At 60.0% G+C, this 105,224-nt stretch overlaps 10 protein-coding genes across 16 annotated transcripts; 3 read left to right on the top strand and 7 right to left on the bottom strand.

Annotated features, from left to right (window-relative positions):
• The first annotated feature begins 438 nt into the window (after positions 1–438).
• On the top strand, positions 439–34,732 carry IKZF3 (IKAROS family zinc finger 3). Of its 3 annotated transcripts, none has more exons than XM_071577307.1 (8): positions 440–799; positions 5,305–5,358; positions 6,161–6,268; positions 18,944–19,204; positions 19,866–20,033; positions 21,546–21,662; positions 28,220–28,336; positions 31,883–34,731. In XM_071577307.1, exons 1-8 carry the CDS (start codon positions 793–795, stop codon positions 32,578–32,580), a joined length of 1,530 nt encoding a protein of 509 aa, XP_071433408.1. In that variant the 5' UTR covers positions 440–792; the 3' UTR covers positions 32,581–34,731. The 3 variants fall into 3 exon arrangements, with proteins under 3 accessions (XP_071433410.1, XP_071433408.1, XP_071433409.1); XM_071577308.1 differs by lacking the exon at positions 440–799 and adding an exon at positions 2,936–3,027; XM_071577309.1 differs by lacking the exon at positions 19,866–20,033 and having other exon boundaries at positions 439–799; positions 31,883–34,732.
• A 2,207-nt stretch (positions 34,733–36,939) lies between these two features.
• RDH8 (retinol dehydrogenase 8) lies at positions 36,940–39,681 on the bottom strand. The gene is made up of 6 exons (XM_071577417.1): positions 39,563–39,681; positions 39,328–39,489; positions 38,731–38,910; positions 38,562–38,655; positions 38,294–38,477; positions 36,940–37,809 (listed from the first exon to the last, which is right to left on the bottom strand). The coding sequence occupies exons 1-6, from the start codon at positions 39,657–39,659 to the stop codon at positions 37,570–37,572; spliced, it is 957 nt and encodes a 318-aa protein (XP_071433518.1). The 5' UTR covers positions 39,660–39,681; the 3' UTR covers positions 36,940–37,569.
• A 291-nt stretch (positions 39,682–39,972) lies between these two features.
• On the bottom strand, positions 39,973–47,803 carry GRB7 (growth factor receptor bound protein 7). 2 transcript variants are annotated; one of them, XM_071577176.1, is made up of 15 exons: positions 47,750–47,803; positions 45,247–45,391; positions 45,007–45,151; positions 44,411–44,567; positions 44,207–44,328; positions 44,041–44,118; positions 42,766–42,903; positions 42,582–42,692; positions 42,368–42,466; positions 41,801–41,881; positions 41,615–41,731; positions 41,466–41,523; positions 41,297–41,384; positions 40,893–40,986; positions 39,973–40,817 (listed from the first exon to the last, which is right to left on the bottom strand). In XM_071577176.1, exons 2-15 carry the CDS (start codon positions 45,381–45,383, stop codon positions 40,671–40,673), a joined length of 1,572 nt encoding a protein of 523 aa, XP_071433277.1. In that variant the 5' UTR covers positions 45,384–45,391; positions 47,750–47,803; the 3' UTR covers positions 39,973–40,670. The 2 variants fall into 2 exon arrangements, with proteins under 2 accessions (XP_071433277.1, XP_071433276.1); XM_071577175.1 differs by having other exon boundaries at positions 41,466–41,526.
• Positions 47,804–49,121: 1,318 nt separating this feature from the next.
• On the top strand, positions 49,122–51,846 carry MIEN1 (migration and invasion enhancer 1). Its single transcript, XM_071577094.1, has 4 exons — positions 49,122–49,258; positions 50,277–50,374; positions 50,654–50,730; positions 51,036–51,846. The coding sequence occupies exons 1-4, from the start codon at positions 49,170–49,172 to the stop codon at positions 51,117–51,119; spliced, it is 348 nt and encodes a 115-aa protein (XP_071433195.1). The 5' UTR covers positions 49,122–49,169; the 3' UTR covers positions 51,120–51,846.
• A 913-nt stretch (positions 51,847–52,759) lies between these two features.
• On the bottom strand, positions 52,760–63,375 carry ERBB2 (erb-b2 receptor tyrosine kinase 2). The gene is made up of 27 exons (XM_071577093.1): positions 63,182–63,375; positions 60,641–60,792; positions 60,367–60,553; positions 59,555–59,692; positions 59,390–59,458; positions 58,661–58,773; positions 58,446–58,587; positions 58,249–58,365; positions 57,880–58,006; positions 57,730–57,803; positions 57,561–57,651; positions 56,966–57,165; positions 56,721–56,853; positions 56,532–56,622; positions 56,285–56,445; positions 56,149–56,196; positions 55,920–56,058; positions 55,711–55,833; positions 55,534–55,632; positions 55,259–55,444; positions 55,028–55,183; positions 54,871–54,946; positions 54,639–54,785; positions 54,257–54,354; positions 54,013–54,183; positions 53,561–53,828; positions 52,760–53,472 (listed from the first exon to the last, which is right to left on the bottom strand). The coding sequence occupies exons 1-27, from the start codon at positions 63,261–63,263 to the stop codon at positions 53,153–53,155; spliced, it is 3,708 nt and encodes a 1,235-aa protein (XP_071433194.1). The 5' UTR covers positions 63,264–63,375; the 3' UTR covers positions 52,760–53,152.
• A 1,099-nt stretch (positions 63,376–64,474) lies between these two features.
• Positions 64,475–71,053, top strand: PGAP3 (post-GPI attachment to proteins phospholipase 3). Of its 3 annotated transcripts, none has more exons than XM_071577564.1 (8): positions 64,475–64,700; positions 65,536–65,633; positions 66,154–66,306; positions 67,129–67,191; positions 67,306–67,367; positions 67,827–67,963; positions 69,573–69,828; positions 70,519–71,053. In XM_071577564.1, exons 1-8 carry the CDS (start codon positions 64,520–64,522, stop codon positions 70,580–70,582), a joined length of 1,014 nt encoding a protein of 337 aa, XP_071433665.1. In that variant the 5' UTR covers positions 64,475–64,519; the 3' UTR covers positions 70,583–71,053. The 3 variants fall into 3 exon arrangements, with proteins under 3 accessions (XP_071433665.1, XP_071433668.1, XP_071433666.1); XM_071577567.1 differs by having other exon boundaries at positions 69,624–69,828; XM_071577565.1 differs by having other exon boundaries at positions 66,184–66,306.
• A 1,019-nt stretch (positions 71,054–72,072) lies between these two features.
• On the bottom strand, positions 72,073–73,627 carry PNMT (phenylethanolamine N-methyltransferase). Its single transcript, XM_071577686.1, has 3 exons — positions 73,474–73,627; positions 73,021–73,228; positions 72,073–72,508 (listed from the first exon to the last, which is right to left on the bottom strand). Exons 1-3 carry the CDS (start codon positions 73,625–73,627, stop codon positions 72,073–72,075), a joined length of 798 nt encoding a protein of 265 aa, XP_071433787.1.
• A 1,202-nt stretch (positions 73,628–74,829) lies between these two features.
• TCAP (titin-cap) lies at positions 74,830–76,208 on the bottom strand. The gene is made up of 2 exons (XM_071577502.1): positions 76,063–76,208; positions 74,830–75,482 (listed from the first exon to the last, which is right to left on the bottom strand). The coding sequence occupies exons 1-2, from the start codon at positions 76,206–76,208 to the stop codon at positions 75,227–75,229; spliced, it is 402 nt and encodes a 133-aa protein (XP_071433603.1). The 3' UTR covers positions 74,830–75,226.
• Positions 76,209–77,270: 1,062 nt separating this feature from the next.
• STARD3 (StAR related lipid transfer domain containing 3) lies at positions 77,271–94,215 on the bottom strand. Its single transcript, XM_071577542.1, has 15 exons — positions 94,130–94,215; positions 90,618–90,873; positions 87,760–87,837; positions 87,491–87,568; positions 87,350–87,403; positions 87,148–87,265; positions 85,801–85,896; positions 85,116–85,171; positions 84,332–84,424; positions 83,159–83,221; positions 82,111–82,206; positions 81,563–81,642; positions 81,099–81,203; positions 79,887–79,980; positions 77,271–78,066 (listed from the first exon to the last, which is right to left on the bottom strand). The coding sequence occupies exons 2-15, from the start codon at positions 90,828–90,830 to the stop codon at positions 77,962–77,964; spliced, it is 1,329 nt and encodes a 442-aa protein (XP_071433643.1). The 5' UTR covers positions 90,831–90,873; positions 94,130–94,215; the 3' UTR covers positions 77,271–77,961.
• A 1,466-nt stretch (positions 94,216–95,681) lies between these two features.
• Positions 95,682–101,806, bottom strand: PPP1R1B (protein phosphatase 1 regulatory inhibitor subunit 1B). Of its 2 annotated transcripts, none has more exons than XM_071577416.1 (8): positions 100,562–101,806; positions 99,626–99,686; positions 99,289–99,311; positions 98,373–98,448; positions 98,152–98,271; positions 97,062–97,130; positions 96,223–96,357; positions 95,682–96,152 (listed from the first exon to the last, which is right to left on the bottom strand). In XM_071577416.1, exons 1-8 carry the CDS (start codon positions 100,640–100,642, stop codon positions 96,064–96,066), a joined length of 654 nt encoding a protein of 217 aa, XP_071433517.1. In that variant the 5' UTR covers positions 100,643–101,806; the 3' UTR covers positions 95,682–96,063. The 2 variants fall into 2 exon arrangements, with proteins under 2 accessions (XP_071433517.1, XP_071433516.1); XM_071577415.1 differs by lacking the exon at positions 100,562–101,806 and adding an exon at positions 100,027–100,166.
• Between the last annotated feature and the right edge of the window lie 3,418 nt (positions 101,807–105,224).

Consider the following 105,224-nt stretch of genomic DNA (forward strand, 5'->3'; position numbering starts at 1 on the left):
TAGGAGAATCGTTTCCATGTTGTTATCCACACCTGAGATGTGGCAATTCACAATCACTTTGGATTTACATCCAAGTTCAGATCCCAGTTGCATTTGCCACTTCATTAATGAGGTTTAGGTTGGAAGGGACTTTTAAATGTCAACTGGTGCCACCCCCTGCCCCAGCAGGAACATCCTGCACCAGGTCGGGTCACCCAAAGCCCCACCCAGGCCCGCTGTGCAGGGAGCCTCCTTTGGAATCTGTGCTAAATGCACAAAAATAATCATTTAACTGTTTCCTGAGGACTCCAAAATTCATGCTAGCTTTATTTCATTAAAGAACTTTGCACCTTGCTTTTCTGCTGAATAACAATGCTGTCTTGTTAAGAAAAACAGCTGACTTAACCAAAGTTTTATTTACTCTTAGTCATTTAACTTTAACACACAGCCCGAGGTGTGCCTGTTTGGGGGATGCTCTGGTGGTTCTGATGCTCTTTGTGCTATAGAAGTGTCTGGGGGCTCCCCAGAGCCCTCAGTGTGCCCCACCGCCCCCAGTCCCGCGGGGCTGGAGCCCCCTGCGAGCACCCCCGGGGCCGGGGAGCCGGTTCTGTCCCCTCCGCCGTCCCCTCCGCCGTCCCCGCTCTTCCCGCCGCTCTCCGCCATCCCCTCCGCCGTCCCCGCCGTCCCCGCCGCTCTCCGCCCGCCGAGAGCCGCGCCGGATGTCCCGGAGCGGGGCGGGAGGCGAGGCCGGTGCGCTCCGCCGGCAGTGCCGAGCCCGGCCGGGCAGGTGAAACCGGGACCCGCCACCGGAGCATGGAAGGTGAGAAACGACCCCGCTGTTCCCCCGGACCCCCCGCCCCGCCGGGCCCCGCAGCGGCTCCACCGCCCGGGCACTCCCAGCCGCTTCCTCGGCGCCTGCTGCGAGGAGATCGCGGGCTGTGGAGGAGAAATGGAACGGCGTGTAGCGATTGAACGGCAAACGAGCGGGGCTGTTTGCCCCTCTCTGATTTCAGACACACAAACGCGTGTGATAAAGCCGGGGTTAGGGCTCGCTTTATCTGCTGTGCATATTCCGGCTTTTAACGATTTCAGGGGTGTGTTGGTTTCTTTTCACCTGTTAAACATGCCCATAATGTTCAGAGCCAGCCAAAACCAATCTGGGAGTTAATCTTGGGGTGCAGAATAATTTCCTTTCGGAGAAAAGCAACATTTTTGGTGTTTTTGACAAGCCTGGCAAAGAAGCTTTGCAAAGCATCACTTGGTTTCTTATTTCAGAGGCAGAGATTCTTACTGCAACTTAGTGCTTTAAGGGCTGGAGTTTGGGTTCTGCTCTGTCTCCGTGACTTGAAGAGTTTGGTTATTTTAAATTTTGCTGCAGTTGCCTATTTAAAAATGCAATTTCCTTTGCTAAGGGTTTTCTAACTGTTTTTATGTAAATAGTCACTCACTGAACCTCATTGAATTGAGACTATTGCTGCTTAAGAGATGTAACTAATGTGCTCAAAGAATGGATTTGGTGGCAGTTTGGTCCTTAAAAATGCAGCCTCGTTTTCCTGACTGAGTCAGGATCACTGTCTTTTTGTGAGAGAAAACTTATGAGGTACATGGGAATAGTCTGTGATTAGAAAATAATAAGGTTTCACTACAACTGAGGTTATCAAAGAAGTCCCCTCTTTGTCCTTCTTATTTCTTGTGTGCTCCAACTGAACATGGCAATAATCCTTCAGGTTTTGGTTCTGTGTGTGAGGAGGACGAGGATCCATTGACGTGCCCGAGGGTGTTGCATTGGGGATGGAAGTGATTGCAACAGTGTTAGAGGTGCTGCCCCTCCATCCTGTAGCATTATCCTTGGATACAGTAACTGCCCAGACTGTTTCCACAGGCCTTGGGAATCTCTCTGTTCCCCAGGCCCGGCAGGGAATTTGCACTGCTGATTTTCCATGCCCAGTGTGAGGAGGCTCCGTGTGCTCACGGAGAGGGAGATGGGCCCTGGCCAGAGCAGGTGTTTGAGCCAGAATTGTCATTAACTTGGTCGTGTCTCTTCATGACTGGTTTGCAACATGTTGGATCAGGAGCTGGACTTGGATGGTCCTAGTGGGTCTCTTCCAGCTCAGGATACTCTGTAGCTGAGGATGTTCTGTGTTCAATCACTGAATTATTCTGCTGGATTTAGAAGGTTTTATGCTACACTTTGAGTGTCATTTCAAACATCACGTGGTGCTTAAGAACGGCAAAGTATTAGAGACCCCTCAAAGAGTTTATTTGGCCCAGGTGCCTTCTTCAGGAAGCCACGGAGAATGTGGGAGCTGGAGAAGGATCCTCAGTGGGGAAATCAGCTGGAATTTCTCTCCTTAATGGCACAGTGTGGGTTGGAGGTGAAAAACACGTTGGAGTGAAAGAATCTGAATGGTGTAAGTAGTGAAGGCACTGGCTGCACTGTGAGCACTCAGGGATGAGACTGGGGGCTCTACCTGTGGGGCAGGAGGCAAGATTTGCCTTGTTTGCACCTCTCAAAATACTGCAAAGACGAGGAAACTGACTGTGTTTGCTCCATATGCTGTGATGGAAGGACTAAGGGCAGATGGCTTTTAAAAGGTGCCCCCTTCCCTGCTGAAAATTGCAGGAAAAAAGCAGCCTTCTGGTTTCACTTTGGGGACAAACAGGTAAAATTATAATAACTCAAGACATGCCTGTCTGTTGGCAACAGCTGTATTGAGGATTGGAAGGGTTGCCATTGATTGGAAAAATAGCCATTTTAAGGCAGTTAAAATTCAGGTGGGCTGTTCTGGCCTGATACCAGGAGAAAGCATGAACTGTAGTACACATTAAAATGCCATAGCTCTTTTTTTAGCAAGCTATTTGAATATTGGGGCTCCCTTTGGCTATTGGTGTAGAGCACAGGATGGGCAAGGATTGGTTTCGAAAGCAGCTGAATTTTACTTCTGCTTTGTGAAGAGCTCTGAGCCTGAGCGGCAGCACGAGCCGGGCGGCCCTTCCAGGCACCGCGGCCGGGGAGCTCTTTGAAGCCTGGGAAGACAAACGTGCTCTGTAAGTGATTTCCTGCCTCGTGCTTTTCTGAACGTTGGGTACAAAAATGGTCTCTTTGGTACAGCATCAGGAATCTTCCTAGATCCTCTCTGGCAAAATCTGCCTGAAATACTCAGTGAAGAGACCTGAGGTTAAATATTAAGAGACCACCGAAGCTGCTGGAGTGTGACACTGTAAAGAAATCAGGTGGTAATGAGGGGAGCCTTGAAAGTAAGTTGGAGCCTTGAAAGTAAGACAAAGACCAGGATGTTTCTCAACCAAGAAGAGAAACATTCTATGGTGTGTCATTGCTCTTATCTCTTCCGAAGGGTTGTCCTGCCCATCACGGGCAGGAACTTGTTGTGCTCTACAAAATATGAGTAGATGTGCAGAGACCACCTTTGGAAGGGATGAGGGTCTGGGGAGGCCCAGCAGGTCCTGCTCAGCTCGCTGGGCCCAGACAGTGCTGCTCTTTAGCAAGTTGCCCTGTACCTGCAGGGAATACCTGGGAAATCCAATGGTCTCCAGAAAGATACAGCTATCAGGAATATATGCAGAATTATTGGAATTGAAGCAGCCAGGGAGGGGTTCTGCTTCTTCCTTCCAAGACCTTCTGGGAGCCCAGGAGAAGGTGGAATTGCTGCCAAGGTTCCAAGCCACACCAGCACCTTGGGGCTCCATCCTGGGGCTTTGGCCCCCAGCACCCAAATGGAGCAACTGCCCAGGGTTTCTGAATGCAATTCAAACTAAAATCAAGTGTTGCAGAATAATGGGGGTTCATTGGCTCGCCCAAAGCATAATTATGTGCACAATTACAAGAGTCTGTGCAATTTAAGTGTTTATATTTATAGAATCATGGAATGGTTTGGACTGAGAGGGACTTTAAAGCTCATTTAGTTCCATCCCCTGCCATGGGCAGGGTCATTTTCCGTTATTCCAGATTGCTCCAAGCCCTGTCCAGCCTGGCCTTGGACACTCCAGGGATGGGAAAGCCACTGCCTCTCTAGGCTATTATTGCAGTGTAAAGTTAAAGTCAATAGTATAGAGAATTTTGTTCCTGTACCTGGAATTTACTGATGTTTCCTCATAACTATTTTCTGTATAAATTGTCTGTTTGCTTCTTTGCACCTCCGTTTTCCTGCCATGATGGAATGGAACACAGAAAGGGCTGTAACTATGGAGTTTTATTTGCTTAAAAAATACAGATTTAGTCAATATTTGAACTCTTTGTCGTTTTAATTCAGTGACTCTTTTTGACACAAGGCCTTTATTTTGTTGTGCACTTCAGCCCACCCTCTATTCATGCAGTTTTTGGAGAGCCTCATCTGATCCCAGGCTGCTTCGCTGTAGAGTTGCCAGAGCTTTATATTCTGACGTTGCAGAGACCACAAAAATGTTCCATAAGCAGAGGAGGTAAAGACAGATAATTCTGGGGTAAATGTCACCCGTGGTTAACACCTCGTGCCCACTGCCTGGCTGGTTCTGTTATGTAACTGCCAGGAAGGAGTTTTCCCAGTCCTGGAGCTATTCTTTCATAGGCTCAGAGATGACAAAACCTTCTTCTGGCATGTAAAGGATAATGAGGAGGCACAGCTAGAGGAAAGGATGGAGGAAGGAAGGAGGTAGCTGTGAGTTTGTTGAGAAAATCAAGCTCATATTAATGAAATCTCAAGGCAGTGAGTGGAGATGTAACAGGACAGCTCAGGGTGTGGCTCCTGCTCAGCTCCCCAGCCTAAATTTGGGCACTGGAGTGGGAGAAGGGAATCCCAGAGCCCTGCTGAGCCCTCAGCACTCTGGGAATCCAGGCCACATGGGCAGTCCTCTCAAGTATTTCTGAAATGCCTGGAATCTGATCCCTGTCGGAATTTCTCAATGGGAATTAGACTTACATTCCCAAGAAAACCAAGTAGATAACAGGGGGTTCCCTTTGTACTGGGAAAGGAATGTAAAATATCTTTGTGCTTTAGAGAAATTCATTTCCTACAGAGTTGCCACCACTGTGCTGTGCTCACAGGGTGCACAATGAGTCAATCAGAAGCATAAGGTTCTCTATTCTATAACTTTTTGAAGTTAGAAAATCATAGTTAATCCCTTTTCTGGGCACAAGCCAGTGCTTAGGATAGAAAGATGTTGTACAGGGAATGAAACATAACACTAATTTGGTATTTATTTATTTAAAATTCTGTTCTTTCCGTTTTGCTTTCAGCCAAGAAAATAGTGATTTAAAAGATTGTGCCAACTGTGTTTTGAGCTGTGCTAAATATTAAACACCTCAAGCTGCTTTTCTGTCTTTTGCAGGTTCCCAGCCCAGGATGGACCTCAGTAACCCCCAGGAACAGCCCCTGGCTGCAGGTACTGAGCTGTTCAGTTCTGTTCTCCCACCCTCTCTTGGCAATTTTACATTTAAATGGAGAAAAATACAAGAATTGCAGCTTGTTCAGCTTCCCAGGACACCAAATGACACAGTCACAAATACAAAGATGGGCATTAAACACCAAAAAGTGAATTCTAGAGTTTTATTTCAGCTCTGGAAGTTCAATATAACATTGGGAAATGATAGTAAAGTGGGAAAAAAGGCTGTATAGAAGGAAAGGAAATGTTTTCAGGAGAAAGCTGAAAGTTTTGATTAGGGAAGCAAGAATAATGTGATTCTCTTGGTTGGCTGCATTTCTGAAAATATGAAAACAAACCTGAGTGAGCTGGATAAGTGTTTCACTTTCTGGTTAACAAAATCCAACCCTCTTTTAGCTCCAATGTAATAGTTGGCTTGAGAAGGACTGGGGACTTTTATTGTCCAGCTCTCAACAGGTTAAGGATCTTACCAGCAATTCCACAAAGTTTGTGTGAACTTTAAAAATTCCCAGGATGGTTGAAAGAAAACAGTTTTTCAAACAAAATATTGATTGGGTTTATGGAAATATGTATAATATGGAGTTAATCTCTATTGTGGGTTAATGAAAGAGGCTTTATTGGAAACAATTCACCCAAATAAATTTCAGTATAGTTAAAAATGTGGTAACTAATCCATAGGAATAGCATGGTGGGCACTGGGTCAGCAGAACTGGGAACAGGCAGGGGCTTTGAGGGAATCATCTGGAAATATCCTTGGGGCATAAACAGTTATTGTTTTGTTGGTTTGTGGTTTTTTCACCAGAACAAGAGGATTTGACAGACTGTAATCTGAACAAATCCCAGGAAATGGAAAGCATGGATAATGTGGAAGAGCTGAAGGAACACAATCAGTCTAATGAAGAAGCAGGAGGTAAAGTGGAGTTGGAATTCTGAAAAATGATAGTTATATTTTATCCTTTTATTTGTCTGACTATGCTGTGAGATTCATGTCTGTGAAAGGAATAACAACACAGTTTCTTTGGAGCATTTCAACGTGCTCTGAGGAGGAGCAGCTCTTGCCATCAGGGAACCTCATGCCTTTTACCAAGGTCAGTGTTACAGGATCTATGAAATATGGATGGGAAGATGAAAAAACAGGTGCATCTGGTGGGCCTTTAATGTGTGTGGTAACACACAAATTCCTAAGAGCAGTTTGCATAGACAAATCCTGTGTTAGGACTGCAACTTTTGTTAGTGCTGTTTAGTACTTTCATACCCAAACCCAAACTTGGTGATTTATGAATTTTTTGGAAAGAAAGAACAAGTTCCCTCATTCAGAGGACAGCCCAGCCCTGTGAAATTCAAAGCTGTAGCAGCACTGCTGTGCTGTAAACTGTTGCTGAAGAGGAGGTTGCTGAGTTTATTGTGTTTATTGTTGAATTTGAGCAGCAAACCCTTCCTACAGTTCTGAGAGAGCACACAGGGATGAATAAAATAGCAAACCAGTGTGTACTGTCTTTAAAAACCAGCAGGGCCTCTTCATTTACAGATAAAAGATAACAGAAACAGCTCCTGGTCTTGGCAGCCTTACAGCCCTCAGAGTGCAGGGTTTTACATGTGCATGACACAGATTGAGAGGAAGAGACTGGGAGTTTCTTCTTCTGAAATCACAGCAATAACAACGGTTGGTGCCAGTGAGCTGAGCACGTTCACCTGTGCCAGGCTCAGCCACAGGGGGGAGAGTGCCTGGGGGGACATGTGGGACACATCCTGGGGACAGCACACGTGTGTGACCAGTGTCATGGTGCCATTCCAGGCCCCTGGCAGTGCACACAAATCGTGGCTCTGGGCAGGAGTTTGAGGCAGAGTTTATGTATGACATGAACAAGGAAATCACTAAAGGGTTGTGTGTTTTGGTTGCACAGCAGCTTTAGTTGTTCCCTTTAACATAAACATGATATTTTGCAGAGGTTAAACTATTAAAGAACTATTAAAGAAGTAAGTTTTTCTGTTGATTAGCAAATTACAAACCAACATAGAACAGCTGAGGGAGTGATGCATGAACTGAAGAGTGTGAGGAAGGTGACATTAAGCTCATTCAGGTAATCCACAGCACTGGTGTCTGTAACTGGACTGGTGTGTGCTGGTGTCTGCCCTTTCTGGACACTTTATGGAAAGACACCAAACAATTTTCTTACCAAATTTAGGTGTCTGGCTGAGGATGAAGAGCCTCGTGTCCCCAGAGCAGCTGACTCTGTAGTCAGTGCAGAGTAGCTCAGTACAGATGTCTGTGATGTAAAACCTGCCTTGGGCAGGTGTGTTCTGCTCCACTTAGAGTAAAGAGAGAAGTTTAATGATTTTATCCACAGAATATGGAAGACTTGAGCCCTTCCTACATCTCAGGCAGCTGCTGTCTCAGATCCCACAGCACATAAAATATTCACAGCCACGTTCCAGCTCTTTGTCCATCCCTTGCACTGTTTCCACTCACACAAACTCACTTCTCCCTCTGCTTCCCCACCATCCTGGCCCTCCACTCCTGCAGCTCACTGAGCTGTGCCTGCAGGGAGCCAGGACAGGGGTTCTGTCCCAAACCCCTCAGGACTGACCAGAGGAGAGGAATTGCTGTGGCTTCTCCCCCCCCTTTCCATTCCAGGAGCCGTGTCCATGTGCTTGTACACGGTGCCACAGCACAGAGAGAGTCCTTTTCCTGCTCCTTGGTTGTCCTGTGCCCACAGCACCATTTCTCACTCTCTTCTCCATACATTTAGGTCAGGAACAATCTAGACATTTGTGAGAGGATGTTGGTATCAGTACTGCTCTTACACATCATTCATTTTTTATATAGCTCCTGATCTTTAAAAGTCTCTTTACAATTTGCCCTGGCATGCAAATACTGAAAATTTACATCTCAAAGACAATGCTATAAATATCAATAAAACATCATTTCCCTCCACCAGCCTCCCTTACCATTAGAGCTCATTCATTATAAAGTGAGTATGAACCTTCAGTGCCACCGTGCCTCATTCCTTGAATCTCACTGTAGGAGCAAAGCCATGACTGGAAGCAGAAGGCTGGTTCAGATGCACTGACAAGGTGCCTACAGCATCTCAGTGTAAAATGGCACAGCATAAAATCTACACTGTTTGCTCCAGTGCTTCACACACTGTTCTCTACAGTCATTCTGATACCGGAAGCACAATAAATCTTAAATATTTAAGCTCACCGTGCTGGTACTCCAGGCCCTGCAAGGATCAGTAGGTGCATTTAAATTTCCTCCCAATGATATTGGTTCAGTTGCTGTTGGAGACTAAAACTCACAAATAACCTCAGCTTTCTTGTTGTGTCCTCTCTGAAGCAGCAGCAGCTCTGTTAGTCCTGAGCAGTCCTGTCTGAGTTCTGTAAATGAAACCACATTCTGACAGTGCTGCCCTGGTGGGAGGGTTATCTTCTGGGGATCACTAACCCTGGTACAAACAAATATATAGTATTCTCCAAAATCACAGAATAGAAATAACGTTGGTATCAGTGACAGCTTTTGGGAAAAGGATTCTGTCCTGCCCACACTTGGAAAGTCTGCCTAGTTAAAAAAAAAAAAAAAAAGCAGCTATTTGGCACATTGATGTGATCACTATTCCCCTCATTACATATCAAATCTAAAGAGAAATAATGAAAAATGTTTATGTGCTTCTCATAAATGTTAATCACTCTTGTGAGTGAGCAATTCCACTCCAGCACCTTTCCCGTTCCTGGCTGATGACAGCCTGTAACTCAGACACCCCTCCCCTCTCTCCTGACCCCCCCACCGCCCGTGCCCCCGGGGTTTGTTCCATCTGCTGAAGGCCATCATGGGAACTGGGGCCGCTGACTCATGGAGGCAGATCAGGCCTCGATAACCCCCTTCCCACTGCCTCGGTGTGTCTGTAACACGCTTCTCTCCAGCCCGGTGGGGTCTGGGTTTCTGTGTCTCCTCAGCCAGTCTGTAACACGCTTCTCTCCAGCTCGGTGGGGTCTGGGTTTCTGTGTCTCCTCAGCCAGTCTGTAACACGCTTCTCTCCAGCTCGGTGGGGTCTGGGTTTCTCCTCAGCCAGTCTGTAACACGCTTCTCCAGCCCGGTGGGGTCTGGGTTTCTGTGTCTCCTCAACCACCCGTAGTGAGTGGGAATCTTCCAGTTTCTTGGACTGTGCGTTCTTGAGACTCCTGCATATTCATGGGTGACACTGTGAGTACCTTGTGGGGATTCATTCTGAGGCTCCAAAGAGGAGTTGGAGCCAGCTCATATTGATGTACAGGGCTGAGACACCATCACTGGTGCTCATTTGGTGTGACAAAAATTCACTCCTTCAGCAAACAGTTCTGTGTTTGTATTTCTCTGGGCACATGCAAACACCAGCTGACGTTTGTTGTGTCTGTGTGTCCTACCTGGCACAGGTGAGATGCTCTTCCAGGAAAACACTCACTGCCTCTTCCACTGCCCTGTTAAAAGGGCTGCCAGGATGACAATGGCTCAGTATCGGGCAAACAATTAGGCAGAAGGCTACAGTAAGATGGTAATTAAAAGCTTGATGGGGAAGAAGGGAAAACAAGAAACAAAACCCCCTTTTCTTGCCTCAAGGGACTGGAAGCTGCACGCTGTGGTGCACATGGTGTACGCTCGCCTGCAACCATAAAAATACACTGTTCCCATGGTGCTTCCTGTGTCTGCTCTGAAAAGAGACAAGCAATGAGACAGAGAGGGGGGGAAGCACTTGATTTCCCCTGTTCCTTTCTCTGCCCCCAACACTGTTACCTTTGGTGGCCAAAGTCGATGCATCTTTAATTTAAAAATTAAATTAAAAAAAAGCCACGTTCTTTCCTCTGGGAGTCACACTCGAGCACAAATGTTTAATTATGTCTTAATTCCCTCAGCTGTTGAGGCAGACAACTTTTGGGGTGTTATGAATGTCAGCGAGCTTTCATGGTTGTGAACCAAAAAGAGATAAAAGCCACATTTGTGGTTTAAGGATGTTAAATGGTGCTGCCCCGAGGTGTGGGAGGGGGCGGTTGCAGGGCTGGATGAGGCAGGAGAGGTGGCAGAGCCCCGCTCGGGTTCCAGCAGTGCTGCAAGAAGCACACGCACTTATCTGCCTGGAAAGGAAGTGCCGTTTTTTATCACAATATTACATCTCCCAAGCCCAGCTCGAGCCCCGGCGCTCATGGGGCTCGGGGTTATCTCACAACATCAGCAGAAGTTCACTGCGAGGGGATTTCTGTGGTGTTAAACCAGCAGGGAGTCTGTGCCGAACGGGTCAGGCCGCTGCTCTGGGGGCTCTGCCGGGGCTGAAAGTCGTGTTTTCCTTATCACCCACCCATCCTCTTGGCTGTGTTTGAGCTCTCCCGAGTGCGCCAGGGGGGGCAGGAATGCTGCCAGGCACGTTCGGTGACATCAACACCTGCCGTGGTGTCACCACAGCCTGGGAAGGATCGACAGCAGCCTGGGCTGACCCGGGCACCCAGGGCTGGCAGAGACACTGGGATACTCCGATTGCCTGGAGAGAATCAGAAAGTGCAGCTATTTCTTATTCTAATTAACCTGTTATAGTGATTAGAAAATAGAATTTGAGATATCCTGACTATCAGAGGAAGCCCCCAGACAGGACAAGGGCTAGGAGGGAGGATTGGATTCAGCATTATTCCATAGGTGATGGGCTCCTTCCATAACTTCTAAAACTCCATTTTTCTACACTTGTTCTACAATGTGTGTCTTGGATTCATACAAAATAATGCCCTGAAATTGCAGGTGAGAGAAATAGTTATTCCTTTGGCATCAAAATAAAATCTAGTCCAAGGTAGATGAGTTGTGTGGTCCCTCTCCACCTCCCCAACAGGAAACAAGTGAAGATGAAGAAAACAGCCCAGGGAAGTCAAATCACACGTTGTTAAAGAAAATAATCCACTTTTAGAAATACAGGTCAGTGGAAAGGAAATCAGTGAGTGGAGGTGAGTCATGTTTTGTCCCCAAACTGGGCTGTTCATTCGGCACGAAATGTCACTTTGAGGGGCAGGTTCACCCTGTGCTGCTGGAAAGGTATTGGGAAGCAGAAGTAAACCCACAAGAGTCAGAATTTTGCTAAAATGCCACAAATAGTTCCCTGAGCCTGGAGTTGACAGATCTTGTGTGTCGTTGCTGCCTGACTTCCACCTGAGCTATGCAGAGTTCACACCCTGTGCTCGATGCCTCTTTTCCCTGCGGTTTCTCAGTGCCATCTCCCACCACGCTGCATTCCAGCTCTTGTTCCTGCCTCAGTTCCTTCTCCTGCTCTGCCGGGTGTTGGGAGTTTGTCAGTTCAGAGCTGCACTCCCTGAGTTCCTGTGGCTGCACCACCTGCCACGCTCCTCTCCTGGTGCAGCAGCTCCACCTCCAGGAGCAGCTCTGGGAGCTGCAGGTGCTCCGGGGCCGCTGGGTGATAATCCCGACCCACCAAATCCTGCTGGAATTTGTTGTGGAGATCTGAATCACACAATCCTGGGATCGCTTAGGCTGGAAGAGCTGGAAGATCACTGTTACTAAGGGAACACAGAGCAGATGCCAAGGCTAAAAGTAAACCACGAGGATTTAATTACAAGGGCCTCAATTAGGAGAGAATGCAGGCTTAATCTAAAATTCAAGTCAAGATTATTTACCACTGGATTTTTTTTATAGTTGAATCAAATCAGTGCACTGTTCAAGGTGTTCAAGGACTTTAAACATCTGAACCAAACTCCTGTTTACAGTCTACAGGTGTTAAAATTCCTTGGATACTTATCACAGGTTTCCCTGTTCTTCATATTGTTGCATCATATTTTCTCTCCATATGACACTTTTCTTACAAGAACATATTGCACTGTCAGGAAGGCTTTTGGGAGGTGAATTTACAGAGGTTAAACGAAACCACTCTTTGAATTTCTCAGGTTTGAAGTTCATTTGAAGCTCAGTTGACCAGAGCCGACCGTGCCTGAGTGGTCACATTAGTGATTGGTCCCTTGATATAAGTAATACCAGCGATTATCTGAGTTTAACATGTGGCCTCTCTCAGTCTGACTGTTGGGTCCAGATGTTCTCTGATTAACTGTCTCATTGGAGTCTGATTTAACGGCTGTGATTGTATCAGCCTTGCTGGACGTCAGGAATTGTAACTGTAGTGCTGTTTTCTCTGGGTGATGTTGTCGGAACGGCAGCGGAAGGGAAGAGCTCGGGCAGTTTCTGGGCTATTGTTTAGGAGGGAGACTTTAAAGATATTCATATCTGACAGGAGAATGTTAACAGGTGTCATAAATAGAACAAATTTCAGCTGGGACTAGGACTGGAAATCCTGGGGCCTGCAGGCCTGGGGGTGTGGGATGACATCCCCTCTCTCCTCCCCTCCAGCACTGGGGGTGTAGAAAATTGAGGAAAACAGCAAATTAGTCACACTTTCAAAAATTAAATAGCAAAATCAAATCCCATGATAGTTTCAGCATAGTACCAACCCTAAGTTTTCCAGTCCCATTGTCCCAGGGAATCCCACTCTGCTCCCCAAATTCTGTTTGTAGTGACAGGCAAATGCATTTAATGCAGGTGAATTCCCTTTCCTTCCCTAAACCACAGCCCAGAGTTGCTGTGCAGTGTGTCCTGTTTAATGCCAGTTCTGGGCAACATTTCTCCTTTATCCCTATTTTTCTTAACATAACTCTGACATATTTTGGAAACCATTAAAATGAAAGTCCTGAAAAACACTAGAATATTATGAGGCAGAAATTGGTAAGAGAAGGGCTTGAAATTATAGATTTGCACAGGAATATTCACCTTGATTAGAAAACCCCCTTGTAGTAAAGAAGATGCTGTAAGAATCAGTTACATAATTCAAGTTTCCTGACTCACATGAGCTTGGAAACAAATGTGTTGTTTGGTGGGGGTTATTTTGCAATTAATTGTACAACCAGATGAATTACACTGTGCTTTAATGATGGAGAGACTCTGGTATTAATGAAGTAGAAAATACACATCTGAGTGCCTGGAAAATGATGCCTGGATGACTCTTTTTTTATTAATTTTCTTTCCAGTTCTCAGTGCTGCATTTCCATTTGATTTGTTTCTATTTTTGTTTCACAATAAACCCAAGGACCTCATTTCCATCGAGCCTGCACTCCACAGAGTGGAATGATGAAAGTTTCTCTCCTATTTTTAGAAGTGAAATTTCCACCAGGTGCATTTTGCACTGGCTCATTCAGGGATCACCACTCCTGTTTGCTTTATGTGGTGTCTAAACAAAATAGATACTTGTTTTTTGTGCAAAAATGGATATTGAACAACAGGACTAAGAAAATACCCAGAGGCACAAAGATAAACCCAAAGCCAGTATGTCCAAGTAATAAATGTGATATTTGGGATTTTTAGTGCTGGTTTGGCCTGTAGTGACTCAGAAAGAGACCCGGGGAGTGGGACAGTCCAGCGCTCACACCCTCCCAGGGTGTTTATCGTCACCACATCCTCGTTGGGGTTGTTGTCTCTGCTGTCTGGCTGGAAGTTGATACTGCTGAGAGGTGATTGCTCCTTCCTTTGTTGGCAAACAATGATCTCATAAAAGCTGTTGGGGAAAAAGGGAGTTGAGTGCTGGAGTCAGAGGGAAAACAAAGCCAGGGTGGGCCAGAAAGGCCTGAGCTCCTTTCCCTTCCCTAGATGGATATCTGCAGTGGGGTGGATGAAAAACATGCAGAAAAGTTGCCTTATCTTTGGCTGTGTTGCCTCAATTAAGAAAACCAATTTGCATGTTGTTACTGTGTCACTTCACGTTTTATAATTCCCCTTCACTTACAGTCTCCAGTACATGTAACCCTTTTCTTCTTGCTGTTTAAGGGCAGAAACTCAGGTATAGCACTGAATTTTTAATTACTTCCCCCCAGTTTATAACTTTATGGGATGCACTCCTCTCTTTGTCACTGAGGAACACGGGAATTTGTGTTCCTGGCATTTCCTCCCCCGCACTGTGCCGATCCTATCGCTGAGGTGTTTCTCACAACACTCAGGATTCTGCCTGGAATCTGGAAACTCCGCTGCCTCCCCAGCCTCACCCGCTGCCTGCTCTGTCTCGGGCTGGTTTGGGTTCGGCGCTCTCTCCTCCTGGGAGGGAGGAGCAGCTCTGCTGTGTCTGTGGGGTTTGTGATGAATCATCAGTTAACACCTGTCAAACCCAGGTAGTCACAAGAACCCTCCAATGGGCACCTTATTGACTCCCTTCTTGTTCCTCGGCATCCGAATCCCATTAACAGCTGTCAAAACCTGGTAAACTATTTATATGCGTTCACAATTTGTTTAATTGGATAGTTAGGAAATGGCAGACAAGAAAAGCTTTCCTTTTTTCCTTTTTCTTTTTTTTTTTTCCTTTAGTCTGGTTGAACATCTGTAGCATTAGGGGCTCATTATCTCTGAATTGGCACAGCAAATCAGCAGCATCATTAAAATGCCACATTAAGATGATTAAGTTTCTTTGTTACCCAGTTGACTTTTTGCATGTGCTGAGGATTTCACGATTATGACCCTGCTCCTTGTAAAACACTTGAGCTACATCACCCCTTCCTGCGTTGCCTTTAATGGCTGCTGGGTTTATTCCTTGTGCTTCTCCTAAAGCTCCTGGTAAACTTTGCTTAACAACAGGACAAAACTTACCTTCTCTTCTCTGTATTTGGTGCCAAAGTCTTGGATTAAATGGAGGAATTGGGGGATTTTCCTTCAGAAACTTCCTCCTAGAGAAGATGGCTGAGATTAAGAAACCCTCCACCTCACCCTAATCATTTGTTGCTCTTGGCTTCTTATATTGCTGCATTTTCGGCCTGGGGAAGAGAAGGTTGTGTGGAGATCTCACAGTACCTTCCAGGATCTTAAGGTGCCCACAAGGGAGGCAGAACAGGACCCTGCATCAGGAACTGGAGTGACAGGAAAAGGGGGAATGAGTTCAAACTGAAAGAGGGGAAATTTGGGTGAGATATACAGAGGAAATTCCTCCCTGTGAGGGTGGGCAGGCCCTGCACGTGGTGCCCAGAGAAACTGTGGATTTCCCATCCCTGGGAGTGTCCCAGGCCAGGCTGGACAGGGCTTGGAGCACCCTGGGATAGCAGAAGGTGTCCGTGCCTATGGCAGGGGTGGGACTGGAAGAGCTTTAATGTCCTTCCAAGCCAAACCCTCTGTGATTCTCTGACTCCACAGAGCACACACAGGCACTGTTTGGGTGGTGACTCAGGCTGAAGTTGCCACCACAGCTTTATTTTGGATTTTTTCCAGAACCCATTGTTTTTACAGTGTTTCAGGTGAAACAAAAATATTACTCTGGAGTGTGTCTTTCATCTCATAATCATCTCCCCAGGAAATGAAACCATGTGCATCAGCCCTAACGCATCACACGGTGCTTTGTTGTGTCAAAGCTGAAGCTCTTTTTTCTCATTGTAAATTAACTCCATGAACTGCCTCAAGAAAAACAGTTCCTTGGCTTGGATACCAGGAGTGGGTTAATTCTCCTACAACTTATTTGCTTTCCTAATAGAAGAGATGACAGCACTTCTTTTTTTCCACTGTGGGAACTTGGTTATTGTTTTTAGGGATAATTATGTTTTTCCTCAGTTAAATTTCCCTTTTCTACATGAAGTCACAGTCACCTTCCTCTTGATTGAGCTGGACCAGCCTGGAAACTCCCTATCTCATTAAAATAGGTTGATATGATTTTAAAGTGACAGATACAAACCTTCCACACAGCTGCCAATCTCCTAATCCCACAGCATTCCCTGGGTGTGCCAGCACAGAGCAGAAGTCAGGGCTGGAAAAGGAGTTTGGTGGTTCCAGACTCTGCAACAACTTGGTTAATTTTAGTCCTACCTGTCCGAGCCGGTTTAAACTCAGACTGTGTTTTACCAAAGCTTTCTCCAGTGTGGCTGTCAGGGAGGCAAAGCAGCCTCTAAACCATAACAGGTGAAAAATCCCAACCCTTCTAACATATATTTGGCTAAAAAAATTCTCTTCCCTCGTGGCTTCTGCTGTTCTCAGTCACCAGAAGGTGAATTTTTCTGTTTTCATGGTGAGCAGCAGCAGCAAAGGGCAGAGGAGCCTCTGCTGGAGGTCCCTGCTTGGCCTCCTCTGCTGATGAGGCAAAGGTGAGACGTTAAGTAGAAAGTGGGAATTGAAATTGTTTCTGAAAGTACCAACAAGGTGCAGCTGCACCGGGTACTTCCTTTTACCGTGCTGGGCAGGATGTAGCAAATTATTTTGGAACTGCCTCCTTTTGAGAGGGAAAAAAACAACCAACCAACCATTCCATAATAAAAGCTTTTTTTTTCTGCCTTTTTTTTCCCTCCTGGAAAAGACATTGTGCTGAAAGCTGCTGTCAGCAGCTGGCAATCATTTTTCCTCGGAGTGATGGAAATGGATGTATAAACTAATTTTGAAGGAATCTTGATAGCAGGATCACCCTCACACCCTTGGACATGAAGTTGGCAGCAGGAGGCACCTGCAGAACAAGCAGGAATCTGTGGGATGGAAGCAGAGCTGGTGCTGAAGAATCCACAGAGAAAATCACCCCATTTTGGGTGAATCTCCCAGTGACACTCTGAGCAAACACCAAACCCACTTGAGCTCCTCAGGGTCCAGGGCAGTCAGTCCCAACACCAAACTCTAAACATTGCCTAGGACAATGGGAAACCCTCATCCTTCTGGGGATATCCTCATCCAGGGGCAGCACAAGAGGGGTCTCAGGGCTTTCCACACAACTGTGGAGTCTTGTCTAGGACAAAGGAATCCTCACCCACCTTCTCCCTCCACCTCAACCCAAAGTCAGACAGGTAGGCCAGGCTTAGTGCAACCATTTAGGGCAGAGGAAGGATTTTCTCACTAAAATATAGTTGAAATTTTGATTTCATGGAAATTCAGGTTGCCAGATCTTTCTTTTTCAGTGCTGCTTTTATGTTGCCACCTCATTTTCGCTGTCACCCCTTGTTTGTTCTTGGCATTTGATGTGGTTTGTTACTCAGAACCAGAGCTAATACATATTCAGCAGTTTGGTACTTTGGAGAAAGGACAAGTGGTTGAGTGCCAGAGTGAACTGTCTAACCCTGGGCTGGAGGGAGGAGCAGGTGGCCAGAGAGAAAGACTTTCAAACAGAAAGCCTTATGGTGCCTCTCGTGCCTCTTGTCTTCACTGGGAGCTTGGGGCATGGCTTGAGTTTCAGCCCTACTGTCAGGGAATCATGGAATGGTTTGGCAAGAAGGGACCTCGAAGCCCATCCAGTCCCACTCCCTGCCATGGGCAGGGACACCTCCCATAGCCCAGGTTGCTCCAACCTGGCCTTGGACACGTCCAGGGATGGGAAATCCACAATTTCTCTGGGCACCTGGGCCTGGGCCTGCCCACCCTCACAGGGAGGAATTTCCTCTGTGTATTTCACCCAGATTTCCCCTCTTTCAGTTTGAACTCATCCTCCCTTGTCCTGTAACTCCAGTTCCTGACACACAGTCCCTCTCCAGCCCCCTCGTAGCCCCTTAAGACACTGGAAGGTGCTGTGAGATCTCCACCCGTCCTTCTCCAGGCTGAACAGCCCCAGATTTCTCAGCCAGTTTTAAACAGAAAAAAGTTGTGCTGGCAGTTACTGAGGATTTTAATGGAAGTGCTGGTAGTGCTGGAGTTAACAGTGGAAAGGAAATGCAGCACCATAAATTGGGAATAATCTGCTGTTTATATAGTGTGACAAATCTGCTTACACTGTTAGTAAATCATTAGCCTTTGTCATGGAGCTGCATTCATTTAGGCACTGCCTCTGGATGCCTCTGGATGCCTCTGGACATGAGACACGCCCAGGGACCTGTTGGAAGGCCAGGGATGCTGATCTTTGGGTTCTTTGCCACATCCTCACAACAGGACTTTGGACAAATCTTCTGGGTTTTCTGGGATACATTTCTTTACCAGGAAATCCTTCCCCTGCCTCTGCTACTTTGATTTATACACAGTAAATCAAGATTGTTGACTGCTCCTCACACATCTGAGAGCTGTGCATAAAAACTGTGATTTGCAATTGAAAATTAGGATTATTGATTAGGTTTAACTGAAGAGAATCTATCCCTTGGGAGCACTGGGAGTCCTACACTGGTTGGACACGTTTTGTAGGAGTGTTCCAAGTTCCAGAGGTTCCAGAGGAAGATAAAAGTTACAAGATATAACTATCCTTTTTTAATTTGTGTCTTTCTGTATTTCCAGTCCACAGGAGCAGCCTGAGATTCTGACTTCTATAGGAATAGTAATTGTGAGTGGTGTGAATAGCTGTTTTCTTTTGAATCCTGTCTATTTCAGGAGAAGTTTGTACTGTATTGTACTTTCACAATCTGTAGAAGGAAATTGTCCATCACAGGTAATTAACAGGCAGGTCAATGTTTTTAAGGATTATCTCACCAAGTGTCCCTGACCAGTGAAGTTTCATGTCTCAACTTCATTTCTGCATCTTTGGGTGTTTCAATAAAACTTCCAGGAAATGGATAATGTAATTTTATATAATTTTGGTGCAATTTTTTCTAAGATACCTCACTGTGCATAAGAGGACCATCTTTTCACTCCTGTGCTTTGTTTTACCTGCAGATGATGTGATTAAAGTGAAGGGGGAATACAGTGAAAGAGAGGAGAGTGCTTTAAATTCCGAGCCTATGGAAAACCCGGAGGAGTCGGAACTGCCCTACACCTACCCCAGAGAGTACAGTGAATATGAGAGCATTAAACTGGAGAGACACTCGGGTTCCTATGACCACGTCAGGCCAGCTAGTGGGAAGATGAACTGTGATATCTGTGGATTAGCCTGCATTAGCCTCAATGTCTTGATGGTTCATAAGCGTAGCCACACTGGTAAATATCCCTCTGTTGTTCTTGTAAGAGCTGGGTACAGAAAGGAGAATGCTTCTTAATCTAGACTAGTTGTTTTAAAAAAGGATCCCAAACCAGGCTTTCCTTGTCCTGTCCTTGATGCCATGTGTGATCTCCAGCAAGTTACCCACTGTTCTGTGCCTCACTTTGCCCACCTTTCTTCTCACTGGAATTGAGTGTTATTAAAAGCATGTTTGTGAGGCATTTTAAGAATTTTGGATGAAAGGCACTATGTAATGTCAGTATTTCAGGCACAAAGCACAAGTTAGTTTGGTTTTGTGCTGCCATTTCCAGTCTGTGTATGTATTTCTCTCTGTGCTATACTTTGGCAACAAACCAATGAGCATCTTAAGTTTCAAGATAAGGCTTTCTTTTTCTTCTAAAAATTGCTGGCTGGTTGGAATCAGCCTCCTCCAGAGCAGTTCTTTCCATGGAAGAACTGTGCAGTGCTTTCCATAGTCCTACATATGTTACAGGCAGCTCTGACACCAGAGCTGCACCTCACTCCCACTGAAGTCCCACTGTGTGTGTTTCTATAGAAAGAAATCAATCCAGTAACTCATTCTTTCCTCTCCCAAAGAGGCAGAGGACACCCTGATACCCACGTAACCATTAAATGTCCTTTTCTGTATGTCATTTTAAGGTGAACGGCCATTCCAGTGTAATCAGTGCGGAGCTTCCTTTACTCAGAAGGGAAACCTCCTCCGCCACATTAAACTACACACAGGGGAAAAACCTTTTAAGTGCCACCTGTGCAGTTATGCCTGCCAGAGGAGGGATGCGCTTACGGGTCACTTAAGGACACATTCTGGTAAGTGGCTTCACAGGCACTCACGTGGTTCAGGTGTGTGTCACTGGGACACTTGGTGTGCAGAGGAGTCAGAGAGGTTTGCTCAGCCTGCTGAGGGGTCTCCAGGGAGCAGTGACCACTCACTGTGCTCGTGGAACCGACTCAGGATGTGGCTCTGCTCTCAGTGCAGGGAGAGGGCACAGGGGAGCCGTGTCACACCCCCAAACCTCCAGGCACGAACAACTCCATGGGAATTTCACAGGATCAAAGACCTCCCAGGTCATTGAATCCAACCTTTGACTGGTCACCACCTTGCCAGCTCATTTTCAGAGGGGTGGAGCTGGCTGTGATAGCAAGCTCTGAGCTTGAGGAGAGTGTGAGACATTCTTCCTCCCATCCCACCCTGAGCTGTGAGGAAAGCTCCAGGAGCATAATCCTGGGCAGCACGACTCTGTTCTCAACTGACAGCTCTCTGTGGTGTAGTGCCTTTCATCTGAATCTCTTAACATGCTCACAGATGGTTCTACTCCAGCCTGGTAGGGTGTTCTGTCCATTTTACAGGTGGGGAAATGGAGGCACAGAGCTGAGGTGACTTGAATAACAAGCCAGGTAAAAGTTGGTCTTGGTTCCCCCAGTTCTGCAGGATCCAAGTTTGCTTGCCCTTGGACTTGTGTGTGTCTCTGTTCTGTAAGGGCTCAGAAAGAAATCATTGGTGCTAAATGACAGATGTTATCTCTGCACTGCACAGAAAAAAGTTTGACCTCACAAAGAATCAAAGTCAAAAATGAGCTTATCTGCCACAGATAAATGAGAGTCTGGTTTAATCGAGACCAGCAGAGTGGTGGGGCCTGTCCCCCACCAGCACAGTGCTAAAACCTGCCCTTGGACACTCCCAGGGATGGGGCAGCCACAGCTGCTCTGGGCACCCTGTGCCAGGCCCTGCCCACCCTCACAGGGGAGAGTTTCTTCCTAATATCTAATTTTAGAGGATGTCTGTTCCCAAACCAGCAGTGAGATAATTTAGGATGCATTTCCAAGTCTTGTGTACGAGGCACCTGGAGAGGCTGTGTGGGGATCTTGAAGTTCAAACAGGTTTGTTTCAGTTTAAATGAATTAGGAACATCATTCCCTCACAACAAATGCCTTTGGAAATGAAATCAGTTTCATGAAATCCTTGAGGAATTCTGTACAGAGAGGACCCAGGTCAGGCACTCAGGGCTGGGGCAGCCCTGGTGTGACAGTGGTTCTGTTGGCCTTCCCTAGGGAAGTTACTGCAAGGAAAGCTGTCACAGGGCTATGGGAACAGTGTCTCATTGAAATCCTCTTCTTTTCTGGTGCTGAGCTTAGAGGGTGAGGAGGAACTCTGTGTGTCTGGTGGTTCCACCCTCATGTCACCCTAAATTTGTGACGATTAAACTCAACAGGAATTTCGAGCTGGACATAGACTGTTGGTAACTAAGTACTGAAATCAGGAGAGGGTGTCTTAGTGGCCTCTTGTAGTTATTTTAATCACTTTGTTATTTATTTTTCCAGTGGAGAAGCCCTACAAGTGTGAGTTCTGTGGCAGGAGCTACAAGCAGAGGAGCTCGTTGGAGGAGCACAAGGAGCGCTGCCGGACTTACCTGCAGAGCTCTGGCGTGTGCGAGGCGGGTGAGTTATCGCTCTGTGGTGGTTTTGGGGTTTGGGTGCATTACAGGGCTCCACAAAGGGCTTCTGGTGAGCTGTTAACCCACAGCCTGAGAGCAGCTTTTCCTCCACTCGTTTTCAGTAACCTGAGGGGCTGTAACGTTTTCAAGGGGCTGGTTCAAGGCAGCCCTCAGGCAGGTAGTTAAAGAGCGCTTTTATTTTAATCGCTTTTATTTTAATTGTTTTTTTATTTCACAGTTACTTTGAATAAAATATATAAAATGTACCCAGCATTTCTGTAGGTGATACAGTGAGTTACATTATTCCTGCATTAATGCTATTATATGGCTCCTTTTATGGGATGAGTTGTTTGACAACAGTTATTCATGTCTCAGGCTCTTTGATGGTTCCTTTTCTTCACAATAAGAACTACTAGTCAGAATCTGTTAGAATTAGCAGACATTTCAGTGGCCTGGATCCAGAACATGGAAATGGGTTGGTATCCCAAAAATCAGTGCCAGATCAGCTTAGGAGGGAGTGAGAGGTGAGGGACTGCATTGAGTATAGAGCTGCCTTCGGAAAAGGATGAAGGTAAAACGTATCAAAACATGTTTTTTCTTGGTTTCCCTTTTGCAGTCTCAGTGCTGCAGTTCCAAAACACTTTGGTGCAAAATAACTGTCATAATCTTTGTCCCTGCTTCACCTGAACCGTTCAGATCCTAAATGAACTGTGTGATTTGAGTCCCACAAACCACCAGCAAGTCAGGAAAGGATTTCTTTTCCTTTTCAGTCAGAGAGTGAGTTTGACCTTCCAAAGGATCCCAGGACTGATCTGAGCACTTTCCCATTCCTTTGTTATGCGGCCTTAAAAAAGCAACCAAACAATGGAATCATGGAATGTTTTGGGAGGGAAGGACAGTAAAGCCCATCCAGTGCCACCCCCTGCCATGGGCAGGGACACCTCCCACTATCCCAGGGTGCTCCTTTGATCCAACCTGGCCTGGGACACTCCCAGGGATGGGGCAACCTGTGCCAGGGCCTGCCCACCCTCACAGACAGGAATTTCATCCAAATAACTCTTTAAACAACAGTAGGGACAGGATTCTGCAGGAATCATCACAAGCAAGGCCTGAAAACCAGCGTGAAGAGCCGTTGGTGTGTGACAGTGACTGTGCTCAGGAGTTCCCACCCTGTGCAGAGCGAGCAGGTCGGTGTTTCAGGCACACACGAAACCTCCCCAAACCCCATGACTTAGCAAAGGGTTTTATAAGGTTTTTTTAGAGTTTTTGTCCTTTTTGGGAGGGCTCTCTTCTCACCAGTACAAGGAGTTTTTTGGAGCACTAGTAAAAGTAACTGGTTATCAGCACATCAGCGAGTTTTGGGTTTCATGAGAACCCTTTACACTTTGTAACTGTGGTTTGTGTTACTGTACAAACTCCCCATGGCAGTCGCCCAACGTGTCCACCCGTGAAAATGGAACACACGAGCCCTCCCACAGCCCTCTGCTCCTAAATGGTTCTCATGGTTTAGATGCACTTCAGAACAGCAGCATCTCACTCCCTATCCCAGCCTGTGGTGCAGTCCCTGCTGCAGTGGACAGGGAGTGCAAATTCCCGCTGTAACATGAGGGGGCTGCTCCCTCTGCCTTGGAGACCTTCACACTCTTACAAATATTGCAGTGTTTTTAGGGAAGTAGGAACTTCCATGAAAAAAGGGAACTCCTGGGGCATTTCCATCCAATTCCCTGGTACCATCAGGATGCTGGACAGAATCCGGGGGAGGGAAGCCTGGAAGGCCCTCAGGAGGTCATTTAGTACATTTTGTTTACTTTTTGCCCTAAGTGCAGCATTTTGCACTTGTGTTTAATAAACATCCTCTTTCTGTTTCTGACCCTTTTCCTGCTTCTCCACAACACTTTGAATTTTGGTGCCTTTCTGAAATCCTTGGAAGCTTCTCAGTCTGGCCTAGTGGGAGATGTCCCTGTCCATGGCAGGGGGTTGGAATTAGGGAGTCTGAAAGGTTCCCTCCTCCTCAAACCATTTCAGGATTCCATGATTCTCAAATGGAGCCATCGTTAAGCACAGCTATGGTCCCCATGCCATCACCCACAACTAATTAAAGCATCACTAGGACCAGAGTAACCATTCCAGTTACTTTTTAGCACCAGGTTTGCACATTCCAAATGTGGAAGTATCTATAAAAGAGGAGCTTTGTGCAACTCTGTTGTTGGAGCGTTTTCCCTGATAACCATCTCTGCTCACATTGTTCTCATTGCACAATCACCCAGCTCTGTTCCACTCTCCATTCTTGAGTGACCACACAGAGATGCTACAGGAAGCAATGCCTCTAATTTCAGCCCTGCTCTGTTCTTGAGGGCTTTGCTCTGATATCTGCACCTTCTAAAAATTCTGCTCATTGACGGTGTGGCAGAAACCACAGCCTGGAAACAGCTCTGCAGGGGAGAGTGGGGTGAGCTCAGGGCTGGGACAGCAGCCACTCTCTCTGCAGCCTGGGGGTGACATGGGGGCCAGAGACAGATGTCCCACTCCTGGAAGTGCCCAGGGGCAGCCAGGATGGATCTTGGAGCACCCTGGGACAGTGGAAGGTGTCCCTGCCCATGGCAGAGGGTGGAATGAGATGGTCTCCAGGTCCTTTCCAACCCAAACCACTCTGTGATCCCTGGGGTTTGGTGAGGAGGCTCCTCACCCAGGGAGCACAACACAATGTAAGTGGCCATTCATAATGGATAAATCACATTGGCAGGAAAATTGTCTCCTGGAAGCATCATCTGAAGTCAGGATCACAGCTGGCACATACACTGAGCTGGCAGCAGTGCTGGGAGCACCAAGGACACATCCCAGGGGGGCAGGGAACACCACCCTCAGCCCCAGGGCTGGCTCAGCAGGACAGGGACACCCAGGTCTGAAAGTGGTGCTGGAGTTCAACCTCCTTCTCCTGCCATGTAACGTTCCATGGTCAGGAGCTGCAATTCCAGGGTGGGAGAGCACAAATCAGATCTGACTAAGAGGGATGAGGGTCATTTATTTAGGCTGCAGTTTCTTTCAGCATCCCTAGATTGTCAGTTGTTTTCTGGCCCAGCTGAGCCATCAGAGCTTGCAGGGCATCCCAAAGTCCCAGGACAGTTCAGTGCTTTGGAAGTCTGGATTGTACATATTTGTTTTTTCTCAGTGTAATTCCGAGCACAGCACTTGACCATTTCTGTCAGTCCAGAATTTCACTTTTAGATGCAGTGATTTAATTAGTTCTTTAAGTCATGATATGCAGTGGAATCATCCAGGGAGAGGGTAACAGAATAAGGACATGGAGTGTGATTGCTTATCCCTGAGAATCTTTAGAGAATTTGAGTTACTAAAAAATTGTTCCCTAAATGCTAAATATTATTCTTGGGTTGTTTAATCAGTGATTCAGAAGGAAGAGGTGGATGAGATAATGTTCAGTTTCTGGGTAGAGGAGCAGTGGGTAGAGGAACCAGTGTAACCACCTGTGTCTCACTGGGAGCAGACACTGCTCCCCTAAGGCTGGGTGATGAAGATGCCATCAAAGTCCCTTTGAGACCCATAAATATTGTTTTTTCTTTAGGAAAAAGTAGCCAGTAGCAAGGAGTGGAAAATCTTAATGTGAAAGCAAAGACCCCCAGCATTAAAATAAAATGGCAGAGCCATCAAGCTGGAAAATTGATCTTACAGATGTCATGTTACACAGGTCAATAGTTACTGTCTCTGAGTGATCTCCTCTGAGGAAACACTCTGTTACCTCTGCAGGAAACCCTTGTCTGCCCTCCTGACACTAATGCAATAATTAAAGATCCCTTGGTGGCACATAAATAATGTTGGAAAGACAAGTTGTCCCCAATAGGCCACTTGCAGCTTCCAGTGTGATCCTGGGGCTGGCTGGGAGGGCCAACAGCAGCTCTGGGTTCTGCCAGGACAGAGAAAAAGGCTCTGGAAATGTGGAATTAAAGCTTTACTACAGCATGGGAACAACTCCTGGAGGTAAGGACTGAGAAAAAAGGAAACTAGAAGAACAAAATCAGAAAACAAAGGACTGGTAGGGACCAGGGGGCTGTTTTTATGGCATGGATAAACATTTCTTCATTATGTAATTTTTTTTAATATGCAGCACTGTTTGTATTATTTTGTTCAAGGTTGTTGAGGCATTTGAAATTTAAATTACTATTATCAATGACCTGTGCAATGTTGCAGTCAAGACTGGAAGGTTTTGGGGCTGAGGATAGTTGAAACTTTGGACTGAGGTCACCTGAAGCTGATATAAAGTGCTCAGGGTGCATTTTCCAGGTGTTGGAGCAGGAAGATTAAACAGAAGTGCTGAAATTAAAAATCCCATAATTCTCAAGCCTGAACTGGAGCTTCAGGCCCAAACCCAACCTGGTGATTTTGCTCTGCCTCCCTCCCTTCCTCTGAGACACTCACCTTAACCTGGTGTTTTGCCTCACCCCAAGCAGCCTCTCAGGCACTGTCTGGGTATTTCATGCTGGAACCAGGGATGAAACATTTATGTGAGTCTCCAAATCTTCTGGACTAATTTAGGGTGAAAAACAGACCTGAGGAGGGGTGTGTTAGTCCCTTTGAGGCACTTCATGCCCTGCACAGGGCTGGCTGTGCTGTGTGTTGTGGGGTTGGGGAGCAGCAGAGCCAGGCCCTGGTATCCTGTAATTCCTGACTCACCCTCCCAGCTGGTGTTTGTGGCACCAGCACCTCTGAAACACTCCACGTTTGCAAAGTGCTGAACAAACACGAACAAACAGTCCTGGCTGAGGTTTGGTGAGTCATGGTTTGTGCTGACTGAAACTTGTGTGATATCAGGAGCAGCACTGACAAACAGGCACGGAAATGCTCAGGGAAGGGCTGCTCAGAGCTGGGAAGGATGAAGCTGCACTTTGAGCACTTGCTGTACTTGGCAAACAGCAATTTAACTGTAATAATTAATAAATCTGTGTTTAGCAGGGCCGAAGTGATACCAGAGTGTTCCTACCACTCTCCTCTGGCTTTGTGTCTCTCTTGCTTCATGTATTCAGGGAAGCCTCACTGTGGCCTTCCAGTGCATTGAGGGGCTCATAAAGAGGAGGAAGAGGGACTTTTTATGCAGGCAGAAAGTGCCAGGACAAAGGGGACGGGATTCCCACTGCCAGAGGGCAGGGTTGGATAGGATATTGGGAAGGAATTCCTGGCTGTGAGGGTGGGCAGGCCCTGGCACAGGTTGGGCAGAGAAGCTGTGGCTGCCCCATCCCTGGGAGTGTCCCAGGGCAGGTTGGACAGGGCTTGGAGCACCCTGGGACAGTGGGAGGTGTCCCTGCCCATGGCAGGGGGGGCACTGGATGGACTTTAATGTCTTTCCTCCCCAAACCACTCTGTGAATCCATGAGTCTGTATTCAGGCATGTCAGTGTATGTGCACAGCAACCAGGATTCTTTCACAGTGAGATTCAACATTTTGTACTACTTTGGAAAAGTAAATCCCCCCTCTTTGTCCTCCTTATGTAGACCCCAACTCCTGGAGACATGGTCAGGCTCCTCAGAAGTGTCCAGCTGTCAGCACAGAGATCCCTAACACCAACTCTTAGCAGGGAGGTCACTGTTTAGTGCAGTTTCAACACAAAGGCAGCACTGCAGGCCGTGTTGCTGAGCTGTGAGCAGGGCTGGGGAAGCCACAGCAGTTACGATCAGTGTTACTGTGGCAGGAGCGAGATGAGGTGGCAGCTCTCCAGCTCAGGGCCTGTGCAGCCCCAGGAGCTGAGAGCAAGCACAGCCCCTGTGCAGTGCTGGGCACTGTTAGCACTGCTGGGAGAGCTCTGGAGAACGCCAAGAGCCTCGAGTGGCCCAGCCCCACAGCACTGATGGCAGCACACAGGTACTGTTCCTAAAATTAGGCATTCTGGAGGTTGTAATGAGCTTTAAAACACCAGGGACAAAACACTCATGGTTAGTTTTAGCTGTAGCATTTAGGGAGAAAAATGAAGTGATAGTAACACCTGGAAAAAAAGGAGTTAGAAGTGAATTCTGAGGGGTTATATTGTTTTGATTTAACAGAATGTTGATGTATTTCATACAAGTTTCTTAGTGATGCGTTAAGACATCTATGACTGATATCTGAAAAGTGCTGCAAGAGGCCTGAGCATCTTCTCCTCAGCCTGGAGCACTGTGTGAGTGTGCAGGTGTCACCCAGCCTTACTCAGAATAAAAAAGAAAGGCTTGCAGAGCTTCTGTCTCCAGCTGCAGTGTAACCAGCCTTCCAGCCAGTTCATTCACTTCCTCTCGCTCTCGCCGGTGCTGGTTTGTACGGTCTGTGCTCCCCGGGCGAGCTCAGGGCTGGGCTGGCTCCCACTGACCACAACTGCTGCCCAAAGAGCAGGAACGACAGAAAAAGCAAAAAACAACTTTGCATCAGATCTCCAAACTGTTTCCTCCAGTTACTGTGGCAAATCGAAGATTAAACCAGTCAGCTCTTCCTTTTTTTTTATCTTCTTTTTTTTTTTCCCTTTTCACCTACGTGTTGTGTTTCTTTTTCTCTTTTTTCCCTCCCTTTGCACATTTTCCAACGTAGCCAGCGTGGAGGCGAGGCACATCAAGGCAGAGATGGGGAGTGAAAGAGCCCTTGTGCTGGACAGGCTAGCGAGCAACGTGGCAAAGAGAAAAAGCTCAATGCCTCAGAAATTTATTGGTAAGAACAAACCCCCTTTTCATCTGCAGCAGCTCAGTGTGTGAGTCGGTAACCCCGGGCACAAAGCCCCTGCTTCTTTTAAATACCCTGCTCAAGCTTAGCATCTAATGCAAAACAACAAAGTAACTTTGATTATTCTGATGGGGTTTTAGTGATTGTTGTAGGGGTTGATTAAAATATGAAGAATTTATTCTGTTGGCTGCTTAAACTGGGTGGAAGCTGCTGTTGTGCTTTGTGTCTGTTTATGTAGTTGATCTATGGTATATTTTAGGGCTTCCACGTGCTGTTTCTGTACCTGTGCATTTGCAATGTTCTCTGCTAGGGGCTAGAACATGCAAAGAACTGGAAGGTTAATGTTTCCCCAGCAGGAGCTGAGGATTCCTGCAGGATTCCTGTATGCAATAAGACCTAAAGACAGAAGAGTATTGGATTTCTGTTAGTCATCCTCCTAAATTTGACTATGGTTAGAAAATATCAAATCCTTTCTTGTGGTAATTTAAGCAACCAGATGTTTCCATAGGGTTGTCTTTGCATTTAATTGTACATGATCAGAGTTTTGCATGTTGGGGATCTTAAATACTTGTTGGGCAGGTTCTGTGTTCAGCACACCCCAGATCCTCCTGGCCAGTCTGATTTCATCAACCTGCCTTTAAAGAGAATTAAACACAGCTCTGTGTCCTGAGGAGAGCCCTTAGTCAGCAGCTGTAGAACACTGGTGCTGCTGCAGCCTTATTTGTGCTGTTTGTCTGGTTATTTAAGGTACCAAGTGCTGCTTGTTTGGCTTAATATAAAGTTCACCTTCACTGGTGTCCCCATGAGTGGGCTGGGAGTGCAGGGAGGGCTCCCTCAGCTGCTGCAGCCAGACCCACCTGGTAGGGGGTGTTCAGGGCACCTGCCCTGCCCGAGGTCCAAAGCCAGGTACAGGTGTGCCCACAGGTCCATCCCAGGTACAGGTGTGTGCCCCCCGGTCCATCCCAGGTACAGGTGTGCCCCCAGGTCCAGGTGTGCCCCCAGGTCCAGGTGTGCCCCCAGGTACAGGTGTGCCCACAGGTCCAGGTGTGTGCCCCCAGGTCCATCCCAGGTCCAGGTGTGCCCCCAGGTACAGGTGTGCCCACAGGTCCAGGTGTGTGCCCCCAGGTCCGTCCCAGGTCCAGGTGTGTCCCCAAGTCCAGGTGTGCCCCCAGGTCTATCCCAGGTTCAGGTGTGCCCCCAGGTCCAGGTGTGCCCCCAGGTCCATCCACCAGGAAACCAACTCAATTTTTGAAGGTAATGTAGCTCCCAGTGGGTTTGCTGGGTAGCTCTGGGATTTCATCTATAACAAGTGATCTTTATTTATTTATCTAATCCTCCTGTGGCTTCCCAAAGGTCACCTCTCTGACAGCCACACCAGTGGCTCCACCTGAGCACCTTTGGTGCTCAGAACTGAAACTGGGACTGTGGGGCTCGGCCCTTGCACATCTTGCTGTGATTCAAAAAGCAATGCCATGCAAATGGCCTCGTAATTCTTTAGCTTCCTTCTTCTTTTTAAGCTTTTTTTCAGCTCTCCTGCTGTGCAACTGCCACTGGTTTGATCTGTATGTATCTTGTTCACACCTGCAGCAGGATGCACACCCTCAGCATAAGGCTGGAGTTCAGAGCTAGTGGGGCCTGGGTTTGCTTTGCCAGCCTGGGGGTTACTGTGGGCACAGATCCTGTGGGGTTTGTGCTGGTGCTGGGTGGAACTGGCCCTGCACACGTGGGTGATTGTGTGGAGAAGCTGGAGAACCCCTCACAGTTCACCCAAAGGCACAAGATAACCCATTTCTGAAACTCGCTGTTTTTCTAGACCTCCTGTGATTGTTCTTGTTAAGTGACATGTGAAAAAATTACCCACTTGGCTCTCTTATCCCTGGGAAGGATGTTTTCAGGAGCAGGCCCTCCAACCTTGGTCTGACTCCTGTGCCTTTCTGACCTGTCCTTGTCGGAGCCAGATCTGCCAGGCCAGCATGGGGATTCCTTGGGAAATCTGGGAATGAGTGCTGATGTTTCATTTTGTCAGGAAGCAGGGACAGGGGTGTGTACTAACAAGGCATCTTTGTTTGGCTGTTGCTCTGAATGAAGTCCATTGATCAGGAGAAGAAAACCCTTTATTATAGTTTGAGGGCTCTGCAGAGATTCAGACAAGCACCAGGAGTCTTGCCCACTTTATTTTGCACATTTCCAGCCCCAGTAGCTGCCTCGGGTGCACCAGTACAAGTCCCACACAAGGACAGGGATCAGCAGAGCCTGTGCCTGACCCTTCCCCTCTGCACCAGGCCCCCTTCAGAGCCTTCTCTTGGGGGCTGTCCTGGGGGAACCTTAAAACCCAGAGCCACAGAGACACTCAGTGATCCTTGTGAATTCCTCACAGCTCAGGATATTCCACAATTCTCTGATCCCACATTGTGAGTTCTGTGTGTTACCTTATGACCTTACCTTATTTAACCCCAAAATTTTTAGGGATTCCTGTCTATTTTTACTTCTGTTGCCTTTTTTATTTTTAAATTTCAATTTTATTCACATCTTTCACTTGCCTGGGGCTGGTTTTGTGAGTCACCCCGAAGTGCTGCAGCGTTTTGTTTCCCTCCATGTGAAGCTGGTTGGTGAGCGGTGCTGAGGGCTGGAAGCAGTTACACTCTTGTGGTTCACTAACCTTTTGGAGTGTCTAAGAAGAGAAACGTGAGCTCCTGGTTTTCTGCCTGTGCAGTGAAACCCCACGAGTTTCATACACACTGAGTCATGGTGTTGACAGGTGACTGATAAACATCTGCACCACTCGAGTTACCGTAACGGAGACATTCGTGGATCCAACGCCTGTGAGTCCCTTGCACATGAAACCTCTCATCTGGTCCTTTTTTTTTTTTTTTGTAATTTTGGTTTTTTTCAAGCTATGAACAATTTTATGGTTCAAGAAACCACAGAGTTCAGTTACTTATTTCTAGACATTCACCCCCAAAAGTTTGCTTTAGTCTTTTGGGGTGTGGTTTTATTTCCTCCTTGCACCAGTTGTGTTGTGCCGCCCAAAGGTGTGAGCAGGAGTTCAGGTGAACTGTCTCCCCTCCTGTCCAGCTTTCAGAGCCCCAGCACACCCACAGGAAAACTTTTCCTTTGCTAAACCTGAGTCAAGTGACCATAAATGTGATTTTTGATACATATATATATATCTGCCAGTGTGAGGTTACCTGAAAGCCTGGTAGAGGTCCAAGAACCTGGTGTGGTGCAGAGGAAGCTGTAGCTGCCAGAGGACAGTGGGGAAAACTGACTCCAGTGTCCAAAGGCATATCGAAGATGGGTCTATCACAAGGTACCCTCAAAGCCTCCTTTTTTTAAACTTTTTTTTCCAAGCCTGAGGTTTAAAAAATTAACAACTCCCACCCAAAAGCTACTTGTGCCTACAAACAGCCCCTTTCAGCAGAGACCATCTCCTGCCTCCTCCCTTCCCAGAGACTTGTACCCTTTGTGAGAGGCACCGTGGGGTTTGTCCTCCCTCACCCCCAGGTAACAGCTCTGCCCTCTGCTCCCTCGCAGGCGAGAAACGGCCCAGCTTCGACGTCAGCTACACCTCGAGCTTCCTGTACGAGAAGGAGAGCGAGCTGATGCACGGGCGCATGATGGACCAGGCCATCAACAACGCCATCACCTACCTGGGCGCCGAGGCCCTGCGCCCGCTCGTGCAGACGGCGCCGGCGCCCACGGCCGAGATGGTGCCGGTGATCAGCAGCCTGTACCCGCTGCCGCTGCCCCGCGCCGACGTGCCCAACGGTGCCACGGCAGAGCCGAGCCACGGCCACCTCAGGGACAAGAGCCTGTCCTCCGACAGGGGCCTGTCCCCCAACCACAGCGGCCACGACTCCACGGACACCGACAGCAACCACGAGGAGCGGCCCAGCCCCGCGCTGCCCCCGGGCCCGGCGCTGCCCGCCCCGGCACGCAACGGCCTCCCGGCTCTGAAGGATTTCCCCCGGCCCTACGACATCATCAAGCCGCCCGTGCTGTGCCCGCGCGACGCCTTCAAGGTCATCAACAAGGACGGGGAGCCCATCGGGGTGTACCGGTGCGACCACTGCCGCGTGCTCTTCCTGGATTACGTCATGTTCACCATCCACATGGGCTGCCACGGCTTCCGAGACCCCTTCGAGTGCAACGTCTGCGGCTACCGCAGCCACGACCGCTACGAGTTCTCCTCGCACATCGCCCGGGGGGAGCACAGGGTCGTGCTCAAGTGAAAGCACTGCCTCTCCCAGGGCACAGGCCGTGTGTTCCATCCCGGGGAGGCCTCCTTGGTTGGCTTTTTAATTAGTGTAATGAAATTTCCTGGGTGTTTCTCTAGGCCAGTTTTAACAGTGTCACCGGGAGGTGACACCTTTTTAAATTCTTTCCCAATAATTCAGTGTTCTGTAGCATCTCTGCCTGGCTGCTGTGGAGAGCAGGACTGTGGGAAACACACAGAGCAGAGACTGGTTTTGATAACGAACTTTATTTTTGTGAAACTTCAGAGCCATTTACAATGTTTTCAATTTTTAATGTGTGTTTGTTTTTACAGGGTTTGCTTTAACTCAGCACAAAAGGGTTTCGTGGCAGCTCCCCTGCTTGCTCAGGTGTATGGCCAGAGGTGTGTTGGAGGAGCCTTTCCTGGTTACAGTCCCCATGGTCTTCCAATGGCCCACCACCAAAACAAGGAAAGCAAGGGCAGGAAGAGGGAGGGGTTATTAATTCCTCCTTAACCTCCCCTAAGCCCTAACAAGTGTGTGGCCCCAGCACACTTTCATTTTTCTTACCCCTTTGTTCGTTTTCTTTAAAGTCACTCCCACTCAGTAAGAGCAAAATAAGAAATGAGACCTATTTGGGGTTGGGATTTTTCAACAGTAGGTATTTTTGGGATACCCAGTGAGGTCACTGGTTGGCTCATCCATGTGGGCTGGGGGAAATCCCAATTTTCATTGCTGGAAACTCCTCCTTTATCCGATGGGTGCCGTGAACGAGGATGAAGCTGCTCTGTGTGTTGTGCCTCTGCCTTGCCCCTGCTGTGCTGCAGCAGCAGGACACGTGGCTGTGCCATTCCATGTCCCCACGGACAGTGCTGGGATGGCAGTGGGATCAGGAGGGACCTGCAGGTGTGGGAGCTGTGCCGGGACATCCCTTGGCAGGAGATGCTGCCCCACACCCTGAGCAGCTGCTGTTCCTTTGGAGCTGGTTTTTAAAACTATTCCTTGGATCTCCCCCCTGCTCTGCAGCCGTGTCGGTGTCCCTGTGCTGGAGAGCATTCTGGGAATGGCTTTGCTGAGTGAAGGTTTATTCTTTGTGAAGTATTTTTGTACCCCCTAGTTAGGAGTGTTCTGATGGACTTTCTGCATCCCTGGTGTGGTTTGAGAGCTGCGTTGCTTTTGTGTTGCCTCTGGTGATCCAGCTGCTTCCCTGAGGGAAGGCTGGGGAGCTGAGGGTCAGGAAATACGGAATTCCATCCCTCCCTCTGCCTCTCTTGGCTCAAATATTTCCTCCCTGAATTTTAAGGTACAGAAAAGAAAATTATACTAATTTCCCCACTAAGGGTAGATCTGGAGAGGGACAAATCAGCCCAGAGAGTGTCTGAGCACCCAGAGTGCTGTGGAAGTGCCAATCCAGGATCCTGCAACCCCTGGGGCTGAGGAGAACTATTTTGCTCTTATGTGTGGATCTATAAAGCACGTTTAGGACCTTTCCCAGGTTCCCATCATGGGACAGGTGTTTGTTGGCTCTTTCCCAATGAATTCCAATGGAATGGTGTGACAAACACTCCCCCCCTGAGTGAGACTGCAGTTCCACCAATGATCAACCCCAAGGGTTAAGCCTTTTGGTCTGGAAAACAGAGGGAAAGGGAGGGAAAGAATTCCCGGAGAACAAAGAGAAACAGTTCTACTCCTGCCCTGACATTTCTGTGACAGTTTGGGGAAGATAAGTCCAGCATTTTTAGGACATTGTCGTTGTTTTTATCAATTTCTAATTTTGTCACAAGCTTGCTTTTCAATGGCTTAGTTTTCAACACCAAAGAATTGTCAATAAATGAATAAAATATCTAAATAAGGACAATGTGCTGACTTGAGGGCAGGCAAAGGCAGGTTCTTCAAGGAACCTGCACAGAGATGCCACCTGAAGCCATCCAGAAATCTGATTTTTTTCTAAGTGAATTGAGTAGAGGAGACCCTTTTAAACCACTTTTGTAGGATTCATTACAGAACATGCTTGAATTTCTCTTGTTCACCCCCCAGCGCTGCCCCCACCCTTGGCCTGAGAGGTGGGAAGGGCTTCGGGCTGTGCCCAGACATCGAGGGGCTGCCTTGGTGCCAGGCAGGACTCTGAGCTCAGAGGAGCTTTGGAAACCACCTCATCTGGGAAAACAGAGAGGAAAACCACTGGTGCTCCTGGTTTGGTTATTTTGGTCCAGAACAGTTTGGTTTGGGGCATTCTCTGGCACCTCAGTGTGTCCTTCTCTGTTCTTTATCTCCTGATGAGCTGCGCCCCAGGGGTGGCAGGGGAGGAGCTTTAGCCCCAAGAAAAGACCCTCTGGTGCATAAAAAGTTTATTGAAGGTTTAAAGAACTTCAATAAACCCACGTACGCTAAAGCAGAGCTGGGAAGTGACAGGCACGGCGGGCTGAGGAGTGGGAATGAGATCCAGAGAGCTGGAATGGGAGCTGTAAATCACCCAGTGTGAAGGGAACTGTGTCCCCTCCCACCGCGGGGTCGCTGAGCCGTGGCGGGGGCTGCGCTCAGCGGAGTAACTGATACACTCGGAGGTGCAAAATGTCGCGGTCTGCTCCTCTAACTGCTGGGAAATGGTATTGGACGCGGTTGTGGTTAACAGAGGAACAATAAAATCCAAGAGCCGAGGGGTGGGGACCGCGGGGTGGGCTCAGGGTTTCCGCGGGGTGCCCGGGGCTGCGATGGAAACATCCCGGCGGGGCGGGTGGCGGCTCACACCCCACCCCAGCCCTCCTAACACTTGTTTTACCAGGCTGACGTTCGCGCTTGTTTCATTCCCCCCGACACCTTCTGCCGCAAGGGCTGGACACGCTTGAGAAACAGAAACGAAAAAAAAACCCAACCCAGATGAAAGTCAGAGGATCATTTTTTTCCTTTCCTCTCACTTCCTTCCCAGCTCGGGTGCAGCACAAGCGCCGAGGGGTCTTTTCCTCTCACTGTGCCAGGGCTGGGTGCGACAGTGCCAGCCCCGACAGTCCCACAGCACCTTCCCAGCCCGGCTTTTCCCCGAATAAGAGTTCTTTTGATCCAAACCCTCTCCCCCCTCTCCTGCCTGGAACCAACCCCCTTTAAAGGCTTACAGAAACCTTCAGTTGGTGTTGTGACAGAGAGATCCTTATCTGCTGATAGCTGTAATCGTGATAGAGCACAGAGGAACTGGTTTCCCCCTTCGTCGTGTCGAAACACGCTTCCTAACGCCCAAAAAATCCCATAAAACTCTCCCGGGTGCTGCGCCGCATCCTCGAGCATCCCATCCCATCCCATCCCATCGCATCCCATCCCATCCCATCCCATCGCATCCCATCCCATCCCATCCCATCCCATCCCATCCCATCCCATCCCATCCCATCCCATCCCATCCCGGGCGGCTCCGGCTGCCCCGCGGCGGTGGCGGGAGGGGACAGCGGCGAGGGAGGTCTGAGGCGGTGGTGGCACCTCCCCTGTGTCCCGGCCCCGAGTCACGGGCCCCGCCGCGTTCCCAAATCCGGGGGGCACGAGCTGAGCCACCTCTGCGCTGAGCGACAGCGCGACGGGGACCTTGGCAGTGCCACCAGCGCTGGCACCGCCACGGGGGATTCTCTGCAGCCCCGGAGCTCCTGCCTGGACACGGGGGAGCTGCACAAGGACAGCGCCGTGACTGTCACCGGGGCAGCAGGTTCCTGTCACGCCTGGTGCCCCCCTCGCTGCGCCGGGAGGAAAGTGAAGCCCCCGGGGAGCTCCCGACCCGTCCCCTCCGTGCCCTCTGGCCCGGTTATATCTGGCGCCACATTTGCATGGCAGCGAGCCGGCACCTGGCAGCGAAATCCTCGGGGGATCGGGGACACGGGGAGCGGCTGGCGATTGTCACACGCCGGGGACAGGAAAGTCCCAGCAGACAATTTTTTTTAGAAGAATCTGCTTCCGACTCTCGCGGGTCCGGCCCCTCCGGCAGCGTCTGCAGCCCCCCCGAGCCGCGCCCCCCTCCTGCCCCCCGGAGTGGAGAAAGTTACTCAAATCTGCAGAAACCGCAGCGGGGGGAGGCAGCGACTCTGTCACCGCTGTGATGTCACTCCTGCACGTCCCGCAGGTGCTGCCCCGGGGCCGCGGTCCCACCGCCGCTCTGCCATCGACTCGTTCGAGAAGGGGGGATAATGCAAACATATCTCCTCTCCCATCCCCATCCCGTCCCCAGAGTCCCGGCGAGGCCACGTGCGAGGCACACGGATCTGCCGCCGCCATCCGGCCCTCGCGTGGGGCCCGGGGTCGTGGCAGGGCTCGGGGGGCTGCGCGGGGGCAGCGACCGCGGGGGGTGTGGGCAGCAGCCCCGTGGGGCTGGTTCGTGCCGGGCCTCCTGCGGTTTCCCCCGCTGCTGTCACTCCAGGCGCCCACACACCCGCACCCGGGGGGCATCCACCCTGCCATCACCCCCTGAGCTGCAGGGGAGCCCCCGGGGCAGCGTGGGGTGCTGGGATCCCCCACACCCGGCCTCTGCCAGGCCCCCATATCCTGTGCCCCAGCTCCTGCATCCCTTTTGCACCCCCTGTGCCCACTCTGAACACACCCCCCCTCACACCCGCTCCCCCCATCACCTCCTGCACCCCCCGTGCTACCCCAGGGCCGAGGGGCTCAGCGCTGGACGGAGGTGACACAGGACCCGCCACCACAGGACATTCCCGACCCCACAGCGGCTCCTGGGGAAAGAAGGATGCAGGAAGGAGGACTCGGCATCTTTGGCAGCCGAGGGGTGACCGGGGCACGTCCCTGAGGTGCCACACGGGTGCAGGGGGGGCAGCTGCGAGCCCTCCCCAGCCCCTTCGCAGCCGCTGCTCACCCGGCGCTGGTGGCAAACTGCGCTCCCACTTTAATGCGGTGGCGGCCGCGGGCGCTATTTTGGGTTGGAGTGGAAGCGAAACCCCGCGCAGGGGTTCCCGCCCCTCACCCCCACCCGGAGCTGCCCCCCAGGGTGGGCTGGGCAGTGCCCGGGGGTGGTTGTGGGGGCTATTTGAAGCCCAGGAGCCGCACGCCCGCCTTGACCTTCTGTGCCTTCCAGCGGAGCAGGCGGATGGCGCGGAGGCCGAGCCGCAGCACCGCGTCGTACTTGAACACCAGCTTGTAGAAGGCGTCGGTGACGAGGGCGCCGCTGGGGTCGGCGTGTTTGAGCGCGGCCATGGGCGTGTACGCCGCGTTCGTCTGGTGCCGGAAGGGAGGCCGAGCCGCCTCGATCACCCGCAGCGTGTGCTGCATGTGGGCACGGAACTGTCCCCTCCCTGTCCCCCCGGCCCCGACGCAGCCTCATCCCAGCTCTGCCACCATTCCCATTCCAACCTCATCCCCTGTCAACCCTGTCTGCATCTCCATCCCCATTCCTATCCCATCTTCTTCCCATCCCCATCCCATCCTATCCCTATTTCAAGCCCATCTCACCTCACCCCATTCCCCTTCCCATTCCCATCCCCAGCTCCCTCCCACTCTGTCTCTATCCCATCCCACCCCATCCCAACCCATCCCGACCCATCCCATCCCATCCCATCCCATCCCATCCCATCCCATCCCATCCCATCCCATCCCCATTCCCAGCCAGGCTCAGCCCCATCAGGATGGAGCCATCCAAGGCAGGATGTGCCCTGCCACTGACTGGCCATTGCTGTTCGTCATTAGGAGTAATTAATGCTCCTCTGCCCAGCCCAGCCCAGCCCACCGGGACCCCCTCCCAACCCATCACCTCTGCAATGTCCTCAGGGGTCTGGCCCAGGCTGGCAAACACGTCCTTGGAGTTCCTCAGGTAGAGGTTGGTGAAGATTTCGGCCGTCTCGGGGTCTGTCCGTGAATAGTCGGCACGTTCGGCCTCCTCGTACAACTTTGTCTCGAACTCCGTCATCACCGGCCCCGGCTCCACCAGGCTGATCCTGCCCAGGGAGGGGGCACTGGGCACTGGGACCCCCAAGCCCCGGGCCCAGGGGGCTGCAGAGCCCCCCCAGCCCCGCACTCACGCCACGTTGAAGCGCAGGGCCTGCACCACCAGGCTCTCACAGAAACCCTCCACCGCGAACTTGGAGGCCGAGTAGATGTCGTTGAAGACGATGCCTGGGTGGGTTGGGGGTCCCGGTCAGGGCTGAGAGGGGGGCTGGTCCCCCCCAGGGTGGCCCATGCCCCCCTTACCCTGCAGGCCCATGATGCTGCTGATGACGACGATGTGGCCCCCCCGGCGCCGCTTCATGTCGGGCAGCACCTCCTTGACGAGGCGGACGAGGCCGAAGAAGTTGGTGTCCATGAGGTTCTGCATGGCTGCCAGGCTCTGGCACTCCAGGGGCCCCGCCATGCCCACCCCGGCATTGCTGACTGAGGGCACGGGGCATCAGTGGGGCAGCCAGGACACCCCACACTGTGGGCATGGACTGTCCCTGGTGCTCCAAAGGTCCCCAATATGGGATGTCCTGGGAGTGAAGGGTCCCCAGCACGGGGGGTCCCTGGTGTGTGGGGTCATGGGGGGTCCCTGGCACGGAGGGTCCCCAGTGCTAGGAGGGTGCCCAGCATGGGATTTCCTGGGTTTGGAGGGTCCATGAGACATGGGGTGTCCCTGTCATGGAGGGTCCCCGTCATGGAGGGTCCCCAGCACTGGCTGCACAAAGGGTCCCCAGCCTGGGACATGCTTGGCACGGGGTACACGGGGTGTCCCCATCACGGTGTGTCCCCATCACGGATATTCCCAGGTCAGGGCCCCCCAAGGCCACGGCGGGAGGGGGTCCCGGGGCTCACCCAGGACATCCACGTGGCGCCCGGGGATGCTGTCGAGGCAGGCTCGGATCGAGCCCTCGTCACACACGTCCAGCTGTTTGATCTCCAGCGTCCGGCCCAGCGCCGGCCCCGCCGCCGCCGCCAGCGCCGCGCTCCGGCCCACGTTCCTCATGGTGGCGATGACTGGGGGGGCACAGGCGGCTCAGCCCCTCGTGGGGTCCCCCCAGGGCCCGTGGGGTGCCCCTGCCCCGCTCACCTCGGAAGCGGCGCTGCTTGTCCCGCGCCAGCCGCACGGCCAGTGCCAGCCCGATGCCGGAGGAGCAGCCGGTGATCAGCACCGTCCTGGGAGCCATGGCACGGCCTGCCCACACATCCCACCCCCCGCCTTTATAGCAGCTGCCCCAGCCCCGGCCCCCCCAAATCCAGGCCCTTAATCCCCCCTGGATAATCCGCCCCCTCCCCGGGGATTTGCGTGGCCTTGTGGCTGAGCCACACGTGGTGCCCTGGGCACACAGAGCGGCCTTTGTGCGGGACCTGGGGCACTGTGGGGGCACGGCAGGACATGGGGACACTGCCAGCGAGTGCCACCGGCAGCGGGGGCTGTGGGCACCGGCCCTCCCTCCCCGGCCCCCTTGGCTCTGCCTTTGCAGGGGACGAGGCAGGAGCTCTGCAAAAATAACCTTTATTGTCACTGGTATAAAACACGTCCCAGTTCAACTGGCCTTGTGGGGACGTGGGGGACGCGCTGGTGGGTGCCCCCCTCGCCCCCCACCCCGGGCCCTGCTCCTGGGGACCCCGAAACCCCCTGGTGTGGGGGTGAGGAGTGCCAGGCCCCCACAGGGACACTCGGGGCCGGTGCTGTGGGGTGGGGGGAGAAAGTGCTTGAGTGTGGCGGGTCTCGATGGCGGTTGTGCCGAGCTGTGCCATGTTGGCGGTGCCAGACTGTGCCAAACCACCCTGGTGGTGCTGGGCTGTGCCGAGCTGTGCCATGCTGGGAGTGTCAGGCTGTGGCAAACCATGCCAGCAGTGCCAGGCTGTGCTGAGCGTTGCCATGTCAGTGGTGCCCAGCTGTGCCAAAACATGCTGGTGTTGCCAGGCTGTGCCATGTCAGCAGTGCCAGGCTGCACCAAACCATCCCACTGGTGCCAGGCTGTGCCAATCCATTCCACGCCAGTGGTGCTGGGCCGTACCAAACCATGCCACGTTGGTAATGCCAGGTTGTGCCAAACCATGCTGGTGGTGCTGGGCTGTGCCAAGCCGTGCCATATCGGTAGTGAGACTGTGCCAAACCATGCCAGCAGTGCCAGACTGTGCCAAGCTATGCTGGCAGTGCCAGGCCGTGCCAAAGCTCTGTGCCAGCGGGCTCAGAGGGCCACGCAGGTGCAGTAGTGGCGCAGTTTGCAGGGCAGGATCCCGCGGTTGATCTGGTGGAACTCCACCAGCTGGATGAGGTCGGCGAAGCGCGTCTGCCCATCGTCCATGGTGAAGTAGAGCCGACCCTCCTCCTCGCTCTGCCGGGGGGCTGCAGGTCAGGACCCCACCCCATGGCACCCCCAGCCCCCCGAGCCCCCCCAGGCCCCACTCACGGGCAGGATGAGGTAGTGCTTGACACGCTGCAGGTGACACAGGGACAGGACGAAGCCCTTGGGGTTCCTTTGGCTCTCCCGCACCAGGAAGACGCTGCAAGTCCCAAGGGGTGTCACCGCTGGCCCCTCTGCCCCCTCTGTGTCACCCACAGGGTCTGACATACCCCCCACAGCCTCTGCGGGTCTGGTGCCCCCTGGTAGCCCTGGGAGCCTGTGTGACCCCCCAACCCCAGGCTCCCACTCTTGGGGGCTGCCACCTCCCTGCCCCAGCAAGTCTCCCCCATCCCCACAGGTGTCCTGCATGCCCCCGTGACCCCCAGGGCCCCATAACCCTTGGGCTCACGTTCCCCCATGCTGTCCCATGTCACCCCCAGGGACCCCAGTGCCCCCCCAGGGTGCCATACCCATCCACCAAGCCCTGCCGGCCGATGAGCTGCTGGGTGTCCTCGCGGGAGATGCGCCCGTGGAACCAGGGCTGGGTGCGGTGGATGGCTGTGGGGAGGTGGGGGTCAGGCTCGGGGGGTGCCCCCACCCGGGGCAGGGACCCCCCTGGGTGCAGCCCCCCCTGCTCACCGGCGCTGAGCGGGGAGCTGTGGCAGGCGGCGGGCAGGCTGTACCGGTGCGTCGTCTTCTTCTGGCCGGGCAGAGCAAGGGGTGGGTGTCAGGGTGGGCTCAGGGTGGGCTCAGGGGGACCACCCTCGCCCCCCTGCACCCCAACTCACCCTCCAGGCCTGTGCCTCCTCCAGGGCCGCCGTCAGCACCTCGCTGGGGTTCTCGATCACCCGGCCCGTGCACCCCGAGAAGTCCATGGCCACCAGAGCGTTGTCCGAGACGCTTCTCTGCGTGGGAATGGGGGTGACAGGGGGGTCCCCACGGGCGGGGGGCAGTGGGGGGGACAGGACACTCACCAGGGGCGTGGGGCCGATCCAGGGGGGTGGGCTCAGCCGTGCCTGTGCTTGCTGGTAGTTGCGGTAGAGCTGCATCCCATACTGGGGGGGAGCAGCCCCGTCAGCTGGGGGGGCCCAGAGGGTGGGCAGGGGGAAAAGGGACCTCCACAGCCCCCCAGTGTGGGGACAGGGACCTCTGTGATCACACAGTGCAGGGACAAGGGACCTCTGCATCTGCCCCACATGGGGACAAGGACACCCATCCCAAATATCTCCCAGCACTGGGATGGGGACAAACTCCCAGCACCCTCTCAGCATCTTCCCAGCATCCCTCCATATTCCCCCCAGCATCCCTCCTGCATCTCTCCAGCATCCTCTCAGCATCCCTTCAGTGTCCCCCAAGCATCCCCTGGCACCCCCCCACCTACCCCCCAGCATCCCCCAGTATTCCTCCAGAATCCCTCCTGCATTCCTCCAAATCCTCTGTGCATCTCTCTGTGTATCCCTCTGTGCATCCTTCCCGCTCCCTCCCCAGCACCGCCCTGGTCTCCCCCGGCACAGGGTGGGCACCACCCGGTCAGGGCTCACCTTGAAGAGCCGGAAGGCGGCCATCCAGCAGCTGCGGCTCTGCTCGTCCTCACTGCACAGCAGCTTCAGGCCCTTCACTCCGCCCCGCGCCTTGTGGGGCTGCGGGACAGGCCGGGGCCGTCACGGGGCAGCCCCGGGTGGCCCTGGGGGGACAGACACCCCCTGACAGGGGAAGGCCAAGGAAGGACCTCTGGCCATGTGGGGACATCCCCACCTTGATGCAGAAGCCGAACTCGGTGGGGGTCCCGTAGAGCTTCTTGCCGTGGGTCACGTAGTAGATGTTGGACTCGGTGAGGTCAGCGAAGTACTGGAGGTGTCGGGGGTCCTGGGGGCGGGGGGTGTCAGGGTGCCACATCCCCCTGTGTGCTCCCCCCGCCCCAAGACCCCCGTGCCCTCACCTTGGAGGTGCCCTTGGTGGAGTAGTAGAGGCCTGAGCGGCGCAGGGAGAAGTGGAAGCGCTTCCAGACCTTTCGCCCCGGCTCCCGCAGCTGCAGGAACCCCTGCACCTCGGGGCAGCTCCCGGAGTTGAGGAAGTTCTGGGGGGGAAAACGAGGACTGAGGGGCACGGCGGGGTCCCCAGGGCATGGCAGGGTCCCCAGGGCATGGCACAGTCCCCAGGGCATGGCAGGGTCCCCGGGGCATGGTGGGATCCCTGGGGCATGGTGGGGTCCCCAGGGCCATTGCGGGGTCCCCGGGGCATGGTGGGGTCCCCAGGGCATGGTGGGGGTCCCCAGGGCATGGTGGGGTTCCCAGGGCCATTGCGGGGTCCCCGGGGCATGGTGGGGTCCCCAGGGCATGGTGGGATCCCTGGGGCACAGTGGAGTCCCCAGGGCACAGCAGAGTCCCCAGGGCATGGCAGGGTCTCTGGGTCACAGCAGGGTCCCCAGGGCACGGCAGGGTCCCCAGGGCATGGCAGGGTCCCCAGGGCACGGCAGGGTCCCCAGGGCATGGCAGGGTCTCTGGGTCACAGCAGGGTCCCCAGGGCACGGCAGGGTCCCCAGGGCATGGCAGGGTCCCCAGGGCACGGCAGGGTCCCCAGGGCACGGCAGGGTCTCTGGGTCACGGCAGGGTCCCCAGGGCACGGCAGGGTCCCCAGGGCATGGCAGGGTCCCCAGGGCACGGCAGGGTCCCCAGGGCATGGCAGGGTCTCTGGGTCACAGCAGGGTCCCCAGGGCATGGCACAGTCCCCAGGGCACGGCAGGGTCCCTGGGTCACAGCAGGGTCCCCAGGGCATGGCAGGGTCTCTGGGTCACAGCAGGGTCCCTGGGTCACAGCTGGGTCCCCAGGGCATGGCAGGGTCCCTGGGTCACAGCAGGGTCCCTGGGTCACAGCAGGGTCCCCAGGACATGGCACAGTCCCCAGGGCACGGCAGGGTCCCTGGGTCACAGCAGGGTCCCCAGGGCATGGCACAGTCCCCAGGGCACGGCAGGGTCCCTGGGTCACAGCAGGGTCCCTGGGTCACAGCAGGGTCCCCAGGACATGGCACAGTCCCCAGGGCATGGCAGGGTCCCTGGGTCACAGCAGGGTCCCCAGGACATGGCACAGTCCCCAGGGCATGGCAGGGTCCCTGGGTCACAGCAGGGTCCCAAGGGCATGGCAGGGTCTCTGGGTCACAGCAGGGTCCCTGGGTCACAGCAGGGTCCCCAGGGCATGGCAGGGCACGGCGCCCATACCTGGATGAGCTCGGAGTGTGCCATGCTCTTGTTGGCCTCCAGGCAGCTGGACACCATCACCTCGGGGAACAGCGACTGCTGGGGGCACAGGGGGGTCAGCAGAGCCCCGGGGGGTGCTGGGGGTGCCCGTGGTTTGGGAACACCCCGTCCCTCCAGGCTCACGTACCACGTTGCTCTTGAAGAGCTCGTACTTGGCGAAGTTCTTGCGGAAGACGAAGCGACTGTCGGCGCCGGGGGCCCAGGAGCTCTGCACCTCCACCACCGACTCGTGGTCCTCCAGGCACCGCTCTGGGGGGCTCAGCTGGGGTCAGGGGGGTCCCCCCTCAGCCCTGCCCAGCCCCAGCCCCCCCGTGCCCACCCCGGGGCTCACCCAGCGCCAGGTGCTGGTGCAGCTCCACCAGGGCCCAGCTGTGGTCGTGCAGTGCCCGCGTCCTGCGCACCAGGGTCTCGCAGAGCTGCCGCGCTGTGGTGCCCGCGGACGCCTCCAGGGACCGGCACGCACCGTCCTCGCCAAACACCTTCACCACCTGCGGCACCGGGACGGGGCCGGGGGGCGTCAGAGACCCCACAGAGGGAGGGGAACCCCCAGAACCAGAGTGAGACCCCTCCCTGTCCTCTGTCCCCTGAGCTCGTGCTGGAGGTGGTCCTTGCCCCAGGGATGAGACCCCCCCTCTTCCCAGCCCCCTGACCCTTGATTTATGTAGGAGGTGCCCTTGTGAGGGGGTTCCTTTTTCCAGAGCCCCCCATCACCTCCCCTGGCTCCTGACTCCCATGGGAGGTGTCCCCACCGTGGGGGTCCCTGCCCCAGGGCACCCCTTTGCCAGCCCCCTGACTCCCATGGGAGGTGCCCTCGCGGGGGGTCCCTGCCCCAGGGCACCCCTTTGCCAGCCCCCTGACTCACGTGGGAGGTGCCCTCGCGGGGGGGTCCCTGCCCCAGGGCACCCCTTTGCCAGCCCCCTGACTCACGTGGGAGGTGCCCTCGCGGGGGGGTCCCTGCCCCAGGGCGGGGCTGCTGAGGATGGGCGAGTTGGAGGGGCTGCAGAGCTCCGGGAAGGGGTTGGGGATGGTGGGCAGCGACGCCGCGCGCGGCTCCTCCTGGGGCAGGGTCCGGCTGTGGGCACAGGGGGGGCTCAGCTCTGTGCCCCCCATCACCACCCCCTGAGCCCCCCCGAGTCCCCCCGGACCCCTCCCCACCCACCCACCCACCTGCTGCCATGGATGAAGAGGGGCTGGGACCGCCTGACCTCGGGTGGTCCCTCGGCCCCGTCCCGCTCTCCGGGGACCCCGTCCTGCTCCGGCCCGGGGGGCTCCCGGAGGCTGCTCTGCTGAGCCCCCCCCTCCATGGCATTATCTGTGGGGACAGAGCGGGTCTGGCACTGCCAGGGGCTCGGGGGCATCGCTCTGGGGGGTCCCTGTGCTGGGGACAGGGGTGTGACACTGGGGTGAGCAGAGCCCTGTGAAAGACAGCTGAGAATCCCCCACAGCCCACATGGGACCCTCATGGCAGCACTGGGGGTCTGGGGGCACCAGGGACACCAGCTGGGCTGGGCTGGGCTGAGCTGTGCCAGGCTGAGCTTTGCCAGGCCAAACCATGCCAGGCCAAGCCGTGCCAGGCCAAGCCGTGCCAGGCCGAGCCATGTCAGGCCAGGCCATGCCAGGCCGAGCCATGCCAAGCTGTGCCATGCCAGGCCATGCCATGCCAAGCTGTGCCATGCCAAGCTGTGCCATGCCAGGCCATGCCATGCCAAGCTGTGCCATGCCAAGCTGTGCCATGCCAGGCCGTGCCATGCCAAGCTGTGCCATGCCAGGCCATGCCAGGCCGAGCCATGCCAGGCTGAGCTGCACCAGGCCGTGCCATGCCAAGCTGTGCCATGCCAAGCTGTGCCATGCCAGGCCATGCCATGCTGGCACCGTGGGGAGCAGGAAGCGGGAGTGTGGTGGTGCCTCAGCCCAGACACCTCCTCGGGTCCGGCCAAACCAGTTCTGGCGGCCGCTCCCAGCTCCACCTCACCGCCCTGGCATCCGGGGGCGCGGGGCCGGCGCCCGCCGTGGGAACCGCCGCCAGCCCCCCTGGCACGGCCCCCAGACCCCCCGTGCCGGTGCCGGTGCCCGGACGGTGCCGCTCGGGGGCTCGGGCACCGCAGTGACCCCGGCAGGGCCGTGGGGTGTGCCAGGCCCCGCCAGCACGTGGCACACGGAACACACACGTGGCACCCGCGGCCACACTGGTGGCACACAGGGACAGTGCTCCGACGGGCCCGGGTTAATCATTGACCCTCTGCCCGCCCGGCCTGTCCCTCCCTGTCCCTCCTGTCCCTCCTGTCCCTCCCTGTCCCCAGCTCCCACCTCCTGCCACCTCCCGGGGCCAAGTCCATGGCCGGTGCCATCCCCATCCCAGCCCTCTCCCTGCCATGTCCCTGTCCCCATCCCAGCATCCCACCAGGCCCCTCCATCCCATCCCCATCCCATCCCTGTCCCCACCATGTCCCCACCCCATCCCCACCATCCCACTGGGACCTTCCATCCCATCCCATCCCATCCCATCCCATCCCATCCCATCCCATCCCATCCCACCCCATCCCATCCCATCCCATCCCACCCCATCCCATCCCATCCCATCCCATCCCATCCCATCCTATCCCATCCCATCCCACCCCATCCCATCGGAACACTCTGCTCCATCCCCGCTCCCTGCCCTGGCTGTGCCGGGTCCTCCTGCCTGGCCAGGCCCTGGGGGCACACGGGGACAGGGGGACAGCCAGGGGTGCCCAGGGTGGGACACAGTGCAGGGTCACCCCGAGCCACGTGGGGGACACGGGGGATGTGGCAATGGGGACCCCCAGGGCCCTGGGACAGGGACATCCCCGTGGCCTCAGGTCACCCCGGTGCCAGCCCTGTCCTGGTGGCCGTGATGGGGCTCTGGGGGGTGTGACCATGGCATGGGGACACACAGGGTGTCCCCAAAGTCGGGGACAAACGGGGGGGACCCAGGACTCGGGGACAGGACCCACCAGGGTTATGGGGTGGGGGACTGGAGGGGGTCAGGACCACCAGGCTGGGCCAGAAGGGGCCACCAGGATTACAGAGCAGGGGGACCAGGGCCACCAGATGGAGGGGACGGGGTCCCAGGGCCACCAGATGGAGGGGACGGGGTCCCAGAGCCACCAGCATGAAGGGACAGGGTCCCAGGGCCACCAGATGGAGGGAGGGGGTCCCAGAGCCACCACCAAGAAGGGACAGAGTCCCAGAGCCACCACCAAGAAGGGAGGGGGTCCCAGGGCCAGCAGGGATAAGGGAGGGGGTCCCAGGGCCGCAGGACTGTGGGGCAGGGGGATGTTGAGACTGTGGGGTGGGGTCCTGGGGCCACCAGGATTAGGGGACAACTTCCCAGAGCCACCGGGGATAAGGGAGGGGTCCCAGGGCCACCAGGATCAGGGTACAGGGTCCCGCGCCCCCCAGCTGGGGGTGGGGGTCCCGGTGGGTGCCCAGGAGGGGGGACAAGCCTGCCCAGGGGCACGGAGGGCACCGGGAGCCACAGCGGGTGGCGGAGGAGGAGGAAGAGCCGGGAGGAAGGCGGGGAGAGGGAAGGGCAGGGACACCCCGGGGGCTCCGGGGTCGCTCCCGGCGGGACGGGGCGCACAGCCCGGCCAGCCCCGCAGCCCCCCGAGCTCCCCGAGCCCCCGGCCCGGCCCCTCCTGTCCTGTCCTACCTGCCCCGCGCCCGCCGCGTCCCGCGCCCTCCCGCCGGACCGACCGGGCATTCCTGTTCTCCTCCTTTATCTACCTGCCCATCCCCGCCCCCGCCTGACATCACCGCGCCCCGGGGGCTGCCCGGCCCGGCCCGGCCCCCCCGCACACCCGGGGGTGCCCCCCAGCCCCCCGACCCCCGCGGAGGGTGCCCTGCCCGGCCCCCTGCCCGGCCCCCCCCCCGCGGGACCCCCCGGACCCCCCGCCCCGAGCCCCCCAAGGAGGGATGGGGAGTTTCCCACAATGCACCGGGGGGACCCCGGGGCGGCCAAAGTGGGGGGGGACACAGAGACCCCCGGGGTGTCAGAGGGGACACAGAGACCCCCGGGGTGTGAGAGGGGACAGAGGGACCCCCGGGGTGTCAGAGGGGACACAGGGACCCCCGGGGTGAGAGAGGGGACACAGAGACCCCCGGGGTGTCAGAGGGGACAGAGGGACCCCCGGGGTGTCAGAGGGGACAGAGGGACCCCCGGGGTGTCAGAGGGGACACAGAGACCCCCGGGGTGTCAGAGGGGACAGAGGGACCCCCGGGGTGTCAGGGGGGACAGAGGGACCCCCGGGGTGTCAGAGGGGACACAGAGACCCCCGGGGTGTCAGAGGGGACAGAGGGACCCCCGGGGTGTCAGGGGGGACAGAGGGACCCCCGGGGTGTCAGAGGGGACACAGAGACCCCCGGGGTGTCAGAGGGGACAGAGGGACCCCCGGGGTGTCAGAGGGGACACAGAGACCCCCGGGGTGTCAGAGGGGACAGAGGGACCCCCGGGGTGTGAGAGGGGACACAGAGACCCCCGGGATGTCAAAGGACCCCGTGGACCCCCCCACCCCCGCCCCCCGGGGGTCTCCAGCCCCAGCGTGTCGGGTTTGGGTCCCCCGGGACCCCCATGGGGGGAGCTGGAAGGGCCCCACGGGGGTCCCGGGGGGTCGGCAAAGGGGACACCCCGTGGGGTGGGGGGTGTTCGTGGGGGTCACGTGCGGGTGGGACGTGGGGACCCCCCTCTGGGGTACCGGAACTCGGTGGGACATGGGGGGGGGGTCTCGCATGTGGGTCCTGCGGGGACAGAGCGGGGGGTCGGGGGGTCCCCTCGGGGGTCCCGGGGGATGCTCCATGGATGATCCCGGGGGTCGGGGCGGGGCACAAGGCCCTGCAGGACCCCCGCGGGGCAGTGGAGACCCCCGTGGGTGTCGTTTGAGGTCCCTGGGTGGGTCCCCGGGGGTCGCTTTGGGTGCCCCGGGGGGGGTCACTGGGGTCACGGCGGGTCCTCCGGCGGTCTCGGAGCAGACGAGACGAGCGGCGCAGAGCGGCCGGAAGTGGCGCAGAGCGGCCGGAAGCGCCGCGTCACGTGAGCGCACACCCGGAAGCGGCGGCGCGGGGGGACCGGGGCCATGAGCGGCGGCGACGGGAACGGGACCGGGACCGGGGCCGAGGACGGGAACGGGGCCGAGCGGCGGGTCCGCATCGTGGTGGAGTATTGGTGAGCGCCGGCACTGCCGGGGAGGCGAGCCGGGAGCACCGAGGGCACCCCGCGGCCTCCGGGGGTGACGGGGCAAAGGGGTACCGGAGCACCGGGAGAGGGAACGGGGGGAACTGGGGAGCGGCAGGGCGGGCTCAGGGGAGGAGGGGCCTGGCGGCTGAAGGGCGGGCTGGGGAGGGGGGTATTGGGGGGTTTGGGGGGCCGGGGAGGAGGATTTGGGGATTGGAGGTTTTATCGGGGGGTCTTGGGGGGCTCTGCAGGGTGGGGGAGAGTTGGGGGCTGAGGGAGGGGCTGTGGGGGCTTGGGGGGTAAGGGGGGGGTTATTGGGGGGTAAGGAGGGGGGTTATTGGGGGGTAAGGAGGGGGGTTATTGGGGGGTAAGGAGGGGGGTTATTGGGGTTTAGGGGGTAAGGAGGGGGGTTATTGGGGTTTGGGGGGGTAAGGAGGGGGGTTATTGGGGGGTAAGGAGGGGGGTTATTGGGGGGTAAGGAGGGGGGTTATTGGGGTTTGGGGGGGTAAGGAGGGGGGTTATTGGGGTTTGGGGGGTAAGGAGGGGGGTTATTGGGGTTTGGGGGGTAAGGAGGGGGGTTATTGGGGTTTGGGGGTAAGGAGGGGGGTTATTGGGGTTTGGGGGTAAGGAGGGGGGTTATTGGGGGGTAAGGAGGGGGGCTATTGGGGTTTGGGGGGTAAGGAGGGGGGTTATTGGGGTTTGGGGGGTAAGGAGGGGGGTTATTGGGGTTTGGGGGGTAAGGAGGGGGGTTATTGGGGTTTGGGGGGTAAGGAGGGGGGTTATTGGGGTTTGGGGGGCTCTACAGGGTGAGGGCAGTAGGAGCTGATGAGGTAACAGGGGCTCGTCCTGTTATGGGACACGGGGGGCCTGTGGGGAGGAGGGGGGGTGTTGGGGGGCTCTTGGGGGGGTTTGGAGGCTGCTGAGCTGTTGGGGGGGCACAGGCGGGTGCTGGGGGGTCCCGGGGGCTCCCCGTGTGCCTCGGACCCCCCTGACACCCCCACCCCCCCAGCGAGCCCTGTGGCTTCGAGCCCACGTACCAGGAGCTGGCGAGCGCCGTGCGGGACGAGTACCCCGACATCGAGATCGAGTCCCGCCTCGGGGGCACCGGTGAGACCCCACAGCGCCCCCGGGGGGCTCCGGGGGGCACTGCAGGGAGGGAGGGGTTAACCCCCCACTGGGTTTGGGCACGGGGCTCTGCTCTGGTTGCTGCCCATCCCCAGGGGCGTTCTGGGTGCGGGATTTGGGGTCTGCAGGAGCCCCCGGGGGTGCCCTGAGTGCTGGGCCAGCCCGGTGGTGGGGTGGGGGGCACGGTTTGGGTGGGTGGCACTGCCTGTGGGGTGAGGAGGGGGGCACAGAGCTGAGGGCTGGGCCTGTGTGTGCCCCCAGGTGCCTTTGAGATCGAGATCAACGGGCAGCTCGTCTTCTCCAAGCTGGAGAACGGCGGCTTTCCCTACGAGAAGGACGTGAGTGCCACCCCGGGGGGCCCGGGGGTGGGGGGTGGTTTGCAGTGACCCCCCCAGGGAGGGGGCTCGCCCAGGGGGTCCCTGTTTTGTCACCACCCCCACCAGCCCTGGAGCATCACGATCCCAGCAGGAATTGTTCCCCTTCCTGCCAGGACCCGCTCCGGGTGGGAGTGGGGAGGGGGCGGATCCTGCAGCCCCTGCCCTGCCATGGCCGGGATTTGTCCCTGTGTGACCTCCAGGGGTGGTGGCCAAGTGTCCCCCCCCCCTCCTGTGCCCCTCCCGTGACCCTGCCCGTGTCCCCCCAGCTGATCGAGGCGATCCGCAGAGCCAGGAATGGGGAGCCACTGGAGAAAATCACCAACAGCCGCCCCCCCTGCACCCTCCTGTAGCCCCCCAGGGACAGTGGGGTCCCCCCACGCTGCCCCTCGCTGCCTTCCCTGAGTTCCTGTGGCACTGGGGACATCCAGGAGGGCCGGGGGTGTTTGGGCATCCCCCTTCACCCCTCCCTGCCTTTGTTCAATTCCTGCATGACTGGAGGGCACCAGGAGGGACCAGGGACATGGGGGGAACTTGGGAGCCTCCAGGGGACACTGGTTGTGGCACTGGTGGCACTGGGGGGCTGTTGTGTCCCATCCATGGCCTGAGGGGTCCCCCCACCTGTCTTTGCCTTCTACCCCCTCTCCTCTGTCGGCTGCCCCCCCTGGGGGGCACAGGGGGTCCCCCAAACCAGGGGATCCCCACAGCACCCCCTTTTCTGTGGCCTCCCTCCCTGAACCCCTGGGAATTTGGGGTGCCCCCTGAACAGGGGGGCCAGGCTGGGTGTTGGGGTGACCCACCCTGGGTGTTGGGGGGGTCCCAGCCTGGGTGTTGGGGTGACCCACCCTGGGTGTTGGGGGGGTCCCAGCCTGGGTGTTGGGGTGACCCAGCGTGGGTGTTGGGAGTCCCAATCCAGGTGTTGGGGTGACCCAATCTGGGTGTTGGGGGTCCCAGCCTGGGTGTTGGGGGGTCCCAGCCTGGGTGTTGGGGGTCCCAGCCTGGGTGTTGGGGGGTCCCAGCCTGGGGTTTGGGGGGGTCCCAGCCTGGGTGTTGGGGGTCCCAGCCTGGGTGTTGGGGGGTCCCAGCCTGGGTGTTGGGGGTCCCAGCCTGGGGTTTGGGGGGGGTCCCAGCCTGGGTGTTGGGGGTCCCAGCCTGGGTGTTGGGGGGGTCCCACCCTGGGTGTTGGGGGGTCCCAGCCTGGGTGTTGGGGGTCCCTGCCTGGGTGTTGGGAGTCCCACCCTGGGTGTTGGGGGTCCCACCCTGGGTGTTGGGGGGTCCCTGCCTGGGTGTTGGGGGGTCCCTGCCTGGGTGTTGGGGGTCCCAGCCTGGGTGTTGGGGGTCCCAGCCTGGGTGTTGGGGGGTCCCTGCCGCTCCCAGCAGGTGAATTCCAAGGGGACTCCACTGGCTGGGCACTCCCGGGGTTTGTTAATGATTACAGTCCCTCTGTCACTGTTTAACCGGGGCGGGGGCACTGGGGCCCCAGGGCCACAAGGGTGTTTATCCCCCTCTCTCCCCATTCCCAGGCTCTGCTTCCTGCCTGGAATGACCCTGCCCTTGGCCTCGGGGCGGGGGGGCCCCTATTTATTCTATACTGTGTATAAACCCAAGGGCTGGGGCGGAATAAAGGACGGAGAATGTGGAATGAAACATGGAGAATGTGGCTCCTCTGTGTCCCTCGGGAATGGGGGTGGGACAGGAGGCCTGGGACCTGCCCAGGGTTGGTGGGATCAGGAATTTTCCCCTTCAGGCAAGTGGCAGGAGGGGAAGGGAAAGGAATAAAAAGGCAAAAGAAAAGGGGAAAAAAGAAGGAAAGAAAAGGGGGTAAGAAATGGAAGGGGAAAGAGAAGAGGAAAGGAAAGAAAGGGAAGGAACACCCTGGTCGTTGGGAGATGGAGCTGAATCCAATGGAAAAGGGAATTACAAGGGAGGGAAGGGACATTCTGTTCCTCAGGAGGTGGAGCTGGATCCGATGGAGAACCACAGACAAGGGGAGTAGAAAAAACAACCAATGTACAACTGTCAAATGTACACCCCAGTGCTTCCCAAGAGCCCCGGGGAGCCGGGACGTGCCCGGCGGCCTCAGTGCCAGTCCGTGTGTCCCCAGCGGTGCCCCGGGCACCGGGACAGCCCTGCAGGGTTGGTGGGTGGCAGGGGAGCCTCGGGGGTGGCAGTGCCAGTCTGTCCTTCCCAGGCTGTGCTGGCCCCGCTCACCGTCCCCGGCGTGGGGTCACCACGGCTGCCCCTCTGTCCCCACACCTCGCTGTCCCTCAGCGTCCTGGGCTCTCCCAGCCCTCCGTGGCCGGTGCCACCCCCGGGCAGAGGGGACAGTGCCCAGCCCCGTGGCTCGTCCCTCCCTGAGCTGCCTCGGCGCAGTCGGGGGCGTTTCCTACACGGCCGCGGCGTCGGGCCCGGCCAGGCCCAGGTACTCGGGGTTCTCGGCCGTGGGGGTCGCGCCGGGGCCGCCCTCGGGCCCCCCGCCCTTGGGGGGGTCCTGGTTCCAGTAGTAGGGGTTGTCGAAGGCCTGGCTGAAGGGCCCGGGGGGCGGTGCCAGGTACTCGGGGTTCTCCACGACGTGGCCGAAGGGCCCCCCCGGGAAGGGCAGTTTGGGGTCCTTGATGAGCCCGTTCTTGCCCTGGTGCCCCTTGGGCTTGTCCGGCGGCGATGGCGGCGGGTGGGGCGGCCGCTGCCCGGCCTGGTTCACGTACTCTGTGGGGTCAGACACCCGTCAGGGACCCCCGGGGGGACAGGGCAGGCAGACACCCCTCCCGAGGGTGCCACCCACCTGCCCCCGTACCTGGCGTGGTGCTGTGGGGGGCTGGGGTGGGGAACCCCTCGGGGTCCTCACTGTCCTCATCCGCCAGCCCGGTGGGATCCTCACTGTAGCGGGGCAGGGGGCCGGGCTCCCGCCCCGGGGGGCTCTGCAGGGCCGCCTTGGGCCCCCCGTCCCCCTCTGGTGCCTCTGGCACGGGGCCCTCCGGACCCTCTGCCAGGCCCTGGGCAGGGAAGGGGAAGGAGGACAAGCCCTCGCCCTCCTCCACATCAGCCGGAGACTCCGCCGTGCTCTGGGGGTGGGAGAGGACAAGGAGTCACCCAAAGGCTGTCCTGCCCCCCAGGGCACCCCACACCCGTGCCAGGGGCAGGGTCCCAACCCCCAGGGCACCCCACACCCGTGCCAGGGGCAGGGTCCTGGCCCCCCAGGGCACCCCACACCCGTGCCAGGGGCAGGGCCCCCCGGCCCCGCCGTACCCGCACGGAGGACATGCGGCTGCGGTAGGTGGTGGAGGTGTCGGCGCTGAAGAAGCCGTGGTGAGGCACCAGGTACTCCTCGGCGTCCACCAGGTCATCCATGTCCTCCTCCTCCAGCAGCGCCCGGTAGAAGGTGCTGTCCATGGAGCCAGGCAGCCCCACCAGGTCGTTCTGGGGGGCACACAGCGGTCAGTGCCCACCCTGGGGTGCCAGCCAGGGTGCCAGGCCCCCAGGGACCCCGTACCTGGATGACCACAAAGCGCTGGGGGTCGCGGGCCATGCGGGAGAACTCGGTGACCAGTTCCCGGAACTTGGGCCGGCACTCGGAGTCGATCATCCAGCCTGGAGAGCAGGGATGGCACTGTCAGTGCCAGGGGCAGGTGGCACTGTGGCACCTGTCCCTGTGCCATACCCGTGTCCCCTGCCCGCACAGTTCATCAGGACCATGTCCCCGTGTCCCCTCCCCATGTCCCCTGGCCACACAGTTCACCAGGACCATGTCCCCGTGCCCCCTCCCTGTGTCCCCTGCCCGTGTCCCCTCCCCGTGTCCCCTGCCCGCACAGTTCACCAGGACCATGTCCCCGTGTCCCCTCCCCGTGTCCCCTGCCCGTGCCCCCTGCCCGTACATTTCACCATGATCATGTACACGTCGATGGTGCAGATGGGTGGCTGTGGCAGCCGCTCGCCCTTCTCCAGCAGGTCGGGGATCTCCCGCGCGGGGATCCCGTCGTACGGCTTCGCCCCAAACGTCATCAGCTCCCACACGGTGACACCTGGAGGGGGCAGGGGTGGGGCTGGGGGTGAGCAGTGCCCCGGGACACCCCTTGAACCCCCGGGGATGGGGACACCCCGACGTACCGTAGCTCCAGACGTCGCTCTGGTGTGTGAAGCGCCGGCGGAGGATGGACTCCAGCGCCATCCACTTGATGGGGACCTGGCACGGGGAGGGGGCAGAGCTGAGCAGGGCTGGGGGCTGGCTGGCACTGAGGGGAGCCCCACGGTCCCCGTGCCCCACCTTGCCCCCATCAGCGTGGTACTCGGTCTCGTCGATGTCCAGCAGCCGCGCCAGCCCAAAGTCCGTGATCTTGACGTGGTTGGGGCTCTTGACGAGGACGTTGCGAGCGGCCAGGTCGCGGTGCACCAGCCTCACCTCCTCCAGGTAGCTCATCCCCTGGGGGTGGCACACGTCTGGCTGTCCCTGGCCCACCCCAGGACCCCCCAGGTCCCTCCAGACCCCCCATCCTACCTTGGCGATCTGCACACACCAGTTGAGCAGGTCCTGGGAGCCGGTGTGGTCCTTGTTCTCCCGCACGTAGTCCAGGAGGCAGCCGTAAGGCATCAGCTGCGTCACCAGCTGCACCGTGGAGGTCAGACAGATGCCCAGCAGCCGGGACACGTAGGGGCTGCCCACCCCTGCCATCACATAGGCCTCCTGCGGGCAGGGGTCAGTCATGGTGGGGGTCAGGGTGGGCAGGGGCCCCTCCTGGCTCTGCTCCCCCCCAGCGCCGCTGCCACACTCACGTCCAGGATCTCCTTGTTGGCTTTGGGCGACGTGTTCTCCCGCAAGACCTTGATGGCCACTGGGATCTTCACGCTCTCCCCGTCGGGGATCCAGATGCCCTGAGGGGGGGGACACACAGGTGAGGGGGTGTGGAGCAGGGAGGGTCCCATCCCACTGCAGTGGCCCCCACCCCTCACCTTGTAGACGGTGCCGAAAGCACCAGAACCCAAAACTTTCACTTTCTTGAGCTCTGTCTCCTTGAGGATCCGCATCTGGGCTTGGTTGGGGAGGGCCCCGCTGGGTGTCAGTGGCTCCACCAGCTGCGGGGCACAGAGGGGTGAGGGGCCCTGGCTCCTGGCCCCCCTGGGTGCTGGGGGTCCATCCCTGTGCCCCCAGGAGGCCCCACCTCGGTCTCCTGCAGCAGGCGCCTCATGGTGTGCTTGCGCTCCTGCTGCCGCCGGCGCTTGACGCAGATGACGGTGATGAGGAGGAGGACGATGACCAGCAGAGCCCCCACCACGCCGGCGATGATGGACGTCACCTGGCTGTGGGGCAGGGGGTGACTGTGGGCATGGAGGACCCCTGGCACCCCGAGGGGTGAGGGTCGGGGTGGGGTGGCTCATCCACGCTCCTACCTCGGCTTCTGGTCCACGGGACATCCGTCCTCATCCCGGATGGTGCACCTGGGGACACGGTGTGTGGCACGGCGCTGTCAGCACCCCCTTGCTGCCAGCTGTGACCCCCCACCCCGCTGGGGACCCCCCGACTCACGAGTGGGTGCAGTTGGTGGGGCAGAGCTGGCAGACTCCGTCCTCATCTGGGTATTTCCAGATGGGCACGAAGGAGGCGTCGGCCTTGACCCCGCTGGGGCAGCGCCGCACACACTGCTGGGCGTCCTTGTAGTGGGCACAGGCCACGCACTGGTCTGGCTCCTGCAGGGATGGGGGGGTTTGAGGCACCCAGGGCCCCGGTGGGCACCCCCTGCCTCACCCTGTGGGTGTGTTTCCCCCACCCTCACCGATCCGAAGCAGGTCTCGGTGCCGTTCTGGGGCTGGCACTCGGGGTGGCATGGCAGGCACCGTGTCCCATTGGCGTGTTCCCGGATGGCTCTGCAGGCAGAAGGTGCAGGGATGGGTTCCTGGACCCCTCTGCAGACCATGGTGTGTGTGGGGGGCTCTGCTTGCCATTCCCGGGGGTCTCCACTCACCCATCCAGGAGGTTGCAGGAGGCCACACACTCCTGGCCGCGCAGGAACCGCTCGCAGGCGACGCACTGGGTGGGACCGGGGCCCCAGCAGTGCCCCTGGGCACAGAGGTGGAAGCAAACCAGCCCCTCGCTCTCTGCAGGGGGGGCACCATCAGCACGTGGGGGGGTCCCTCAGCACCAGGGGGGTCTGTCAGGAATAGGGTGGGGGTCCACCCTCTCCTCTCAGCCTGCCCAGGCAGCACTTACCGCACTGCTCGGGGGGCTTGTTGTGGGTCTGGAAGAGGCGCTGGCGGGGGTTGCGAAAGATGCTGTCCCAGGGCACCTTCTGGAGGAAGCAGAGCTGGGGGTTGTGGTGGACGAGCACCATCCCACTGCTGATCTCCTGCAGGGCCCGGAGTCCCAGCGCCTGCACCGCCAGGTCCCGCAGCGTCAGCGAGTAGGCGCCGCTGCCGAGACACCCACGGGTGAGACATGCGGCCCCCTTGCCCCCTCTGGGTCCCTGTATGTCCCTTTATGTCCCTCTGTGTCTCTTCATGTCCCTCCGTGTCCCTCCATGTCCCTCCATGCCCCTCTGTGTCCCCCCATGTCCCTCTGTGTCCCCCCATATCCCTCTGTGTCCCCCCATGTCCCTCTGTGTCCCTCCATGTCCCTCTGTGTCCCTCCATGCCCCTCTGTGTCCCCCCATGTCCCTCTGTGTGCCCCCATGTCCCTCTGTGTCTCTCCATGTCCCTCTGTGTCCCCCCATGCCCCTTTGTGTCCCCCCATGCCCCTCTGTGTCCCCCCATGTCCCCCCATGTCCCCCCATGTCCCCCTGTGTCCCCATGTCCCTGCCCTCCCTCACTTGTGCAGGACACGGCCCCGGATGACCCGCAGGTTTTGGAAGACTCCCAGATCCTTCCAGTCGGGTGGCCAGGCAGCGATGTAGAGGAAGCCTGAGGGGACCAGAGTGTCACCACCCCATGTCCCCCCCAGATCTGAAGCCCCCCAGCCCCCTCTCCCCCAGTTCTCACCCGTCAGCTCCTCGAGGCTCTCGAAGATCCGCAGCAGGGTGGGGTCCAGGGGTGGTGTGTTGGTGCTGGGGTCCCTGGCAGGGATGGGAGGGAGGTTGGGGGGGTCCTGGGAGGTGCTGGTGGGCTCAGAGATGGGGATGAGGTGCTTACCCAGCGAAGGTCTCGGGCAGGAAGGCCAAGCTCCCGAAAATCTTGGTGCAGCCAGAGAAGTGCTGGATGTTGGAGGCATTCACGGCACGGACACCCTTGAGGAAATCCACTCCCAGCCCGTAGCACACTGGGGGGGCACAGCAGGGCTGGGGGGCTCTGCCAGGACCCCCATCCCCCCAAAACACTCCCTGCTCCCGTCCTGCCCTCCATGGACCCACCCCACACACCCCTGGGGTCCCCAGAGCTTCACCAGGGGGCTGCTCACCTGCAACCCTGTGGTCCCCAGAGCCCCCAAAGACACAGTGGGGCTGCTCACCCTCACCCTTGGGGTCCCCAGAGCCCCCCCAGAGCCCAGGGGTCCCTGCTTACCCTCGGGGCAGGGTTTGCTGCACTTCTCACACTTCTGGACATTGTTGACCGTGACCTCCTGGCTGTTCTGGGGGCACACGAGGGTGCAGGACCCCACCTCCGTGGCAAGGTAGTTGTCTGGGGGAGTAGAGGGGGCAGAAAGGGGTGTCAGGGCCGTGCTGGCCCACCCCAGCCCCCCTCCCCGGGGTGTCACTCACAGGGACACTGGGTGACACAGCTGGCACCGAAGGTGTAGCGCCCGTCAGGGTTGGGCATCGACTCGAAGGTGTCCGAGTTGTAGATGACGAGGGGCGGGCAGTGCAGCTCACAGATCCCACTCCTGTTGAAGTTCAGGCACGCCTGGGTTGGGGGCAAGGACAGTGTGAGACCCCAGCACCCCCCGTGCCCCCCGGTGCCCCCTGCCCGTGCTCACCAGGCAGTCGGAGTGCTTGGGGCCGGTGCAGCCGGCGGCACACTGCTCGTGGCAACAGTCCGTGGGCTTCGTGCCCTTGCACCGGGGGCAGCCGTGGCAGATGCTGTTGGTCACTGTGGGGGCACAGAGGGGCACGCTGGGCACGGGGACCCCCGTGGCTGGCCCTCTGTGGGCCATGAGGGGGGCCCCAGGATGAGGCACTGGAAGGGTAGGTGGGTTCTCAGGGCAAAAATCTGGGCTCCTGTGGAGGGAGGGGATTTGGGAAGTGGGGGCAGTGGGGTGGGGATTTGGGGGGGCAAGGGGGGATCTCCAGGGCAGCGATTTGTGGGGCAACTGGAGACTCCCAGGTCAGGAATTTTAGGGTTCTCTGGGGCAGGGATTTAGGTGTCCCTTAGGGGTCAGTGGAACGGGGATTTGGGGGGCAAGCAGAATGTCAGGGGGATTCTGGGGGTGAGATTTAGGCAGCAAATAGGGGCCAATGGGACAGGGATTTTGGGGTGTAAACTGAGGTCTCCTGGACAGGGATTTTAGGGGTCTATGGGGCACAGATTTAGTGGGGCAAGAGGAAGGTGCAGAGGGTCTCTAAGGGCAAGATTTAGGTGGCAAGTAGGGATCAGCACAGCAGGGACATGCAGAGGGAAGGAAAGGAGGTTCCCAGGGGTTTGGGAGGAGCCTGTGGGGCTTTGGGGGTCCCTGGGGGGTCAGATCCACTGCAGGCTCTGCACTCACACGTCTGGCACTCCTGTGGCCCCTCGCCCCAGCAGTGCCCCTCGGAGCACAGCGCCCAGCAGTCGGGACCTGCGTGGGGGGAAATGTGAGGGGGGGGTCTGGAAGCCCCCAGACCCGCTCCCTGTGGGCACCACAGCCCCCCACCCTGCCCGCCAGGGCTCTCACAGCTGCGGGAGCGGGCGCTCTCCACCCGGATCTCGCCACGGAACTCGTTGTGCCGGTGCAGGATGTCGCTCCACACGATGGTCTCCTGGAAGCACAGCTGGGGGTTCCTCTCGATGTGCACCCCTCCCTTCAGGATCTCTGGGGTGGGACAGGTGGGGGGGTCAGCATGGGGACAGCGGGGTCCTGCAGCCCCATGGGGAGCCCCAGTCCTGGGCAGGGACCTGCCACTCCGTAGGAGCACCCACCACTCCATTAGAGCATCCAGTGCTGGCAGGGGTCACCCAGACCTGGACGGGGACCTGCCCCCCCATGGGGAGCTCCCAATCCTGGATGGGACACCCAGACCTGGATGGGGACCTGCCACTCCATGGGGAGCTCCCAATCCTGGATGGGACACCCAGACCTGGATGGGGACCTGCCCCTCCATGGGGAGCTCCCAATCCTGGATGGGACACCCAGACCTGGATGGGGACCTGCCCCCCCATGGGGAGCTCCCAATCCTGGATGGGACACCCAGACCTGGACGGGGACCTGCCCCTCCATGGGGAGCTCCCAATCCTGGATGGGGACACCCAGACCTGGACGGGGACCTGCCCCCCCATGGGGAGCTCCCAATCCTGGATGGGACACCCAGACCTGGACGGGGACCTGCCCCTCCATGGGGAGCTCCCAATCCTGGATGGGACACCCAGACCTGGACGGGGACCTGCCACTCTACTCACCCATCCCCAGCAGGACCCCGCAGCCCCCAGCCCCAGGAGCACTGACCCATCCCCCTGAGCCCCCCGTGCCTGTGCCAGGGGTGTGCCCACCTGTGAGGTGCTTCATGCCGAGCTGGCGCAGTCCCGGCGAGCCGGCGGGGCCGGCGTTGCCCAGCACGGCCAGGGCGTAGCGGTCCTGGAAGAGCTGCGTGCCGCGGATGATGCGCAGGCTCTGCAGCTCCAGCCCGCCCACCTGGTTCTCCGCGACCAGCACGTACCCCTGCACCTCCTTGATGTCCTGGGGTGGGGGCACACGGGTGAGGGGCGGGCTGGACCCCCGGCCTCCCCCTCCCCAGGCATTCCCGAGGTTTTTCCCGCTGCACACCTTGAGGAAGGCGGTGTCGGCGTCGGGGGGCAGGTAGGTGAGCTCCAAGTTGCCCTGGACCACCTGGCAGCCCTGGTAGAGGTGCCGCAGGGTCTCGTAGTGGCTCTCGGGACTGGAGGGTCGCAGCAGCTTCATGTCGGTGCCGGTGCAGACTGGGGGGACAGCGGGAGCTCAGCGGGACCCCGAGCCCGACCTCTCCTTTTCCCAATCCCTCCTCTCCCGACCCCTCTTCGCCCCCGCGGGACCCGGAGCTGCGGCCCCCGCAGGAAATGCTGCGGATCCGCGGCCTCCCTTTATCTCCGGGGCTGCTCCCAACAGCTTCCGATGGGCTTCCTGCAGCGTGGGCTGCCCCGGCTCCCACCCGGCACGCGGCAAAGCTGCGCCCGCCCTGGCACCGGCGCCGCTCGAGGGACAGCGGCACACGGGGGGCACACGGCGGGCACCGGGGGCTGCAGGGCCGGGCTGGGACCCCCAGCCCCGCCGTGCCGAGCTGGGGGGCCGGAGCGGGGGCTGATGGCAGGAATGCTCTGCCCACGCGGGCGGGGGGGCCACGCCGAGACAAGCCCCGATTGTTGAGCGGCGACAGCCGGGGCCAGTGTGGGGGGGCTGCTGGCAGCGCGACCGTGCCGGTGGCAGCGGGGCAGGGCGGGGGGCGCGGAGCCCGCCCTGGGTGCCAGGCCCCGGGCGGGTGAGTCACGGGCGCGGGTGGCACGGGGCCCCGGCCGCCCGCTCCCGGCAGGAACCGCCTTTTCAGGTCGGGCGTGTTTGGGGAGCAGCGGGTGACGCAGGGCTGGCGGGCACAGCCCAGCCCCGGCGCGCCCGCGGCCCCCGGCGCCCCCCGACACCTCAGCGCGGAGACGCCCCCGCCAGACCCTGGCACCGACCCGGGCACCGACCCTGCCACCGATCCCGGCATTGTCCCCATGGCCACCAGCCCCGCTGCCATCCCCCCCGGCACAGGGGGCACGGAGGCACACGGGGGTCGGGCAGGGGTCCGCTGTCCTGCCCCTGGCCGCTGCCAGCGCCCCACGGCTGAGTGACAGCCCCGGGTGGCGGCAGCTGCCGGGGTGGCCTCATGGCCGGGGGACACGGCTGGCACCTGCCACCCTCAAGGCCTCTGAGCCAGGGACAGCAGGGCCAGCGAGGGGGGAGCCCCCCGAGTGTGGGGTGCAGCTCTCGCCCCCCTGGCTGGAGGGGATCCCACGAGGGAAGGTGCAGCTGTGGCGGGCAGCCAAAGCTCAAGGTCTGCCCGTGCCACGGGCACAGCTTGCCATGGGCTCCCCCGGGGCGAAGGGCAGGTGGGACGGGTGAGTGGCAGGGCCAAATCCCACCGGGATCCGGCTCCTGCTCAGATCCGGGCTCTGTGCCCTGGGATTTGGCCCTGCCTGCTCCCCCAGATCCGTGGGGAGGGCGGTGAGGGATCCAGCCTGCTCTGGTGGGCAGTGCCACCGCGGAGGGCCTGGGCTGCCCGCAGATGTCTGGCCAAGCCCACGGGCCACGTGCCCACGGGGCTGCCCCAAGCTGGGGCTGCTGGTCACAGATCTGGCCCCAGGGATGGGGGGCACTGGTGTGTCCCCAGCCGGGAGCTCCCCTGGCACAGACCCTCAGCAGGGCGAGCCGTGGGGTGCCAGGGGTGGAGACCACCCCGTGTGTCCCCATGTCCCTGTCCCACCACCCCACACGGGCTCAGCCCACCAGGCATTTGCTTCCCAACCCCCTGGTGCCAGAGCTGCCCCCCCAGCACGGAGCTGCCCCCAAACCGGAGCTGCCCCCCAGCACGAGGCTGCACAGAGGCAGCAGGTTCCAACTTTTGGGGCTGCCGGTGCCCACTCTGGGGCCACCGGCCTTGTCCCAGTGCCCGGCCGAGGCCCGGGGGCTGTCGGGGCTCCCCCCGGGGCTGGGCTGGGTGCGGCACGTCGAGAATGTGGATGGGAGCGACGGGGACGCACCCACCCAGCCACCCACCCGCCCCGTGGGCACCGCGCCCGCCCCGCGCCCCGAAACCTCCCGGTGCCGCCGGGCACGGAACCCCCATAACTCGGGGTCCCGCCGGCCCCGCTGCCCCCGGCGGTACCGGAGCCCTGGGACGGGCAGGACAGCCCGCTCCGGCCCAGCGCCTCCCAGTGCAGACCAGTCCGGCCCCCAGTCCCGGCGGGCGATCGCGGAGCGGGGGAGAACCGGGGGGGACCGAGGGGGCACCGGGAGAGAACCGGAGAGGGGGCGGTCTCGCCACTTCCAACCGAGCAGCCCCCGGGGACTCCGGACCCCAGCCCGATGCCCCCCCGTGCCCCCCCTGGTACCCCTCGGTTCCCCCCACGGTGCCCCCTCGCTCTCCTCCCGGTTCCCCGCTCGGTCCCACCCCCGACGTCCCCCTCGGTGCCCTCTCGGTCACGCCCCCCGTGCCCCCCCGTCCTCCCTCCCGGTGCCCCCCCGGTCCCGGTCGGTCCCGTGCAAAACTTTGCGCAAAGTGGCGGGCGCGGGGGGCGCTCCCTGGGCCCGGTGCCCCCCCGGTGCCCTCCCGGTGCCCCCGTTGGGACCCACCTTCGGCGGGGGCGCTGGGGCAGCGCAGCAGCAGCAGCAGCAGCGGCAGCAGCGGGACCCCCGCGCCGGGGCAGCCCCTCATGGTGCTCAGCGCGGCCCGCGGCCCATGGCCCCGCCGCCGCCGCTCCGGGAAAGTTTGCGGGGCCGGAGCCGCCGCCTCCCGCCGCTCCCGGGCTCCGCCTCGCGGTCCCGAGCCCGGTCCCGGCCCCGGGCGAGGGCGCGCCGCGCGCTCCCGCCGCCCCCGCGCGCTCCCGGGCCGCGACACTCCCCCCGCTCCGGCCCCACCGGGGACCCCCCGCCCCGGGACCCGCCGTCCATCCCCGGGAGCACCGGGGACCCCCCGGCCCCGATCCCGCCGCTCCGGCCCCGCGAGCATCGGGAAACGGGACAGGAGTGCGGGACAGGGACAGTCCTGGGGGACAGGGAGAATTTTGGGGGACAGGGACAGTCCTGGGGTGCAGGGACAGTTTTGGGGTGTAGGGACAGTTTTTTGGGACAGGGACATTCTTGGGGGACACGGAGAATTTTAGGGCTCAGGGACAGTTCTGGGACACAGGGACAGTTTTGGGGACAGGGACAGTTTTGGAGACAGGGACAGTTTTGTGGTGCAGGGACAGTTTTGGGGGACAGGGACAGTTTTATGGTGCAGGGACAGTTTTGGGGGACAGGGACAGTCCTGGGCTGAAGGGACAGTCCCGGGGGACAGGGACAGTTTTGGGGACAGGGACATTCCTGGGGAACACGGAGAATTTCGGGGGACAGGGACAGTTTTTGAGTGCAGGGACAGTCCTGGGGTGCAGGGACAGTTCTCGGTGCAGGGACAGTCCTGGGATTCAGGCACAGTTTTAGGGCACAGGGACAGTTCTGGGACACAGGGACAGTTTTGGGGGACACGGACAGTCTCGGGGCACAGGGACATTCCTGGGATCCAGACACAGCCCTGGGCACCCCACGCCCCGCAGCCCCCGGGGGGTCTCTCTGCCCCTCGGGGGGGTCTCTCCGTCCCTCGGGGGGGGGGTCTCTCTGCCCCTCGGGGGGGGTCTCTCCGCCCCTCGGGGGGGTCTCTCCGTCCCTCGGGGGGGGTCTCTCCGCCCCTCGGGGGGGGGGTCTCTCTGCCCCTCGGGGGGGGGTCTCTCCGCCCCTCGGGGGGGGTCTCTCCGTCCCTCGGGGGGGTCTCTCCGCCCCTCGGGGGGTCCCCCCCGGTGATGGGGGTTGGGGGGATCCCCCCATGATCCCCCGCGAGGCCCGGGGTGGGTGTGGGGGGTGTGCGGTCCCTCCCGTGAGCCCCCGCGCCGCTTCCGGGGCGGGCCGAGGGCCGGGCCGGGCCGGGCCGGGGCCATGGCGGCGGCGGCGCTGGTGCCGCTGGTGCTGCTGCTGGTGTCGGGCCCGGCCCGCGGCTCGCAGGGGGACCGGGAGCCGCAGTACCGGCACTGCCTGGGCCGCTGCGAGCGCCACAACTGCTCGGGGGACGCGCTGCGGAACTTCCGCGCCCGGCAGCCGCTGCACATGCGCGTCACAGGTACCGCCCCCCGCCGCCCATTGGCTGCCGCGGCGGGGACACGCCCACGGGGCGGGGACAGCGCGGAGGACACGCCCCCTTCTGCCACAGGCCACGCCCCCAAGGGGTGGGAGGGATTGGAGCTAAACTGGGAGCACTGGGGGGAACTGGGACTACATTCTGGGCACTGGGAGGGACTGGGGCCAACCTTGGGGCACTGGGAGGGACTGGAGACAAACCGATGGCACTGGGAGGGACTGGGAGGGACTGGGACTAAACTGGGATCACTGGGAGGGGCTGGGATCAAACTGATGGCACTGGGAGGGACTGGGAGGGATTGGAACTAAACTGGGGGCACTGGCAGGGACTGGGACTAAACTGGGATCACTGGGAGGGGCTGGGATCAAACTGATGGCACTGGGAGGGACTGGGAGGGATTGGGACTAAACTGGGGGCACTGGGGGGAACTGGGACTACATTCTGGGCACTGGGAGGGACTGGGGCCAACCTTGGGGCACTGGGAGGGACTGGAGACAAACTGATGGCACTGGGAGAGACTGGGAGGGATTGGAACTAAACTGGGGGCACTGGGAGGGACTGGGACTAAACTGGGATCACTGGAAGGGGCTGGGATCAAATTGATGGCACTGGGAGGGACTGGGGCCAAGCTGGGGGCACTGGGACTGATTGGGGCCAAACTCGGGGCACTGGGAGGGATTTGGGCTAAACTGCTGGCATTGGGAGGGAGTGGGGCCAAACTGGGGGCACTGGGTGGGGCTGGAGCTGGACTGGGAGGGACTGGGTGGGACTGGGAGGCACTGGGAGGCCCTGCCCCTCAGCGTGGCGCTGTCCCCAGGCTGGACGTGCAGGGATGACTGTCAGTACGAGTGCATGTGGCTGACGGTGCAGCTGTACCAGGAGGGGGGGCACCGCGTGCCACAGTTCCATGGCAAGGTGAGCCGGGGTGTGCCAGGGGGTACACCAGGGTTGTGCCATGGGGGTGTGCCAGGGGTGTGCCAGGGGGTGTGCCAGGGGGTGTGCCAGGGGGTGTGCCAGGGGGGTACACCAGGGGGTGTGCCGGGGATGTGCCAGGGGTGTGCCGGGGGGTACACCAGGGGTGTGCCGGGGGTGTGCCATGGGGTGTGCCAGGGGGTGTGCCAGGGGGTGTGCCAGGGGGTGTGTCAGGGGGTGTGCCAGGGGGTACACCAGGGGTGTTCCAGGGGGTGTGCCAGGGGGTGTGTCAGGGGGTGTGCCAGGGGGGTACACCAGGGGTGTGCCGGGGGTGTGCCAAGGGTGTGCCAGGGGGTGTGCCAGGGGGTGTGCCAAGGGTGTGCCAGGGGGTGTGCCAGGGGCGTGCCAGGGGTTACACCAGGGGTGTGCCAGGGGGTACACCAGGGGGTACACCGGGGGTGTTCCGGGGGTATCCCGGGGGTCCCGCGGTGCCCCCGTGCCCGCTGACCCCCGTGCCCCGCAGTGGCCCTTCCGGCGGTTCCTGTGTTTCCAGGAACCCGCCTCTGCCGCCGCCTCCTTCCTCAACGGGCTGGTCAGCCTGGTGATGCTGCGACGGTACCGGGCGGCCGTGCCCCCCGCCGCGCCCACCTACCCCACCTGCGTCGCCTTCGCCGCGGTGAGACAGCCCCTTCCTGCCCTCCATCCCTTCCCCCTCCTTTCCATCCCTTCTCCCTCCTTTCCATCCCTTCTCCTTCCTTTCCATCCCTTCTCCTTCCTTTCCATCCCTTCTCCCTCCTTTCCATCCCTTCTCCCTCCTTTCCATCCCTTCTCCCTCCTTTCCATCCTTTCCCCTTCCTTTTCCTTCCTTCTCTCTCCTTTTCCTTCTTTTCCCTCCTTTTTCACTTCCCTTTCCATCCCTTTTCTCCCTTCCTTTTCTCCCTTCCATTCCCCCTTCCTTCTCCCTTTCCTTTCCCCCTTCCTTTTCTCCCTTCCTTTCCCCCTTCCTTTTCCCCCTTCCTTTTCCCCCTTCCTTTTCCCCCTTCTTTTCCCCCTTCTTTTCCCCCTTCTTTTCCCCCTTCCTTTTCCCCCTTCCTTTTCCCCCTTCCTTTTCCCCCTTCTTTTCCCCCTTCCTTTTCCCCCTTTCCTTTTCCCCCTTCCTTTTCCCCCTTCCTTTTCCCCCTTCCTTTTCCCCCTTCCTTTTCCCCCTTCTTTTTCCCTTTCCTTTCCCCCTTCCTTTTCCCCCTTCCTTTTCCCCCTTCCTTTTCCCCCTTCCTTTTCCCCCTTCTTTTCCCCCTTCCTTTTCCCACTTCCTTTTCCCTTTCCTTTCCCCCTTTCTCCCTCCTTTCCATAACCAGCTGATCCTGCCCAGCTCCAGCTGCTCCACCCCCCGCCCCCCATTCCCAGGCCCCTCATCCCCCAAATCGGGGGGACCCTGACCCGGAGGGGGGTCTGGCCCTCAGTCCTGTCCCCCCCCAATCCCACTTTTCCCCTTTCCCAGGTCTCACTGAACGCCTGGGTCTGGTCCACGGTGTTCCACACGCGGGACACGGCGCTGACTGAGGTGAGGGGGTGACACCCCGGGGTGTCCCCAGCCCTGTTCCCCCCTCTGGGGGTGCTGGACCCTCCCCTGCCCCCCTGCATGGCCAGCTCAGCTCAGCCATCCCAAATCCCACAGAAACTGGATTATTTCTGTGCTTCGGCCGCTGTCCTGCACTCGGTGTACCTGTGCTGTGTCAGGTGGGCACTGGGGGGCACTGGGGAGCACTGGGACCTGACTGAGGGCACTGGGACCTGACTGAGGGCACTGGGGACCTGACAGGGAGCACTGGGGCCAAACTGGGGGCACTGGAGGGCACTGGGGAGTGCTGGGACCTGACTGGGGGCACTGGGGCCAGACTGGGGGCACTGAAACCTGACTGGGGGCACTGGGACCAGACTGGGGGCACCGGGGCCAGACTGGGGGCACTGGGGCTGGACTGGAGGCACTGGGACCTGACAGGGGGCACTGGGGCCAAACTGGGGGCACTGGGGGGCACTGGGGAGCGCTGGGACCTGACTGAGGGCACTGGGGCTGGACTGGGGGCACTGGGACCTGACTGGAGGCACTGGGGCTGGACTGGGGGCACTGGGCTGGACTGGGGGCACTAGGGCCAGACTGGAGGGTCCCTGGGCCATTGTCCCCTCCTGTCCCCACAGGACGCTGGGGCTGCAGCGCCCAGCCTTAATCAGCATCTGCAGGGCCTTCCTCCTCCTCTTCCTCACCTGCCACATCTCCTACCTGAGCCTCGTGCGCTTCGACTACGGCTACAACCTGGCGGCCAACGCGGCGCTGGGTGAGCTGGGGAGCACTGGGGGGCACTGGGAGTCCACCTGCAGCTGGGCTGGGCAGTGCTGGGCTGTACTGGGAGCCACTGGGCTGTTCTGGGGCTGTTTTCAGGGTCACTTGGTGCCTGCCCTGTTCCCAAGCCCCCCAGTTTTCCCAGGAATGCTGCTGGGGTTTGGGTGCCCCCCTGTTCCCAATCCACCCCGTTTTCCCAGGAATGCTGCCCAGCATTTGAGGTGCTCCCCTGTTGCCAATTCACTCATTTTCCCAGGAATGCTTCCCGGGATTTGGGGTGCCCCTCACTCTCCCCATTTCCCAGGAATGCTGCCTGGAGTTTGGGTGCCCCCTGTTCCCAATCCACCCATTTTCCCAGGAATGCTGCCCAGGGTTTAAGGTGCCCCCATGTTCCCAATGCTCCCCATTTCCCAGGGATGCTGCCCAGGGTTTGGGTGCCCCCCTGTTCCCAATCGACCCATTTCCCAGGAATGCTGCCCAGCATTTAAGGTGCCCCTGTGTTCCCAATCCACCCATTTTCCCAGGACTGCTGCCCAGGGTTTAATGTGCCCCCTGTTCCCAATGCTCCCCCGTTCCCAGGGTTTAAGGTGCTCCCCTGTTCCCAATGCTCCCCGTTCCCAGGGATGCTGCCTGGGGTCTGGGTGCCCCCTGTTCCCAATGCTCCCCCATTCCCAGGGTCTGGGTGCCCCCTGTTCCCAATGCTCCCCGTTCCCAGGGATGCTGCCCAGGGTTTGGGTGCCACCCTGTTCCCAAATCCATCCATTTCCCAGGGATACTGCCTGGGGTCTGGGTGCCCCCCTGTTCCCAATGCTCCCCGTTCCCAGGGTTTGGATGCCCCCCTGTTCCCAATGCTCCCCGTTCCCAGGGATGCTGCCCAGGGTCTGGGTGCCCCCCGTTCCCAATGCTCCCCATTCCCAGGGTCTGGGTGCCCCCTGTTCCCAATGCTCCCCGTTCCCAGGGATGCTGCCCAGGGTTCAGGTGCCCCTGTTCCCAATGCTCCCCGTTCCCAGGGTTCAGGTGCCCCCTGTTCCCAATGCTCCCCGTTCCCAGGGTTCAGGTGCCCCCGTTCCCAATGCTCCCCGTTCCCAGGGTTCAGGCGCCCCCGTTCCCAATGCTGCCCGTTCCCAGGGATGCTGCCTGGGGTCTGGGTGCCCCTGTTCCCAATGCTGCCCGTTCCCAGGGATGCTGCCTGGGGTCTGGGTGCCCCCCGTTCCCAATGCTCCCCGTTCCCAGGGTTCAGGTGCCCCCTGTTCCCAATGCTCCCCGTTCCCAGGGTTTGGGTGCCCCCTGTTCCCAATGCTCCCCATTCCCAGGGTCTGGGTGCCCCCTGTTCCCAATGCTGCCCGTTCCCAGGGATGCTGCCCAGGGTTCAGGTGCCCCCTGTTCCCAATGCTCCCCGTTCCCAGGGTCTGGGTACCCCCTGCTCCCAATGCTCCCCGTTCCCAGGGTTTGGATGCCCCCCTGTTCCCAATGCTCCCCGTTCCCAGGGTTCAGGTGCCCCTGTTCCCAATGCTCCCCGTTCCCAGGGATCAGGTGCCCCCTGTTCCCAATGCTCCCCGTTCCCAGGGTTCAGGTGCCCCTGTTCCCAATGCTCCCCGTTCCAGGGATGCTGCCTGGGGTCTGGGTGCCCCCGTTCCCAATGCTCCCCGTTCCAGGGATGCTGACGGTGGCCTGGTGGCTGCGCTGGTGCCTGGGGCACGGCCGGCGCCTGCCGCACGTGTGGAAATGCGCGGCCGCGGTGCTGCTGCTGCAGGCGCTGGCGCTGCTCGAGCTGCTCGACTTCCCGCCCCTGCTCTGGGTGCTCGATGCCCACGCGCTCTGGCACATCGGGACCATCCCCCTCAACGTGCTCTTCTACAGGTCAGTGACCCCCAGAGCCCCCTCCCCGATTAGAATTGGGGCACCCCAGGGGGTCTGCAGCGGGCTGAGGGTCTTGGATTTGGGTTTGGGGGGGTTCTGCTGGCCCCCTTGGGGTGATGGGAGTCCCAGCATTGAGACTGGGCTGTTGGGGGCCCCTTCTTGGGTTTGGGGCCCCCCTTTAGTCCCTGGAGAGCTCAGGGCCCCTTTCTGTTTCCCATGTTGTACTGGGAGTCCCTTCTATGAAATTGGGGTGCTGGGGAGCCCACTGTGGGTTCTGGGTGCCCCTCTCTTGAAATTGGGGTGCTCAGGAATCATCCTGCAGTCTCCGGAGTGCTGGGAGTCCCTTCAGTGAAACTGGGGTGCTGGGGACCCCACTCTGGGTGCTTGGTGTCCCCCTCCTGACATTGAGGTGCCCAGGCCCCCCCTTCATTGCCCAGTGCCCTGCTTTGTTTCCTGGGGCATGTTTGGGGTCCCTCTCTTGCCCATGGCATGCACTTATCCCCTTCCTCTTGAAACTGGGGTGCTGGGGGCCCTTTCTTGCCCATGGGGTGCTGCACCTCCTGACCCCAGGGTTTGTCTGTGCTCAGTGGGGGGTTCAGAGGCCCCCCAGTCCCTCCCTTCCCACCTGGCACGGGCAGCTGGGGGGGCTGTGGACCCGAGGCCCCCCCCAGCCCCCCGTTTCTCCCCCAGTTTCCTGATGGATGACAGCCTCTACCTCCTGAAGGCCAACTCCGACCTCCTCAAAGTGGACTAGAGCTGCTGGGGGGGCACCCGAGCCCCTCGTGCACCCCTGGGGTCCTGCCCTGCCCTGTGCCCTGTGCCAAGTGCCCCCCAGCCCCCCCGGCCTCAGCCTCCTGCCCCCCTTCCCTGTTGCCTTCTGAGGTTCATTTTTCTCCCCCCATACCCCCCATGCCCCCTCCTTCCCCTCCCCGGGGGTCTGGGGACCCCCAGGGCTGAGCTGGGGACCACCATGAGGTGACAATGCCTGCCGTGGTCCTGGTGGTGGGGGGACATGTGGGTGGCTGTGTGGGGGTCTTTGCACATTGGGGGCCTTGCTGGGCCCTGCTGGGTGGCTCTGTGGGGGTGGGTGGGTGATGTGTGGGTGCCTTGGGGCTGGGGGTGCCCCCCCTGGCCCAGAGGGGCTGTGCCCCCCACGGGGATGTGCCCCCCATCCTCTTTGCCTGGGTGTGTTGTGGGGTGTCTGAATAAAGCTGAGTTCAGCCTGTGCCACGCTGGGTTCTTGCCCGCCCTGTGCCCCCCCAGTGCTGCCCCTCCAGCATCTCTGTGTGCCCCCTCCCCACACCCCCAGGGGCATCTCTCTGTGCCCCCTCCCCACACCCCCTCCAGCATCTCTGTGTGCCCCCTCCCCACACCCCCTCCAGCATCTCTGTGTGCCCCCTCCCCACACCCCCAGGGGCATCTCTCTGTGCCCCCTCCCCACACCCCCAGGGGCATCTCTCTGTGCCCCCTCCCCACACCCCCTCCAGCATCTCTGTGTGCCCCCTCCCCACACCCCCAGGGGCATCTCTCTGTGCCCCCTCCCCACACCCCCTCCAGCATCTCTGTGTGCCCCCTCCCCACACCCCCAGGGGCATCTCTGTGTGCCCCCTCTCCACACCCCCTCCAGCATCTCTGTGTGCCCCCTCCCCACACCCCCAGGGGCATCTCTCTGTGCCCTCTCCCCACACCCCCAGGACCATCTCTGTGTGCCCCCTCCTCACACCCCCAGGGGCATCTCTCTGTGCCCCCTCCCCACACCCCCTCCAGCATCTCTGTGTGCCCCCTCCCCACACCCCCAGGGGCATCTCTGTGTGCCCCCTCTCCACACCCCCTCCAGCATCTCTGTGTGCCCCCTCCCCACACCCCCAGGGGCATCTCTCTGTGCCCTCTCCCCACACCCCCAGGACCATCTCTGTGTGCCCCCTCCTCACACCCCCAGGGGCATCTCTCTGTGCCCTCTCCCCACACCCCCAGGACCATCTCTGTGTGCCCCCTCCCCACACCCCCAGGGGCATCTCTGTGCCCCCTCCCCACACCCCCAGGGGCATCTCTGTGCCCCCTCACCCCCTCCTCACACTCCCACCACCTCCTGCTCCTCCACAACCTCAACCTTTATTACGACCATCGCCACAACCACTCATGGTGGGTTGTTTTTTTTTTCCCCCCACAAACTCCCAACCCCATCTTTTTCACGGGGGGGAGGATTCCCAGGGCGGGTTGTGCTTTGCCCACCCCGACCCCCCCTCACGCCTCGGGGGGTTTCTGGGCGTGGGCAAAGAACACCCCGTCCACATCATCCACTCCGGTGCGGAGCGCGGGGGGCATCTCGTAACTGCGGAGCTGCCGCAGCGCCAGCCCCGCGCCCGCCAGCGCCCAGCGCACATCCGACAGCGCCAGGGGCACCACGGGCAGCCGCGCCGGCCCCGCCAGGTAGAAGGACTCGCCCAGAGCCCCCAGGAGCAGAGCGTGGCCCCCCGGGCGCAGCAGCGACCCCACGTGCAGCAGCGCCCGCGCGAAGGCGGCGCGGTCCGGACTCACGGCCTCCAGGCAGAAGGCGGAGAGCAGCGCGTCGGCCGGGGGGCTCAGCGGGCTGCCCAGAGGGTCCGGCCGGTGCACGTCGATGGGCAGGATCCGGCGCAGCCGAGCCCGCAGACGGCGCTCCTTGTCCTGCCACGGCTCCCTGAGGGGTGGGGTGGGAGGCACAGGGGGAGAGGGGATGGGGGGTAGGGATTGAGGGAGGGGGAGAGGGATGAGGGGTGGGATGAACACAGAACCCACAGGGATGTGGGGATGGGATCAGCTCAGAACCCACAGGGATGTGGGGATGGGATCAATCCAGCACATACAGGGATGTGGTGATGGGATCAGCTCAGAACCCACAGGGATGTGGGGATGGGATCAGCTCAGAACCCACAGGGATGTGGGGATGGGATCCTACAGGGGTGTAGGAATGACATTAAGCTCGTACACACAGAGATGTGGGAATGGGATCAATTCAGAACCCACAGGGATATGGGGATGGGATCAATTCAGAACCCACAGGGATATGGGGATGGGATCAGTCCCGCATGCACAGGATGAGGGGATGGGATTAACAGAACACACAGGGATGTGGGGATGGGATCAATCCCTCCCCTGGGTGCCCCTGTGCCCCCTCCCACACCACCCCCCGTGCCCCCCATGCCCCCCTACCCGCGCCCCTCGATCTTGCAGACGTGCTGGATGAAGGGGCTCCAGTCGAAGGCTCCGGGGTCCCCCCGTGCCCACCGGCCCAGCTCCTCCCGGTTCACCGCCAGGTAGTCGGTGGCCACGATCTCCTCGAAGTGGTCGCAGGCACTCAGCAGTTGGTAGATGGTGGGGCCTGAGCCCACATCGATCAGGGTGTGGCCCCGGATCTCACCTGGAGGGGGGGCAGGACATGAGGGGGTCCCACACCCACCCAAGAGCAGGACATGAAGAGCATCCTATACCCATCCAAGGGCAGGACATGGGGGGGTCCCACACCCACCCAAGAGCAGGACATGAAGAGCATCCTATACCCATCCAAGGGCAGGACATGGGGGGTCCCACACCCACCCAAGGGCAGTGCCCCGTGCCTCAGTTCCCCCACCCCGCTGCCGGGTGGTCCCTCCGTGCCCCCCTCACCGCTGGCGAAGGTCTCGGCGAGGCATCGCAGCTTCCAGGGCACCACGAACTCCTCGGAGGAGAAGTCCGCGCGGGGGGGCAGGTAATTGTTGCGCAGGTACGCGCGGGGGTCGAAGCGCTCGTAGCCCTCCCGGAGCGCGTCCAGGCTGCTCATGGTGCGGGGGCTGCGGCTCCGGCCCCGCAATCGCCTTTTATCGCTGCCCGGCCCGGGGGGGCCGCGGGCGGCGTGACGGCCCCATCCATCCATCCCTCCATCCTCCCGCCGCTCCATCCATCATCCACCCGCCCATCCATCCCGGTAACCGGGTTAGCGCCGGCCCCGCAGCCATCCCGGAGCTGATAACGCTCCGCTGCCCTTCCCGGGCTGGGGCCATCCAGGAATCCTGGCCCGGGCCCCGCGGCTGGGACGTTTTGTTCCGTCTCACCCCGAGATGTGGCCGTGCCCCCCACCCTGTGGTGCCCCAGGGCTGGGAATGCTCATGGGTGTCCCACGGGATGGGAATGGGGAGGGATTGGGATTGGGATTGGGAGTGGAGGGGGGTAAGGATGGAAAGGGTTTGGGATTTGGGGGGGCAAAATGGGACAAGGGGTTGGGATGAGGATAAGGAAGGAAAGGGATTGGGATAGGGGCAAAAATAGGATGATGGTGATGGAAGTGGTGTGGGATGGGGATGGAAAAGGATCAGAAAGGGATAGGGATGCAAATGTGAAGGGTTTGGGATGGAATGGGATGGCATTGTAAAAGGATGGGGATGGGATGGGGAATAGAAGGGGATGGGGATTGGAATGGGGTTGGGAAGGGATTGGAATGGAGTGAGGTTTGGGATGAGAAGGCCATGGGATGGGGCCTGTCTGAGCTCTCCATCACCAGGAGCAGAGTGTGCTGGACCTCAGCCCAGCCCTGGCATGAGCTGCACCATCTCTGCCAGCTCCCAGTGCTCCCAGTGCTCCCAGTACACCGGGACAAGGAGCAGGGTAAGTCCCACTTACAGGGTTTTAACAGCCCAAATCCTGTCTGTGCTGGAGCTGTAGGAGGGGAAAGGAGGAGGAACAGGCAGTTCTTGGGAAGAAGGGACAGGGATGGGGCTGGGATGGAGCTGGGCTGGGCACAGAGAGGGGACAGGGCCTGGCAGGGGCCCAGGGACAGCGAGATCCAACTGGGAACAGCTAATCTGGGCACTGGGGCCATCCTGGATCCCGGCACCGGGGGGGCAATGGGGGGGTTATATAAGCACAAAGTTCTCCCCCCCCCCCTGTCCCGAGCCCCCACCAGGCCCTGCAGGACACCCGTGTTGCTGCAGCTGCTGTGCCTCAGTTTCCTCCCAAAAGACACCGCCGGGACAGCCGCGAGCCCTTTAATGAGCCCTTTAATGAGCCCTTTAATGCCGTACAAAGAGCATCGTTTGTACAACCCCTCCGGCCCCCCCAGCGCTCCCTTCGGCCTCAGGTGCCTCTCAGCGCTCCTCATCCTCACATTCCCCTCTCTCTGCCAGGGAAACCGAGTGCCACCAGCACTGCCGGGAGCCCCCCGACCTGGGGGAGCCCCCCGACCTGCAGGGGCCCCGTCCCAACCGGTCCCCACTGCGCCCACCGCGGGGTGGGCTCCCAAGTGAGCCCCCCCACACCTGCCCCGACCCTCCAGCGCTGCCTCTTCGGGGGGGCTGAGCAGACCCAGGTGTCTGGGTCCCCCCAGCCCCCCAAAATCAGCCTCGTGCCCCCCACCCCGACCCCCGCCCCGGCCCCTCTGCCACCCTCAGCCCCGCTGGGCCTCGTGGGAGAGGGAGCGGGAGAGGGTCCTGCGCAGCCCCCCCTTGGCTCCACGGAGGTCTGGGGGGGCAAAGAGGGGCACGGGGAGGGTGCGGGCGTAGGGCAGGAGGTGCTGGGCCAGGGGCTGCCCCAGGACCCCCACCCGCAGCAGCCCCCACGGCGAGCGCTGCTCCAGCACCCGCACGGCCCCGCGCTGCTCCAGCGACTCCCGGCGCTGCGTGTCCACCTCCCGCCGGCACCACCTGGGCACGGGGCACTCGTGGGGTGGGCAGGGGAACCCCAGCACCCCACGGGGGCCCCTCTGTCCTGCGCTGACCTGTTGGGGTCCCTCCATCCCACCAGGAGACCTCCATGTCCTGCACCACCCCCTGGGAACCCCTGGAGACCCCCATGTCCTGCCCCAACCCATGGTCCCATCAGGACCCTTGGAGGTCCCCATAACCCCCAAACCTCATGGAAACCCCACAGTTTGGGACCCTTGGAGCCCCCAAAGCCCCATTGGAACCCATGGAGCCCCCACAACCCCAAGACCTCATGGAACACCCAGTTTAAGACCCTTGGAAGCTCCCCACGAAACCCCCCAACCCTTGGTGGCCCCGTGCCCCTCTCACCCCCACCATGAAACGCCCAACCCTTGGTGGCCCCGTGCCCCCCTCACTCCCCAACCCTTGGTGGCCCCATGCCCCTCTCACCCCCACCATGAAACGCCCAACCCTTGGTGGCCCCGTGCCCCCCTCACTCCCCACTCACCCCCCAACCCTTGGTGGCCCCGTGCCCCTCTCACCTCTCCCATGAGCCCCCCAACCCCCGGTGCCCCCTCACCCCTCCTCGGGCCGGGTGCTGAGCTCCAGGTCCAGCCACTCTGCACTGAAGGTCTCTCTCCGCCCCACGTCCTGCTCGCTGACGGCGCAGCCCAGGCGGGCCGAGAGCCCCCGGCCGCAGCCCCCCGCCATGCCAGTGCCCACCATGGTGCCAGTGCCCCCCCCGGGCCTGTCCTGCTTTTATGGCCCCGCTCGGGCTATTTTGGGACGTGTCTCTGGCACGGCGGGCGCGGGACGGTGCCAAGGGGGTGAGCGGAGGTGGGGGTGGCACTGCTGACACGTGTCATCCATCCCGTGTGTGCCACCCACGGGTGTGTCCCCCACACACTTCGCCAGCAACGTGATGGCACCGGCAGGACCCCCCTGGCCCCCGCCCATGGCACGTCTGGCCTTTCCCTGCCCCCCAAAACCCTGGAGGGGTCAATGGAGGTGGGGGTGCCACTGCCAAGGTGGTGGCACAGCCACTTTGTGGCACCTGCCGCTGCCCTCAGAGGGACCTTGGGGTCCCTCCCAATGTGTCACCCCTCAGGACAAGGAGGGTTCTGGCTGCAGGGCCCTCCAAACAGGCTGTTTATAGGGCCAATAGGTAGGTGCCTGTTGGGTGCCAGTGGCCCAGGGCTGGTGACAGGGGGACATGGGGCTGCAGCCCCACCCAGACCACCCCTGGCCATGGGGGTCCCATGCCAGGGAAGAACCAAGGGCTGGGGGGCACTGGGGGCAAGTGGTGCCGACATGGAGGCTCCATGTCCATGGAGCTGCCGGTGCCACCACGGGGTGGGGGACAGTGCCACCCAGGAACAGTGACACCCATGAGCAGTGACACCCAGGAGGGCCAGTGACACCCAGGAGCAGTGACACCCAGGGCCAGTGACACCCAGAAGGAGCAGTGACACCCAGAAGGAGCAGTGACACCCAGGAGCAGAGACACCCAGGAGGAGCAGTGACACCCAGAAGGAGCAGTGACACCCAGGAGCAGAGACACCCAGGAGCAGAGACACCCAGGAGCAGAGACACCCAGGAGGAGCAGTGACACCCAGGGCCAGTGCCACCCAGGAGAAGCAGTGACACCCACAGCCAGAGGCCAAGGCAGTGCAGACCCCACCCTTCATGCCCGGGGGGCTTCGGGGTGCCCCCAGCCCCACACCTGGGGCGACAGGGCTGCGACTCCCGCGGGTGACGAAGGGCACGAGGGTGACAAGGAGCTGCAAACAGTGCAAGGCTTTAATTCCCCCTGGCAGGAGGGTGGGGGCCGATCCCCAGGCCCTGGGGGGGCTCCGGGTGCCCCCCCCGCAGCGCAGCCCCCGCGTGCCGCTGTTTTTAGAGCAGCACACGGAGCTCTCAGGTAGAGGCACCGCAGCCGCCCCCGCGCCCCCCGCCCCCAGAGGATCAGTCTCTGCTTAAGGCAAATCCCGCGCTGGCTCACAGGGAGCTGCGGCTTTGGGAAGGGAGGAGGGGGCTCAGCCTGCCCCCAGCACTGCCCCGGGGTGGGGGGCACAGCCCCGGGGGGCACAGGGGGTGTGGGGTGCACAGGCTGTGCCTTCACCCTGAATTTAGGGGGGCAGAGACTGGCACAGGGCTCAGCTGTGTCCTCACTCCACCGTGGCCTCCACCTCCATCCCCTCTTCCTCATGGAATTGGGGCCCAGTGACAGGAATCTGGGGGGGTCACAGATGAGCCCCCAATCCTTACATGGGGCAGGGGGGCCCAGGCCAGCCCCAGAGAAGGGCAGGGTGGGCGTTTGGCACGTAACAGTCACTGGTTCCAGGGCCCCAGTCAGGGGGCACCGTGGTGGAAGGAGGAGCTCAGCCCCCCTAGGCTGGTCACAGGGGGGAGTCCTGTCCCTGGTGGGGTGCAGGGTCCTGTTCCCCTCCTCCAGAGCAGAGAGGGCAGTGGAATGTCCTCAGGGCTTGGAGCAGAGCTCGGCCACGCGCTGGCGCAGGTGGAAGGCGAACTCGAACATGGTGGCAGCCAAGCTCTGGTGGATCAGGTACCGGGGCAGGCGACCCTGCAGGGACAGGAGAGGGGGCTGTGAGAGAGAATGGGGCTGGGCACTGCCCCACATGGAGGTCTGGGGCTGGGGGCTGCCCTCATCCCGTCCCAGAGGGTTCCAGGAACAAGGACACGGAGACATGAGAAAGGTTTGGAGCTGGGGGCTGCCCCCATCCCATCCCATCTCATCCCATCCCATCCCATCCCATCCCATCCCAGGGACAGGCCCACAGAGCCATGGATTGGGGCTGGGGGCTCCAGGGGTCCCAGGGATGCAGCACCACCACGGTGCGGAGCTGCGGCTCTCACAGAGCTCTGATCTGGGGGAGGAACTGCAACGTGGTTTGATTTCCCTAAAAAAGCCCTGCACGACTCACCCCCACCCACCTCGGCCCCAGCTCCGAGCTGGGAGATCCAGGGAAAAATACTAATCCCAGTCTCTGTGGGGGGAGGGAGCTGCTCTGGGGGTCCCGGGCACGGAGGGATGAGCAGCCAACTATCCTGAGGGTGGGGCAGGCACAGGGCACCCCCTCCCCTCAGACTGGGGGGGTTCGGCACAGGTTTTTCCCTGGAGAGGGTTTTCTCTGGGATTAAAGGGCAGGAGAGTGTGAGGTCACAGCTCCAGGGGCCATTTCAGTCACCTCCCGACAGGAGCTGCGACCCAAACACACACACACGTGCGGAATCCTCCCCCCGGAGCAGGAAGGGATGAGCCACAGGCTATAAATACCCTCCAGGGCCAGAGGAAACAGCGAGGAGCTCCAGAGGGGGTCTGGGCACTGGCAGAGCCCCTCGGGAAGGCGCTGGGAGCAGTTGGGGGTTATTAATAGCTCGGCCGCTCCGGAATTCCTTCCACCGCGGAGGCGGCTCCGGCCCAGGAAGCACAAGGAGCCTCTTTCTCTCTCTGAGCCCCATCAAAGGGGTTTGTTACCCCCCAAACCCGTTACAGGCATCAGGGCCAGATCCATGAAGGACAAAACACATCCCTGGCACAACGTGGGGGGCGGGAGGGCACTGCCCCACTCGGCAGAGCTTCCCAAAGCCTTTGGCAAGGCAGGAGCCGCTGGGCTCTGGAGGAGGGGAGGGGAGGGGTGAGGGCCGTGGGAGGGAGGGAGGGAGGGAGGGTTGGGGGCCGCAGCGCTGCAGCACAGCGATGAATGGAGCCTTTGTGCCGCTGCGGCAGCGCCGTTCCCACGTCAGCCTCGCGCGGGGGAAGGAGCGGAGCCGGCTCTGCTCCCGCATCCGCCCCATCCCCAATCCCCATCCCCATCCTGATCCCGATCCCTATCCCGATCCCTCCCGGGGTGCCTTCTGTCCGGGACACCGGCAAGGACACCAGCGGCTCCACAAATAGCCCCGGACCCGGGTCACCTTGTTCCCCTGGGGGTGGATGCAATTGTACTGGGGAATGTGGGAGCAGAGAATCGTCCCTTTGGAGTGCTCCTGGGAGCAGGAATTGCCCTTTGGAGAGCTCCTGGGAGCAGGGAATTGTCCCTTTGGAGTGTTCCTGGGAGCAGCCAGGCACAATTCCCAAGGCCAACTGTTTCTGGTCCCCAAACTGGCTAAAGCCTCCTCTCCCCATTGTCCTGCATGCAGAGCTGAGACCCCCAAATGAGATTTTCCAGGCAAGGAAGAGCTTCCCCACCTCCTACTGTGGAAAGGAGGGGGATTTTGGGTAGTTTAACCTCCACCTGCCACATCTGAGACCCTTCAGGGCAGTGTTTGATAAGGAACCACTTGTGTGGGTGCTGGGATCCGGGATCCAGGATCCAGGAGCAGGGCCTTGGGGTGCCGGAGCCCAGGGGGAGCCGTGCAGGGACGAGGCACCGGCTTTACCTTCAGATCCGTGTTGAGAATCCAGACGAAGGTGCAGACCCTGGGGTTGCTGGGACACTTCAGGACGATGAATCCTCCGGGTCCATTCTCCCCCCTGTGGAGCAGAGCCAGGAGGATCAGCCAGAGCCAGGGCTGGCTGGAATTCTGCTCTGCTCCAGGACACCCCGCACGGATCCCGTGGCAGGGAGCCTGGCGGGGCAGGAGCAGGTGTGCAGAGCCCAGGAAGGTGTTCCTTGGCTCCAGGTGCACGAGCCAGCACGGCAGGGCAGGTTTCCTGCAGGTGCCTTGGCAGTGGTGGTGCCAGAGCAGCAGCTCTGCCTCTGGATGGTGCCAGCACTTCCCCACGGGAAGGTTTCCCAGGCAGGCACAACCACGAGGGCCCAGGGAAGCCCTGTGTGCTCAGGAGAGGCTCAGGTCAAGGATCCCATCACCCCAGATCCTTCCTGGCACCATCTGATCCATCCCAGAGACGGGAGCTGTGCACACACACAGCCCAAACACAGATTCCCCTTCCCTCCTCAGAACATGCTATTTTTGCTGGGTACATTTGGTAAAGGATTTTTCCAGGCCCTGAAGTCCCCAGCTCTTAAACAGAGTGAGGCAGCTCCAAGATAAAGTGGCAATTACTTTAACCAGATTATTAGGAAAAGCGAGGCCGGAGCGCGTGGTGGCACAGCTGGACCCCGGCAGGAACAAGGAGTCCTTGTCTGCTGAGCCCAAGCCTGCCAGGATCCAGCACCAGCCTGTCCCTTCAGAACAGAGCAGGCCAAAGCCCTGCTGAGATTCTGGCAGCTGGTCCATCCTTCTTCCACCCACAGGACCTTCTCTCCACGTCTTAAATTCGGCTTACAAGGAGCAAGAGGCGTGTGAGAGGCTGGAGCCACAGCCAGCTGTTGACTGCCCCTCTGAAACTCCAGCTTGGGAATTAACTGCTGCATAAACAGGATGTGGACTGGGATGGGGTTGGTGCTGTTACTGCTCGGCACCTCCACTCCCCTGAGCTGGGAAACGCCCCAGCAACACTGACAGCACAGAGAGTTTCTTGAACAAAGGGAGATGAGCAAGGGAAGGAAGGTTTAGCTCCACAAATAGCTCGGCTTCCTGCAAACCCTGCCAGGAAGGCAGCAGGGTTTGCAGTCGAGTGGCTCTTTGCCCTAAAGCTTCACTTGAAAGGAGTGATCCCAGCTCAGAAAAGCAGCTTCTGCCTCTTACCTGACGTACTTGGAGAGTGGAGGCTTCAGGCTGTGCGTGGTCGATATCCCTGAGGAAACGTACCTGTCCCTCCTCCTCTCGATCCGACGCACGTTCACGAAATCCCTGAGCAAAGAAAGGGCACTGCCTGCTTGGAACACACACACAGCATGTGGAAGGAGCAGATCCTGCTCCCTGGACTGCTGGGAAAGGCTGTGGCAGGGCTGTGTCAACACAGGCACAAAGCACAGCCGGCACTGATATGTGGGAGCCCGACTGAGCCACTGCCTGGGGTTTGGAGCTCTGAGAATCCTGCCAGGAATGTCTGGAGGAAACTTCAGGGGCTGCTCGCCCTTGGGAGGGTTATACCATGGTGACACTGGAGCTCCCAGCCAGTCCAGGCACTCCCAGTGCCCTCAGAGGGCTCACCCTGTGTTTTGGGGGGTGTTTGGGGGCTCAGTGTGGACAGAGGGGGCTGAACTGACCTTGGGGACACCACCCCTCCTGCAGCCCCGGCCGCCACGTCGTACGAGACGATCGTGTTGTCCTCGATCCGCTGCAGGATCTGGGGAGGGGAATAAATAAAACAAGGCAGATTTGCTCAGGTTGTGTCTCCAAAAGCCAAGGGATACAGACCCTTCCCCAAACCAGCACTGGCATCAGAGCACCCACAGGGCCCTTGGCAGCTGAGGGGGATGAGCTCGCTGGTGGTGTGTGGCAGGTTTGTCTCCTGAGTTTTTGGGGGGGCACAGGTGTCACCTCCAGCTCTGCAGACCCTCCACTGAGCACAGGCAGGCTTGGCTCAGCCTTGGCCCCTCTCCCTGCCCACCTCACGGGCTCTTGGCCGGGCTCAGGCAGCGGCTGCCGCGGAGCGCTCGGATGAGTGGCGGAGATTTAACGCCTCAGTGACTGGGACCCAGCTCGGCTCCAGCACGGCCTGGGCACTGCCAGCAGCCTGTGCTGGGCTGGGAAGCTCCAGCTCTCCGCTCCAAGGAGCTCCTGTGATTAAGCCATCTTTGTCCAGCACGCTCACCTGGCACGCTGCCACCGTTCTGTTCCACAGGATCATCTTCTCCGGCTGGAGAATCACCTCCTGGTAAACCATTTCAGGAGAGCACTGCAGGAAAGCCTGAGGACACAGCCAGAGCAGTCAGCCAGTGCCTCTGCTCCCCTTGGGGAAGATTGTTTTTAAGAAACACAAAGGACAAGTGGGATCATACCAGAGGGGAGTGGTGGGGGTGGCCTGGCTCTTGTACACGCAAAGCCACACGTGTCACCCGTGTCCCAGTGCTCCCAGGGCACACGTGGGGTCAGGGGACACACAGAGCTCAGGACTGGGAGCACCGAGCTCTGTGCAGGTGTGAGGGCAAGAGTCTGCCTGTTTGCCTCCCCTCCCACCCTTCACCCCTCTCCCAGCAGCTCCCTGTGCACCATTGCTTGGGGAAACCACATTGCTGACTCCTCAAGCCATCCATCCTGCCACCACCATCCATCCCACCCCATCCCCACGGGACCAGGGATCTTTGGAGGCAAACAGTTAACACAGCAAAGTGGGTCCATCCAGCTTTTCCTGAGCTGCTCCACACACAGAGCTGCTCCACTGGCAGCTCCTGCCAGCAAGGCAACATATGCACTGGAACAAAGAGAAGCCACGGCAGCGCCGACGCTTCATTAGAGGATGGTTCCCAGCCAAGGCTCTCCAGCCTGGGAGAGGGCACAGAGACAGGCACTTCCAAGCAGCTCTGCCCCGTGCCAGGCAGCAGCAGACGCCTGCTCAGCCCTGGTCTTGCTGGCAATTAGTTCCAATTAGCCTCCTTGGTCAGATTAGTCCGAGATGCTGGGGTTGGAAGCGAGTCTTGCAGTCACCTGCTCCCAATTCTCCCAGCAGAGTCTGGGGCCTGGGATGTTTACTGGGGAGTTTGTCTGCTGGCCAAGGGGCTTTCCTGGAGAGATTCCCTGGTGCAGTTCATCTGTCTCAAGCACAGGGAGTGTGTTCTGCAGCCTGACCTGCCCTGAAAGCCGAGCTGTGGCCCTTTGCCTGTGCCAGACTGACCAAGGAATTCATCCAGGAAGGTTCTTACCTTTAAAATAAAGGTCTTGCCGTGGAAAGGGATTTCAAAAGTGTAAACAACATCACCAAAGTCCTGTGCAAGAGACAAGAAAGATGCATTTATGTAAGTAGAAGGAATTGCTTCTGTTTGGGGTGAAGTTTGGCAGAACAATGAGGCTCCTGTCACCCTGAGGGACCCCTCCAATGTCCCCTGTCCCCACACCAGGCATGGAAACTGCAAATTTCAGCTGGCCATGCCCAAACTTCCACCAACAAACAATATCCAGAGAGGCAGCAGGGATGAGACAGAAAAAGAATCCACCCTGTGCCAGCCTGCAAACCCCACGTCAAGGTCAAATTCTCTTTGTAGCACCAGGGTAGGGGAGGGTTTGGTGCCAGCGTTACCTACGCCAGGGAAGAGCCTCCCAGAGGGGCTGGGGATGGGCAGAGGAAAACCTTTCATCGTTAGCCCTGTGTTAAACTCTGATTAGTCTATTTAAATCCATCCCCCTTTGGAAAAAGAAAACAATCTGCCCAGCTAGTTTGGCATCAGACAAAGGATCACTTGACAGGGGAATTTGAAACACCAGATGAGACAGCACTTTGCAGGGCTCACACCCCCCCAGTTGTGTTTCCACCCTGGAAAACACGGTTGGGTTTGGGGGGCAGAGGCACCTCCTCTTTCTCCCCACTCTGGGAACCCCAGGAAACTCTGGGGTGAGCAGAGACACATCCCAGATTTACACTCCAGGTCCCTGCACTGGGGAGAAGGGGGACACCAGTGGGTTTGGGGGTGGGAGGAGCAGTCTGTGCCCCACACTCTCCTGCTCCCACGTGGGCCAAGACTCCAGTTTGAGCCCCCCCAGCAGCCTCAAAGGCACCTTTCCATGGAGCGAGGGCCGAGCTGGAGCTGTGGGAGCAGCATTCCTGTGCTCATCCCAAAGGTGAGCCCTCTGCCCACCCACTGGCCACAGGGAGGAGGGACAGGCTCTCTCCTGTCAAACTGCAAGGCAATTAAACGTCTAATTAAATAAGAGGGGATTTTACATTTAACCGAACTGGAAGAGATTCCTAATTCAATCAGGTAATTGTAACGCTTGTTAATTTTTCATGGCACAAGGAGGTTTCCAAAGCCTCGTTTGCCCTGGTTTTTGCTAAGCCATCCGTGCCCTCTGCCAGCTGGGAGGGGTCACACCACACTTGCATTGTTTTTCTCGAACTTCCAGTTCTCCTCCTGGGCGAGGATTTGGTCCACAACCTCCATGGCCTCCTTGCCTTGTCGGATGTACTCCTTTTCCTGGGAAAGGAGAGAGGATTCATGAGCTGGGCGTGCAGGAAGCCTGAGGGGGTGTGTGAGGCTGCTCCCCCCCTCCCTGGGCTGGCAGAGGGAAGGGGGATCAGGAATCTCTTAATTTGGGTCACAGAGGCCTCATTTTGGAGCTCCAAGTCACGCTCCCCGCCCTGGCGTGGATCCACACACCAGCTGGGGCTCCTGCCTCAGTGTGAGGGTTTCCAGCAGGCAAAGGGCTCTGGGATGTGCAGCTTCCCTCCTGGAGGAGCCACAGCCAGGGCTGAATGGCAGCAGGACTACTGGAAAAGGGCACAAAGTCTGTGCCCAGTCAGGGTCTGGGGAGGGGAAGGGCCACCCTGAAAGTCGTGGGGACAGTGAGGTGATGCCTGTCCTGGTATGTGACCCAAAAACAGGGATGGAAGGGGGACAGGCAGGGACAGAGCCAGGACACATCCCTGTGGGATGGTGCAGGAAGAGCACACAGCCCTGGGGGAGTGGGATAACACTGGGGGGCTCAGAGGAGCCCTCCTGGGGTGCACACGAGGGGCTCAGCCACCAGTCCCCAGGGCAGAGGGGTGTGGAATGGGGGGCAGCACCTCCGGTGGGGCCACAGGATTGAGGAGATTCCCACAGCCCCAGCTCAGCCTGGAGAGGGACAGGGACAGTGCCAGCCTCAAGCTGGGCTGCCTCAGTTTACCTGAGCTGTCAAGGCCTTCCTCCCTGTTCCTTCCTCATCCGACTCGTTGTCTGACCCTACGGGAAACACGCAATTAACTCACAGTTAATGAAGATCCCACTGGTACAACCTCCCCCTGACCTTCTTGTGGGGGACAGTGTTCAATCCCTGTCCCTTATCCCAAGGGAAGGGCTGTCAGTGAGGGTGACTGAGCTCACTCTGGATGTCACCTACACCAGGACAACAGCTCCAGGTGACATCTCCCCACCCCAGATCCAGGAATTCCCTGGTGCTGGCACACTTGGTGTCCCAGGGCAGTATCCCAGGGCAGGGACGTGCTGCCAGCCCTGTTCCTCCCCTGCCTGTGCCCACCCACACTGTGCCCTCATCCCCAGGCAGCCTTTTCCAAGTAGGCAGCTCAGAGGATTTAATCCCAAGCCCACACAAGGCTTCAGTTTCCCACGGAGCTGGATCCAGGCACGTGGGGCTGAGGTGGCTCCGACAGAAAGGTGGCACAGGGACAGCGTGGCAGTGCCAGCCCTGCCCAGGGACAGGTGCAGGGTGAGGACAGGGGGCCCTGCTTGGCAGTGCCAGTTCTTGGAGGCTCTGCCAGGGGTTGGGATAACGAGACAGAGCTCAGCGAAGGGGTGATAGAGGTGAGGAATGCCATGGGAGGAGGAGCTGGGAAGGGAACAGCAGGACTTACCCGCAAAGGACTCGGGTGGGGAGTAGAACTGCCCCTCAGAGAGGGCCCGGGGGTAGAGCAGGGGCCGTGAGGCTGCAGCCTGGGCTGCCAGGAACCCTGGGGGCAGAGCACAGGGACTGACACACCTGGCACTGCCCCCAGCCCTGCCCAGGAACCCTGGGGGACAGAGCACAGGGACTGACACACCTGGCACTGCCCCCAGCCCTGCCCAGGAACCCTGGGGGCAGAGCACAGGGACTGACACACCTGGCACTGCCCCCAGCCCTGCCCAGGAACCCTGGGGGACAGAGCACAGGGACTGACACACCTGGCACTGCCCTCAGGGGTGCCCAGCCCTGCCCAGGAACCCTGGGGGACAGAGCACAGGGACTGACACACCTGGCACTGCCCTCAGGGGTGCCCAGCCCTGCCCAAACTCCCTCCCAGCCACTTGTTTCCCACATTTCTCTGTCTTTTCCCAGCCAGCCCATGAGCTTTGCAGCTCCTGTAGCCTCATCTTTTGTCTGAGATGTTTTATCTGCCTGGAGATCAATGGGCTCTTCTGCCTGTCAAATAATCCAAAGGCGATTAAGCATCTAATTAAATAAGAGCTTCCCCTGGAAGCAATTTGGAACCTGAGCCTAATCCAATAGAGGCATTAAACACTTGATCATTTTTCATCTTAAAGCCTCCTTGCAAGACCCAAACATCCTCTGGTGCTTTCCAGTCACTCAGAGCACTTCTGATCCAGCCCAGCCTGACCAAACCCCCCAATTTAGTGCCACTTCCAGCCAGTGACGCCTGGAAGAGGGACAAGCTCCTTGTGCTGCTGCAGGAATGGGCAGCTACTCCAGCCCAGGCCCAGCACCTGCTCCTTAGAAGGACCTGGAAGTTACAGGGTGATGTGTAAAGCATTAGGTCAGGCTCAGTCTCTGCTCAGTGTGACCTCAGCGACCACAGGCTGTGAAATTTCACACCCCATAACTCACAGCGTGCCCCGTAACGTGTCTGGGACTGCAGCAATCCCTCTGGAAAGGTCTCCAGCCACATCCAAACACAGAGATCAGGGACAGGGAGCCCAACACTCTGCCTGGCATTTGCCTCACTGCGTCCAAACACCTTCTCCCAGACACTGGGGAATCTGGCACACTTTTCTCCCCTCAATTAAAAGATGCTTTTTATAATCTGGTATTTTCTTACCCTGAAGGGACTTGTACACCATGACAGGACTGAGTCAGGCACTTCCCATCCCAGCCAGCCTGGAGATCCCTTCTCCAGAAATGTCAGACCAAGGTGCTGCCAAAGCAACAGCAACCCCAGGCCTGGTGCTTTCACCCAACCTGCCCCAGAGAGGAGCAGGACACTCACATCGCTCCTCTTCTGCTTCCTGAGTGAGCACTTTAAAATCCAGGAACCAGGTCTCCAGCCAAGCAATGACAAACGAGACGATGGGCAGCAAATAGCCAAAAGCTCCTTTGGTCAGAAGCTGTGGGAGAAACCACAGGGAATTACCCAAACTGGGGGAAAAAACCCAGCACTGAGAAATCCCAAAGGCAGCAGGGAAACCAACCTCGGAGAGGATGACCTTCACAATCAGGAAGGCACTGGAGACCAGTGTAGTGACCTGAAACACAAATGGAGTGGCTCAGAGCCCTGGGAAGCCCAGGGAGGGAGGGAAAATGAACCCAGGGAAGGCCAAAGTGGCTCTTACCGCGATGACCCACCAGTGGCGCAGGCGGACGACGGCGTAGCCCAAGAGCAGCACCAGGAAGCGAAACAGGGCCAGGAGCTGCACAAACACACCCCCAGGGGCACCAGTCACTGCCCCTGCCCCTCTGCCAGCTGCTGGGACAGGGGCAGGGGCAGCTCCTGAGGGACAGGACAGGTCAAGGCTGCACCAGGATGGGCTGTGACCGGCCTGGAGTCAAGGCCAGCCCCTCCCTGTGCCCACCGAGGCCTGCAGGAGGCTGAGATACTCACAAATATGTCAAAGAAGGAGGTCTTGAAATTGTAATTGATGATTTCCTCCCTCAGGTTCTGCTGGATGCCATCCTTGGTCTGAGGGGAGACAGGGAAGAGCAGGAAGATGCTGAGTGCACTGACAGGAAACTCAGGGAACAGTTCCCAGAGTATGGCCAGGGCAGGGGATGCTCATGGAATGCCAGTGCTGCCAGCACAGCCCAGGCTGGATCCCAGGGCACATTCCCTCTGGAATATAAAGGCTGCCCAGCACAGACTGGGATGGATCCCAGGGCACATCCCCCTGGAATATAAAGGCTGCCCAGCACAGCCCAGGGAGGATCCCAGGGCACATTCCCTCTGGAATATAAAGGCTGCCCAGCACAGCCCAGGCTGGATCCCAGGGCACATTCCCTCTGGAATATAAAGGCTGCCCAGCACAGACTGGGATGGATCCCAGGGCACATTCCCTCTGGAATATAAAGGCTGCCCAGCACAGACTGGGATGGATCCCAGGGCACATTCCCCTGGAATATAAAGGCTGTCCAGCACAGCCCAGGCTGCCCAGCACAGACCAGGCTGGATCCCAGGGCACATCCCCCTGGAATATAAAGGCTGCCCAGCACAGACTGGGATGGATCCCAGGGCACGTTCCCCCTGGGATTCACACCCAGGAGGGTGGGTTGGGCAGGCAGGGACATTAAACACCTCCCATGGCTCAGCACAGCCAGTGCCACCGGCCCCTGAAGGCCCTGGATGGCACCTCCCAGTGGAACCTGCTGCCTGCAGGTGACAGACCTCAGAGGAATGGGAGGAGATGTGGGAAAAAAGGGGAAACCACAGGAAAATGCTTCTGTGGCACCCAGAACATCTCCCTGCCAGGGCTCTGGGGGTCACTCAGGACCTGGGGGGGTTTAGGGATCCTCCTCATGCCAAGCACCGAGGGGTCCCTTCTCCCTCCTTCCCAGCCACTGCTCCCAGCAACACTCCAGGAGATCTGAAGGAAGGAGGGAACCAGCAGGTTCAAACGTGCTGGCAAAGGGGGAAGAGGAAGGGCAGGAGGATGCCCAGCCACGGGCACAAAGGAAGCCTGAAAGAGGCCAAAACACTCTCTAGGATTCATGGACAAAGCTCACATCCTGCCTCATCCCAAGATAATCTGGGGTCTGACAGCCCTTGGACACCACAAATCCCGGGAGCCTGGGATGGCTGGTTGGGAAGGAGGGGATGGCTGAGGTAGCTGGGACCAGCCCTGCTCCCTTAGGGAGGAGCAAAGTGGTGGATCTCGGGCCAGCCCTTGGCAGGAGGTGTCCTGGCACCCTCCAAGGGCAGGAGAGGAGTCACTGGGAAGGGATCCCTCTGGGCCAGGGCTGGGGCTTAAAATCCAGGGAGAGAGGGCAAAAAGAGGGGGGCAAAGCAGTGCTGGGCTGGTCCTTCAGCTGGTCTGTGGCCACGGGACTCAGCTGGGCCACCAAGAGCCTCTTCCCACACCACGACTCCAGGGGGTGCTCCAGGAGGGAAGAGACACTCCAGGAGGGAAGGGACACCCGGAAAGCTTTGGGTGATGGTCTTTGGGGGGTGTTTTCAGTTCAAACAAAGGCTGTGGACAAAGCAGACAAACGACCCGAGGCATCTCTTTGTCTCTGCAGAATTACAGTTTGCTCTTAACGAGGGGCAATTTGCTCAGCAATTTGCTTATCTCAGAGAGAAAGAAACCGTTGGATAAAATAGGAAAAAAAAAAAAGTGCACATTAGTCATGGTATCAAATCGTTGCTCTTCATAACCAGGCAAATAAGCTGCTCTAAGAGCTTTAAATATGCAGCTTCTCGGCTCGGGGCCCAAATATCAGCAGTTAGTCACTCATTAATGGCTACCTGCACGACCCACGCTCAGCATCACCCTGGTGACCGAGCCAGGATTATCTCCCCGGGGCTGGAAGTGCTGGTTGGAGGCAGCTCCTCGCCCTGGGAGAACTGGGACAAGAGCAGGAGGCTGGGGTCCAAACTGGGTCCAAAGTGGGCGTGCAGGACAGCAGTGGCACGGCTGGAATGCTGGCTGGGAGGGGGTTTTTCCTAAGGGGTGAAGGGCAGGGGGCTCCTGGGGCTCTGGGCAGGGTGAGGAGCTGCTGCCAGGACAATCTGTTAAGTGCAGACACCCGGAGATAAGAAGGGCAGAGATAAGAGCTGTGAGTGAGCCCAGGATCCAGCGCTGCTAAACCAAGGCCAGAGCTCAGGGTCTATCTGATCATCTGCTCCAGGGCAGGACACGGAGTGCCTGAAACCAGTCAGGTCCAGTCCGGGGAAAATAAAAACAAAATATAGCCCAGGGAGGGACTTGGACCGGGTGGGACTGAGGCAAATAAACTGGATTTCCGCATTTGTTGCGACACGGAGCAAACGCAGCAGTTTGTGGCAGTCAGAGGAGACCAAACCCCTCGTGTTCCCTCAGCAGTCCCTGGGGAGGTGCAGCAGCACCTCCAGCTTTCCAGAGCTGAGATTAGCAGAGTATTTCGGGACCAAAGCCCCTCGAGGATCCTCCTCTGGGAGAACAACGACACAGGGAGCGGCTCTGCTTAAGGCCAGGGGAGCAGGAGAGAAGTCTGGCTCAGCCTGGTGGTTCCAGGAGCCCTGGCTTGGGTTACAACCCAACAGAGTCACAAGGACACTGTTAACGACTCTGGGCAGCCCCGACAGCGCCCGGGGCAGGAAACCAGCGGCACTTCAGTTTACACAAAGAGCGGCGGCTCCTTGGCCAGCGCTGGGAAGAGCAAACAAAGATTTGTCCCAGGAGTGCTGGGACTGAGCAATTCAGTGAGAGAGCCGGGTTTGAACAGGGCAAAGATTCCCGGGTTTGCCTCCTCCTCCTCCTCCCGCCTTACGTTCAACTCGATGATCCAGAGCAGGGAGATGAAGAGCAGGTCGAAGGTGACGAAGAGGCAGAAGGTTCTCCTCACATCCGAGATGACCTTCCTCTTCTCCGGGGAGAAGAAGTACGGGGAGAAGCCCTGGCTCTGGGAGAGGGAGGAGCTGATGGAGGCGATGGCCGGCAGGCTGCGGTCCAGGTCCTGCTGCAGGTCCGTGGGCTTGTTCATCCTCCGGGATCGGCACCGGGAGCATCGGCCGCGGCAGCGTCACCTGCGGGGGGACAGGGGACACTCAGGCCCGGGACAGCCCTCCTGCCACCCTCCAAGGGCAAAGAATCCCATGGACAAATCAGACATTGGGAATAAATTCCTCCCTGTGAGGCCCTGGCACAGGTTGCCCAGAGAAGCTGCTCCATCCCTGCGAGTGTCCAAGGCCAGGTTGGAGCACCCTGGGATAGTGGGAGGGGTGGAACTGGATGGCCTTTAATGCTGTGGCAGCAGCAAAGGAGACCCCAACCCCACAGAGATGCCATGGGAGAAGGAAAAGGGGCCACAGATCCCATGAAGGTGCCATGGAAACAGGAAAAGGGCTGCAGATTCCATGGAGATGCTGTGACAGCAGGAAAAGGGACCCCAAACCCCAAGGACAAACCACAGCAGGAGGAAAAGGGGCTGCAAACGCCATGGGAAGGCAGTGAGAGCAGGAAAAGGGGCCCCAAACCCACAAGGATTTTGTGGCAGCAGGAAAAGGGGCCTTGGGATGTTTTGGGAGCAGATCCCAGATCCAGCTCAGTGCAGGGAAGGCAAAGCCTGGGGGGCTGAGGGAACAGATCCCACCCTGCACAGACAGGACAGGCCCCTGGTCCCACCAAGAGTGGCACAGAGGGTGTGATGCCCCCCAGGAGTGGCACACAGGGTGTGATATCCCCCCAGGAGTGGCAGGCAGGGTGTGATGCCCCCCCAGGAGTGGCACAGAGGGTGTGATGCCCCCCAGGAGTGGCACAGAGGGTGTGATGCCCCCCAGGAGTGGCACAGAGGGTGTGATGCCCCCCAGGAGTGGCACAGAGGGTGTGATGCCCCCCAGGAGTGGCACAGAGGGTGTGATGCCCCCCCAGGAGTGGCAGGCAGGGTGTGATGCCCCCCAGGAGTGGCAGGCAGGGTGTGATACCCCCCCAGAAGTGGCACAGAGGGTGTGATACCCCCCCAGGAATGTCAGACAGGGTGTGATGCCCCCCAGGAGTGGCACAGAGGGTGTGATGCCCAGCTGGGCCGGGCAGGGCAGCAGGGAGGGCGCAGGGAAGGGGCTGCTCCGTGTGCCAGCCCAGGGCTGGCAGTGCTGGGCACACACGATCCTGGCACGAGAGAGGGGCTGGAATTGGGAGCCTGTTTTCCTGAGGCCGTGCCAAGCATTGTATTGGGATGTTTCCTCTCCGTCAGAGCAGCACAAGGAGGCCCCTGTGGAGCCCGAGTGTGACACGGGACACAAACACGGAACGAGGATGCCAGAACAGGTCGGGCCGGGGATCTGTCAGAGCCACCTCCGAGTCACCCCCACACCGCCCCTCCCTCCTGCATCCTCCTCCTCCTCCTCCTCCTCCTCAGGGACGTTGGGCCTCCCAAAAACACCTCCCCACACTCTCTGTGGTGTGAGCTCCTCCCTGGCACTGCTGTGCCCGCCGGGATCCCAGCGAGCTTTGCCCAGGGCAGGCCCCAGTTGTGCCAATCAGGAGGCTGCAATACCCGGGGGGAAAAGCCCCAGTGCTGTGCCCAGAGCTTTGGGAAGGGGCAATCCATGGGGCACGAGGGGCTGCGACCCCCCCCCCGGACACTGGAGTGCCTGGGAGGGCCGAGCACAGCCACATTTGGGGCAATTCGGGGCTAATTTGGGACCGATTTGGGGCTCATTTGGGGCGATTTGGGGCGATTTGGGGCTAATTTGGAGCTGATTTGGAGCTACTTTGGAGCTACTTTGGAGCTACTTTGGGGCTAATTTGGGGCTAATTTGGGACGATTTGGGACGATTTGGGGCTAATTTGGGGCTAATTTGGAGCTATTTGGGGCTAATTTGGAGCTGACTTGGGGCGATTTGGGGCTAATTTGGGGCTAATTTGGGGCTGACTTGGGGCGATTCGGGGCTAATTTGGAGCTGATTTGGGGCTAATTTGGAGCTGATTTGGGGCTAATTCGGGTCCCATCCCGGGAGCTGCGGGGCTGGAGAGGGAACAAAGCTGGAATCCTGTCAGTCCCTGCCAGCCCCGCTCCGGGAGGAGCTGCCAGCGCTGTCACCTCCCATCAGCCGCTCCAGGCCCGGCTGGAAGTGACAAAAGTTCAGGACATGAATAAATAATGGCTGGCCCTGCCCCCGGCAGCGCTTCGCACTCGGGCACCTCCCCACAACCTTCGCAGCGCTTTAAAACCACCCGCTGAGCTCCAGGGACCCGACCCCGGCCTGCTGGGGGGGCAGGAGGGGTGTCGGGATAAGGCAGGACACGGCGACAGGGCGTGGGGATATCGGGACATGGGGATATCGGGACACAGAGCCAGGGGTGCAGCTCCAATCCCAGCCCTCCCAAAGGGGTTTAAGCTCCTTTTGGACACACTCCCAAACCATCCAGGTGTGGCACTGGGGGCCGTGGTGGTGACAAGGGTCAGGCTGGGGCTGGGTGGCCCTGGAGGCTTTTCCAGCCTGAGGGATCCCACGATCCCATTCCAGCCAGGGGGGGAACTCCCTCTGCCTCAGAAAAGGGGATTTGGGGGCTCTGAGGAAGGGATTTTGATTGAGAAACCTCCTGGTTTGGGGATGGGGAGGTGAGAGGGGACTGGGGGTGATCCCAGAGAATCCCAGGGGGGACAAGGAGGGAGAGTGGAGGGTGAGACCCCAACCCAATACCCAGCACCGACAGGCAGCAAATCCCCCCAGGACACCCCCCCCCCCCCCAGGACACCAAAAGCACCCCCAGGACACCAAACCCCCCCCCCAGGACACCAACCCCCCCCGCCAGGACACCAAACCCCCCCCCCTCCCAGGACACCAAACCCCCCCCCCCCGCCAGGACACCAAACCCCCCCCCCCCCCCAGGACACCAAACACCCCCCCCCCCCAGGACACCAAACCCCCCCCCCAGGACACCAAACCCCCCCCCCAGGACACCAAACCCCCCCCCCAGGACACCAAACTTCCCCCCCCCGGTGCCAGAGCCCCCAAAACATTCAGTGTCACCACCCAAACCCCCCCCAGGACACCGAAACCCCCCTAGTCCTTTGTCACCGCCCCCAAACACCCCCAGAGCGGTGTCACCACTCCCAAACACTCCCAGTCCAGTGTCACCACCCCCCGCACACCAAACTCCCCCCAGGCCCCTCCTGTCCCCGGCACAGCCCCGAGGCTCCGCTCACCGCTCCCCACCCCGCACGCCCCGCCGGCGGCCGCGCTCCCGGGCCCGCGGCAGCACCGAGACCCCCGCACAGCCCGGGCAGTGTCTGAGCCCCCCCAGGAGCCCCCGGGCCCGCCCAGACCCCGCCGGTACCTCCCGGTGCCGGTGCCGGTCCGGCAGCCGCTTCCGGCCCCGCCGCCACCTCCGACCCGGAAAGGAAACGGCGGAGCCAGAACGGGCCGGCACAGACCATTGGCGGCCGCGGGGGGGGGGACGGGAGAGACCATCGGGGGGGGGGGGGGGGGGCAGTGAGGCTGGGAGAGACCATTGACCTGGAGAGGGGGGATCAGTGGGGCTGGGAGGGACCATTGACCAGGAGAGGGGGGATCAGTGGGGCTGGGAGGGACCATTGACCAGGAGAGGGGGGATCAGTGGGGCTGGGAGGGACCATTGACCAGGAGAGGGGGGATCAGTGGGACTGGGAGGGACCATTGACCAGGAGAGGGGGGATCAGTGGGGCTGGGAGAGACCATTGACCTGGAGAGGGGGGATCAGTGGGTCTCGGAGGGACCATTGACCAGGAGAGGGGGGATCAGTGGGGCTGGGAGGGACCATTGACCTGGAGAGGGGGGATCAGTGGGGCTGGGAGGGACCATTGACCAGGAGAGGGGGGATCAGTGGGGCTGGGAGGGACCATTGACCAGGAGAGGGGGGATCAGTGGGGCTGGGAGGGACCATTGACCAGGAGAGGGGGGATCAGTGGGACTGGGAGGGACCATTGACCAGGAGAGGGGGGATCAGTGGGGCTGGGAGAGACCATTGACCTGGAGAGGGGGGATCAGTGGGTCTCGGAGGGACCAGTGGGGCCAGGAGAGGGGGGATCAGTGGGGCTGGGAGGGACCATTGACCTGGAGAGGGGGGATCAGTGGGGCTGGGAGGGACCATTGACCAGGAGAGGGGGGATCAGTGGGGCTGGGAGAGACCATTGACCTGGAGAGGGGGGATCAGTGGGGCTGAGAGAGACCAGTGACCAGGAAAGGGGGAATCAGTGGGGCTGGAAGAGACCAGTGGGGCTGGGAGAGACCATTCACTGTGGAAGGGGGTTTCAGTGGGGCTGGGAGAGACCATTGACACTGGGAAAGGGGGTTCAGTGGGGCTGGGAGGGACCATTTTCCTGCAAGGGGAAAATCTATGGGAATGGGAGAGACCATTCCTAAAGAAGGGGGATCAATGGGGTGAGGGAAGGACCATTCCCGGCATGAGGGGGGGTGTCCATGGGGCTGGGAGGGACCATTTGGGGTTGGGGGATGTCCATGGAGTGCTTGACCCCGCCCCTCATCTCCCTTCTCAGGCCCCCTGTTCCCAGAACCGCCCCCATCCCCTGCCCCACACCCTGGGCTGTCACCCCAGTGGGGGGTCAGAATCCCCCCTTAATGGGGGCCAGAAACCTCCCAATAGGGATCAGAAGCCCCCAAACATGGGGGTCAGAACCACCCCACAATGGGGGTCAGAGCCCCCCACACAAAGGGTCAGGACCCCCCCAGACAGAAGGGTCAGGACCCCCCCAGACAGGGCTCAGGACCCCCACACAAAGGCTCAGGATCCCCCCAGACAGGGCTCAGGACCCCCACACAAAGGCTCAGGATCCCCCCAGACAGGGCTCAGGACCCCCATGGCCAGACCCCCAGAGCAGCTCCATCCTCTGTACAGCCTTTATTGCGGGCGGGGGCTCTGCTCGGTGGGCACAGGGGTGGGCAGGGGCCGGGCTGGGGGGCACACACCCCGCCAGCCCCCGGGGGTCCCACCCCAGCCCCTGCCCTGGCAGCCGGGGTGGGGGGCACGAGCCCAGTGGGGAGGGGGCGAGGGGGGGCCTGGCATGGCCCGGCATGGCCCAGTTTGGCCCAGTTTGGCCCGGCATGGCACGGCACGGCGCGGCACACGGCAGACGAAGCGCAGGCAGCGGGCGGGGGGCGGCCGGGGGGAGCACAGGCGAAGCTGCTGAGGCCGGAGGGGGCGGGCAGGCCGGGGGGCCGGGGGGGCGGTGCCCGCTGTCCCGGTGTCCCGGTGTGCCGGTGTCCCGGTGCCGGCTAACTGGTGCCCAGCGGGAAGGTGGGCGAGTGGCGCTCGGTGCCGATGGGGCGCGGGGGCACCTCGGTGAAGCCCACGTGTCGCCGCTCTGGGGACAAACGGGGGGGTCACAGCAGGGGACACCCGCGGGGGACGCTGCGGGGGGACACCCCACGTACCCCCAGTGCCACCGTCCGGCTCCTCCTCGTCGCCCTCGTCACCCTCGGGGTCCTCGGGGATCTCGGACACCGTCAGAGACTTCAGGTCCTCCTCGCGCTCGTCGATGCCGCCGGCGAAGGAAACTTTCTGCCCGCCTGTGAGGGGTCGGGAGGGTGGCCCTGGTGGCCAGGAGGGTGGCCCTGGTGGCCCAAAGGGTGGCCCCAGGGAGCCCTGACCCAGGGGACTCCTCTGCAGCGCGGGGCGGGACAGGACCCTGAGCCCTGGTGCCCACCTGGCACCACCCGGGCGAGGGGATGCAGCGGGTTGGGTGGGTGGGTGGGCAGCCACAGCCCCTCGTGGTGCCTGTGCCATCCCTCTGCCATCCCCATCCTCTGCCATCCCCATCCTCTGCCATCCCAGTCCCTCTGCCATCCCTATCCTCTGCCATCCCCATCCTCTGCCATCCCCATCCTCTGCCATCCCCATCCTCTCCCATCCCCGTCCTCTGCCGCCCCTGTCCCTCCTGCTGTCCCCATCTTCCCACCGTCTCCATCCTTGTCATCCCCATCCCTGCCCTCCCACCACCCTCACCCATCCACCACCCCTGTCCTGCCACCATCCCAAATCTCCTTCCATCCCTGTCCCCTCATCATCCCGATTCTCCTGCCATTCCTCTCCCGACATCGTCCCCATCCCCTCGCCGTCCCCATCCCTGTCCCCCCACTGTCCCCATCCCTGTCCCCCCACTGTCCCCATCCCTGTTCCCCCGCTGTCCCCGTCCCTCCCACTGTCCCCATCCCTCCCACTGTCCCCATCCCTCCCGCTGTCCCCGTCCCTCCCGCTGTCCCCACCCCGTTACCTTTCCGCTTGTGCGCCTTCAGCCCGGCGGGGAAGTAGCTCCTCTCGGCTCTGCCCTGGCTCCCCGGGGCTGCCCGGGCGGGGGTGGATGAGGCCGGGCCGGGGGTGGGCACGGCCGGCACCGGGACACGGCCGGAGCCGCGTCAGCCAACGCCGGGGGTCCTGCTGGCGTCACCCGGCCCGGCGGGGGACAGGGACACGGACCGGCGGGGGACAGGGACAGGGGCTGGCGGGGGGACAGGGACACGGCCCGGCGGGGGAACAGGGACACGGCCCGGCGGGGGGACAGGGACACGGCTCCGCGGGGGGACAGGGACAGGGACCGGCGGGGGGACAGGGACAGGGGCTGGCGGGGGGACAGGGACACGGACCGGCGGGGGGACAGGGACACAGACCGGCGGGGGGACAAGGACAGGGGCCGGCGGGGGACAGGGACACGGACCGGCGGGAGGACAGGGACAGGGGCCGGCGGGAGGACGTGTGGCCCCGTCACCGGGCGAGTGGGCAGCAGGGACGGGCAGCCGGTCTGTGTCCCTCCCCCGGACTCCCGCCTGTCCCCGGGGGCAGCAGGGGTTGGTGGCCCCGCTCTCTGATCCAGCAGCCCTGTCCCTGCCTCCACGTGTCCCCAGGCTCCACAAATGCTGTCCCCATGTCCCCTGGGCTCTGGTACCCCCATCCCCATGTCCCCTGGGCTCTGGTATCCCCGTCTCTGTGTCCCCAGGAATCCAGGACCCCCATCCCCATGTCCCCTGGGCTCTGGCATCCCTGTCTCTGTGTCCCCATGTTCCCCGAGGTCTGGCAGTCCCAGCCCCACAGCCCCACAATCCCCGTGTTCCCCTCTCCCATGGATTCCAGCAGCATCAGCCCCACATTCTCCCATCTTCTGGGTTCCAGAATCCCTGTCTCCATGTCCCTGTGTCCCCCAGGCTCCTGCATCCCCACCCCCATGTCCCCTGGGCTCCAGGACCCCCATCCCCGTATCCCCAGGGCTCTGGTCCCCCCATCCCCGTATCCCCTGGGCTCCAGGACCCCCATCCCCATGTCCCCTGGACTCTGGCACCCCCATTCCCATGTGCCCCTGCCCCTCTCACCAGACTCGAGGCCGCTGTCGGGGTCGCAGCCGTGGTCCCCCTCATCGGGCTCCCCGTCGGAGCTGTCCCCGCCTCCCAAGCCGCTCTCCTCCAGGTGGGACTGCACGATGCGCTGCACCGCTGTGGGCACGCCGGTGTCACCGGGCACTGGGAGCACTGGGAGCACTGGGGGCTCCCTGCCAGAGGGGCCCCAGCCCCCTTTCTCCCCTCCCGGGCGGTACCTTTGAGCGAGGGTGGGGTGTAGGCACACGGGTTGGTCCTCTTTGGTTTGAGCAGGCAGCCCTCGCCCGAGGAGCGCTGCGGGGGGAGCGGCGTCGGCGGGGGGGGTCCTGCTGTGTCCCCCCTCCCCGGGGGTCACCGCGGCCCCGGGGCAGCCAGGCACCCCCCGGCAGGGCGATGGAGGGTCCCCCTGGGGGGATGTGGCACTGGGGACCCCATCCGGGGGGCCCTGCCATGGGGATGGGGCACTGGGGACCCCACCATGGGGATGTGGCACTGGGGACCCCATCCGGGGGGCCCTGCCATGGGGATGGGGCACTGGGGACCCCACCCGGGGAACCCTGTCATGGGGATGAGGCACTGGGGACCCCACCATGGGGACCCTGCCATGGGGATGTGGCACTGGGGACCCCACCATGGGGATGTGGCACTGGGGACCCCATCCGGGGGGCCCTGCCATGGGGATGGGGCACTGGGGACCCCACCATGGGGATGTGGCATTGGGGACCCCACCATGGGGATGTGGCACTGGGGACCCCACCCGGGGAACCCTGCCATGGGGATGTGGCACTGGGAACCCCACCATGGGAATGTGGCACTGGGGACCCCATCCGGGGAGCCCTGTCATGGGGATGTGGCACTGGGGACACCGAGATACAGACCCCTCCATGGGGACATGGCATTGGGGACCCCGTGATGGTCACAAGGCCGTTTGCTCTGCAGCCAAACCCCCCAGCCTGGCTCGGCTCCTTGTCCCCGTCCTGTGTCCCCGTGCCCGTGTCCCCGTCCCCGGCGCCGTGTGCCAGTGCCGGGAGGGAGCCGATAAGCGCCAGGCGCCAGAGCTGGGCCCCGATAATCCCCCGGGGGACACAGGACAGGGGAGCGGGGCTGTACTGGGGGGTCCTGGTGCCCACTCACCTGGTAGGGCAGGTTCTCATCCTCTGGGTTGGCAGCACCGAGGAGAGAGGGGCGAGTGTGAGGGGGGCTGCCAGTACCCAGCAGTGCCAGGCAGGACCCTACCCACCCCCCCGACCTCTGCTCCAGGGGTTACCCTGTCCCCCAGGGACCTGCCACCGTGTCCCACCCTGCCACCCACCACCCTGATCAGTATGTGGCATTCTGTCCCCTCCCCACCACCATGTCCCATCCCGGACATCCCATTCCACTCTGCCACCATGTCCCCTCCAGGACATCCCATAACATGCAGGACACCACAAGCCACCCCTGCCCCGTGTCCCACCCGTGTCCTGCTCACCTGGGGACGAGTGTTCAGAGAGCTGGAAGAGCATGGCCGGCGTGGGCCTCCGCCGGCGGATCTGAGGCACAGCGGGGTGTCACGGGCTGGGGACACCTGTGACACCCCTGTCCCCTGCCCTGCACCCCAGGGACACGCGTGTGCACGTGTGTGAGTGTGCGTGTGGGACTGGGGCAGGTGTCCCCTGTCCCTCCCGGCCCCACGAGAGCGCCAGGTCCAGCCGGGACCCTCCGGGGAGATCCCTGAGTCCGGCGAGTGCCGGGAATGTCCCCTCTGATCAGGCATAACCAGCGGGGGTGGGTGCATCATCCCCAGCGTGCCCTGTCCCCTCCATCCCGTCCCTGTCCTCATCCTGTCCCCTCCATCCCGTCCTTGTCCTCATCCTGTCCCCTCCATCCAACCTTTTCGCTCCTGTCCCATGCAGTCCAGTCCTGCCGTCCGTCCCGTCCCATGCCCTGCCCGCTCTGATTCCCCTTGTCCTGCTCTGCCGGTACCATCTCCTCCCTCCTGTCTCCTCTGTCCCCTCTGATCCTCCTCGTCCTCCTCCCCAGTTCCATCCCCTCCCTCCCCTCAGTCCCCTCCCACCTCCCCCTCGTCCCATCCCATCTGTCCCAAAACAGCTCCCACGTCTACTCTTGTCACTCCCATCCCCTCTGTTCCCCCCGATCCCGCTTGTCCTGCTCTTCCCGTCCCATTCCGCCCCTCCCGTCGCTTCTGTCCCCTCCCCTGTCCCCTCCAATCCCCCTCGTCCTGCTATCCCCCCCTTCCTGTCCCCTCGAACCCCCCTTGTCCCATCCGCTCCCTCCTGTCCCTCCTGTCCCCATCGCGTCCCCCTGTCCCCGTCCCTCCCCGCCCCACTCCAGCACCCCGGGGCTCTTCCGTGCGTCCCCCCCCCGGTTATTCCGGGGGTCCCCGCACCCCACTTTGCCCACTCACCAGCTCGACGGCGCGGGGGTCCAGCTGACTGGGGGGGGCCGGCACCGAGAACTGGATCTTCTTGCGTTCTTTGGGGTCCATGGCCTTGGCCGGGGGTCACCGAAGACGGGGGGGTCTCTGCCACCGGTGCCCAGCGGAGTTCGGTGGCACCCGGGGCTCGGTACGGCGAGGAATGAGAGTGGCGGGAGGTGGGGAAGGCAGAGCCGGTGAGGAGGAGGAGGAGGAGGAGGAAGGAGAGGGAGGGAGGACACGTCTTCCTACCAGGCGCTGAATTATTCATCCCCCCTCCCCGGGCAGGGGGGCTGAGGCCGCGGTAATGAGGCTTTGGGGAGCCCCCCAGGGGGTTCAGCCAACCTGTGGGGGGTCCTTAACCCCTTCCCTGCCGTGCGGGCCCCCCACTGCTGTGGCCGGTTGGGATGGGACAGGGTCGGGCTTCTCCACGCGAGTCCCTGTCCCTTGTGCCCCGTTCTCCCCCCCGGGCGGGGGTGGGCAGGGGACAGGGGTCCTGCCGCTCCCACCCTTGGGTGGGCAACGGAAGCCACTCCCCCCGGGCTGCTCTGCGCTGCATGGGACAGGGACACCACTCCGGGGACGCGGCCAGGGGACATCCGCGGGGACTGGGGACCCCCGAACATCCCATCACCTGGGAAGGGTGTCCCCTCCTCTCCAGTCCAGCCCCCGGGATGCTGGAGGTGGGGGGCTGTGTCCTCACCCAGGCCGTGCCCACCTGCCCCGGCTCTTTCCTCTTTCTCTGGGATTTTCCCCACAGAAAATTCCATGAAACGCAGATGTTTCCCCCGGGGAAGTGGGGGCTCAGCCCCCAGGGCACTGCTTGGCACCGGTGCTGCACTTTCCCTACAGGGGCCCGGGTGTCAAGGGCATCGCACTGAGGGGGCACAGCCAGGGCGTCCCCGTGCAGGGGACAGCAGTGCCACCAGGAGCCGGAGCGGTGGCTCGTCCCCTCCTGGGACGTCCTGGGGCAGCGCCGATGGAAACGCCCGTGAGCAGGAACGAGGAAGGGGGAGCTGAGAACTGGCTCCGTCCCCCGGATCTCCCGGTGCTCCAACGGCTGCGGTGGCCGCGGGCCAGCAGCCACCGCTCCAGCAAAATATTTACCCGAGTGGCACCGAGCCATGGACCAGCCTCCCGCCCGCCCGGCACCACGCGGCACAGCTCGGCAAAACACGGCCAGGCTCGGCTCCGGGAGGCAAAGCTCGGCTCTGGGGGGCAAAGCCCGGCTCTGGGGGGCTAATCTCAGCTCTGGGGGGCAAATCTCAGCTCTGGGAGGCAAAGCTCGGCTCTGGGGGACAAATCTCAGCTCTGGGGGGCAAATCTCAGCTCTGGGGGTCAAATCTTGGCTCTGGGGGGCAAATCTCGGCTCTGGGGGACAAATCTCAGCTCTGGGAGGCAAATCTCAGCTCTAGGGGGCAAATCTCAGCTCTGGGGGGCAAATCTCAGCTCTGGGGGTCAAATCTTGGCTCTGGGAGGCAAATCTCAGCTCTGGGGGACAAATCTCAGCTCTGGGTGGAAAATCTCAGCTCTGGGTGGCAAATCTCAGCCCTGGATGGCAAAACCCAGCTCTGGGTGACAAATCTCACTTCTGTGTGACAAAATCCAGCTCTGGGTGACAAAATTTGCCTCTGGGTGACAAACTTGTCCCTGTGGCACAGCACAGTGCCCACCTGGGGACATCCCAGGGCTGGGCAGCAGCAGGGCCCGGTGTCCCCATGAAGGCCAAGCTCTGGGGACAGGGCAGGGGGTCCCTCGGTCACCCTGTGCCCAGACTGGCCCTGTGCCAGGTGTCCCCATGCCGGGTGTCCCCGTGCCAGGCTCCGAGCACCATCCCTATCCCGGGACCTGGGTCGTTATGGCAACAGGTTCCCGGGCTCCATCCCGCTGCTGTTCCTGCTTCTCCCACCCACGAAGACGCCGTGTGAGGGGGTGGCCGGGCCCCCTCCCCTCTCTGCGCTGCGGCAGCGCCGGCACCCGCAGCCCCCCGGGATCGGCACGCGCCGCCCGCGCCCGCGCCCACGCACCCAGCACCCGCGGGTGGCACCTGCAGCGTGGCACGGGGGGTGCCACACCGGGCCTGCAAAGCAGGGGGGCACCTTCCAGGCACACGTGTGGCACACGTGGCCCCGCTCCTCACCGGGACAGCCCCGTACGGGCGCCGTGGGCACCTGTGCCGTGCCCGTCCCCGTGCCCGTGCCGTGGTGCCGCGGGGGCTGCCGATCTGTGCAGCAGAGAATCCTCCCGCAGAGAGAGTAAAAATAGCAGCAGGTTGAGGGAAGAAGAGCTCACCCCCCACCAGCGGGCACAGGAGAGGAGCCACAGGCATGGGGACAGACGTGGGGTGGTGGCACAGGGGCAGGGGGCTGTGGGATGGGGTGTCATGGGGACAGGGTGGCACAGGGACAGGGGCAGTGGGATGGGGCACCACGGGGACAGGGGGCTGTGGGATGAGGTGTCATGGGGACAGGGGCAGTGGGATGGGGTGTCATGGGTACAGGGTGGCACAGGGACAGGGGCAGTGGGATGGGGCACCACGGGGACAGGGGGCTGTGGGATGAGGTGTCATGGGGACAGGGGCAGTGAGATGGGGTGTCATGGGTACAGGGTGGCACAGGGGCAGGGGGCTGTGGGATGGGGTGTCATGGGGACAGGGGGCTGTGGGATGGGGTGTCATGGGTACAGGGTGGCACAGGGGCAGGGGGCTGTGGGATGAGGTGTCATGGGGACAGGGTGGCACAGGGGCAGGGGGCTGTGGGATGGGGTGTCATGGGTACAGGGTGGCATAGGGACAGGGGCAGTGGGATGGGGCACCACGGGGACAGGGGGCTGTGGGATGGGGTGTCGTGGGGACAGGGGGCTGTGGGATGGGGTGTCATGGGTACAGGGTGGCACAGGGACAGGGGGCTACAGGGATGGGGCGTTGTGGGGACGAGGTGTAATATGGATGGACCATCATGGGGACGAGATGGGGACACAGCTTGGGATGGAGCACCGTTTCGATGGGGCACACCAGGGATGGAGCATGGTGGGGACAGGGAAGCAGAGGGGCAGTGGGGACAGGGAGTGCTGGGGACGGAGCATTGTGGGGACAAGGTGTGCTGGGGACAGAGCATCGTGGGGACAAGGTCCCACGGGGATGGAGTGGCCTGGGGACAGAGCATCGTGGGGACAAGGTGTGCTGGGAACAGCACCTTGTGGTCATGGGGTACCCCAGGGACGAAGGATTGTGGGGACAGGACACTGCTGGGACAGGATGTCGTGGGGACAGGGCCCTGCGGGGACGGAGCATCCCGGGGACAAGCTCAGCGGGACAATCGCCCGGTCCAAGGGTGAGTCGGGGGGCGGGGCCTGTCGCTGAGGGGGTGCGGCCAGAGAGTGTCCCCCCCTTCCAGATCCCCCTCTGAGACCCCCCGCACCCCAAGACCCACCGGGGGTGCCCCCTCCCCATCCCGGGGCTGCAGTGGGGGGCGACGGGGGGGGCTGGTCGGAGCTCCCCCGGGCTCAGGGGAGGAGCCGGGAGCGGGAACACGCGTGGGAGCAGAGCACGGGTGGGAACCTGAGGGGGTGGCAGGGGGGCTTAACCCCTTCACTGTCGGGGGACTTCCAGCCACAAGCCTGGGGGGCTGCAGAGGGGAAGGGGGATCTGAGGGGGGCCCTCCCCAAAATGGGGCTTCACGGTGGGGGCTGCAACCCCTTGTCCTCAGCACAATGGGGTGGGGGACTGCAGACTGGAAAAATCCAGGGGCTCCAGCCCGGGCAAGAGGAGGGGCCAGTGGGCTGTGAGCCCAGGACAAGGGGGGTCCCATCCCTGCACCCCAGCAGGGTGGGCAGGGGGCTGTGGCCCCCCAGCCTCTGGGCTGTGCCTGGTCCTGGTGCCCCCAGTGCCCTCAGCAGCCCAGTGTGCCCATGGTGACAGATGTCACTCCCGACGCTGGCATGGCCGGGCTGGCACAGCCACCCAGGGCTGGCACAGCCGTGTGGGCCGGGCACCGGCTCAAGGGCTTTGGCACGGGGTGGCCAGAGCGGAGCTGTGGCTGGAGCTGTCCTGGTTGGCAGCCACCAACCACCAGCCACCGGCCTCTGGCCCATGCCAAGCCTCACACCCACACCATGGGGTGGGATGGGGGGCTGGGGGCACTGAGGGATCCTGGGGCAACACCCCCAGGGAGGGCACCCACCTGGGCATGGGCTATGATGGTTTTGGGGGGCTGATGCACACAGGGCCCAGTGCCAGGGTCTGCCTGGCCCAGGAGGGGCTGAATGGGGAAAACCTCGGAGGGGGGAATTGTGGGGGGATACTGGGAGGGTGAGGGTGGGTATGGGAGGGACAGATCTGGAGGGTCTGAGGAGGGAGGGGGTGCAACACTGGGACAGGAATGGTGGCCTGGGGGTCTCCTCTGCCTGGGGGCATCACACAGGCCCTGCCACCTGTAACACAGCCCAAAGCCCCCCCTGACCCCCCTCCTGCGGAGCTGAGACCCCAGGAGACCCCCAAACCCATCCTGGCGCTCCCACGGTGCCCTGCCGGGGTTGGGGGGGTCTCAGCCCCACTCCCCCCACCCCACACTGACCCCCCCGGGGGGGCCTGGCCGCCAGCACGGACCAGTTTGCTGCTCCATTCCCAGAAGAAAGAATAAAGTTAAAACATCTG

This window comes from Pithys albifrons, chromosome 25 (genome assembly GCF_047495875.1).
Source record: "Pithys albifrons albifrons isolate INPA30051 chromosome 25, PitAlb_v1, whole genome shotgun sequence".
In the NCBI taxonomy this organism is placed as follows: domain Eukaryota; kingdom Metazoa; phylum Chordata; class Aves; order Passeriformes; family Thamnophilidae; genus Pithys; species Pithys albifrons.

Coding starts and splice junctions, on each gene's coding strand:
- ERBB2 (XM_071577093.1), bottom strand. CDS start 63,263: ATGAGGGGCTGCCCCGGCGCGGGGGTCCCGCTGCTGCCGCTGCTGCTG. Junction 57,166..57,560: donor CGGGGCCGTGTCCTGCACAA/GTGAGGGAGGGC, acceptor GTGTCTCGGCAG/CGGCGCCTACTCGCTGACGC. Junction 56,854..56,965: donor CAAGCCCCCCGAGCAGTGCG/GTAAGTGCTGCC, acceptor CCCCCCCTGCAG/AGAGCGAGGGGCTGGTTTGC.
- MIEN1 (XM_071577094.1), top strand. CDS start 49,170: ATGAGCGGCGGCGACGGGAACGGGACCGGGACCGGGGCCGAGGACGGG. Junction 50,375..50,653: donor GTCCCGCCTCGGGGGCACCG/GTGAGACCCCAC, acceptor GTGTGCCCCCAG/GTGCCTTTGAGATCGAGATC. Junction 50,731..51,035: donor GCTTTCCCTACGAGAAGGAC/GTGAGTGCCACC, acceptor GTGTCCCCCCAG/CTGATCGAGGCGATCCGCAG.
- STARD3 (XM_071577542.1), bottom strand. CDS start 90,830: ATGAACAAGCCCACGGACCTGCAGCAGGACCTGGACCGCAGCCTGCCG. Junction 87,569..87,759: donor CCTCCTTCTTTGACATATTT/GTGAGTATCTCA, acceptor GTGTTTGTGCAG/CTCCTGGCCCTGTTTCGCTT. Junction 84,425..85,115: donor GGAAGGCCTTGACAGCTCAG/GTAAACTGAGGC, acceptor CTCCTTTCCCAG/GAAAAGGAGTACATCCGACA.
- TCAP (XM_071577502.1), bottom strand. CDS start 76,208: ATGGTGGGCACTGGCATGGCGGGGGGCTGCGGCCGGGGGCTCTCGGCC. Junction 75,483..76,062: donor AGCACCCGGCCCGAGGAGGG/GTGAGGGGGCAC, acceptor CCCCGTGCCCAG/GTGGTGCCGGCGGGAGGTGG.
- PPP1R1B (XM_071577415.1), bottom strand. CDS start 100,122: ATGGTACCGGCAGAGCAGGACAAGGGGAATCAGAGCGGGCAGGGCATG. Junction 99,687..100,026: donor CATGGGACAGGAGCGAAAAG/GTTGGATGGAGG, acceptor GCTGTGCCTCAG/ATCCGCCGGCGGAGGCCCAC. Junction 96,153..96,222: donor GCCGGACGGTGGCACTGGGG/GTACGTGGGGTG, acceptor GTTTGTCCCCAG/AGCGGCGACACGTGGGCTTC.
- IKZF3 (XM_071577307.1), top strand. Junction 20,034..21,545: donor TCACTTAAGGACACATTCTG/GTAAGTGGCTTC, acceptor TTATTTTTCCAG/TGGAGAAGCCCTACAAGTGT. Junction 28,337..31,882: donor AATGCCTCAGAAATTTATTG/GTAAGAACAAAC, acceptor GCTCCCTCGCAG/GCGAGAAACGGCCCAGCTTC.
- PNMT (XM_071577686.1), bottom strand. CDS start 73,627: ATGAGCAGCCTGGACGCGCTCCGGGAGGGCTACGAGCGCTTCGACCCC. Junction 73,229..73,473: donor CGCCGAGACCTTCGCCAGCG/GTGAGGGGGGCA, acceptor CCCCCCCTCCAG/GTGAGATCCGGGGCCACACC. Junction 72,509..73,020: donor TGCAAGATCGAGGGGCGCGG/GTAGGGGGGCAT, acceptor CCCACCCCTCAG/GGAGCCGTGGCAGGACAAGG.
- PGAP3 (XM_071577564.1), top strand. CDS start 64,520: ATGGCGGCGGCGGCGCTGGTGCCGCTGGTGCTGCTGCTGGTGTCGGGC. Junction 64,701..65,535: donor GCTGCACATGCGCGTCACAG/GTACCGCCCCCC, acceptor CGCTGTCCCCAG/GCTGGACGTGCAGGGATGAC. Junction 67,368..67,826: donor GTGTACCTGTGCTGTGTCAG/GTGGGCACTGGG, acceptor CTGTCCCCACAG/GACGCTGGGGCTGCAGCGCC.
- RDH8 (XM_071577417.1), bottom strand. CDS start 39,659: ATGGCTCCCAGGACGGTGCTGATCACCGGCTGCTCCTCCGGCATCGGG. Junction 38,478..38,561: donor GCCCTGCGCTTCAACGTGGC/GTGAGTGCGGGG, acceptor CTCCCTGGGCAG/GATCAGCCTGGTGGAGCCGG. Junction 37,810..38,293: donor CCCCTGAGGACATTGCAGAG/GTGATGGGTTGG, acceptor GCCCACATGCAG/CACACGCTGCGGGTGATCGA.
- GRB7 (XM_071577175.1), bottom strand. CDS start 45,383: ATGGAGGGGGGGGCTCAGCAGAGCAGCCTCCGGGAGCCCCCCGGGCCG. Junction 42,693..42,765: donor CCACCAAGGGCACCTCCAAG/GTGAGGGCACGG, acceptor CCCCGCCCCCAG/GACCCCCGACACCTCCAGTA. Junction 41,882..42,367: donor CCGCCTTCCGGCTCTTCAAG/GTGAGCCCTGAC, acceptor GCTCCCCCCCAG/TATGGGATGCAGCTCTACCG.